General features: G+C 44.9%; 3 protein-coding genes across 5 annotated transcripts; 1 reads left to right on the plus strand and 2 right to left on the minus strand.

Annotated features, from left to right (window-relative positions):
• Nucleotides 1-1,900: 1,900 nt before the first annotated feature.
• On the minus strand, nt 1,901-18,273 carry SLC2A3 (solute carrier family 2 member 3). The gene is made up of 10 exons (XM_039220642.1): nt 18,096-18,273; nt 16,178-16,270; nt 15,476-15,648; nt 11,670-11,910; nt 11,249-11,411; nt 10,382-10,569; nt 5,869-5,973; nt 5,403-5,504; nt 4,771-4,974; nt 1,901-2,940 (listed from the first exon to the last, which is right to left on the minus strand). Exons 1-10 carry the CDS (start codon nt 18,108-18,110, stop codon nt 2,722-2,724), a joined length of 1,503 nt encoding a protein of 500 aa, XP_039076573.1. The 5' UTR covers nt 18,111-18,273; the 3' UTR covers nt 1,901-2,721.
• Nucleotides 18,274-59,691: 41,418 nt separating this feature from the next.
• Nucleotides 59,692-121,072, plus strand: FOXJ2 (forkhead box J2). Of its 2 annotated transcripts, none has more exons than XM_039220641.1 (11): nt 59,692-59,793; nt 109,576-109,922; nt 111,201-111,275; nt 112,475-112,543; nt 112,726-112,866; nt 113,317-113,512; nt 115,914-116,270; nt 116,623-116,724; nt 118,024-118,233; nt 118,855-118,953; nt 120,092-121,072. In XM_039220641.1, exons 2-11 carry the CDS (start codon nt 109,590-109,592, stop codon nt 120,178-120,180), a joined length of 1,671 nt encoding a protein of 556 aa, XP_039076572.1. In that variant the 5' UTR covers nt 59,692-59,793; nt 109,576-109,589; the 3' UTR covers nt 120,181-121,072. The 2 variants fall into 2 exon arrangements, with proteins under 2 accessions (XP_039076572.1, XP_039076571.1); XM_039220640.1 differs by lacking the exon at nt 59,692-59,793 and adding an exon at nt 102,217-103,344.
• A 5,129-nt stretch (nt 121,073-126,201) lies between these two features.
• C3AR1 (complement C3a receptor 1) lies at nt 126,202-134,171 on the minus strand. 2 transcript variants are annotated; one of them, XM_039220646.1, is made up of 2 exons: nt 133,986-134,171; nt 126,202-128,041 (listed from the first exon to the last, which is right to left on the minus strand). In XM_039220646.1, exon 2 carries the CDS (start codon nt 128,032-128,034, stop codon nt 126,607-126,609), a length of 1,428 nt encoding a protein of 475 aa, XP_039076577.1. In that variant the 5' UTR covers nt 128,035-128,041; nt 133,986-134,171; the 3' UTR covers nt 126,202-126,606. The 2 variants fall into 2 exon arrangements, with proteins under 2 accessions (XP_039076577.1, XP_039076576.1); XM_039220645.1 differs by having other exon boundaries at nt 126,202-128,044.
• Between the last annotated feature and the right edge of the window lie 9,453 nt (nt 134,172-143,624).

The following is a 143,624-nucleotide window of genomic DNA, read 5'->3' on the forward strand; positions in this document are numbered from 1 at the left end:
GTTTTCCTGTATAAATGGGATCTACAATATGGTAAATCAAACTGAAAAGGTAGCAGGGACCTGACATGGGTGGGTGGGGGGTGATCCACAGGGGTGCTTACGTTTTTTTCCTCTGTAATTGACTATAGAAGCTACTGAAGGATTTTAAGTAGGATGGTGATATAAATGGACGTTCTGATCAGTGTAGGATGAATTTCCAAGAGCAAAGACTAGAGGGGAAAAGGAAGGAAGCAAAAGGGAAAAGCAGAAGAATTCTCACTCAGGAAAGGAAGCAACAATGACGGTTTTGGGTTCCAGAAGGGCCAAACCAAACCAAACCAGAACACAAATGAAAAAAGACAAGCCCATGATGTCATGTACATTCAGAATTTTTATTTCAAAACAAAGAACCACAGTAACATTAATAATAGAAAATCCATATGGAAATATTCACAATCCGGTCACTGAGAGATGGGAACCGCCCCCCCCTCCCCCGCCGCCCACTACTGGTTTTGAGGAGCCAGAAGCAGAAGGGTCGTTAGAGGAAGTGACGTGTTCAAAGCCCCATTCCATACAAGCTCTGGGAGTTTTTCTTCCAGCGGCTCAAAGACCGCAGGGAACAGTGAGAACTGGGAAGTAAAATACTGTCATAGGCAAGGGTTTGGCTAAAGGGCCTGAACTGTTTAAGCACCAAGGAGGGAAAAGGGGGATCAAGCAACATATGAAAGAGGGAAGACAGAGTAAATGTCGTGGGGTCCAATCTCCATTTATTCAAACACTGGGAAAGTAGATGATTTGTGGAGGTGTCCGTGACCCGGGGCAAGCAGAGAACTCCTCCATCTCATCTAACCCTCTGGAATGTTCCAGAGTTAGAAGTCTTCAGTTTGTTTCTTTATCCCTTTAAAAGAGAGGCCCCTCTCTCCCCCATGACTCCCCTCCAGCGACCTCCAGAGGCCACACGTCCTGATCTCACACTTCTTTCCTACTCCCACTGTCTGGGCCCCACATCCACCAGCCAACTCCTTCAGGAAGTCTCCCTGAACTCTCCAATGAGGAAAAGTAGGTGGAGGAGAGAGACTGCACCCTGAAGTTTGGAAGAAAACCACAGATGTAAATTCCACCAGCAGAAGCAGTGTTCTTTATATATATATATATATATATATAAACACATAAATGAGTTTTAACACATTCTTTTAGAAAGGGGGCTGTAGAAAATGAAGGAACAGTTACCAATAAACTACCTTTACCCAGAGCAAAGTGTCAGTGCACATAACATTCATACTCTCTCAAGTGTGGGCCACACTGCACATTTACTCATACCGTCTCAAATGTACGGGCCCCAAAGGGCACTTGAAGTAACACTATGGAAATGCGGCATCGGATGAACACGCAAGCGATGACCTTAAAGCAACAACATACTTCAACTGGATAGTAATCGTTCAGGAAAAAAACCCACCTCCAGAGCTGAGGTTACAAATTCCATGTTAGCTACCAACATTCTCCTCTGAATTCTTTTAAAGCTATGGCTTAAAACAAAATACAAAACAACAACAAAAATCCCCTAAAGAATAAAATGGAGAAATACAGAACCTCTACCCGCTACCAGTATTTCGGGCTGCTCATCTGGAAGGCTCTCCCACCACGCAGGTGGTAGGAGCGAGCTAATGGAAAAACCAAAATACACACACACACACACACACACACACACACACACACACACACACACACACAGTGAGCCCGCTACCAGGGGAGGAAGTTGTTTGGTCCAGTGAAGGGAGAAAGGATTTCTAGAAACAGCCTTCCCTTCTCTGGACTCCAACCAAAATTAGAACCCATTAACCACCATTAACTACAATGCCCATCTTAATAATAACTCTAGATTTCAAGTAACACTACATAAAATCTTAAACAAAGAAAATAGTTCCAAAGGTAACCAGTAGCTTCTTAATACAGGCACATGACTTTTCTGAGAAAATAAACTTGAGAGTTTCCACCTGAAGGACAGAAATCGTTGAGAGGCACCGTGCAAGCTTCACGCACCCCATCGTACACCCTGCGACAACACACTACATTTTCTCCCTCATTCTTCCTGTATTGCACCTGGACCTCTCCAGTAGCCAGTCTTCCTACCCTATCAACCTCTCCTTAAGCGCCTCCCTCTAACCTCAATTTCCTTATGTTTTCATTATTTGGTAAAATTACTTTACACTTAAAAAAATAAATATTTATGCAATAAAACCAGAAGAGAAAATAAATAAAACTCAAGTTAATTTGCTCTGCAGAGCTGTATGGAAGCGAGGAAGGTGCTCTTATTTAATCCCTCTCTGCCTTCCACACTCCTGTACATCTGCTTCCTGGGAAGTCTGGGGCCAGGGAAACGGCCCCGCACTCTTACTCCCCCGTAGGCCCTTGCGAGGCCAGAGTACAACCCAAGGGAGGAAGAGCTGGCAATGTTGTCATGAGCCAGGTGGCCAGTTCCTCCTGAGGTGAAGGTAGGTTCACTCGGTCTCTTCTCTACAGAAGAGACGTGTCCAAGAACTGAAAGGTTTCACAAGCCACTGAAGATACAACTAAGTCCAGTCCTGGGCTCCTCTGAGTGCTCATGGAGTGTGTGGGAAGAGAAAGGAATCAAGTAGCAGCATTCGAATACAGTCCTGGGTTACAGCCTGATGAGGTCTCCCCCTCCTCTGGGAGAGGTCGCGTTTCCGTGTTGGGAGGGAGGCGGGGAGGAGGCACGGCAGCTTAGACATTGGTGTCGGTCTCCTTCCCGGGCTGGATGCTGTTCATCTCCACGATGGGGCCTTTCTCGCCTCTGTCGGCCTCCCTCACCTGCCCTTCGAAAGCCCGGGTGATTTCCTCAAAAGTTCTGCCGCGGGTCTCAGGGACTTTGAAGAAGGTGAAGACCAAGAAGATAACAAGGAAGCCGGTGAAGATGATAAAAACGTAGGGTCCTAAATAGAACTAGTGAAAAGATACAAAAAAAAAGGAGTATCAGTGTTAAAGCTGGTCGTTCGTTGCCCAGCTCGTTTCCGTGCCATCTGTTTCGGGTAGGCTCCAAGACCTAACCTCTCCACACTTACCAAGAATGTTAAGGCTTCCTCAGAGATTTGCGGTGCCATTGCTAACTTACCAGATTTCTCTGCAATTTGGGGCCATTCTTTTTCCTCTTCATTAAAGTTCCCTGCTTCTCAATAGCTACTGAGTATTTTAGGACTTTTGAAGAATATTTTTAAAATCTGGGTTTCTGGGGCGCCTGGATGGCTCAGGTGGTTTAACGTCTGACTCTTGATTTTGGCTCAGGTCATGATCCCAGGGTCCTGGGACTGAGCCCCGCATTAGGCTCTGCACTTAGCATAGAGCCTGCTCAAGATTCTCTCTCTCTCCCTGTGCCCCTCCCCTGCGTGTGCTCTCTCGCTCTCACTCTCTGTTAAGTAGAATTTTTTTTTTAATGTTTTTTTATTTATTTCTAGGAAAGAGATAGAGACAGCATGAGCAGGGGAGGGTCAGAGAGAGAGGGAGACACAGACTCTGAAACAGGCTCCAGGCTCTGAGCTGGCAGTCAGCACAGAGCCCGACGCGGGGCTCGAACCCACGAACCGTGAGATCATGACCCAAGCGAAAGTCGGACGCTTAACTGACTAAGCCACCCAGGCGCCCCTCTGTTAAGTAGAATTTAAATACAACAAAATCAAATCAAATCTGGGTTTCTGAAAGAATCACAGAAATAGGAAATACTTTCCAGAAGTGCATGGCAAGTTCCTTTATTTAAGGGACCAACGCCAGGTCATTTTAGAATAGGAGCTGGCTCATCCATTCATTAACATCCCTTTGTTTAATGAGCCTTTAAGGTCTTGAAGTCATGAAGTGTTGATTTGGAATCCTTGGAGGCTTAAAATTATCACTGTTTCTAGGCAGGACTATGCCTGTAATCACCTCAGACTATTGGTCTTTTAGAAGCTCCCAGTTTTAGGTGCGTGGGTGGCTCAGTGGGTTAAGTGTCCAATTCTTGATCTCCCTCAGGTCATGAACTCATGGTTTGTGGGCTTGAGCCCCTCATCGGGCTCCGCACTGACAGCACGAAGCCTGCTTGGGATTTTCTCTCTTAGGGGACGGGGGGGGGGGGGGGCCCCGTTTTACCCTCCCGCTTGAATCCTTTTTTGCCAGCATTCCTTCTTTTTGTATATGCCATTGAACATGAGAAAGAAAAATCTGTTTTAAAACACTTGCTATCTAATCCTTTGGGGTGTCAGGAACCAGATTTTATTTTATTTTATTTTTTTATTTTTTTAAGGAACCAGATTTTAAACCTGTTGGCTTAGGTGAGCTGATTTTGAGACTGGCTGGGTGAGTTTCATTTTATTTATTTCTCTTTTGAAAGAGAGAGCGAGCGAGAAGTGGGGTTCAGCCGAAGTGGGGCTTGAGCTCACCTGATGTGGGAATCAAAATCATGAACCATGAGATCATGACCAAGGAAAGTCAGATGCTTAGCGACTGGGCCACCCAGGCGTCCCCTAGGGGGGTTTCATTTTATTTTATTTATGTATTTATTTTTTTTAAAATTTTTAAATGTTTTATTTATTTCTAGGAGAGAGAGAGAGACAGCGTGAGCAGGGAGGGTCAGAGAGAGAGAGGGAGTCACAGACTGAAACAGGCTCCAGGCTCTGAGCTGGCAGTCAGCACAGAGCCCGATGCGGGGCTCGAACCCACGAACCGTGAGATCATGACCTAAGCGAAAGTCGGACACTTAACCGACTAAGCCACCCAGGCGCCCCATCATTTTAATGTACTTACTGCAGCTGAAGGGAAGAGCAGCCCAACCAGAAAGTTGGAGGTCCAGTTGGAACAACCAGCCACCGCCATGGCAACCGGGCGGGGCCCCTGGCTGAAGAGTTCGGCCACAATAAACCAGGGAATGGGGCCGGGGCCAATTTCGAAGAAGGCCACGAAGACCAAGATAGCAGCAATACAGACAAAACTCATCCAGTTATAGTTATCCTGCGCGAGGAAGAAGCAAAGGAAAGTCAGTACTAAAGACCACACACAACACGGGTATGATCTAGCCTCCCAGAGAGGAGAGGGGGGCAGCCGAGCATTTAAGGCTCGGCGTCCTGGGGTACAGTGGAGTTACTGGACTTTTGAATCCTAGCCTTGTGGTCATTTCACACTGAGACCATTATTCCCCGTAAAATGGGGAGTAATTACTTTGAGATTTCTTTAAGCATTAAATTACATAAGGTATTTTACAAGCTATGTGTTACACAGATAGAAGAATTCGAGCAGCTTAATGACCTATCTCTGACGATCCACTTTTCTTAAAACTGGGCAGGTCACCTGTGTCACAGAGAGTCACCTGGTAACCTCTCCTACATCCCCGCCTCCCCCCTTCCCTCCCCTTCCCTCCCCTTCCCTCCAAGAGTACTCACCTTTAGTAACAAGGAGATGGTCATGAGGATGGAACAAAAAGCCATCCCTCCGAGGCCAATCATATGTAGAGTCCTCCTCCCTGCCCTTTCCACCAGAAACAGCTGTAAGGAGAACAATGTAGCATGCAATGTCTGCTCTCCCTTTCACGAAGGCGCTGCGTGGGCGAACTGAATCTGCCTTACCAACAGCAGGGTTCTCATTATTCTCACACTCCCCATTTTAGTTCCGAGCTAGAAGCATCCTACAGAGTCCCGTTCACACCTCCCTCTTTCTCACTCACTTCCTCTTTGCTTGTAGAGAGTGAAGCCCACTTACACCCATCGCTCAATAGCTCTTCTTTCCCGAAGAACAAGCTGGAAAGGTTTAGATGACGGTAGGAGGTGGGAGGACATGAAGCCCACCTTTGAACACGTGTGGTAGGAGTTCCTCTCCCCTGCCCCCAAACTAGCAAACCACCCAACTTACAGAGACAACGGTGAAGATGGTGTTAACCACGCCCGCCCCGATGGTGGCATAGATCGGCTCCCGGACACCCGCATCTTTGAAGATTCCTGTTGAGTAATAGAACACCTAATGGGAAACAAAAGATGGGATTTTGAAACAGCAGTGGTGCATCAACAGTTAAACAGAGAACACTCAAAAAATAAACTCGACTGTCTCATGAGGTTAGAGTCCTTCCTGGGGTCTTCTGTCTAATCACGGTATCTTTTCTGCAAATGAATGATCTTCTGTATCTTATCTCTAGTCGCTTCTTATTTCTGGTCAATTCTAGCTACTCGTTTCCATTTGTTCTTGTACGCTCATTCCTTTGGCTCCATTTAAGTCTCTTCTGTTTTTAGTCAACTTAGACCTAAAGGTTTAAGTCATATTAATTTTTCCAATTAAGCTTTTTTTGCTTGTTTAAAAAAAATTTTTTTTTTAGTATGACCTATATCCAGTGTGGGCCTCGAACTCATGACCCTGAGATCAAGAGTCAAATGCTCTTTGGGGCGCCTGGGTGGCTTAGTCGGTTAAGCGTCCGACTTTCGCTCAGGTCATGATCTCGCGGTTCGTGGGTTCGAGCCCCGAGTCGGGCTCTGTGCTGACTGCCAGCTCAGAGCCTGGAGCCTGTTTCAGTCTGTGACTCCCTCTCTCTCTGACCCTCCCCTGCTCACGCTGTCTCTCTCTCTCTCCTAGAAATAAATAAAAAATAAAAAAAACATTAAAAAAAAAAGAGTCAAATGCTCTTCAAACGGAGCCAGCCAGCAGCAAGCCCCTTAATAACCTTCTTTGATAGGTAAGTACCCTAACCCTGAAAACAGTGAGTGGTACACTGATACTGTAATTTGATAGTGAAGAAATTGAGGAGTAACCACAAGCCTGCTCATGTAATTAGAAGCAGAACTGGGGCTAGAATTCCTAGCTCTGGGTCCATCCCCATTGTTTTAGGAAATAACACCACTCTCTTTGTAACTTTATCCTATTCAGTAAGGTATTATTTAATGTGTACGGGTTTTATTATTTGCTTGACGCTGTGCTCAAACATACGGCTGTTACAACAACCACAGTTAAAGAGATGTCAAAATATTGGACTCAGACCTCAATGTAATAAGGGAACAGTACGGGACAGTATCTAGATCATGTAGGCTCAGTCCCTCAAGTTTGGGTCAAGAGTTTTATGATTTAATCCAGAGTGTTTGCCTCTATAGCAAAATTCGTCAGACTTTTTGACGAATAGATGTGTCTACACTGGGATTTACCTCTCAAGAAACGACTCTTACAACCTCAGATAGAGACGGTGTTTATTTGTTTTTTTCTAAAATAAGACTAAGGAGGGGCGCCTGGGTGGCTTAGTTGGTTAAGCGTCCGACTTTCGCTTAGGTCATGATCTTGCGGTTCGTGGGTTTGAGCCCTGCGTCGGGCTCTGTGCTGACTGCAAGCTCAGAGCCTGGAGCCTGTTTCGGTCTGTGACTCCCTCTCTCTCTGACCCTCCCCTGCTCATGCTGTCTCTCTCTCTCTCTCCTAGAAATAAATAAAACATTTAAAGAATTAAAAAAATAAATAAATAAAATAAGACTAAGGTTGTGTTTTTAATAAAAATTTTTTGGACGTTTATTTATTTTGAGAGAGACAGTATATGTGGGGGAGGGGCAGAGAGAGAGGGAGGAGGAATCCCAATCAGGCTCTGTACTGTCATCGTGGATATGGGATTCGGTCCCACAAACCATGAGATCATGACCTGGGCTGAAATCACGAGCCATATGCTCAACCGACTAAGCCAGCCAGGGGCCATAAGGCTGTGCTTTTGGGAACAGATCTGCAGGCTCTTGGCTGGTATAGTTGGTAGAACATGGGACTCTTGATCTCAGGCTTAGAGTTCAAGTCCCACAATGGGTACAGTTTACTTTAAAAACAAAAAGAAAAAAAGAAACCGAGGAGACTGGCTGGCTCAGTCAGTAGAGAATGCAGATCTTGATCTTGGGGTTCTGAGTTCAAGCCCCAGGTTGGGCGTTGAGATTAGTTAAAAATAAAATCTTAAAAAAAGAAAGGGAAGGTGGGAAAGGATTTGTAGTATCATCCCAATCAAAAACTGCTGTTCTAAAAGAGAAAGGCAGCTAAGACTGTTTAAAAAAATTCCAATAATATTATTTGATATATTTATTAAAAATTTAAAAAAAAAGTTTATTATTATTGAGACTGAAACACAGCATGAGCAGAGGAAGGGCAGAGAAAGGAGACACAGAATCCGAAACAGGCTCCAGGCGCTGAGCTGTCAGCACAGAGCCCAATGTGGGGCTCAAACCCACAAACCGTGAGATCATGACCTGAGCCAAAGTCAGACACTCTACTGACTGAGCCACCCAGGTGCCCCTCGAGGAAAGTTCTTACAGTCAAATTACTTTGCTATTTGCTGCCATCAAGCGGGCTTCAAGATAACACGTACATCATCTCAACCTACAAGCAGTTTTCCTCTGCTAGGTCAATACCACCCAACCTTTTACCCTCTGCCTTTTCCAAGGGAAATTAGAAAACTTTGTTTACTCAACAGGAGGCTGAAAAAGTGACTTTCATACATCATTTCCGGAAGTGGGAGGAGTCTGTCCTGCAGAGTGCTCATCTATCATCTGTAATTTTCCAGGAGTGGGCTTTTTCTGATCCTGCTTTATAGGACCCAGACTGGAGCCCAAATTATGCTTTCTGGGGGTACAAGTGAGGCCCCTAGGGTTCACAATTTAAGGAGGTGCTCATGCTTGGGACTACTGATTTGCACCTAGATGCCTCACTCTAGTCCCAGCCCTGCTGCTCTGGAAAGTCTTGAGAGTGTATTGTATTACAGTGGTTTTCTTAAATTAAAAAACAAACAAATATATATATATAATATATATTTTATATAATATACAAATATAAAATAAAAATAAATATATTATAAATAATACATTATACTACATAATATATATATTTTATGTATATTTTTAAGTAACCTCTACACTCCGATGTATATAAATATTTTATATATATAGATTTTTTAATGTTTACTTTTTATTTTTGAAAGAGAGATAGTGCGAGCAGGGGGGCAGTAGAGAGAGGGGGAGACACAGAATCTGAAGCAGGCTCCAGGCTCTGTGCTGTCAGCACAGAGCCTGATGTGGAGCTTGAACCCACAGACTGTGGGATCATGACCTGAGCTAAAGTCAGATACTTAACCGACTGAGCTACCCAGGCGCCCCTCTTCCCAATTTCTGATAGCACATCCTCCAACCCTGCATGAGAAGGCACTGCTATTTCAAACACAAGCAACCTTCTTGTGCGTTAGGGAGACAAGGCCCCTTGATTCTGATTTTAGTAGATCATGCTACAAAATGTGGATCGGGGCATGATCTCATGGTTTGTGAGTTTGAGACCCACTTAGGGCCTTCTGCTGTCCGTGTGGAGCCTGCCTCGGATCCTCTGTATCCACCCCTCCCCCACCCCCACAGCTCTATCTCAAAAATAAATAAACATTAAAAAAAAAGAAAAAAGACTGATAAGAAACTCTCAGGCATGAATCTGAAATTTAAAGAGGCGGGCCAGCAGTGTGTCTCAATTACAAATATTTCATCTGCAAATGGATAGAAGGTATGGGAATACCCTCTCTCGCTACAACTAAGACGCAAACGCTGGGGCTTTATAATGATTTTCAGACTGTAAAGTCCTGGGGGAAAGCCACTGCATGTAAATTCCAGGGTCTACTTTAGTCCTCTGGCTTCCGTTATCTTTGAGGACATCAAGATAAGATCGATCAGAGTTAGGGGGCACCTGGGTGGCTAAGTTGGTACCATGTCTGACTCTTGGTTTCAGCTCGGGTCATGATCTCACGGTTTGTGGGTTCGAGCCCTGCATTGGGCTCTGGCTGACACTGCAGAGCCTGCTTGGGATTCGGTCTCCTTCTCTCTGGCCCACTTGCGCTCACGCTCTCTCTCTCAAAATAAATAAAAAATTTTAAAAAGACGGACCAGAGTTAAAGACAATTGGAAATAAAAAATGAGAGGTCAGAGAGAGGATTCATGAAAAGTAGATACATGTGTAACGTTCTCTATCCTGAAACAAGTTTGGAAGAGGACAAATGGTCGCCAGGAATTCCAAGACTAAAGGTGGTGAGTTTTTTGTGTTAGTATTGTGTTAGTATTTCTTTTCCACATGGAAAACATGTGCTGCAGATAAAATCGTCAAGGAATGAAACAGGGGCACCTGGCTGGCTCAGTCAGAGGAGTGTGTGGCTCTTGATCTCAGAGTTGTGAGTTCGAGCCCCGCCTTGGGGGAAGAGATGACTTAAATAAATGAACTCTAATAATAAGAAAATAAAAAACAAAAGTAACTCAAAGCTTGGAGAAGCAACGTTTTTGGAGTGGCCGCCATGCGGCGAGTAGCGCAGGGAGGCGATGCCTGCGTTTGGCCTGGCACTCAGTGCTCGGGTGGGTTAAGTGCAGCGAGGGCCCGCAGGCGCGGAGCAGATACTCACTGCGTTGATTCCAGATAGCTGCTGGGAGAGCTGGAGCATGATGGAGATGATGATGGGCTGCTGGTAGCTGGGCAATCTGAAGAGCTCCAGCACCGTTGGCTGCTTCTCTTGGGCCATCCTAGCACTCTCTTCTTTCATCTCCTGGATGTCCTGAGTCACATCCGGGGTGCCCCACAGCCGTTGGAGGACTGGTGAAACAAGCAAACCCAGATAAAGCTAAGGTGCCGACTCAGCTTCCTTTTCCCTGTAACACAGCTGGGAAGAGGCCACGCGAGATGGGCCTTGGACAGGGCTCAGCAATTAGCATCTGTGCCTTTATCTGCTTCTCATCTTTTAAAAGATCTTCTTTATTTTTGAAAGGGGGGGGAGGAGCAGAAAGGGGGAGAGAGGATCTGTAGCAGGCTCAGCACTGACAGGATGACAGTGAGCCCCATGTGGGGCTCGAACTCATGAACTGCGAGATCGTGACAGGAAGTCTTTTATGCTCATCCCCTACCCCCCTTTTAATTCTCACGTCACTCTTTAGGGGTTGAGTCGAGGGGCGCCTGGGTGGCTCAGCCAGTTGAGCGTCCGACTGAGGCTTAGGTCATGATCTCACAGCCAGTGAGTTCGAGCTCTGCATCGGGTTCTGTGTCTCCTTCTCTCTCCACCCCTCCCCTGATTGAGCTCTGTCTCGCTCTCAAAAAGAAATAACCATTAAAAAGAATTTTACGAAAAAGAAAAGTATCTACCTTGAGAACATCAGGAAACTCTTCACTTGGGTTCTGAGGGGCAGGGAAGGAGAGGACAGAACATAGACCCACTAGCCGTGGCCTGAAACAAACCGCAACCTCAAGTTCCTACAGTGAGGGGGTGAAGGATACTCACTACTCTTAGCGCTCTCCTCTTCCTTTCTGTTAATGACCAAGAATCGAGGGCTCTCCGGGCAAAAGGGAAGGGCGGCGCTTTGTAGGATAGCTGGGACGATGGTGAAGCCCAAAAGCAGAGGCCACAGCTCTTCTGTACCCAGGATGACTTTCAGGCCGAAGATCTGGAAGCCAAAGAGGATCCTATAAATCTGATCCTTTCTAAGCCACAGGCTGATTAAAAGAGAAATTCAGAAAATCCTCCATTCTTTGACTACAGGAAAAAGACAAACTCTGTTTCGTCCCCTTTCTCTAACCTCCCTGCTGCCTGTGAGCTATGGTAAATAGTTGTGAAACTTACACAGCTGATTACATGCTACAGATTCAGGAGTACTTTACGTTACCTCATTTAACAAGCCATGAAACTAATATTCGGTAAGTACCTGAGCCACCAGGATCCCGATGACGATGCCCAGCTGGTTGAGAGTGCCAAAGGCCCCCCGCAAGGCGGTAGGTGAGATCTCGCCAATGTAGATGGGCACAAAGCCTGTGCAGAGGCCACAGAAAAGGCCAATAATCAACCGGCCCAGGATCAGCATTTCAACTGATGTCGCTATTTTGCAGAACCCCATAAGGCAGCCACCCAGGATAGCCAGTAGGTTGACGATCAGCATTGAATTGCGCCTGAAAGGTTAAATGAAAACAAAACAAAACAAGAAAACGAAGAGAAATTAGCAAAATAGGCCCCGCCCCTCTCCTTCTTTCCTTATACCCTTCTCCAGGCTCATGTACCTTCTCTTTTTGGGGTAACTTTTCCTTTTTCTGTTACCAGAACATTTCTAATTTTTTTTTAAATGTTTTATTTATTTTTAGGAGAGAGAGAGAGACAGCGTGAGCAGGGGAGGGTCAGAGAGAGAGGGAGTCACAGGCTGAAACAGGCTCCAGGCTCTGAGCTGGCAGTCAGCACAGAGCCCGATGCGGGGCCCGAACCCACAAACCGTGAGATCATGACCTAAGCAAAAGTCGGATGCTTAACCAACTAAGCCACCCAGGCGCCCCTTATCAGAACATTTCTAGTTGGGATAACCAGGATTGATGGTTCTTACACCTCTGTGTGCAGAAAACTCATCTAGAGAACTTGTTTAAGATTCTCCTAAGCCCCAGCTGTAGCCAGAATGTAGTAAGCACAAAGGCCAGCAGTTCCCAAAGTTGTCCACCAACTGACAGCATCGGTTAAAGATTCGCAAGAAATTAAAATGGTCCCACCCGGGGTGCCTGGATGGCTCAATTGGTTAAGCGTCTGACTTAAGCTCAGGTCATGATCTCATGGTTCATGGGATCGAGCCCCACGTCGGGCTCTGTGCTGACAGTGAGCTCAGAGCCCGGAGCCTGTTTCAGATTCTGTGTCTCCCTCTCTCTCTGATCCTCCCCTGCTCATGCGTCCTCTCTCTCTCTCAGAAATAAATAAAAAAACAAAAAAATTTAAAATGGTCCCACCCACCCAATTTAGTGAATCATTGGGGCCAACTCTGGGGTGGAGCCCAACAATCTGGTCCCAAGAACAGTGCAGGTGATTTCATTCAAAGATAAGGTTTGAGAGCTGCAGCCCTGGGCAATTCTGCTACAGCTGGTCCAACACACTCTAGAGAACATTTTGGACCAGTACGGATCTCTTTATGCTTCCTACTACATCTTGTTTTGTTTTTTATTTTTTTTTAATGTTGTATTTATTTATGAGAAAGAGAGAGAGAGAGAGAGAGAGAGAGAGAGAGAGACAGCGTGAGCAGGGGAGGGTCTGAGAGAGAGAGGAAGACAGAATCCGAAGATAGGGGCTCTGAGCTAGCTGTCAGCACAGAGCCCGATGCAGAGCTCGAACCCACGAACCACGAGATCATGACCTGAGCTGAAGTCGGATGCTTAACTGACTGAGCCACCCAGGCGCCCCTGCATCTTGTTATAATGTACTTGCTTCGATGTCACTAACAAGTAACAAAGATAGATTCCAGACAAATGTTTTTCTATTTGTAAAAAGTAGACCGCCTTTCAGCTCTCCTTCTCTAAGGCTAACCTGTGAGGAGGCCATTAACAATTGAGAGCCAGTGTAAAATAATAAATTGCTGCATGTATGTGTTAGGCGTGGGAGGCAAAGCCACTGGAATAGCTAAAGGAAGACACAGTAAGAGATTAACACTGGAAAATTACCGCAGATGTTGGGAAGAACCAGATCTACGATTCTTCCCTTGGGAGGTCTGCTGATATTACCCAGGGGAGTTTTGAAACATCGATACTTTAGGGACATCTTAAAGATTCTCAGATCATCTTTTTTTTTTTTTTTTTTAATTTTTAATGTTTATTTATTTTTGAGACAGAGAGACAGACAGCTTTAAGTAGGCGAGGGGCAGAGAGACACAGAATCCAAAGCAGGCTCCAGGCTCTGAGCTGTCAGCAAAGAACCCGACACAGGGCTCAAACCCATGAATGCGAGATCATGACCTGAGCTGAAGTTGGGTGTCGGGCACCAGGGCACCCAACCCACTGAGCCACCCAGGAGCCCCCAGGAGATCTTAAAGGTACACCCCAAGCCATCCCTTATCCTCACTTTTACCTTTCTCTGCATTCCTTTCCCTGGGTCCCCACCACCCTCTAGGTGTTATTCCAAGAACAATTGGAAGAAAGTCATGTGAATTGGGAGGTCCACTTTAAAATTTCAATGACTTTAGGAGATAAAAGATGGCCTCAAAAATGCAAGCCAAACAATTATCAAATAAAATGGGTTGCTTTAATTTTTTAAAAAGTTGAATTTCCATTTGTGTTTCCAGGACATCTAATTAGCAAACTCAATGGCTCCTCCCCCAGAATACTGGAAGTATTCTGCTAAGACATTGTGTTAAGGGTGAGGGGGAATGTCAGTTCAGTTATTTGGCCATTGTCCACATTTGCCACAGACCAAGGATTACAGAATGTTTCCTCCCAACTGGCTTTGTAAAATAATGAAAACCTTTGCGTGAAACCCCAGAGTTCTTAAGACAAGCAAACAACTTCTGACCTGGTAAATAGAACAGATTTCTGGGAAATTGCACTTTATTAGAGAATCCTGAATTAGTTTATGCCGGACTGCCAGAGGCTAATCTCTTGAAGGGCAGCTTCAAGCAAGGGCAGTCCTGTTCTTTTTTTCTTTTTTTAATTTTTTAACGTTTTTATTTTTATTTTATTTTTATTTTTTTATTTTTTTTAAATATTTTTGTTTATTTCTAGGAGAGAGAGAGAGAGACAGTGTGAGCAGGGGAGGGTCAGAGAGAGAGGGAGACACAGACTCTGAAACAGGCTCCAGGCTCTGAGCTGTCAGTCAGCACAGAGCCCGACGCGGGGCTCGAACCCACGAACCGCGAGATCATGACCTAAGTGAAAGTCGGACGCTTAACCGACTAAGCCACCCAGGCGCCCCACGTTTTTATTTTTTATTGAGAGACAGAGTGAGAGAGAGGGCATGAGCATGGGAGGGGCAGAGAGAGGGGGAGAGAAAGAATATGAAGGAGGCTCCAGGCTCTTTGCTTTTCAGCACAGAGCCTGATGCAGGGCTCGAACTACAAACCTCACAAACGGTGAGATCATGATCTGAGCCACCCACGTGCCCCAGAGCAGTCCTATTCAGTGCACCCTGGACTAAGCTTGCCTTGGTCAGATTTGGGGATGCTTTCATTCAAATGCATCATCAATTCCCTATCCCCTTCCCTTTTTTTTTTTTTTAAAAGTGTTTATTTCTGAGAGAGAGAGAGAGAGAGAAAGACAGTGTGAGCAGGGGAGGGTCAGAGAGAGAGGGTCAGAATCTGAAACAGGCTCCAGGCTGTGAGCTGTTAGCACAGAGCCCAACGTGGGGCTCGAACCCAGGAACCATGAGATCATGACCTAAGCTGAAGTCGGACGCTCAACTGACTGAGCCATCCAGGCGCCCCAATCCCCCACTTTATAAAAGTTTTTGTTTACTTATGAGAGAGAGAGAGAGTGCGTGCTAGTGGGTGAGGGGCAGAGAGAGGACAGAGGATCCTCCCGAAGCTGGCTCTGTCCTGACAGCAGCAAGCCCAGATGTGGGGCTTGAACTCACGAACCATGAGATCTTGACCTGAGCCAAGGTCAGATGCTAAACTGAATGAGCCCCCCAGGTGCCCCATCGCCTCCCCATCCTAATTCTCAATACCTATTCTCAATGCAACTGGCGCAGCACCTTCTTTGCCCAGTTTCTAGTCAATACCTGCCAAAGCGGTTGACAAAGAGTCCAACGGAGAAGGAGCCAATCATCCCACCAATGGAGAAGATGGCCACCGCCAAAGACCAGAGGGACGTCAGTAACACCTCGTCGGGGAGGTTATTCAAGTTCCCCTTCGACCTCTCAACCAAAGTGTGATTGAGAAAGTCCTTTATGATCTGCAAATTAAAATGGGTGGTGGGCAGACAGACCGTTACAGTTGAATGAGAGAAGGGACAAATATGGCGGACCTTCTCCACCCTAAGAAAACAGCATTACGATTACTTTATAGGTAGAGAATCAAGAAAGTGAATAGATGGGGTTGGAAGAGACCCAGATCATATTGGAGTTCATGGTAGCTCTGCAAAGAACAACTTTGATCTGTCCTGAAAATCCCAGTAGGTAGTAGCACTGATATTCAGGGCCTACCCCAGGCGCTCCCCTAAGAACTCTCCACCTCCCCATTCTCCCACCATCATGGCAGGGCGAAAGGAGGATGGGTCCAGTCAAGGGTTTAGGGAGCAACAAAGCGTTCTGCTTTCAGTATTCATCTAGACTTCCCCACCAAAAATATTCTGCCTCTTCAGCCTTAGCCAAGCTAGACAACAAGTTTGACTGAAATTCTTCATTCTTGAAGTCCTCCTTAAAGGAATCATTTCCCTATTCCGAATTCTAACTTAACTCTTAACTCTAGTTTCTGGCACTCACCATCTCGGGAGCATTGATGACTCCGGTGTTGTAGCCAAACTGGAAAGAGCCTATTGTAGCAATGGAGATGGCAAAGATCAGAGGCGCCGTGACCTGGGGTGGGGTTGGGAGGTGGGGAGAGAAGGGGAAAACCAGTTCTTAAAACTCTTGACTGATGTATTAGGAGCACTCGACTACGAGCAGTATGCAAAGAACAAAAACTTATTGAAATTCAGGTAATGAACGGGAAACACAAAACAAGAGGTTACACTGAAGAACTTCTCCAGAGCTCTGCACGAAATGGTGCAAACTTGAGAGAAGTGGCAAGAAAATTTGGGAAGAAAGTTAAGGAAACTTTAACCTATTGGTTTGAAAGTATTAAAAAAAAATTGTCCCAGATAAAAGCAAGCATAGGGGCACCTGGGTGGCTCAGTCGGTTAAGTGTCTGACTTTGGCTCTGGTCATCATCTTGCGGTTTGTGGGTTCCAATCCCACGTCGGGCTCTGTGCTGACAGCTCAGAGCCTGGAGCCTGCTTGGGATTCTGTATCTCTCTCTCTCTCTCTCTCTCTGCCCCTTCCCAGCCCATGCTGTCTCTGTCTCTCTCAAAATAAATAAACATTAAAAAATAAATAAAAGCAAGCACAGAACTGCAGGGAAAGACAGTGTGGGGGTTCCTCGAAGTGGATTACTTTGAAAACAGATCCAGTGTTGTCTCTTCCATCCCCTGGATCCCACAGGCGCCCAGAGTGGTGGTGTCCTCATTGCTGGGCTATTCTTACCTTTCAGGGATAATGTGATCTACAGAATCTACCCACAGGTATCCTGGTCCCGTTTGAAATTCTTCCTGTTTACTTGCTAACGTACCGCTGCCCCCACCCAGCAGGGGGAGCGCACTAGTTCCCTCCCAGCCAAACCTAGGGAGACGAAGTGGGGAGGAGGGAGTCGTCTCCACCTTGCTGGAGCAATCCCAGTGTTCTCTGCATTTCCAGCTCGAGGAAGCCTGATGTTAAAGCCTGAGGACTTCTCTGCAGCACTGCCCCAGCCCTTCTTTCCTTCAACTCCCTCCCCGTCCGATTAGACAAAGTGGCTGGCTTGGAGTTTCTCTGAGCTGACCTTGTACCCTAGGCAACTAGGCCTAAGTACCCGGGGTGCCCCCGCCCGCCCCGCACACAGCTCTTTCTGCTTAATCCTTTCCCCATCAGTAAGCGCCTCTTCTTTTCTGCCTCACCTCATCATTTGTTATCCTGAGAGCCTTTTCCGCTCCCTCCCCATTTTTTCTTCCCTTCTCGTACTTCATGTATTTTCCAATGAGTTTACCTTGGTGACGATGCTTTTCTCCTTGCCGATACTGCATACGTACCAGACAATGACCGATTAGTGGGTCGTGCACCTCGCATCACAGCCACCATAAGGGCCGCGGGATTCTATCTCCTTAGTATCCAGGAACTCCTATAGCTTTTGGGCGGACGGCTGCACACTGACCCAGGCCCCCCAGAACCAAACCCAGGTCCTTTCAAGGTCTAATGCTTCCCGAGGAATCTCTGCGCTGGCTCAGAGACCCACACTGGTCATCAACACAGCCAGGCAGCCTGGAATACTCAACCATCTCATCCTCACATCCTCAGGGCACGTGATTATGTAAAACAAAATGAAAACACAGGAAAACTGACACACACACACACCGCTTCTCGAGGTGTCCTTCCCTACGATGGGAAGGTGAGTGGGATGGAGAGAAATCCTTTAGAGGCTGTGACATCCAAAGAGAAGTGGCCAAACTGTGGCACTGCAGGCTGGAGAAGAAGCGAAAAGGCCCGAAGATGGCTCGGTGACTTAGAATAAAACACAGCACAGCCATCACCATGAAGTGGGGCCTTTCCTAAGGCCCGGTAATTTGTACCCCGCAGGCGCAAAAATAACGGCTAATCGTATCATTCTTACCTTATATGTCCCCATGGCCCTAATTTAATTCGTTTCCAGTCTTCAATGAAGATCTAGGACTGGGATCCCAGAGCCACCTCTTCCAGGCAACAAAACCTCCAAAATGTCCTTCTGGGCAGCAAGTTTCTCTCCAGGTCCGCAGGACCCACGTCCCCCTCACTCTTCCAGTTGGAGCCCGCCGGCTTACTTATTTATAATCTCTGCAAAGGGTGGAGCCTCCGAGGGAGACAAGCCCCCCCCCGCCCCACCCCACACCCGCCTCTAGTGATCCCGTGACCTCTCGGAATTTTGTGACCTCAAACTCTACCCCCACCCTAGGCAACAACTCCCTCCCCCTCTTCGTTTCAAAACCACATCCTTCACGCTCCCCACTCCGTTTTTTAAGCTCGTCCTCCTTCCCTCTTCTAATAGCCGCTATGTAGCCTCTTAGTTTCACAGACAAAATGCTACCAGAAAAGGCTGGAGGGAGGGCAAATACACTTTACTTCTCGCTCTCGCATCTGCTGGGAATTAAATTAATGTATAAAGAGAATAAATGCTATTTATATAAGGCAAAGTCGACTGGGTGCTACTATCTGAGAGTTAAGGTTGCCTGAAGGAGTGTAAGCAGAAAGATTCATAATGCTATGAATTTATCAGCTGCTTTTTGATTACAAGCTAGGTCTACAATCTTGAAGGGGAAGGAAGGGCAGTCTGAGAGAAGAAAAGCAAACAAGGGAAGAATTGGGCCAGGTTTTGGCTCTCCTTGTCATCGGATTAGCACAATCTCTCCTGGGGGGAAGAAAACCAGAGTATCTGGGAGCCAGACCAACTCCCCTGGGGTGCAAGAAGGAGAGAATCTACTGCCTGTGGGATACGATCCAAACTTCTTGATTTGGCATTCACCATAGCACCCATTCTGAATCCTACCCATTCCACAATGCTTTGCCTCAGGTTTATAGCGTCTAGAGACGGAACAATCACCAAATTCAGTTAAACGCATAATTGCTGCGCACGCACTACACGTCAGATGCTCTCCAAGAAGTTGGGGACTCCTTGGTTATGGAGGACAAAAAAAGGTCCTAGCTTTTAAGGAATTTATAGCATTTCCCTTCTTCCACTCACCAAACAAAAGAGGGACAAGCCCAACTGGTTCTTACACAACTGGAGAGAATGATCAATAGCCTATTAATTACAGACTGTGAATTTCTTGAAAGAAAAGAGTGAGAGAAGTATCTGATTACTAAGCCATACGAGAAAATTGAGCGAGATGAGTAGGGAAAACAGATAAGAAAAACGTGCACAGAGGAAGATGAAGGATAATGAGAGCAGAGAGAGAAGAGGCTCCAGGTGAGAGTAAACAAAGAAAACAATTTAGGTCTGATTCAAGAGTTGGGTGAGAGATAGTATCGAGGCTTTGCTGGGGCGGGGGAGGTATCAATGGTCAAATTCCTAAGGCCCGGTAATTTGTAGCCTAGCAACTCCTTCACTTTGGGGGCCGAGGGTGTGTAGGGACAGAGCACAGTAAATAGGCATAATTTTTCTAGTTGGTTAACTGGTGGAAGTGCATCTCTCTTTGGGGTTTTGGCTGAGCGCCTAGAATTCAAACTGATGCTACTGGACCCGGAACAAACCAGGTTATGATGTCTCTCTCTTTTTCTAAAACGAGGAGATCTTCTAAATCGGACTGTTGGCTGAGTATGAGTGAAACGTGACATTCAAGAAACCCTTCCCTGAGGTCACACTTCCCTTCCCCCACCTCACTCCTGTCCTTCCTGGAAACTCTGAGCCTAAAGGCCCCTTTAGTTACCACAGCAACTGAATTTAGTAGCCAAAGGACAAAGAATATCCTGCACGGCATTGAGGTCCAATAGAAATAAAATCCAAGCACTTATGTAATATAAAATTTGCTTGGAGCCACATTAAAAATTTTTAAAGAAACAAGACAGATGAATAATTTAAATAATTATTTCATTTGACCCACTATAGCCAAAATATTATCATTTCTGTATGACATCAATCTAACAATTATTACTAAGGTAGTTTACTTTTTCCTCCCTAATAAGTCTTTGAAATTCAGTGTATATTTCACATTTATAATACATCTCCATTTTAGCCTCTACATGTTCTACAGTTAAAAGTAATACGGCATCGATCAACAAAGTTGTGTTTGATGGGAAAATTTTTTAAATTTCTCCAATTTTAAATCATGAGCCACATGTAAACAGTCAATACCTATGTGAGGCTCATGGCTGGACCTTCAACTTATGGTCAGAAGCCCGTGATAGGCTGTTTTCCTCTGGTCTTTTTTATGTTCTTTCTTTTCATTTAAATTTAAGTTAGTTAACATATAGTGTAGTAATGGTTTCAGGAGTAGAACCCAGTGCTCATCTCAACAAATGCCCTTCTTAATACCCATCACCCATTTAGTCCATCTTGCCACCCACCTCCCCTCTGGCAACCCTCAGTTTGTTCTCTGTATTTAAGAGTTTCTTATGGTTTACCTCCTTCTGCATTTTTATCTCATTACTTTTTTTTTTGTTTTGTTTTGAAAAATCACATTGTTGCTTTTTTTAAAAAAATTATTTTTTAATTTACATCCAGGTTAGGGAGCACATAGTGCAACAGTATTTTCAGGAGTAGATTCCTTAATGCCCCTTCCCTATTTAGGCCACCCCTCCCCCCACAACCCTTCTGTTTGTTCTCCATATTTAAGAGTCTCTTATGTTTTGTCTCCCTCCCTGTTTTTACATTATTTTTGCTTCCCTTCCCTAATGTTCATCTCTTTTGTATATTAAAGACCTCATATGGGTGAAGTCATATACTATTTGCTTTTCTCTGACTAATTTTGCTTAGCATAATACCCTCTAGTTCCATCCACACAGTTGCAAATGGCAAGATTTCATTCTTTTTGATTGCCGAGTAATACTCCACTTTAGATATAAACCACATCTTCTTTATCCATTCACCCATCGAAGGACATGTGGGCTCTTTCCATACTTTGGTATTGCTGATAGCGCTGCTATAACACTGGGGTGCATGTGCCCCTTTGAAACAGCACACCTGTATCCCTTGGATAAATCCCTAGTAGTGCAATTGCTGGGTCGTAGGGTAGTTCTATTTTTAATTTTTTGAGGAACCTTCACACTGTTTTCCAGAGTGGCTGCACCAGGTTGCATTTCCATTTATCTTATTTCTTATCTTTGCTTTTATTTATTATTTGTCTTGGCTCTAAATTACTTTATCTTTTCTTTCCTCTTCTCCCTAGGCTTAGTATAATTTTTTTTTTTTTTTTTTTTTTTTTTTTTTGGAGACAGAGAGAGACAGAGCACAAGTGGTGAGGGGCAGAGAGAGAGGGAGACACAGAATCTGAAACAGGCTCCAGACTCTGAGCTGTCAGCACAGAGCCCGACGTGGGGCTCGAACCTACAAACCGTGTGATCATGACTTGAGCCGAAGTCGGACGCTCAACCGACTGAGCCCCCCAGGCACCCCTGGTATAATTCTTCTTGAATGTTTTGCCAGGGCAAATGGCGCGAGCAAAAGTGAAAAGCAGGTGTGTAACCTCCCCCCCACCCCCCCGCCTTCGTTTATTCAGGGCGGGCTCCAGTGTGATTCCAGATCACAGGTTTTGCCTCAGTAATTCCAACGGTTAATGAAACAGCAAATGTAATTGTGAAGGCGCAGGATTACACGTCCCAAATTAATGTGTGCAAAACAGCTATGAAGAAAGCTAAGACTGCAGGTTAAGTTTTGGAATTAATTCTGTAGAATATTTTCTTCTTAGTGAAAAAAGAGGGTGGGTAAGAGGGAGAGAGAGGAGAAACCTAATTTGTCTGGGTCACTCAGGCTGAGAAAATTGCCTTAAAAAAAGTTAAGACTAGGGACAGAGCGCATTCTACTTCTGGCAGTACGTGTACTTTTTTTCTTAAAGGTTACACCTGGAATTAAACTGAATCTCAAGAGTGTAAAAGCGTGCTGACATATTGAGGCAAACTCTTTTTGAGGAAGAGGGACCTAACAAACTCCTGACCAGAAAGCAGTCAGCGCTGGGCTTATCCCCAGAGTAACAGACAACCAAGTTAGGCAATCCTCACCCTGGGCGATAGATAACAGTTGCTCAATACATCTGCATGTTGGTATGTTTTAGGGGGAGATGGGTTGGTTGATTGGTGTCTTCAAGACACTTTGAGAGTGGGTCCCACTAGATTCCCAACGCGAGTTAGTCAGGAGTTACAGCTCTGGTGACTGATTTGGGGATTACGCTAGGGAAGGCCAGCAGGGTAACTGCCCTAAAACATGTATCCTGCATCACTGGATTGCTGTGGGAAGTTCTTCCATCCTTCCTGAAAACAAAAGAGGAAGTGTGGTGGATACATCTGAAAATGGGACAGACTGGGGAGAAATGTTATAAAATTCCCACCTCATTGTTTAATGGAGGTCTGCTAAGAAGAAAGTAATAAATGAAATAATGGCCTGAAATCTCTTAATTCCAAACACAGGTACCTGCAGACGGTAAATCTCAATCCCAGCCTCTTGCTAGTCGGCCAGAGGCTGTTTGCTAGTGTGATAACTGAGCTGGAAAACAAACAAACCAAAAAAATCCTGAAATCACGATGAGACTTTAAATACATAGAGTTAAAGACAGAGAAAAAAACCTGCTTTTTTCACAGGACAGTATAAATGGCATTTCAAAGCTCACAAAAAAGCTAAAGACTAAAGACTGCCAGAGTTAATTCTACTCTGTGCTTTGCGTTTATAATTTTCCTCAGAAAGAACAACTTTTGCTGCAGCCTGTTATTTTCTAATCTTCTACCAGGTGAAGTGTTCTCAGAGTTGATTCTGAATCTGAAAACACCAAAGAAAATACAGGGTAAAGAGAAAAAATTTGAGAAATGTTGATTTTCTTGTCTAAACTGGGTTTCAACCATCCATCACTCCAGTTGATCTTGAAGCACCTAATCCCAGCTCTCAGACCCTTATCACTGCCCCTTCCTCGGATTTCCTTCGAATATCAACGCATCCCCCACCAGAGCTAGAGGAATTACACTAAATCGAAACCTTAATTGGATCATTCTCCTACTCAAATATCTTCAATGGTTATTGAATGAAGTCTAGATCAGTGCTGTCCAGTAGAAACATAACATGAGCCACATATGAAATTTAAAATTTTCCAGTAGTCACGTTTAAAAAGAGCAAGAAGAAATAAGTTAATTTCAATATAATATTTTATTTAACCTAATATATACATATACCAAATATTATCATTTCAACCTGTAATTAATAGAAAAGTGATTAATGAGATATTTGACTCTTTTTTTGTTACTAGATCTTTTTTTTTTGTTGTTACTAGATCTTTAAAATCCAATCTGTATTTTGCACTTACAGCACATCTTAATTGGGACACTAAATTTTCAACAACTGAGGTGAAATGATGAAGTTGTGTTTGAGAAAAACATTTTATAGTACTTCTAATTTTTTTACACTGCTTCAATTTTTTAAAAAATTGCTTCTGTCATCTTCCTTCCTTCCTTCCTTTGTTTCTTCCTTCCTTCTTTTCTTCCTTCCTTCCTTCCCTTCTTCCTTTCTTCCTTTCTTAATGTAATATCTATGCCCAACATAGGATTTGTAACCAAAACCCCAAGATCAAGAGTTGCATGCTTTACTGACTGAGCCAGCCAGGTGCCCCAACACTTCTTCAGTTTTTAAATACAAACTTAAATGAATTAAAATAGGATGAAATTAGGGGCGCCTGGGTGACTCGGTCAGTTAAGCGTCTGACTTCGGCTCAGGTAGTGATTTCATGGTTTGTGGGTTCGAGCCCCGCGACGGGCTCTGTTCTGACAGCTCAGAGCCTGGAGCCTGTTTCGGATTCTTTGTCTCCCTCTCCCTCTGACCCTTCCCTGTTCATGTTGTCTCCCTCTCTCAGAAATAAATAAAAAACATTAACAAATTTTTTTAAATGGGATGAAATTAATACTTAAACTCCTCAGTCACACTAGGCACATTTTAAGTAGATCTCTTCGCCCAAGCCAAACTAAACCAACTGTCAGTGTTTGAACAGGCCCAATGACCTGTTCATCTCTATCCTTTACTACATCCTTTATAATAAACGGGTAAATGTGAGTGAATGTTTCTTTGAGTTCTGTGAGCTGCTCTAGCAAATTAATCAGATCCAAGGAGGGGTGGTTGGAACCTTGAATCTACCTGGGCTTGCCATTGCTGTCTGACGTGGAGGGAGACAGAGGCAGTCTTGTGGGGCTGAGCCTTTCATCTGTGACATCTGCCGCTATCTCAGGGTAGACAGTATCAGAACTAAGTTGAATTGGGAAGGGCATTCAATTATCTTCAGCTGAGAACTGAGGCATTGCTTGGTGGTGTGAAAATACACACATCAAAGGCTGCCAGAGCAGTTCACCACAGACTGGATGGCTTGAACAAGAGAAATTTATTTTTATAATTCTGGAGGCTGGATGTCGAAGATCGAGGGATTGGCAGGTTGCTTTCTTCCTATGGGCTCTCTCCTTGATTTGTAGATGGCTTTTTTCTCTGTGTGTATACATCCCTGGTGGCTCTTAAATGTCTACATTTCCTGTTCTTATTTATAAGCACATCAGTGGGATTAGATTAGGGCTGACCCTAAAGGCCTCATTTTAACTTCATCACTTCTTTAAAAGGCTCATACATCATATTCTGAGGTACTGGGGGTTAGGACTCCTATATGAATTTTGGGGGAACACAGTTCAGCCCATAATATATGCTACTGGAGACTCATTCTTTTGTCCTCTTTCATCCTGAATATCCTTTCCAACCGGCTAACTCAAGGTCATGCATACAATAACCAGTATCTCTTTCCCCTTTGTGAGACAGTCACAGACAAATCAAGGAAGATAAGGCTTCCTCTGGGCCACAGTCTAGCTCAAACATTTGTGTATTGTAGTACTTACTAACATCCCGTCGCAATTATTCGTCTACATATTTGCTTACCTGTCTAATTTGGGAGCGCTCTGAGGGCTCAGATTATATTTTATCTATCTTTACAGCCACAGTGCATAACAAATAGGTGAACAAAAAAAAGTTTATTAAATTAGCTGCATAAAACGTGTCCAAATACATCGTTAGGGTTGTTGAGTATCTAAATAAGGCATAGCCTGATTAGTAAATTTTTAAAAAGATTTTTTAAAAAGATCTTATTTTTTTTTAATGTTTTATTTATTTCTAGGAGAGAATTTCTAAATTTCTTTTAGGGATATACATGATGTGGCTTGATTAACTTGATTAAGGTAATTCAGTTTCCTTTCTTTCCCAAGAATCATTCCTTTTATTAAAAATGTTTTATTTATTTCTGAGAGAGAGAGGGAGAGAGTGAATGTGAGCAGGGGAGAGTCAGAGAGGGAGGGAGACACAGAGTCTGAAACAGGCTCCAGGCTCTGAGCTGGCTGTCAGCACAGAGCCAGACGTGGGGCTCGAACCCACAAACCGTGAGATCGTTACCTGAGCCGAAGTCGGACGCTTAACTGACATGTGCCCCTCAAGAATCATTCCTTAATGTATTCAAAGTTCGCAAGTATACTAGCATTCCTGAAACTTTATTTTTTATTGGTAAAGCATAAGGCCAATTAAAGAAATGTACAATCAGTCTTGTGTCTGTTTCACTGACACTACCCATCTCTGAAGCTCTGTCTTACCTGTCAGCCAAACCCTCTGTTTGACATTAAAACAAAACAAAACAAAACAAAACAAAACAAAACAAAAGACACCTCTAGAAACAGTCTAGTCTATTAACACTTAATTTGCAAGCACATACTTTTGAGGACCTGTTAGCCATACTCTTTAATGCTATAGGCTATACTCCTATTCTAAATAAGTGTCTTGAAATGTGTGTTTTTGGTCAGTATCTTATCTGTTACAACATCTAATTTTATGTTTAGGTCTGTTGCCAGTTTCAAAGTGGATACTTTCTAAATGTATTTAGCATAGACAAATCTATTACCATCCCATATTATTGTGTATATTACTTAAAAAACGTTTTGCTATTATTGGTTTACAAATTTATTGCCCCAAATAGTGAGCTTCCTGAAAACTGTGACAACACCTTATTTGGCTCAATATTCTGAATATCTGATACATTGTAAGTGATAAATAAATGTTTGCTGAGAGAACTGAATAAATGAATGCTGATCAGAGTAATTTCTTTTTTTTTTCTTTTTTTTTTTAATGCTTTATTTATTTCTAGGAGAGAGAGAGACAGCGTGAGCAGGGGAGGGTCAGAGAGAGAGGGAGTCACAGACTGAAACAGGCTCCAGGCTCTGAGCTGGCAGTCAGCACAGAGCCCGACGCGGGGCTCGAACCCACGAACCGCGAGATCATGACCTAAGCGAAAGTCGGACGCTTAACCGACTAAGCCACCCAGGCGCCCCGATCAGAGTAATTTCTAGGGATCCAAATAGAACTGAACATTTTCTTTTTGTTGTTTTGTTTTAAGATTTTATTTTTGAGGCACCTGGTGGCTCAGTTGGTTAAGCGTCGGACTCTTGATTTCGGCTCAGATCATGATCTCACAGTCATGACACTGAGCCTTGCATCATGCCCTACACTCTGCTTAGGTTTCTCTACCCCTCCCCCATTTGTCTCTCTCTGCCCTTTCCTTGCTAGTGTATACGAGTGCTGTCTCTCTCTCTCAAATGAATAGATAAATGTAAAAAACAAAAAAACAAAAAAAACAGGTAACCTCTACACCCAATGTAGGGCTTGAATTCACAGCCCCAAGATCAAAAGTCACATGTTCCACTAACAGAGTCAGCCAGTTGTCCCTGAACATAGTTTTAATCATATTTATACCCTGGTGGTCCCTAAAAAGAATACGTTAACAAACAAAAGAATAGTGGTCTGTATTTGTCAAACAAAAATAGTCATTTGATGGTTAAAATTTGATATTATCTACCATTAAGATGACTAAATCCCTTGTAACCTATTCTAGAAGTACCTCATTACCTTTCTGCCAAAACCAGGCAAAGACATTATAAGAAAAGACAACTATAGACCAACATCTCTCATAAACACAGATACAAAAGTCCTTAAGAACATATTAGTAAATTTAATACAACAATGAATAAAAAGAATTTTTATCCATCATGACCAATTAGGATTTATTACAGATATGCAAGGGCTGTTAATATTTGAAAATCAATTAATGTAATCCATCATATCAACAGGTTAGAAAAGAACACTCACATGGTCATGTCAATAAATAACAGAAAAATCTTTTTTTTTTGAACAAGTTCTTTTTTTTTAATGTTTTATTTATTTCTAGGAGAGAGAGAGAGACAGCGTGAGCAGGGGAGGGTCAGAGAGAGAGGGAGTGACAGACTCTGAAACAGGCTCCAGGCTCTGAGCTGGCAGTCAGCACAGAGCCCGACGCGGGGCTCGAACCCACAAACCATGAGATCATGACCCAAGCGAAAGTCGGACGCTTAACCGACTAAGCCACCCAGGCACCCCATCTGACAAAATCCGACAGTTTTTCATGATTTAAAAACTCTCAGTAAATTAGGAATATAGAAGAACTTCATTAACTTGATAAAGAATGTCTACCAAAAACCCACAACTAACAACACACTGAAATGTTGAAAAACCCGAAGTTTTCCCACTGACATCAGGAACAAAGTAGAAATGTTCCCTCTCACTGCTCCTTTTCAACATTAGCTAGAAATACTAGCTAATGTAATAAGACAAGAAAATAAAATAAAAGGCATATAGATTAGAAAGGAAGCCCTAAAATTCTGTTTAAACATGACAGATTTGTCTAAAAAGAATAAAATACCAGGGTGCCTGGGTGGCTGAGTCAGTCAGGCATTCAACTTCGGCTCAGGTCATTATGTTGTAATTCATGAGTTTGAGCCCTGCATCGGGCTCTGTGCTGACAGCTCAGAGTCTGGAGCCTGCTTCAGATTCTGTATGTGTGTGTCTCTCTCTCTGTCCCTCCCCAACTTGTATTTGGTCTCTCTCTCAAAAATAAAACTAAAACCTTTTTTTTAAAAAAATAAAACTAAAACCTTAAAAAAAACTTAAAGAATAAAATCCTGAGATGCCTGGGTACTCAGTTGGTGAAGCATTTGACTCTTGACTTCGGCTCAGGTCATGATCTCACAGGTTCATGAGGTGGAGCCCCACATTAGCTCTGCACTGACAGCTCAGAGTCTGCTTGGGATTCTCTCTCCCGCTCTTTCTGCCCCTTTCCCACTCTTTCTCTTTAACTCTCTAAATAAATAAACAAACAAACAAACTTGAAACAAAACCAAAAACTTTAGAATCAGTTTTTTGATGTCTATAAAATAACTTGCTGGGACACGGCATGGGATTGCATTGGACCCATCATTCAAGTTGGGAAGACCTGATATCTTGACAATATTGAGTCAGCGGAGCTTCCCAGGCACCCCATGATTCTAAATTTTATACGAAGTGGCCTAAGACCCAGAAAACCCAAAACAACACTGAAGAGCAAAGTTGTACAACTAATATGACCTACTTGACTTCCAGACTTAACTAAAAAGCCTCAGTAATCAAGACTTTGTGGTATTGGTGAAAACAATAGACAAACAGATCAATGGAACAGAACAGAGAGCCCAGAAAGACCCACATGAATACAGCTGACTGAATTTTTACAAAGAAACAAAGGCGACACAGTGGAGCAGAGATAGTCTCCTTCTTGACTCATGGTGCTGGAACAATAGTACATCCACATGCCAAAACAAAACAAACAAACAAACAAAAAAACAACCCCAAAAAAACAAAAAGAAAGAAAAGAAAGAATCTAGTAACAGGCAGATCTTACACTTTTCACAATATTAACTCAAAATGGAACACAAATCTAAATGTAAAACACAAAGGTAATAAACTCATAGAAGATAACATAGGAGAAAAACCTAGTGACCTTGACTATGGCAATGACTTTTCAGACATAACACCAAAGGCACAATTCATGGAAACAGTATTTGTTAAGTTGGACTTGATTAAATTGAAGCTTCTGCTCTGCAACAGGCACTTTTTTAAAACACATTTTTTTATAGTTTATTTATTTTTTGAGACAGAGAGAGACAGAGCATGAGTGGGGAAGGGGTAGAGAGAGAGGGGGACACAGAATCTGAAGCAGGCTCCAGGCTCTCAGCTATGAGCACAGAGCCTGATGTGGGGCTCTATCCCACAAACCATGAGATCTGACCCCAGCCAAAGTCTGACACTTCACTAACTGAGCCACAAAGGCGCTCCTGCAAAAGCACTTTTTAAAAAAATGTTTATTTAAATAGTTTTGAGAGGGAGAGTGTGAGTAGGTGAAGGGCAGAGAGAGAGGGAGACAGAGAATCCCAAGCACACTCCATACTCTCAGTGCAGAGCCTGACGCGGGGCTCAAACTCATGAACCAACCATGAGATCATGACCTGAGCTGAAACCAAGAGCTGGGTGCTTAACTGACTGAGCCACCCAGAGGCCCCAGAAACATTCAAGAGACTAAGAAGACAAACCACAGGCTGGAAGAAAATATCTGCAAAAGACACATCTGATAAAGAACAAATATACAAAATATGCAAAGAACAGGTTAAAATTCAACAATAAAAAGACAACCTGATTAAAAAGATCTCAGCAAAAGAAAGGCATACAGGTGGCAAATAAGCACGTGAAAAGATGCTGCACATCACATGTGATAAGAGAAATGCAAAATAAAACAACGAGATACGAGTACCACCTATCAGACTGGCCAAAATCTGGAACACTGACAATACTAAATGCAGAAGAGGGTGTGGCACAACAAGGAATCTCATGCATTGCCGGTGGGATTGCAAGATGGTACAGCCACTCTGGAAGACTGGTGGCTTCTTACAAAACTAAACATACATCTACCACACCATCCAGCGATCCTGCTCCTTGGTATTTACTCGGAGGGGCTGAAAATCTATGTCCACACAAAAACATACATACAGATGTTTATAGAAGGTTTATTCATGATGGCCCAAACTTGGAAGTCACCAAGATATCCTTGACTAGGTGAATGTATAAACAAACTGTGGTACATCCAAACAATGGAATATTATTCAGTACCAAAAAGAAATGAGTGATCGAGCCATGAGAAGACATGGAGGTCCCTTTAATGCATATTATTAAGTGGAAGAAGGCAATCTGAAAAGACTACATACTGTATGGTTCCAACTATACAGTTCCAACTACGCAGAATGTGACATTCTGCAAAAGGCAAGACTATGGAGATGGTACAAATATCATTGGCCACCAGGGACTTGGGGTGGGGGAGGGAGGAAGGGCAACTAGGTGGAGCACACAGGATGTTTAGGGCAATGAAACTATTCCGTAGGCTGCTGAAATGATGGATATATGCCATTATACCTTTGTCCAAATCCATAGAATGTACAAAGCCAAGAATGAATCCTAGTGTAAAAGTATGGACTTTGGGCGATTGTGATGTGTCAATGTACATTCACTGTAACAAGTGCACCACTCTGTTGTGCATGTGTGGGGACAACAGTATATGGGAAATCTCTGTACCCTCCTCTTAATTTCACTGTGAGCCAAAACAGCTCCTAAAAAAAACAAACAAACCAAAAAATGATATCCAATTCCCTATATTAGCGATCTCCAATTTTAAAAACAGAGGTTGTGTCCATTTCATTTCTGTGTCTTCTCCTCCAACATCACTTCCATCACCCTCTCAACACTTGGTACAATACATTATTTAGAGTAGAGATTTGATAAGTATTTGAGGGGATTAAATAGTTTCATTTTGGAGACAATTCTCTATGGGAGTGAATGTACTGACAGGACATAGACTCTTCACTCTTACTGGAAAACCAGAATGCCATTAAAATGTTATAATCTGTTTCTTTTCTTTTCTCTCTCTTTTTTTAAACATTTATTTATTTTTGAGAGACAGAGAGGGACAGATCATGAGCAGGGGAGGGGCAGAGAGAGAGGGACACAAAGAATGGGAAGCAGGCTCCAGGCTTTGAGCTGTCAGCACAGAGCCCGATGCGGGACTCGAACCCACAAACTGTGAGATCATGACCTGAGCCGAAGTCGGAAGCTCAAGTAACTGAGCCACCCAGGTGCCCCAAACTGTTTCTTTTCAATTTCACTAGCACAACTTGCCCTGTAAGCCCTGCCTAATCAGTCAACGAGGTTCATTTCTTGTCACCTCTTTAATGAAATCAAACGATTCATTTTAATTGACCAACAAATCATTGAGCAAGAATGTCCCGTGAAAAGAACCCTGAACACCATACCCCTAAATTTCTTTGACTATATCCCCTTATTTGGTACTCACGTCATTAAAAACATCATTTCATGCTTTTAAGTCTGCTTACCAATACCAAGTAGTTTTTTTTTTTGACGAAGGATTTTTTTTTAATACTTAGCAGAGATTAAATTGATTTTATCATGCTGTAACATCATATATATTACACTTATTGTTAACAATCAATTGTCAGGGGGTACCTGTGTGGCTCAGCCGGGTGTCCAAGTCTTTTTTTTTTTTATGTTTGTTTATTTTTGAGAGAGAGAGAGAGAGAGAGTATGAGCAGGGGAGGGGCGGACAGAGAGGGAGACACAGAATCTGAAGCAGGCTCCAGGCTCTGAGCTGTCAGCACAGAGCCCGACGCAGGGCTCAAACTCACTAACCGTGAGATCATGACCTGAGCCGAAGTCGGACCCTTAACCAACTGAGCCACTCTCCAAGTCTTGATTTCAGCTCATGGTTTGTGAGATTGAGCCCTGCATCGGGCTCTGCACTGACAGTATGGAGCCTGCTTGGGATTTTCTGCCTCTGTCTCTGTCTGCCCCTTCCCCATTCATGCAAATTCTCCTTCTTTCTCAAAGTGAATACATAAACATAAAAAAATAATATTGTCAGAATATCCTTGAAACAATATCTAGACAGATAAGTAGGTCACCATAGTTGACAAAGGAGGATCTGAAGAAAAAGGAAGAACCTGGTTATTAAGAAAAGGAAGTGAGTGTCTATGTCACAATTCAAGCTAAAAAAATACCAATGTCTTAGACAATAGCCTCCCCTGAGTAGCCCCATACTCTCCCCTCCCATATGCCAGCCTAATTCTGAAAGATAAGCCACACACAAAAAAATATCTGGGTTTAGATTTACAGACACTCTCTAGTGTTTTCTTAACTGGTCTTTCAGGATCACAGAAGCAAGTGACTCTCCTCCTTGCAGAGCATCTTAGTGCTTCCCTGAAATGGTCACCTACCACTAAAGCAGAAGTTCCTTCTCTGACACCTCCCTTTATTTACAGATTACAGCTGCCTTGGGTGGGGCATAAATGTCCTCCTCACTCATTATACACCCTGGCAGAGTTTGGCATTGTTGTGCTGTCTACTGCCCCTTATTGTGAGCACTAGGAAGAATAGGTAGGAGAGGGAGGGTAATCACAGCTTAGTAGAAATGACTAAGCAGAGGACTGGAGGACCGAAGAGCAGAATCTGAGTCCCAGAGTTCTGGAACACGAACTAGAGTTTAGATATTTGAACAGGTCACTTAACTTCTCTATGTCTCAACCTCAGTATTTTAGTTGGAGGCCATAATACTCAGCTCGTGGAATTACTGAGAGAAATGAGATAATGTGGAAGGAAGGAAGGAAGGAAAGAAGAAAGAAAGAAAGAAAGAAAGAAAGAGGAAAAAAAGAAAAAAAAAGAAAGGAAAGTAAGAAAAAGAAAGAAAAGAAAGGAAGGAAAGAAAGAAAAGGAGAGAGGGATGGAGGAAGGAAAGAAGAAATAAAGAAAAGAAAAAACTTCTAAACTCTAAATATATACATTCATTCATTCATTCAGCCAGTCACTTGTGCAGTTTTCCTCAACTGCTTATTGCCTCCTATACGCTAGGTACAGTTCTAGGTGCAGGTAATATAAATGTCACTAAGACAAGTCCCTACCCTCAAAGTCCATACCCTGACCTTATTTTTTTAAAAAATTTTTAATGTTTTTTATTTATTTCTGAGAGAGAGAGACAGAATGAGCAGGGGAGGGTCAGAGAGAGAGAGAGGGAGACACAGAATCTGAAGCAGGCTCCAGGCTCTGAGCTGGCTGTCAGCACAGAGTCCGACATGGGGCTCGAACCCACAAACCGTGAAATCATGACCTGAGCTGAAGTCGGACGCTCAACCGACTGAGCCATCCAGGAGCCCCTGCTGACCTTAAATTTCAATATGGAAGGCATATGTGATGGTTCATTTTTAAAAATGATTTTATTTAGTAGCTTAGTTTAGTTTTGAGGCAGAGAGAGCATGCATGAGTTGGGGAGAAGCAGAGAGGGGGTAAGAGAATCCCAAGCAGGCTCCACACTGATGGTGCACCCCTTTAAGATTTTATTTTAACTAATCTCTACACCCAACATGGGGCTGGAACTTACAGCCCTGAGATCAAGAGTTGCATGCTTGAGGTGCTTGGGTGGCTCAGTTGGTTAAGCATCTAATTGTTGGTCTTGGCTCAGTTCATGATCTCACAGTTCATGAGATCAAGCCCATGTGGGGCTCTGCAATATCAGCACTTCAGACTCTCTCTCTCCCTCTATTTCCTCTCTCTCTGCCCTTTCTGCAAGTGCTCTCTCTCTCTCAAAATAAATAAACTTTAAAAAAAAAAAAAAGAGTTGCATGCTCTATTGATTGACTGAGCCACCCAGGTACCCCTGTGATGGTGAAATTTATATGTCAACTTGGCTGGGCAACAGTGCCTAGAAATTTGGTCAAATATTATTCTAGATGTTTCTCTGGGGGAATTTTCAAGTGAGATTTAAATTGGGGGGCTTTGAATGAAGCAGATTGCCTTCCATAATGCTGGTGGACCTCATGCAATCAGGTGAAGGCTTGAAGAGAACAAAGACTAACATCCTCTGCCCCACCTCCAAGCAAGAAAGAATATTCTGCAGGAGATGGCAGAGGGTATCCAGCTTGCCGGCCCACCCTGCTTGGACTTGCCAGCCTCCATATGTAAATTCCTTCAAACAAGAGCCTTTTTCTATATATATGCATCCGGTTGGTTCTGTTTCCCTGGAGAACCCTGACAAATGTTGGTACCAAGAAGCTGGTAGCTGCTGTAACTGATACCTAAAAATGTGGCAGTAGGTTTGGAACTGAGGAATGGGGAGACGCTGGAAGAATCTGGAGGTACATGCCAGAAAAAGCCTAGATTGCCTTGAAGATATTGTTGTTAGGAACACGGATGGAAAAGGGGATTCTGGTGGGGTCTCAGATGGAAATGAGGAACATGTTATTGGAAACTGGAAGAAAGCTGGTCCGTGTTATAAAGCGGTAAAGAACCTGGAGGAATTGTGTTCCGGTGTTTTTGTGGAAAGAAGAACTTGTTTGTAATGAAATAGGACATTTAGTTGGGGGGATTTCTAAGTACAGGGTAAAACGTATGACTTGGCTTCTCGTTGCTGCCAATAGATGAATTGAAAGGGGAACTGTCCAGCAAAAAGGAACCAGAAGGTGAAGATTTGGAAAATTCTTAGCCTGTCTGTTACAAAACAAGAATGCTTGCTCTGGAGAGGACACTAAGGGTATGGCTGAAAAATCACTTGATAAAGAGGTCATGAGCACAACCCATGGTTTTAGTCAGCCATTTTGGCAGAATCTAGGAATAGAGATGGTGTTATGTCAGCAGACACACCGCCGGCTGGGACTCAGGGCACAGAGAGAAGACAAAATGAAGGAAGATGAAGCCTGTTAGGATTCTACCAGACGGAACAATAGAACTGTCATCATGGGCCATCTTCCAATAAAAGGTAAGAATGATACTAAAGTTGATTCAGAGGTCAGCAGGGTTGCCAAGCCTACCAGAGGCCAGAGCACAGGGGTGCTCAAGGCAAGGCTGTCAACTCAGGGGGCCTCGAGGGCAGAGCACTGAGCCAAGGAGGGTTATCTTGAGATTTAACTCTAATGAAACAGATTTCTTGGGTAGGACACCAAAAGCACAGGCAACAAAAGCAAAAAAAAAAAAAAAAAAAAAGACAACTGTGTCTCTATCAACCTTAAAAACCTTTGCTCATCAAAGGATACAATGAACAAGGTGAAAAGGCAACCTACAAAATGGGAGAAAACTTTGCAAATCATATATCCAATAAGGGGTTAATATCCAAAATATATAAAGGGCTTAACAATGAAATAAATCAAATAACTTGATGAAAAATGGGCAAAGGATTTGAACAGACATTTTCCCAAACATGATATACGAATGACCAACAGGCACATGAAAAGACGCTCAACATCAACAATTGTCAGAGAAATGCAAACCAAGACAGCAGTGAGAAATCTCTTCATGCCCCTGACAATGGCTGTTTTCAAAAACACCAACAACAGAAAATAACAGGTGCTGGCGAGTGTGTGAAAACATTGATACTCTTGTGCACTGCTGGTAGAATTGTAAAGTAGTGTAACTGTCAGGGAGAACAGCATAGTAGCTCCTCAAAAAATTAAAAATAGAACTACCCTATGATCCAGCAATCTCCCTTCTGGGTATATATCCAAAAGAACTGAAAGCAAAGTCTTAAACTTTGCACATTCATGTAGCACACCCAGTACTATTCACTATAGCAAAAGGTGGAAGTAATTCAAGTGTCTACCAAGAGATGAATAGATAAATATCCAAGGGATATATATATCCAAGGGAATATTATTCAGCCTTAAAAAGGAAGGAAATGCTGTCACATCTTACGGCATGAATTGACGTTGAGGCCATAATGCTAAGTGAAATAAGTCAGTCATAAAAAATAAAGACTTATAAAAGGCATCTAAAGGAATCACACTCAGGTGCACCTGGGTGCCTCAATTGGTTGAGTGTCTGTCCGATCTTGATTTCGGCTTAGGTCATGATCCCAAGGTTGTGGGATGGAGTCCCGTGTTGGGCTCTGTGCTGACAGTGCTGAGCCTGCTTGGGATCCTCTCTCCCTCTCTCTCTGCCTCTCTCCCCAACTCTCTCTCTCAAAATAAATAAACATTAAAAAAAAAATAAAAACCTTAATAACCTCTTTACAGGCCCTGTCTCCAACTACAGTTACATTCTAAGGTACTAGAGGCTGAGCATGGAGCCCGATTGAGATTCCCTCTCTCTCTGTCTCTGCCCCTCTCCTCCAATTGCGTTCTCTATCTAAAATAATAAACGATAAAGTTGTCACACTCATGGAAACAGACAGTAGAATGGTTACCTGGAGGTGGAGGTAAGGAGTAAAGGGGAGTTCTTTAATGAGCCTAAAGTTTCAGTTTTGCAAGATGAAAAGTTCTGGATATCTGTTTCATAACAACGAACTTAACACTACTGTATTGTACACTTACAAATGGTTAAGATGGTAAATTTTAGTTAAAAAAATTTTTAATATTTATTTGTGAGAGAGAGAGAGCACACGTGCATGGGTGTGCATGAGCAGGAGAGGGACAGAGAGAGGGGGAAAGAGGAATCTGAAGCAGTATCTGTGCTGACATCAGAGAGCCATATGTGGCCTTGAACTCACAGACTGTGAACTGTAAGCTGAAGTCAGACACTTACCCAACTGAGTCACCCAGGTGCCCTAAGATGGTAAATTTTATGTAATGTGCTTTTAACCACAAAGGAAGGAAAGAAGGAAGGAAGGAAGGAAGGAAGGAAGGAAGGAAGGAAGGAAGGAAGGAAGGAAGGAAGGAAGAGAGAAAGAACAGAATTTACCTTACTAGGTTTTAGATTTGTTTGCTACTCATCAGCCCTTTTTCGTTTCCAGTTTCTCCCTTCTGGAAAGAGAATATCTGTCATATGCCTGTCCCACTACTGTATTTTGGAAGCACATAACTTGTTTGCTTTCACAGGTTCACAGCTGGAGAGAAATGTTCCCTTGGGATGAATCATACCTCCAGTCTCACCCATATCTGATCTAGATGATACTCAAGATGAGACTCTGGATGTAGACCAGATGCTAGAAAGGGATAAGAAAGACTTTTGAGGCTTTTGGGATGAAGCTGAATGTATTTTGCATGTGAGAAGGACATAAATTGAGGGGAGGGGCAGAGGGTGGGTGCTATGGATTGAATTGTACCTTCCTAAAATTTGTATGTTGAAGCCCTAACCTCTAGTACCTTGGAGTATAACTAAAGTTGGAGACAGGGCCTTTAAAGATGTTATTAAGGTTTTTTTTTTTTTAGTGTTTTTTCATTTTGAGAGAGAGAGAGTAGGGAAGGGGCAGAAAGGGAGAGAGAGGAGCGCAGAGGCTGATGCGAGGCTCGGTCTCAAAAACTGTGAGATCATGACCTGAGTGGAGATGGAGTCAGATGCTTAACCAGCTGAGCCATGCAGGTGCCCTGAGGTTATTAAGTTTAAACGAAGTCATAAAGTTTAAATGAGGTCATAAGAATGGAGCCCTAATCCCAAATGACTGGTGTCCTTATAGAAAGCGAAAGGGATACCAGGGACGTAGGTGCGTAGAGGAAAGGTCACGTGAGGGTGCCGCTAGGAGGTAGTTTACTGTCAGGAAAGAGATCTCAGGAAAGGTCTACCCTGTGGCACCTGCCCTTGGACTTGCAGCTCCCAGAACAGTGAGAAAGTAAATTTCAGTTATTTAATACCATCCAGTCTGTGGTATTTTGTTATGGCAGCCCTAGCCATCTAATGCGGCGGATGATAAGCAAACAAGTAAATATGTAATGTCAAGTAAAAATAAGGGAGCACCTTGAAGAATTATGTCGCAAGGTAAGGTAATAAAGAAGGGGGGGGCACATAAATAAGGGGGTTAAGACTGATCGTAGCAGAGGTGACATCTGGACAGAAATGTGAACGACGCGAGGGAGTAAGTCTAGGGAGTGTGTTTGAGAACAGCATTTCCAGCAAAAGGCGATTCATACACAAAGACGCAGAGAGGAGAGGAAGCAGGTTGGCTTGGGAGGAAAGAGGTAGGAGAAATGGTGCTGGAGGTTAAGTGGGATTCTGATCATATAGGCCACTGTAAGCCACGGCAAGGATTCTGAATTCTCTTAAAATTTTTATTTTATTTTTATTTTATTTAATTTATTAAAAAATGTTTTTAACGTTTTATTTATTTATTTATTTATTTATTTATTAATGTTTTTTATTTATTTCTAAGAGAGAGAGAGAGAGACAGCGTGAGCAGGGGAGGGTCAGAGAGAGAGGGAGATACAGACTCAGAAATAGGCTCCAGGCTCTGAGCTGGCAGTCAGCACAGAGCCAGACGCGGGGCTCGAACCCACGAACCGAGAGATCATGACCTAAGCGAAAGTCGGATGCTTAACCGACTAAGCCACCCAGGTGCCCCAACGTTTTATTTATTTTTGAGAGAGAGACAGCATGAGCAGGGGAGAGCCAAAGAGAGAGGGAGATACAGAATCTGAAACAGGCTCCAGGCTCTGAGCTGTCAGCACAGAACCTGATGCAGGGCTTGAACCTACGGGCCGTGAGATTATGACCTGAGCTGAAGTTGGATGCTTAACTGACTGAGCCACCCAGGTGCCCCTGGATTATGTTTTAGAGGCAACAGAAAGCCAGGAAGCTAAAGGGCCATTTCAGGTTTTAAGGCAAAGAAGTGACATTAGTTGATTTATGTTTTCAAAAAGATCTTTGCTGTGAGTGGAGAGGATGCTGGAGGAGAACAAGAGTGGAAACACAGAGACCAATGAGGAAGCTGCTGGTCCAGGTAAGAAAGGATGAGGACTTGAACTTGGTAGGGCCTGAATGAGAGCAGTAGTAGTGGAAGCAGTAAGTGGTTGGATTTGAAAGATATTTTCAATATGGAGCCAATGAGAGCCTAGATGGTATGTGTGAGAGAAGAAAAGGAGTCAAAAAGGATCCTGGGGGTTTTGGTCTGAGCATCTGCAGGACTGGGTTGCCATTTACGTCAATCAGGAAAGCAGAGAGAAGAGCAGGTTTCAGGGGTCAAATCAAGAGTTTGTTGTAGGGGCACCCGGGTGACTCAGTCGGTTACACGTTTGACTTTCAGTTTGGGCTCTGGTCATGATCTCATGGTTTCTTGCATTCGAGCCCTGCGTGGGGCTCTGTGGTGACAGTGCAGAGCCTGCTTGGGATTCTCGCTCTCTGCCCCTCCCCCACTAAAGCTGTCTCTGTCTCTCTCAAAATAAATAAACTTAAAAAAATAAAAAGTTAAAAAAATTTTTTTAAAATTTATTTCTGAGAGAGAGAGACAGCGTGAGCATGGAAGGGTCAGAGAGAGACAGAGACACAGAATCTGAAACAGGCTCCAGGTTCTGAGCTGTCAACACAGAGCCCGACGCGGGGCTTGAACCCACGAACGGTGAGATCATGACCTGAGCTGAAGTCGGACCAACTGAGGCACCCAGGCGCCCCAAAAAAAGAGTTTTGTTTTAGACATGTGACTATTTTAAGATATGCGCTAACAATAGGACACTTTCCCCCTCTTTCATCCTTAGATTCTGTGATTTTACAGATGCAAAGGATATGTTTCTGTCTTTAAGGTCTCATGGAAGGGGATGGAGAGAAACATATAAACCAGTGTTTTGGGTTTTTATTATTCTTATTATTAATAGACTTTATTTTTGGGAGAGTAATTAAAAGGTTTTTTTTAATGTTTATTTATTTTTGAGAGAGAGAGAGTGAGCACATGAGCAGGGGAAGGTCAGAGGGAGAGGGAGACACAGAACACGAAGAAGGCCACAGGCTCTGAGCTGTCAGCACAGAGACTAACACGGGGCTTGAACTCATGAACCGTCAGATCATGACCTGAGATGAAGTCGGACGCTTAACCGACTGAGCCACCCAGGCGCCCCAGGAGAGCAATTTTTAATTTACAGATAAACAGAGCAGAAGGTACACAGAGTTCCCATACACCACCTAAATGTTCCTATTCTGAACATCGTGCATTAGTGTAGTGTATCTGTACAGCCAATGAACCTACACATCAGCGTCACCCAAAGTGCACACTTCACTCTGGAGTTCACTCTTGCTCTTGTGCATTTTCTGGGCTTGGACAAATGTATAATGACATGTATCCATCATTACAGTATCACTGAATAGTTTCACTGCCCTAAAAAACATGTGTTCTGTCTATTTATCCCTCCTCCCCTCAACACCCCATCCCTTGGAAACCAATGTTTTAACTGTTTGCATAGTAGTGCCTTTTGCAGAATGTCACAGATAGGCAGTTCTTGGTGATATTGTAGTTCTGTTCCATCACACTGCTATAAAGCAAATATCATAATAAATCAAGTCAAATGATTTTTTTTGGTTTCCCCATGCACAAAAAGGTATATGTGCACTATACTACAGTCTATTAAATGTGCAATGACACTGTGTCTTAAAAAAAAACCAATGTACATACATTAATTTAAAATATTTTATTGCTTGGGGCACCTGGGAGGCTCAGTCAGTTGAGCATCCAACTTTGGCTCAGGTCATGATCTCACGGTTCATGTGTTCGGGAGCCGTGTCGGGCTCTGTGCTGACAGAGCACATAATAAAAGCATTAAAAATGCTGACCCTCATCTGAGCTCTCAGCGAGTGGTAATCTTTTTGTTGATGGAGGGTGTTGCCTTGATGCTGATGACTGATGACTGATCAGGGCGGTGGCGGCTAAGGAATGGAGTGGTTGTGGCAATTTCTTCTTTTTTTTCTTAAGGAAGTGGTAGGCCCAATGTGGGGCTTGAACTTAAGACCCCTGAGTCAAGAGTTGCATGCTCTACCATGCGCCAGCCAGGCACCCCGCGGCAGTTTCTGCAAACAAAGCAGTGAGGTTTGCCCACTGATCGACGCCTCAGTTCACAAGTGACTTCTCGGGAGTGTGTGACGCTGTGCGGTCACACTTCACCCACAGGACAACTTCTTTCAACATTGGAGCCTGTCCTCTCACACCCTGTGCTGCTCTAGCAGCTCAGATACACGGAAAATTCGAAGTCGGTTGTGGTCGTTTCAACGACCTCCACGGCGTCTCCACCAGCAGCAGCTTCCATCTCCAGAAAGCACTTTCCTTGCTCATCCGTGAAAGGCGACCCTCACCTGTCCCAGGTTCCCCACGAGGTTCCAGCAGGTTGGTCACACCTGCAGGCTCCGCTCTGACTGTGGTTCCTCGCTGTTCCTACTAGGACTGCGGGCCCGTCTCCACTGAGGCCTTGAACTTCTCAAGGTCATCCAAGAGCCGTCCAGACTCCTGTTCATGTTGATGCTTTGACCTCTTCCCACAAGTCCCGGGTGTTCCTCGGGGCCTCTGAAACAGTAAATCCCTTCCAGAAGGCTTTCGATTTACTTTGCCAAGATCCATCAGGGGAATCGCTGTCCAGCTAGAGCCTCACAAAAGGTAGTTCTCAAATAGTAACACTCGACGTAGACTTGTCTGATCCACGCACCGCGGCCTGGACGTCATATTCGCAGGCCTGACGACAGCCTGCGTCTCGTGGGACGTCTCCGTCACAGCTCCTGGGTGGCCGCGTGCGTTGTCGGTGAGCAGTCCTGGTTGGAAAGAAGTCTTCTCTTCTGAGTGGCGGGTCTCAGCGGTGGGTCAAATATCTGCAAGCGTGTTGTAAACAGAGGTGCTGTGGTCTAGGCTCTGCGGTTCCGTCCAGCGCAGGCGGAGCGGAGTCAGCGTAGTGCTTGAGGGCCTGGCACCTTCAGAGTGTGAGTGAGCCCCGGCTTCGCCTCGTCACCAGCTGCATTGCCCCCTGCGAGAGTCGGCCTGTCCTCGGAAACTTGGGAGCCAGGCACCGACTTCTCCTCTGTCACTACGAAAGCCCTAGAGGGGATCTTCTCTCAGCAGAAGGCTGGCTGTCTATACTGAAGGTCGTTGTATAGTGTGGCCACCGTCATGAATTACCTGGGCTGGATCTTCTGGGTGACCTGCCGCAGCTCCTACATCCGTGCTTGCTGCTTCGCCTTGCACTTTCCTGTTATAGAGATGACTTCTTCCCTGAAACCCCAGGACCCAACCTCTGCCAGTGAGACTTTTCTTCTGCAGCCTCCTCACCTCTCTCAGCTTCACAGGATTGTTATTTTATTTTTTAAATAAAGTTTATTTATTTATTTTGAGGGAAAGGGGAAGAGAGAGTGGGAGGGGGCAGAGAGAGGGAGAGAGGGAATCCCAAGCAGGCTGGCACAGCCTGAAGCGGGACTCAAACCCACGAACCGTGAGATCAAGACCTGAGGCAAAACCAAGAGTCCAAGGCTTAACCAACGGAGCCCCCCAGGCGCCCCTCAGCTTCACAGAATTGAAGAGACTTAGGGCCTTGCTCTGGATTAGACATTGGTTCAAGGAATGTTGTAGCTGGTTTGATTCTCTATCCAGACCACGCAAACGTTTTCCACATAAGTAATTAGCCTGTTCCACTTTCTTATCATTTCTGTGCTCATCAGTGTAGCACTTTCATTTCCTCCAAGAACTTTTCCTTTGCACTCATAACTTGGCTAACAACCGTCAGCCAAGTGCAAGAGACCCGGCTTTCAGACTCGCTTGGTTTTTGACATGCCTTCCTCACTAACCGTAATCGTTTCTAGCTTTTGATGTAACGTGAGGGACATAGGACTCTTCCTTCCCCTTGAGCACTGAGAGGCCACTGGAGGGTTGTTAAGTGGCCTAATGTCAATATTGCTGTGTCTCCTGGAGAAGGGAGGTCTGAGGAGAGGACAAGGGGAGTGGCCAGCTAGTCGAGCGGTCAGAACAGATACACGTTTATCAAGTTTGCTGGCTTGTAGAAACGTGGTTTGTGGCACCCGAAGACAATTACGATCATATCATCAAAGATCACTGATCACAGGTCACCATAACAAATATACCACCAATGAATAAGTTTGAACTGTGGTGAAAATTAGCAAAACATGACACAGAGACACCAAGTGAACAGAGTGCTGTTGGAAAACAGGTGCTGACAGACGTAACCAACCCAGGATTGCTACAATTTGTAGAAAATGCAGTATCTGTGAGAGCAATGAAGTGAAGCTCAATAAAATGAAGTATGTCTGCAGGTGGAAACCTACACTGTGTGGCCTCTTCAGATTGGCTTCTTTTGCTTAGTTATATGCATTTAAAATTCCTCCACGTCTTCTTGTGGCTTGATAGCTCATTTCTTTAAAATTTTTTTTAAATGTTTATTAAAATTTTTAAAAATCTTTATTTTTGAAAGAGACAGACAGACAGACAGTGCATGAGTTGGGGAGAAATAGAGAGAGAGGGAGACACGGAATCTGAAGCAGGCTCCAGGCTCTGAGACATCAGCACCAGAGCCCAACGTGGACTTGAACTCATGAACTGTGAGATCATGACCTGAGCCAAAGTCAGATGCTTAACTGACTGAGCCACCCAGGCATCCTAAATGTTTGTTTATTTTTCAGAGAGAAAGACAGAATGCAAGCAGGGGAGAGGCAGAGAGAGGGAGAGAGAGAGGGAGATACAGAATCTGAAGCAGGCTCCAGGCTCCAAGCTGTCAGCACAGAGCCTGATGCAGGACTCCAACCCATGGACCACGAGATCACAACTTGAGCTGAAGGCAGATGCTTAACCAACTGAGCCACCCAGGAACCCTCTTCTTTTTTAATGGTTTTCATTGTATTTATTTGAGGGAGGGAGGGAGAGAGAGAGAGAGAGAGAGAGAGAGAATCTTAAGCAGGCTCCATGCTCAGTGTGGAGCCCCATGTCCCCATGTGCGGTTTGATCCCACAACCCTGGGATCATGACCTGACTGGAAACCAAGAGTTAGATGCTCAACTGACTGAGCCACCCAGTCACCCCATGATAGCTCATTTCTTTTTCTTTCCTTTTATAGGTCATTTCTTTGTAGCCCTGTATCATACTCCACTGGCTGTACCCCAGCTCATTACCTGTTTATCTACTGAAGGACATCTTGGTTGCTTCCAAGTTTTGTCAATTATAAATAAAGCTGCTATAAAAATTCACACACAGGTTTGTGTGTAGATGTAGATTTTATTTCCAAATTTTAATTTAAATTTTAAGTAGTTAACATATAGGATAATATGGGTTTCAGGAGTAGAGTTCAGTCATTCATCACCTACAACACCCAGTGCTCATCCCAACAAGTGCCCTCCGTAATGCCCATCACCATTTAGCTCATCCCCCACCTACCTCCCCTCCAACAACCCTCAATGTGTTCACTATCATTAAGCGGATGTAGATTTTCAATTCATTTGGGTAAATACCAAGGAGTGTGTGATTGCTGGATCATAAGCAAGTATTTTAAATGTCAGCTTCTATACGACGGCTAATAGAGAAAATAGATTTCTGCTTGCAAGAAGCAAAGAGCTTTCTTAAGTTCTTTACATTTGCTCTGACAATGCTCTACAACCATAAATGTTTTTTGCTCTCTTTGTGGCTGTTAGTCTGACACTATCGCCAGGATGCCCCTGCCTGGCTCATTTACCGGAAGACGGCTACTGAACAGTGATAAGTGAAGTGTTGTTCACACTGACTCATATCCACCCTTTCAAAAAACCATAGGCAAGTGCCAGTCTGTGGAAGGCGGAGGAAGGAGCAATGCCACTACAGTTCAATACGATGTTTCATAATGAAAGGTTTGTGTTCTTTCAGCAGGACACTTACTTCCCCAACTTTGGTGACCCTCCTGCCCAGCACAGGCCAAGTCCTCAGAAACAAACAAACAAAAATCCATCAAGTTCTCTAGGAAGAAAAAGGCTGTTTGAAGCTCTGGGGTGGCGTTTATTAATATGGGGCTCTGAGATAGACTCAACCCCCTCCCCCAAAAGTCAATGCAAAAGTGGTATTTCAGTGTCGTTTTGGAGGGGGGAGGGGGACCATAAGCTCTTACCATGGTCTCAAAAAGGGAGCACAAGACCCAGAAAACAGCCAAGTGTTGGTTATGGTCCGAAGGGGGAGAGGAGGAATCTTGATGGCTCCTGGGTCATCCCCGGAATTACAGTGTGGAAACTGTAGGCATTGTCTGCTTTCAAGTTGGTTCCCCTCCCACTCTTAGAGATGGGCTGAGCTCCAGGTGGAATCACAAAGAACAAGCCCTTTTCAAGCCAGAGGCTCTAATTCCCCTCCTAGCAGGGGGGAGGTTAAGAGAAAGCAGCCATAGTGCCATTTATTATTAGGGTACTTTAGCGAGAAGTACCACCAGGCCTTCTAACAGGACATAGTGGGAAGAGACTAAAAATCTTCACTTTCACTAACAGCCACATATTGTAGTTTTTGCCTTTAGCAACTCAACATGGAAGAGATGTGGAGCAGTGGATGGCAAACCTCTCTTGAGCTAAACTGAGAACTGTGTGTTCTCCTTATCAAAACTGTCCATACTCCATGCACTTGACAAATTTTATCCAGTGTTTGTGATGTGCCAGCCAGTGTTGTAGCCACTGTTCTTACAATAATTTTATGTCTCCTATACACGCCTCATTTACAAGTGCCACGCAATCTTTCTATGCAGTGAAAAATCAGCTTCCCTAATTTACATGTCTTTTTTTTTTTTTTTTCCAAATAGCCAAGGCCACTGGCCTTCTAGTTTTCCACATCGAATTGAATCAGAAGTCACTGGAATATTTGAGTGAGGCGGGCCCAGAAACCCAAGAATCTCTTCTCTGGCTGTGCTACCCTGTGGGTTAGCCCCGCCTGCTTGCATTTGAGGAGGCTACGTAAGCTGGTGCAGACGTGCTTTGTAGAGCGTCTGCCAAATCTCCTAAGCGACTAGTTCCATCACTCAAGGCTGACCAAAGATTCCTGTCCTTTTTTTTTTTTTTTTAATTCTTCTGCTTCTCCCCGCCTCCCACGGAATTTATTTTTGTGATGATGCTACCAGGGATGCTGGCAATATCTCGATCTCCCTTACTGTGCTGTTTTTCATCCTTTCTGGTGCTGCCCTATTTGACAAGAATCTGTACAATATCATGGATGTGTAAAACCCCAAGTCCTTCCTGAATGGTCAGATGCGAATCTACTGAATATGTACCTATTTAAAAAAATGCGTGGAACAAACCCTGACTTTGATAGCCTGTCCCTACAATCCTGTAACTATGAATGTTCAAATGTGGGAGGATTACTCTGATGAAAATCACAATCTGAATTCTTTAAACATTAGGTCCCAGGTAGACTTCTGAAGTCCAGTTTAATTCCAGTTACATGTAAAATGGCTGTTTTAAGACAACTGGAAATAAACAAGTTTACACACGTTTTTACCAAGTTCAAGGAAAAAGGTAGCCCATTAAATCTCATGCCCTTGTCTACTGACCCTTCAAGGGTTTGGAGCCTTCTATTGATATTCTTTGGCTTTCTCCCTCTTAATACTATTAGAGGGAAGAAGTATTAATTAGTTAAGTAATTAATACTATACTAAGAGTGAAGGAGAAAGACAAATGGCCTGGAAAATCCATGATGAGATATAGGTCAGGGTTAATTCATCTGTTCATTCACAGGATCTACATGTTGCCAGGCCCATTGTGTTTTAGATACTAAGGATATTTTAGATACTAAAATATTTAGATACTAGATATCTAAAGATACTAAGGATACTAAGGATATTGTGGTCAAGGTGATAGGAAAACTCCGCTCTCTGCTTGAATGGAGCTTAAAGTCAAGTGTATCGGGGCTATGCACACATTTTTACTTTCTGTTTTAAAAAATTATGTTATTTCTTTTCTTTCTTTAGGCTTTTGATGTTTATTTTTTTATTTTTTATTTTTTATTTTTTTTAAAAAAAATATAATAAAAAAAAAATAAATAAAAAACAAAAAAAAAAAACCCAAAAGTGCCCTCCTCCATGCCCATCCCCCCACCCCCCCACATCCATCAGTCCTCAGTTTTTGTCAGCATTCAAGAGTCTCTCATGGTTTGCCTCTCTCCCTTTCCCCCACCATTTCCGCCCTTCTTCTCCCCCTTGTTCCTCCGTCAAGTTCCTCCTAATCCTCCTATACGTGCAAACATATGATATTTGTCCTTCTCTGCCTGACTTATTTCACTCAGCATAACACCCTCAAGGTCCATCCATGTTGCTACACATGGCCAGATTTCATTTTGTCTCATTGCCATGTAGTATTCCATGGTATAGATAAACCACATCTTCTTGATCCATTCATCTGTTGATGGACACTTAGGCTCTTTCCATGTTTTAGCTATTGTGGAGAGTGCTGCTATGAACATTGGGGTACATGTGCTCCTATGCCTCAGCATTTCTGTATTCCTTGGGTAAATTCCTAGCAGTGCTATTGCTGGGTCATAAGGGAGTTCTATTGTTAGTTTCCTGAGGAACCTCCACACTGTTTTCCAGAGGGGCTGCACCAGTTTGCATTCCCACCAACAGTGTAGGAGGGTGCCCGTTTCTCCACATCCTCGCCAGCATCTAGAGTTCTCTGATTTGCTCATTTTAGCCACTCTGACTGGCGTGAGGTGGTATCTCAGTGTGATTTTGATTTGTATTTCCCTGATGAGGAGGGATGCTGAGCATCATTTCATGTGTCTGTTGGCCATCTGGATGTCCTCTTTGGAGAAGTGTCTGTTCATGTCTTCTGCCCATTTCTTCACTGGGTTGTTTGTTTTTCGGGCGTGTAGTTTGGTGAGTTCCTTATAGATTCTGGATATTAACCCTTTATCTGATATGTCATTTGCAACTATCTTTTCCCATTCCGTTGGTTGCCTATTAATTTTCTGGGTTGTTTCCTTGGCTGTGCAGAAGCTTTTAATCTTTATGAGGTCCCAACAGTTTATTTTTGCTCTTGATTCCCTTGCTTTTGGGGATGTGTCAAGTAAGAAGTTGCTGCGGTGGAGGTCTTGATGTTTATTTTTTGAAAGACAGAGAGAGCGTGGGTGGGGAGGACCAGAGAGAGAGGGAGAGAGAGAATACCAAGCGGGCTCTGCACAGTCAGCACAAAGTCCTATGTGGGGCTGGAACCCATGAACCATGAGATCATGACCTGAGCCAAAGTTGGGACACTCAACAGACTGAGCCAGCCAGATGCCCCTAAAAACTTATTTTAAAACAATGGTCACTAAGACTGTGGATTCTGGGGCCAGACCTCTTGGATTTGAATCCTCGTTCTGTTACTTACATTCTGTAATCTTGGGAAAGTCAGTTAGCTTCACTGTGCTTCTATTTCCTCATATGTAAAATGAAGGCAGGAATAACCTACTTCTTAAGATCGGTTATGAGGGTTAGATTAAATCAGTTAAAATGTATAAAAAACACAGTGACCAGTATATATTGTCATATAAGTGTCCAAAAACAAAAGAAAAATGAAACAGACGTATCTACTTAATAGTTGAGTATATATATGCTCAGAGATAAAGAAATTATTGCAAGTCATACATGAAAGTCTAGATCCTCATTCCTTTTAAGAACCTAAACACTTTTGGGGCACCTTGGGTGGCTCAGTTGGTTAAGCATCCGACTTCAGCTCAGGTCATGATCTAGCAGTTTGTGAGCTGGAGCCCCACATGGGGCTCTGTGCTGACAGCTTGGAGCCTGGAGCTTGTTTCAGATTCTGTGTCTCCCCCTCTTTCTGCTCCTCCTCTACTCTCTCTCTCTCAAGAATAAATAAACATTAAAAAAAAATACAGGTAAAAAAAAATACAGGTATGCAGATTAAAAAAAAGAGAGTGAACCTGAACACCTTCCGAAGATTAATTACATGTGAGAAGGTCACACAAATATTCTTCTCTGTAGTAATTGAAGCTGTATTTTTTAAGTGCCAGGTTCTTATCATGTTACCCCGCTTACAATTCACAACAGTAGTATTATCATCCTGATTTCCAAGAGAAATTTAGACGTAATTGGCTTAAGGACCACAGTTTGGGGCAAAGCTTGTTGTCTGACTGTACTTCTATACTATATCGCTGTATATTACAAGAAAGGTATAGTCAATGGAGGTTTAGCAAAAAGTGCCTGGTATAGCCAGTGTTTCTGGCTATCCCCCCACCCCCCCACCCCCATTTCTCTCCTCCTAGAAATAGAGCCTGTTCTTGATCCTTTCTTAAGCCGCTGGTCATAAACAGGAAGCATGACCGGGGTGCAATAAATCTGGAGGCTGACGATAGGTGGTTATTCAAGAGTTGTGGGAAAAGGGAGCCATGGCCCCTTACAGGTGCAGTAATGGTCCTTAGTCTCAGGCTATAGCAAGAAGATCCTCCTAGGTGGAGAGGAGATGGGGAGAGCGGGGGAGGGGAGCAGGAATGGAGGCTGCGTGATGGCAAGAGGAAAGTTCCTGTTCCTCATCAGCATTGTCTCTGCAAACAAAAAAATACCAGCAGGCAAAAAGGTGGCATCTCCTTCAGAACTAATGGATTTGGAGAGCCTGTTGTTGTAGCAGTTATAAAACAAGACTAGTTTTTTTCATTTTTCAATGGTTGGAAAAATTAAAAAGAAGAATATTTTGTGACTTGTAAAAATCACATGAAATCCAGGGGCACCTGGCTGGTTTAGCCGGTGGGGCGTGCGTGCGACTCTTGATCTCAGGGTCGTGGGTTCGAGCTCCATGTTGGCCATAGAAATCACTTTAAAAAATTACATGAAATTCAAATTCCAGGGACCATGAAGTAAAATTTTGCTGGCACACAGCCACACTCAGTCATTTACATACTGTCAATGGCTGCTTTTGCGTTACAGTGTCAGAGTTGAATAGTTATGGCAGAGACTAGGGGGCCCCAGCAAGCCTAAAACATTTAGTATCTGACCCTTTAAGTAAAGGTTGCCAACTCCTGAGATAGACAATGGATGAAGCAAATCATAAAGGTTCATAAAGTCATGAGAATCCATAGTCCAGGGTTATACAGGTCCGGGTCCGGGGAAGGAATGCAAAGCCAGTGCAGCTGGATTACAGAGTAAGGGGAGAATGGAATACATACATCTGGGTGGGATACAGACATCTTGAGTAGTAAAAACCCCAGAGGATTTCTTGTTAGGGGATGCAAAAAAAGGGGCCTGCCAAGATGGAGATGCAAAAGGCAGAGACTAGGAAATAGGAATTGCTCCTCCACATTTCTCTCACTCCATGTAACAGGGCATGGGAGGAACGTTCCCAGCGTTGAAAGTCCCTTCCCACACAGGTTCCCGAGGTTCACTGAGAGCTAAGAAGTTCACCTGGTTCTTTTTATTTCTCTAGAAACATAGTATATATGATCACGCCTAACTCCCTAGTGGCTATTTTGAACATAGCGACCTCCAAATTATGAGGGAGAGGAAAACTAAGATCTGGATGAGAGGAGAGAAAGTGGCTAATGAAAGACGGGTTGGTGGCTAATCTACAAATCCTGTTTCCCTGTCATTCTCAGCTGCATGGTCAGTTCACGCGACCCAAAGAGGGAGCAGATACATTGCTACATGTGCAACCGCTGAGGACGGCACAGGCAAGGAGGCCGGAAGCTTGGCTGAAGCGTCATGGCTAAAAGCGTCATGGCTGAAGCGTCATGGCTGAAGCAAACAGGGACGCTCTGAGCGCTAGACTGTGGCCAGAGAGCTCCCCTGCTTCTAAACATTCCTCTTTCCAGAGAAGTACAAGTTGCAAAGGTTGGGGATGGAAACTGGAGCCAAAATGTTAGGAGCGCCATTGCCCATTTATCCAATGAAGTGATGGGTGAGAAAGGGGGCATGAATAGCAGAGGAATAAGGACCTTCGTGGAATTAGGTCTCTGAATAAATCACTGTAAGCAGAATACATTATTAAATACAGATCATTCATTTGTTGATCCTTACTCACTGGTTTCTATTGCTGCTAGATGCTGAGTCACATTTTTACATGTACTATGGGAGCATGTCATAAAAAAAGTAAAAGTTTAATAATTTTTTGCAGCCCTGCATAATTCTGTAATATAAATGACTATTCTAATTCAGTTCTTTGCGAATTCAGATTCTAAGTGGCACAATCGATGTGTTTAAGGCAGAACAGAGTTGAATTTTCTTTTTTCTTAAAGTTTATTTATGAACACAAGCAGGTGAGGGGCAAAGAAGAGGAGACAGAATCCCAAGCAGTCTTCGCACCATCAGCGCAGAGCCTGATGCGGGGCTTGAACTCACATCCTGGGAATCATGACCTGAGCCAAGATCAAGAGTCGGATGCTTAACCAACTGAGGCACCCAGTTGCCCCCAGAATTTTCTAGTGACTGATTTTCTACAATACGATAGATACTGCTGTGGCGACACATATATGCTGTCTGTGTCTACCCTAAGTCATAGAAAGTTTACATCAGGTGGCAGGAAGGGATACTACCAAGTGCATAACTAAAATATAGTATGTCAACAAATAGAATGTCATGATACATAAATCACCTTGTCTTTATTATTTAAAAAATTTTTTTTTCAGAGCCCAACATGGGGCTTAGTCCCACGACCGTGAGGTCATGACCTGAGCCGAAACCAAGAGTCTGACACTTGGGGCGCCTGGGTGGCCAGTCGGTTGGACGTCACACTTCGGCTCAGGTCATGATCTCACAGTTTGTGGGTTCGAGCCCCACGTCGGGCTCTGTGCTGACAGCTGACAGTCTGGAGCCTGTCTTCGGATTCTGTGTTTCCCTCTCTCTCTGACCCTCCCCTGCTCACACTGTCTCTCTTTCAAAAATAAATAAAAACATTTAAAAAAATCTGACACTTAATCGACTGAACCAATCACCTCGTTTTTAAATGTGGTGCTTGTTTCTCTCCATAGTACAAGAAGGGAAAGAGCCACCAACACAAAGAGAGCAACATACACCTCAAGAATAAGGCAGGAAAAGAGGAGTACTGGATCTAGATTTTTCTCCCTTTCCTGTTCTGCCTGTTTGCAGCATGCAAAACAACAACCATTTGCCTGTGAAGGGAAGGAAATTCTTCCTTTACCCTTCAAGGTCTTCCAGCTGGACCAAGAATTCAGTTTACATGAAACAGATTAACCGGAGGGGGAAAAAAGCCCCAAAGTAGTATTAGGTGCACACAGAGGCCCAATAATGAAAGTGAGACCTCAAGCAATGACCAAGGTAGGCAGTTTTTAAGCTGTTTGGACAAAGAGACAAAAAAATCTGAGGAATTGACAGAACAAACTGGGAGCTTCAATTAGTAAGGAATTTTAAACAGAATTGGGGCTGGGGTAGTAAATTAGTACAAAGTAACAAAGGTTGTTTATACAGCCTCTGGGCTCTGAATTTCCTATCTCTGGCGATAAGGATGTCTCCTTACCTCCTGGTACAGAGAGGCTGCCATACGCACGGGAGATTTATTTTCTGCTTTCAGGGGGACAGAGGAATGTCTGAGTGGCCTTTTGAATCGGATCTCTTAAGCAACCTTTTTCCCCCTTGAGTAACTTTTAAAATAATCAATATACCAAAGTGACACATTTGGGGGCAGCCTGCCCTTGGCCTCTAGGCCTGCTACGTGCTTTTTCTCCATTTCCTTATAAAAGTTTATTCTCTTCTTCGATGCCTCCATCCTTACTGTTCTTGCACTCCCAATCCTGCCACGCCCTCTCAGACGCTTCAGCGGGGCTGAGCCACCCAGGCGCCCCCACGACTCGGCATCTCGATCGGGTCAGGATGCTGAACTCATCTCAGCGGCGTCTCAGGCCCCTCCTCCCCGCACCCGCACCCTGGGCTGCCCAGTCTCCAGGTCCCTTCCCGCCCCAGCCCTGCACCCTGCTCAGGGTTTTGATGGTGGTTGTTCTGCTGGGCTCTTCTTGTCTCCTCCCCTTCCATTCTTTTTCCTGCATCCCTCCTTGGACCAGGGGCAACCCCCCAGGAAAGCCCTGTGCACGGCTGCACCGCAGGGTCCGGCCCCCCACCCGCGCTCCGGGTCCGGGCGGGGACAGGATGCGCGCCGCCCCGCACGTCCCTGCAGGGACGGGAAGGTGACGCTGCCCCCGAGGAGCCCGCCGCCGCCCTTCCGCTCCGCAGCTGCGCGACGACGCCCAGAGGGGCACGCAGTGCAGTTTCCAGGAATCCGAGGCATCTCGAGGGAGATGCGAATGGTTCTACAAGACTTTTGCCCGCAGGGCAGATGCGTCTGCTCTGCACAGCGTCTCCCCAGACGGGCTTTTTGGCATCACTCAGCGGCCCGTCTGCGAGCCTCCCACCCTCCGTGGCGCCCCACGTCTGCTCTGCTCTTCTCATTTCTTCTCCTGTTTTCCCACCTCTTCTCTTCTCCATGTACGTTGCACATTCCACACTTCACCTGACCTCGGATCTTTACATTTTCTTGATGCCCCTGCAGCGTTTTGATTCTATTTTTGAAAGTAAATTTTATGTACAAAATACATACAATTCACACATGTTAGGTGCACAGATCATGACTTCTGACAGATATACACACCCATGCAAACACTGACCCGTAGATTTGCATCTCAGAAAGTTCCCTTAGCATCCTCATTCTTGCTGTGGTTACTCTGTTATTTTTCAGACGCACCTTATTTGTATTTCCATGCATTATGGGTATTAAGTACCTTCTATGAAACTGAAGTTACAGAAAAAAAAAAAAATAAGAAACTAGAGCAACACAGCTTAAAAGGGAAAGGGACAGGGGCGCCTGGGTGGCTTAGTCGGTTGAGCCTCCGACTTCAACTCAGGTCATGATCTCACAGCTCCTGGGTTCGAGTCCTGCATCCCGCTCTGTGCTGACAGCTCAGGAGCCTGCTTCAAATTCTGTCTCCCTCTCTCTGCCACTCCCCACTCATACTCTGTCTCTCTCTCTCTTAATAAACACTAAAGAGAGAGAGAAAGGACATATCATACAACTCACACTTTCTGTTATTCCTCCACTCATATTTCTGATATCTCTCCTTTTTAGACTTTCAGACAACTCGGTCACCTGATTAATCCTCTGATTAAAAAGCAATGATTTCTTTTTCCCCCCAAAAAGTTTTTTTTTAACCTAAGCCAGGCTGAAGGTGAATGAAGCACAGAACCGTTGCTGAGGACAGCAGGACGCAAGTGGACTCCACTAGGGAGACGTCCCCGGGGACTGGGAAGGGGCTTGCCCCAACAGCATTGCGAACGTCATACGCACAGTTGCAAAAACAAGTCAAGTTGAGAATAAAGCTGCAAAAGCTCCCGGAAGCCTCCTTGGCAGGGGGACAGGATGTGAGTCCCGGGAACAGACTACTAAGAGCAAACGTCAGCATGGACCATTGAGTTTAATGAGACACATTAGAAGAGACGCGAAAGTAGGCTACTGATGAGAGGTGAGGAAAATGTGAAGACCACCCTGCCGCACACACACACATACACACACACAGCACGCACGCCGGGTGTGTTGTAAAGAGGGGTGGGGTGAAAGCCCAATCTAATAAAAGTAGGCTTACGGGCACCGAGATGAGAAATAAGAAAAGGAACAATAAAAACAAAGATTTGTTGCAATGTTGCTGCAAACCTGGCCCTCTTCCTGGCCAAGTGACAAGGGGTTTCCACTTCCCCTTACTGTCATTGATTACTCAAGTCTAGAAACCAAGATATCTGAGCAAGGAGATGACCTGTTCAAGTCATAAAGCCAAGCCTCTTTGACAGTGCTGGGCTGTTAGAAAATTTTCAAGGAAAAGAAGGTGTCTGTTAGTAGGGTCAAAACTGAGGAGAAGTTCTTTCTTTATGTCTCCTGTTTTCTTTGTTACATATAATAGAGCAGGTAAAAATGCACTAATGTTGAGTGTACCGCGGGGTGAATATTTACATCTATAGTCACCTCTATAACCACTATCCAGATCAAGATCAAATTCTAGACCACTTTTAGCTCCCCACGTTTCCTTGCCTTTCTTCCAGTCTATAGCTTCCCTTCCCAGAGGTAACCACTATACTTACATCTATCATCATCAATTCACTTTGTTGGTTTTTAATTTCTTAAAAAAATTTTAATATTGGGGCGCCTGGGTGGCTCAGTCAGTTAAGCATCCGACTTCAGCTCAGGTCGTGGTTTGTGGGTTCGAGCCCCGCGTCGGGCTCTGTGCTGACAGCTGGAGCCTGGAGACTGCTTTGGATTCTGTCTCCCTCTCTCTCTGCCCCTCCTCTGCTCACCCTGTCTCTCTCTATCTCTCTCTCTCTCTCTCAGAAATAAATGAAAAAAACATTTTTAATGTTTATTTATTTCTGAGAGAGAAAGAGACAGAGTGAGGGAGGGAGGGGCAGAGAGAGAGGGAGACACAGAATGTAAAACAGACTCCAGGCTCCAGCTGTCAGCACAGAGCCCAACACGGGGCTCAAACCCAGGGACCGTGAGATCGTGACCTGAGATGAAGTCAGAAGCTTAATCAACTGAGCCACCCAAGCACTCCAATTTTGTTGTTCTTAATCTGTGTATAAATGAATCATGCTATATATTATGTATTCTTTCATGCTAGGAGTTTTTTTTTTTCCCACTCAACATAGTGTCTATGAATATTACATAGCGTGTATCAGTAGTTCATTCCTTGTTATTGCTGACTAATACTCCATTTATGAATATGCCAAAATTTATTTATCCATTCTCCCGTTGATGAACGCGTTATTGTTTCTAGTTTTGAGCTATTATAAACATTCTTGGCACTTGCCATATGTATGAATTCTTTTCTCTTAGCTGTATAATTAGGAATGGGATTGCTGGGTTGCTACTTTTTGTCAATAAGTAATCAACTCTAAATAAAAACAAGTGAGCTACATCTGTGTCTGAATATGCATATGTTATTTTATTTTTTAAAACGCATTTTAAAAAGTATTTTATTTTTAAGCAATCTCTACACCCAAGATGGGGCTCAAACTCACAACCTGGAGATCAAGAGTCACAAGCTCCGCCAACTGGGCCAGCCAGATGCCCCTGTATGGTATTTTAATAAAAATTGTTTACACACATTGTTCCAATTGATCTTCATTTTTTTTTTAATGTTTTATTTATTTCTAGGAGAGAGAGAGAGAGACAGCGTGAGCAGGGGAGGGTCAGAGAGAGAGGGAGTCACAGACTGAAACAGGCTCCAGGCTCTGAGCTGGCAGTTAGCACAGAGCCCGACGCGGGGCTCGAACCCACGAACCGTGAGATCATGACCTAAGCGAAAGTCGGACGCTTAACCGACTAAGCCACCCAGGCGCCCCCCAATTGATCTTCAAAACATTTTTGTGAAGGAAGTAGAGTAGTCAATACTATGTCTACTTTACAGGTGTAAAAACTGAAATAGGGAAAATTTATTTATTTATTTAATATTTATTTATTATTTTGAGAGACAGACAGAATGTGAGCAGGGGAGGGGCAGAGAGAGAGGAAGACTCAGAATCCGAAGCAGGTTCCAGCTGTCAGCACAGAGCCCAACACGCAGCTCGAACCCAGAGCTGTGAGATCATGACCTGAGCCGAAGTTGGACACTCAACCGTCGGAGCCACCCAGGTGCCCCAAAATAGGGAGAATTTAAATACCCGAGTTAAAGTCATAAAATTAATTCATTGTGAATTAGGACTAGAAACCACATTTTCTTAGTCAAATTCATTTTTCTTTTTATATTCCTTTTATTTCACGAGCCTCATGTAAACAGAGAGATCACCCCAATGTCCACTATGGCCTGGACTGTCTCAGCTTTAGCACTGAAAGGCCGTGGGCAAACGGGGATGGTGTGTCACTCTACAGAACAAAGAAAGTTGTCAAAGGGAGATCAGGGCTTGCACATGGGCAGGAAAAAACAAAACCTGACTGAGTTAGCTCATTTGTGCTTTTCCATTTCCCAAGAAAAACAGTTTTAATCCAAGAATACTCCAATATCCACACAGTGAGGTCCTAGGTATGTCAACTGTATTCTTTGATTTCGGAAACCGTCTACACCAGTGCTACCCATCATCTGTGGGGAGCGTGTTAGAAATACAAAATTCCTACCCCTTTCGCTACCCTCCCTCCAGCCTCAGGATGACAGCACCCCAATCTCTAAGGGTGGGGCTCAAAACTTTGTCACCAAACAAGTCACTTGTATCTTTTAACAAGCTCTCCAGGTTAAGGCCAAGGGAAGCAGTGGGAAAGAGGAGCTTAGAAATTGAGATACACGGATCCAGGATCTAGCCAATTTCCTTTACAGATACATGGATAATGACTTGGTTTTAAAGATCACTGGGCAGGAGGACTCCATTTCCTCACTTTCCTTGTGTAAAACAAATCACATCATTGGTACAACCTTCTTTCTTAATAAATCTCTTATCCAACATCGTGGTCCTACACGAGGGTGCACAATAACATTAAATATGCTTTTCTGCCCTTTTCTAAGGCCATTCCAAGTGTGCTTCATTATCACTTAATGATCACTTAATGTCCAGAATAAATCCTTGTGAAAAGCTATGGGACCTCAAAAGGACAACCTTGTGGTTCCAAGGTGAATGTTCATGAATCTTTAAGGAAATGACTTTTCAAGGTATGACACAGCAGACACCATAGCTGTGAAAGAATTATGAAGCCTAGAAACAGAGAAAGAAAGAATAGCCAATCTGGATCACAGGAGGAGGAAAAACAGATGAGGTGTGGCATAAATAGGCATTTGCTGACTGAGCACGCGAACAGGGGTTCAGGCCCCCAACTGGTGTTCCTGTAGGATTCTGTGGGACTTGGCTGCAGTCCATCTACATGGTTTGTTTCCGTTCTGTTCCAGGACAGAAAGTCGCCCTCAATTCCCACCCAGCTTCTTGTTGTCCACCTATTCTGGGCTCTCTCTTCCCTCCCTTTCCCTTCATTCTTCCCCAGGGAGGGGTTGCCATGGAGATGAAACCATCGCAAGCCAGCTGGTAAGAAAAGCGGTGACAGAAGCAGAATGGGAGAGAGAAAAGTAGACTGAGGCAAAAGGAAAAGACACAGACACAGATGAGGCTTGATACAATCAAACGGGGAACCGCACATATGATCAGATGCCATAAACAACTTACTGATGGAAATGGGTGGAGACAACGCCCAGTTAGAGGAGCACACAGTGGAGGGCTTAAGGTGATAGACAGAAGCAAACCCAGGGATCTGAAACATACGTAGAGACACAGGAAGGGAGACACACAGTCAGGGGTTGAACCAGATCATACAGGATTCTCGTGAAAACAGCTTCGCTCAGAACCTAACCGAGAATACCACCAGTTCCAAGAAAATGTTTATTTATCCTTATATGCCTCTCTGAGTCATTCTCATTTCCAAGGAAGGGACCAGAGGGAGGTTACAAAGAGGACACCCTTACTTCTATGTTGTTTTTCACTTCCTTTTCTTGCCTGCGGTCTTCTGATGCTCACAGAAGGGACCTCCCAAAGATAACCGAAGACTGGGTCTTTCCCTCAGACATCACCCTTTTAGTCTCCTGACTATTCCTCCTCCCGTCTTCAATATTCAGATCTCAAAATGTTTGGGTCTCAAATTTCCACAATTCCTTCTTTTTCTTGCTCTCTTTTCTTTCCTTTCCATTTCTCCCAGGTTATAAGCCATCATCTGAATGCTCCTTCTGTCTAGTCCACTCTCTTTTCCAGTATCTCCCTTCATGTGAAGTCAGACTGGTTCCCACACCCTAGCCAGAAACTTGGCTTCTTCCAATTTCATTCTCCTTTTTTTGCGATTAGCTGCGTTCTTACTTGGACCTTCCCATCTTTGGATACGATAACCTCTCATAAAAACAGTAAGAAATAATGGTTTTCTAAGTACAGAAAAGTTTTAATGAGTTTTTAAAATGCAGATGTTGAGAAAAATTAAGATATACACATAAATATGTATCGAGTGGGTCTACAAAATACAGAGCACTCTACTGAGTAATGCAGAAGACTCAAAGTCCCGCCCTCAAGTTGATTACCATGTGGCCACGGAGGGGACGAGATGAAAAGGTTCTGAAGGAAGCCAAAGTATTAAGGGATTCTGTTTATGTGGGAAGAATCGAGAAAGTCTTCATGAAGTCAGAATTTGGACTAGATCTTGAAAGAGGAGTAAGAGATAGGTAGAGATGAGAAGGGCATCTCAGAAACAGAGAATGGCCTTGGCAAAGGTGTGGTGGTAGGAAGTTTGTGCGGAAGGTTGGGAAATAGTGCTTCGACCAGTTTAGCTGAAGAGCAGGATGCCTATAGGAGTTGAGAGAGAGAGAGAGAGAGAGAGAGAGAGAGAATGCTGGAAAAACAAGTTCAGGCTATGCTGCTGGAGTCTTTAAATACCAGACATGCTATTTTGTCTGTCAGCCCTTAGGTGTGGAATGAAGTAAAATCTTATTGCATTCCCCCCCCCCTTTTTTTTACAGTACTATCTGTACTCTAGAGATACCAAACATGTCACTTTTATCTTTCATGCTTTGTCCCAACTAAAACATGGTCTCCTTGTCCTGTGCGTTTGCTAATCGCCTCTTTCCATTGCTTCTCTCAACCCCACCCCTGAACTCCAAATTCCGCTGTTTCATTTCACTTTCCTGTCCATTGTTTCAATCAGAAGGCTCTCTGGAGAGAAACCAACCTGGTGCATGATGGAAAGCACTTTCTGTAAACAATCTTCTCTAGTTTCTATTTTTAGAGCAAAGACAAAGGTTGAAAATTAGAAAATCCAGGTAGGAGGTCAGTCGATGGTACTGACCTGCGGTTCTACCCACCATCTAGTCATAGTTAAGTCATTCAACCTGTGTCTTGAGCGGCTTGTTCTAATTTCTTTTGTGTGTGTGTCTTTATTTCAAGAGACAGAGAGCAAGCAGGGCAGGGGCAGAGAGAGAGGGAGACACAGAATCTGAAGCAGGCTCCAGGCTGTGAGCTGTCAGCACAGAACCTGATGCAGGGCTCGAACCCATGGACAGCGAGCTCATGACCTGAGCCGAAGTCGGACGCTCAACTGACTGAGGCCCCCGGACACCCTCCTGTCATTCTGAAAGGTAGGCCAAGCTGTTTTATACTCAGCAGTCTCAAGAGTTCCACAACTAGACAGCCTATACAAGTATTTAGCGACTTACTACCACGGAATAAAGGCAATAAGTTATAGAACTATTTTGACTCTTAGTTGGGTATTCACTTATCATTCATTCCTCTTTCAAATACACACTTGAAATTTCCATCTTTTTAGAAGCTTCCTTTCTTCATTTATGTACCTGGTACATATAGACACAGTCAATAAATATCTGAATGAATGAATGAGTGAATGAATTCCCAGCTCTAAACATAAAGGTATTGGGGAAGGCTTATTTTTGCTACTAGATTCTGAGTGGTAACACAGCTGTAATTTGAAAATTTAGAAGCATCCAAAAAGAACTTCCTGGCTGTTGTTCCTGGGTATGACTGAGGAAAGAATTTATTTCTTCCTTTGACTTAAAAAAATTTTTTTAAATGTTTATTTCAGAGAATTTCAGAGAAAGAGACAGAGAGACAGGGAGAGAGAGACAGAGAAAGCAGGGGAGGGGCAGAGAGAAAGGGAGACACAGAATCTGAAGCAGGCTCCAGCCTCCTGACATACGGTTCGAACTCAGGGACTACGAAATCATGACCTGAGCTGAAGTGGGACACTTAACTAACTGAGCCACCCAGGCGCCCCTTCCCTTTGACTTTTTAATTTCGACTCAGCCCTGCTCCTTTCAGGTACTAAGAGAAAGAAGAATTTACTCCTGTCTCTATTTCCTCTTTGATCTTGACACCTGCCTTCACTACCCAGAAAGCACACAGCCGGGGAAGCCTGGCATGTCCCCACCCTGGAGGACGTGCAGTCAGCTGCATTCTTCTGTCGCCCACACCTCAGCCTCTAAATACAATGAGTGACAGGCCAGTGACCTTCGCCCCCATCTGACTCACTGGTAACAAACTAGTGAACGTTGGTAGCAGAGCCACAACCCAAAATAGCGGCGGGCCTCACTGGGGCACCTGAGAGATAAGGGGAGCAAAGCCGCCCGTTCAAGTCGTACTGTATTTATCTAGTAGTAAGAGATGACAGAAGGAAAGCAGGATCATTCCTCTTCTCAAGAAACATGACCTTTCTATGGAAAAAATGAACAAAATATGGGGAAGAGAAAGTAAAGGCCGGAGAGGGCAAGGAGAAAAGTGAGAGTATGATTTTGCTTTAAATAAACGCACACAGAAATGCCCAGATTGGATCACTGACCACTTGTTAATATTCTAACAATACGGAGGCTGAGACAAAACACTGGAGGGGCACCTGGCTGACAGTGGAAAGAGAACGTGACTCTTGATCTGGGGGGTCGTGAGTTCGAGCCCCACGTTGGGAGTAGAGATTACTAAAAAAATTATAGAAAAGTAAACTTAAAAAACAAAAGAAATTGGAGCTGTGAAAATTTTTAAGTGAAGAAAAAGTAGTGCTTCATTATTTTCCCTTCAGTTCTAGAAAGACTGCTAACAGATGGCTGGCATGTAATAAAAGGAAGGAGTACTGACTAATTGGATGCAGAATTAATTCGTTAAGTTTACATCATGTCAGCTTTTTTACCTAAGGCTTTAGTAACCTTTTTTCCAAGAAGGTTATTTTAAAAAAATTCTGAGAAATACCACAGACCAGGGTTTCTAAATCTAGGTCCTGTTCTGGGCCAGATACATCTTTGTGATTGGGGCTAGTTCTGTGCACTGTAAGAGAATTGGCAGCATCGCTGGTCTCTGGCCACTAGACACCGGTAGCTTTCTCTCTGCCACAGTCACAGCAACCAAATATGTCTGCAGGAAATACCAAATGTCCTTGGGGAGCAAAACCAGTGCTGAGTGAGAACCATCCCCTTAGAAAATCTCTAATAGAGATCCTTGGATGAAAGCCCTCACCCATCTGGAACTTAATTATTTGGAATACTAACTTACTTTATTATTTTGTTAATGTTTATTTATTTTTTGAAAGAGAGACAGAGAGCAAGCAGGGGAGGGGCAGAGAGAGAGGGAGACACAGAATCTGAAGCAGGCTCCAGGCTCCGAGCTGTCAGCACAGAGCCCGATGCGGGGCTTGAACCCACGATATCAAGATCATCGTGACTGGGGCGGAAGTCAGAAGCTTAACCAACTGAGCCACCCAGGCGCCCCTGAATACTAACTTATTTTAAGGATAGTTATGAAAAACAAAGGAAAAAAGATTTTCTCCATAGAGTGCAAAGCGAAGGGCTCTGTTGGCCCCTCTCAGAAACCATACTCTCTGTTTTTATTTTTTTATTTATTTTTAAATGTGTATTTGTTTTTGAGAGACAGAGTGTGGGCGGGGGAGGGGCAGAGAGAGAGGGAGACACAGAATCTAAAGCAGGTTCCAGCTTCTGAGCTGTCAGCACAGAGCTCAGTGCAGGGCTCAAACTCACAAACCGTGAGATCATGACCCCCGCTGAAGTTGGACGCTTAGTGGACTGAGCCACCCAGGTGCCCCTCTCTTTTTGTAAATTACTAGAAAACATTGTAAACATACAGTGCAAAATGTTAACATCTGATACAGAGCATAAGTTTGATACCAGATGTTCAAAGCAGCAACATAGTAGAAGAAAAGTAGAAGAGATGCCACAGGAAGGGACCCTAACACACTAATGGCAGCAAGAGAAGAAAGAGACAAATTATAAAAGGTAAACAAACATTTAAATTTTTTTTAATGTTTGTTTATTTTTTGAGAGAGCATAAGTGGGGAAGGGGCAGAAAGGGAGGGGGACAGAGGATCCTAAGCGGGCTCTGTGTCAACAGCAGCGAGCCCAATGTGGGGCTAGAACTCACGAACCGCGAGATCGTGACCTGAGTCCAAGTCAGATGCACAACTGACAGAGCCACCCAGGCGCCCCATAAACATAGTTTTTTAAAGATTTTATTTTTAAGTAATCTCTCCAGCCAAGGTGGGGCTTGAACTCACAACCCCGAGATAAAGAGTTGCATGCCCTTCCAACTGAGCTAGCCAGGTGCCCCAAACATGGTTTTGAAAGACTAACAAATCAGAGAGCTATTGGTCTTACATTTGGGATCTGGTATCCAGGTCACTTTAAGTCCTTGGCGTCCTACTTCACAAGATATGAGCAGGACGATGCAGTACCTGGGAACAAGGTAATGTAGAACAGCTAGGAAGCTACAGGGTTATTTAGTGTGGACACAACGGCGATGGGGGAGAACACGATAGTTTTCTTCAAATATTTTACGTGCTTCCCCAAGTATGTATTTTTCAGTATCCCCAGAGGGAAGTAGGTATCACATTTATGTTACATCTGTTAAATCTCAAGATCATAGAAACAACTTTCTAGTAACTAGAGCTACTGGAAACATAATGAGCTGCTTTGTAACTGTAAGGCGCTAAGTTTCTCATTACTGACTTCTCTCTTGATTTCCAGAGTCATAAACCTATTGCCTGTCTAATATCCCTGAGTGGCTAAAAGGCGTCTCGAACTAAGCATAGCCAACACAGAAGTACTGATTCCTCTTCCAAATCTCCAAATCTTTTCTTTCCTTATTCTTCTCTATCTTAGTAGACATGATCACTATTCACCCTGCTGCAAAAGCCAAAATGCTAGGAGCTACTCAGGATTTCTCCCTTTCCCACATCTTCCACATTTAATACAATAGCAAGTATTGTCAGCTTTACCTCCAAAATATCCCAGATTTCTTCACTGTCCCATCTCCACTGCACTGCCCCCCCCCTCAAAATCTGTCCCTTGACCTATGGCAATAAGTCATTTTTTTTTAAAGATTTTATTTACTTTGAAAACAATTTTTATTAAATTATTTTTAATGTTTATTTCATTTTAATTTTTAAAAATGTTTTATTTATTTCTGAGAGAGAGAGAGAGACAGCATGAGCAGGAGAGGGACAGAAAGAGAGAGACACAGAATCCAAAGACAGGCACCAGGTTCTGAGCTGTCAGCACAGAGCCCGAAGCGGGGCTCTAACCCACGAACCATGAGATCATGACCTGAGTTGAAGCCAGACGCTTAACCGACTGAGCCACCCAGGTGCCCCTAATGTTTATTTATCTTTGAGAGACAGAGGCAGAGCATGAGTGGGGGAGGAGCAGAAAGACAGTGAGACACAGAATCTGAAGCAGGATCCAGGCTCTGAGCTGTTAGCACAGAGCCTGAAGCGGGGCTCACACCCCCAAACCAGGAGATGACGTGAGCTGAAGTCAGATGCTTAACCGACTAAGCCAATCAGGCGCCCCTAAAGATTTTATTTACTTTTTGAAAGTAACCTCTACACCCAACGTGGGGCTCAAACTTATGACCCAGAGAGCCAGAGTCGCGTGCTCCACCGACTGAGCCAGCCAGGCGCCCCTGCCTTTAATCAGTCTTACTGATTCATTCTTGTTCTATGGTTCGTTCTTCACAGAAGTATCAAAACTGTATCTGGCCCCTCTCTTTCTATCTTGCCTCATTTCTATCACTAGTCTCCTAATTCACTCAGCAACAGCCACATCAAGTCTTTCATCTGTCCCTCTATTACATTAATTTCATTTCTGTCTTCAAATGCCAGATCCCTTCTTGTCATTCAGGTCTTTTCAGAGGGGCCTCCTTGAGCAGCGGTCTGTGTTGCCCTTGTACCCGCCCATCACTTATCACACCTCCCTGTTTCCATTTTTCTCACAGCTCCTATCACCGTCCGAAATTATTTCTTTGGTTACTGTCTGTCTCCGTTTCAACAGGGACCTTGTATACCAACAGTATCTGACCCACATACTTTTTAAAAAGTTTATTTATTTGAGGGAGAGTGCGCGTGCACACACATATGTATGCAAGAGCGGGGGAGGGGCAGAGAGAATGGGGCAGAGAGAGGGAGAGAGAGAATCCCAAGCAGGCTGTCAGCATGCAGCATGATGACACAGGGCTTGATCCCACGAACCATGAGATCATGACCTGAGCAGAAAACATGGGTTGGATGCCCGCCCACTGAGCCACCCAGGTGCCCCCTGACTTATATCTGTAAAGCCTAGAAGGAACCTGATGCATATCAAATGCTCAATTAACATCTACTGAATAAACAGATAATCAAATACTAATATAGATGAACTGAATTAACTGTTCGTATATTTGGTAAGAAACTGAATCCGATAATTTGCAGACTGCTGAGCATGGTTAATAACCTGGTGAGAGCGGTGGCTGTGAATTTATAATGGTACCAATCCTCTGTCTAGTTGTGTTCACTTTTTTTTCAGCATCCTGGGTACAGCATCAGAGGTGGCTAAACCAATCTCAGGGCTTTTTCAGGCGGGTGAAACAAAAGGGCTATTTGGCAAGAGACATAGCCAATCAAGCATTTATCTTCAGAGGGTTAAACATAGGAAATGACATCTCTCTACAGAAATACAGCGCAAGATTTTAAGGTATGAAAAAAGTACTGCAAACAAATGTTTGCCAGCCTCTTCAAACTCCAGTCTCATTCCTGTTTTCCCCACTGACCCAGATGACCAGACCCCATGCTTTTTCCAAAAACGGATTTTGTTAATTTCCATTCCTTACCCTAACCTCACCCTTAATGCATCCATTCTAGAATCTTGTCTATTTGGGGGGTGCCTGGGTGGCTCAGTCAGTTGGGCATCTGACTTTGGCTTAGGTCATGATCTCATGGTTTGTGAGTTTGAGCCCTACATTGAGCTCTCTGCTATGAGCACAGAGCCTGCTTCAGATCCTCTGTCTCTCTATCCCTCTGCACCCCCGCCTCAAAAGTAAACATTTGAAATAAAATAAAAATAGGGGCACCTGGTGGTTGAGCATCCAACTTTGGCTCAGGTCATGGTTGGTGAGTTCAAGCCCTGTGTTGGGCTCTGTGCTGACAGCTCAGAGCCTGGAGCCTGCTTTGGATTCTGTGTCTCCCTCTCTCTCTGTTGCTCCCCTGCTTGTGCTCTCTCTCTCTCTCTCTAAAATAAATAAATAAACTTTAAAAAATAAAATAAGGGGCGCCTGGGTGGCTCAGTCAGTTAAGCGTCCGACTTTGGCTCAGGTCATGATCTCACGGTTCATGGGTTCAAGCCCTCGCGTCGGGCTCTGTGATGACAGCTCAGAGCCTGGAGCATGTTTCGGATTCTGTGTCTCCCTCTCTTTCTGCCCTCCCCTGCTCATGCTGTCTCTCTCTCTCTGATTGATTTCCCCACTTTGGTTAATGAAGTCACCGTTAATGGTTAATGAAGTTAATTTTAGTTCTTAAACTAAAAAGTCTGATGTTTCTGTCTCCTTCACTTTCCAACTGTCAAGTACTTTTAAGTCTGCTTTCAGAAAATGTCCCTAGGGGCATCCAGGTGGCTCAGTTTGGTAAGCACCTGATTTCAGCTCAGGTCACGATGTCGTGGTTCTTGAGTTCGAGCACCGCCTTAGGCTCTGTGCTGACAGCTCAGAGCCTGGAGCCTGCTTTGGATTCTGTGTCTCCCTCTCTCTTTACCCTTCCCCTGTTCATGCTCTGTCTCTCTGTCTCTCTCTCTCTTTCTCAGAAATAAGCAAACATTAAAAAAAAATTTTAATGTCCCTCAACACTGGACTAGTTATTGATAAGATCAAATTTTATTTTGAAAATGGTGCTGTTACAACTGGATATACATGAGCATAAAAATGAAGTTGAATCCCTTCCTCACATAAAAATTAACTCAAAATGGCTCACAAATCTAAACAAAAAACACTTTTGGCTGGGGTTAGACAAAGCTTTTTGTGTTATATCAAAAGTACAAGTAAGGAAAGAGAAATCTGATAAAGTGAACTGCATCAACATAAACCTTTTATGTTTCAAAGAATACCATCAAAAACAAAAAAAAACAAAGAATACTATCAAGAGAGTGAAAGAGCAACCTATACAATGTGAAAAAATATAATTCATATATCTGATAAAGAACATATATGGAATATACAAGAATTTACAACTTGGGGGCACCTGGCAGCCTCAGTCAGTAGACCATGAGAACTTGTGATATCTTGTGGTTGTGAGTTTGAGTCCCACATTGGGCATAGAGCTCACCAAATAAGCAAACGTCTTTAGTCTTTGAGGGAATGAAAACTGAACTCATATTGAGATTCCAATTTATATGCACTAGACATAATGACAACCATCGTTGTTCCAAGGATATGGAGAAATGAGAACCTTCACACACTGCTGGTGTATATGTAAAATGGTGCAGTGTTTTGGAAAATAATTAAACACAGAATTACGATATGACCTAGCAATTTCACTCCAATGTATATACCTAAGGGAATTGAAAACCTATGTCCACATAAAAACTTGCATAAGACCGTTCATATCAGGGGCACCTGACTGGCTCAGCTGGTTAAGCATCTGACTCTGGATCTCAGCTCGGCCATGATCTCACGGTTTGTGAGATCGATTTCGCATCACACCTGAATCTTGTCAGCACAGAGCCTGCTTGGGATTCTCTCCCTTCTCTCTCTGCCCCTCCCTGACTTGCACTTTCTCTCTCTCAAAATAAATAAATTAATTAATTAAAATAAAATTTTAAAAATTGGCAAAGAAGTATGCAACTCATATGACAAAGGCTTACTTTTCATGATATACAAAGAGCTCTTACATAGCAATAAAAGAAAGTGAACAATGAAAGACAATGATAGGCCAAGCACAGGAACAAGCATGTGTACGCGAAGGTTCAGCAATGGTCCAAACAAAAAGACATCCAAACTTAGTATCAAAACAAATGAAAATAAAAAAGTTTTTTTTTTTTTTTCCCCTACAGAGATTGGTAAAAACTGTGATGACTGACAATACCCAGGCCTGGCTAAAGTTTTATTTTTTATTTTTTTTAATTAACAATTTATAAATGTTTTATTTACTTCGGAGAGAGAGAAAGAGAGCATGAGCAGGGGAGGGACAGAGAGAGAGGGAGACACAGAATCCAAAGCAGCTCCAGGCTCTGAGCTGTCAGCACAGAGCCCAACCTGCGAACCATGAGATCACGAGCTGAGCTGAAGTCTGATGCTCCACCGACTGAGCCACCCAGGCACCTTGGCCTGGCTAAAGTTTTAGAAAACAGACACTTGTGGGGCACCTGGGTGGCTCAGTCGGTTAAGCGTCTGACTTCAGCTCAGGTCACGATCTCATGGTCCGTGGGCTTGAGCCCCATGTTGGGCTTTGCGCTGACAGCATGGAACCTGCTTGGGAGTCTCTGTCTCCCTCTCTCTCTGCCCCTCCCCCGCCCATGCTCTGTTTTTCTCTCTCTCAATGAAAAAAATATTAAGAAAAAGAAAATAGGGGCACCTGGGTGGCTTAGTCGGTTAAGCGTCCGACTTTCGCTTAGGTCATGATCTCGAAGTTCGTGGGTTCGAGCCCTGCGTCAGGCTCTGTGCTGACTGCCAGTTCAGAGCCTGGAGCCTGTTTCAGAGTCTGTGACTCCCTCTCTCTCTGACCCTCCCCTGCTCACGCTGTCTCTCTCTCTCTCTCCTAGAAATAAATAAAATATTAAAAAAAAAGAAAAAGAAAATAGACACTTGTAATACATGTAAAGTTTGTAAACCTTTATTTTATTATTTTTTAAATGTTTATTATTTAGAGAGAGAGAGAAAGAGAACATGTGCATGAACCAGGGAGGGGCAGAGAGAGAGGGAGACAGATGATCCAAAGCAGCCTCTGCACTGTTAGTGCAAATCCTGATGCAGGGCTTGAACTCATGAACCATGAGATCATGACCTGAGCCAAAGTCGGACGCTTTACTAACTAAGCCACAGAAGCACCTCTCTATACCGTTTTAGATGTCAGCGTGACAATATCCACTAAAATTTAAATATTTATGCTTTTTGACCCATGATTTCTACAGTGCAGGGATACTGCCCGTATATACAGATTAAATTACTGCCACAGATTAAATACTGGCACAGTTTATACAGATTAAAGCAGTGTTGAGTTGGAGGAAAAATTTGGAAACAATATGAATATCTAAGGGAACTTGTTCTTTTTAAAAAATGGGGCACCTGCGTGGCTCAGTCAGTTGAGGGTCTGACTTCAGCTCAGGTCATGATCCCACGGTTCGTGGGTTTGAGCCCTGCATCGCGCTCCGTGCTGAGAGCTCAGAGCCTGGAGCCTGCTTCAGATTCTGTCTCTCCCTCTCTCTCTGACCCTCCCCCACTCACGCCCTGTCTCTCTCTCTCAAAAATAAATATTAAAAATTAAAAAAAAAAGAACTAATTATATTGCTGGTTGTACCAAAAACTCTTCAACGACTGCTGCCTACAATATAAAATCCATACTGTGTTTTTTTTTTTAATTTATTTCTAGGAGAGAGAGAGACAGCGTGAGCAGGGAGAGTCAGAGAGAGAGGGAGACACAGACTCAGAAATAAACTCCAGGCTCTGAGCTGGCAGTCAGCACAGAGCCCGATGCGGGGCTCGAACCCACAAACCGCGAGATCATGACCTAAGTGAAAGTCGGACGCTCAACCGACTAAGCCACCCAGGCGCCCCTATAAAATCCATACTGATCAATGAAGCACTCAGAACCTTACACCGATGACTTCATTTCCATCGTCCTCACTCACTCCCATCTAATCTGGTCACACAGACTACTTTTATACTCTTGTATTATATTTTCCCTGCCTGAAACATGGTTATTTACCGTATGCGCCAGAGGCCATTCCTTCAAGTCCCAGCTCAAATGGGTCCCCACTTGTGCTCTTCCCAATGCTCAGAAGCAATCATCTCTCCGGAGTACTGACGCAGAACCTTTGTTTCGTTGTTTTTGACACTGACAGTTCCATATGGGACGACCCATAACCTTGTGACGTATTAAAATTGAACGCACACATTCATTTCTTTAGTTTGCCTTCGTTTTCTCCCAGCACGCGGGGGCCAGCATTATAAAGGAGCAGTCACGTGGGCCACAATGGCAATAGGCCACGTCACTTCTGAGAGATGGAGGCACAGGGGACTTCGGAGACCCCTAGGCCACATAGGCTTTGCAGATCGTGTTTGCACGCCCCAGATTACCACCACATCAGAGTCATGCTGAATAAACTCCCCCCTTGCCCCAGCAGTGCATGACTTCCGGTGTTGCGTCGGGGACTTGGGGGAGAGATACAAAACTCAGGCAGAAGGAAGGGGGTGGTGGCGCCCAGGAAGGCTTCCTCTTTGAGAAGATAAGTTGAGAAAGCCCTGCAGGCTTGAGAGTAGTTGCCCTGGCAATACAGGAGGGAGGGAGGGAGGAGAAAAGAGTGTTCTGGGCTGAGGGTACAGTGTAGAAAGAGTTTGCACGAAAGAGTATGGTAGGTTTGTGAACCTGCAGAAATTTCTGCATGGCTGAAGTGTAGAGGGCCAAGGGATGAGAAGAGGCCGGGCAGTAAGTAGGGGTCATATCACAAAAGGCTTAATAGGCTGGGTTAAGTGGTTTGGACTTTATTCTGACTGCCCCAGACAAAACTGGCAGGTTCAGCACATGAATAACATGAGCATGAATTTTAGAAAGATCACTAAGATCACTAAAACTAGTTAGGGGCCTCTATATTAACAGGCGGTAATGATTGGCAAGTGGGCTCAGAATATCAGGTAAAGATGGAGGCCTGGCTGCTCGGTCAAAGGCGCATGCAACTCGTAATCTTGAGGTTGTGGTTCGAGCCCCACATTGGATGTAGAGATTACTTAAGTAAATAAAACTTAAATGGGCACCTGTATGCCTCAGTCAGTTAAGTGTCTGACTTCAGCTCAGGTCGTGATCAGTTCAGTGAGTTTGAGCCCTGCCACCGGCTCTATGCTGACAGCTCGGAGCCTGGAGCCTGCTTTGGCTTCTGGGTCTCCCTCTCCCTCTGCCCCTCTCCCACTCATGCTCTGTTTGTCTGTCTCTCAAAAATGAATAAATATTTAAAAATTTTTTTTCTAAAGAAATAAAACCTAAAAAAAAAAAAGAGTATCAGGTACTGAAAGGACTTAATATGTACATCTGATGCAAACCTCTACTTTCAGTAAATTTCCTTGAGAGGCAGATGTTACGATTTGTTTGATTTTGTTCTTCTTTAACTACAGACATCAAAAATAAGCCATAGAGGGGCGCCTGGGTGGCTTAGTCGGTTGAGCGTCCGACTTTCGCTTAGGTCATGATCTCGCGGTTAGTGGGTTCGAGCCCCGCGTCGGGCTCTGTGCTGACTGCCAGTTCAGAGCCTGGAGCCTGTCTCGGAGTCTGTGACTCCCTCTCTCTCTGACCCTCCCCTGCTCACGCTGTCTCTCTCTCTCTCCTAGAAATAAATAAAACATTAAAAAAAAAAATAAGCCATAGAAATAGTTGTGACAAAGCAGGAAAAATAATACAGAACTTGACCTGGGGGTACTCATTCAATAAACATTTATTGATCAACTATTATGTATTGGGTCTTTGGCACTAATCTCTGTATACCCCTTAGAGATGTATTATGGATTAAAGCCACTGTAGGCTTCTAGAAATGGCCTATATGACCATGGAGAAAACCTTTCTGAGAGCTGGTGGCCCTCCTTGCAGAAGAAAGTCTTGCAGAAAATATTTCAGCTAATCTCAGTTTGTTTCTCCATAACAGAGGCAAGGTTACGTACTCATTAGAGATCAGGTGCCGACTAACTTGACATTTGCTCACCTTTAGCACTCATGACCTTGAATTCTATTGGTTTGGGAAGAACAACCTCACGTTTATCCGCTGCAAGGAGCCTGTGCAGACTGACCTTTCCCTGTCTCTCTCTCCCAGGCTGGGAAGAACTAGTCTTCTTCAGGCCTGTCAGTTTCACCAGGCGAATTATCTCCTGTCTGGGGCATGTTTATTTTCATCTCTAATTGCTCCCTATCACTTTCTTTCTCCTTTATCACCGCCACTTTGGAGACATAGATAACATTTTATAACCTAAGAACAAAACATACGTGGCATGTCCGGCACTCAGACAGGGAGAGGTGTCTGGGAGGGAGCACAGGCAAGAAAAGGGAAGGGAAGGTGTGCAGACACCCCCTGGCAGTAGGTATGAGAATCTCCACCGCAAAGTCCTGGAAACCATGCGTCTTGCTTAAGAATCAGAGGTAGGAGCACGTGGGTGGTTCACTCGGTTAAGTGTCCGATACTTGATTTGACCGAGGCCACGATCTCATGGTTCGTGAGTTCGAACCCCATGTCAGGCTCCATACTGAGAGCACTGAGCCTGCTTGGGATTCTCTCTCCCTCTCTCTTTGCCCTTCCCCACTTGTGCTTGCTCTCACTCTCTCTCAAAATAAACAAATAAACTTAACAAAATAAAAAAGGAAGGAAGGAAGGAAGAAAGGAAGGAAGGAAGGGTCAGAGCCAGGTTCCAGAAACTGCAAAAATTACAACATCTGTAAGGTCTCTTTCCAATTTCAAAACCTTATGATTCTCATTGTAAGATTTCACCAACACATCTATTCATAAGGTTGATAGGTAAAGAGAAAGAAATCATTCCTCACTGAAGTTAGGACTGAGGCCATGAGACTCAGAAAAATCTGGGAACAGCGGAAGGTAAATTTCTGGGCTTTCCTACAGTTCCTTCGGTACATTCCTGTAAAAGTCATCGAGAGCATTAACCACCTTTTGCCTCTAACTTTTTGGCTCTTCTACTAATATAATCATCAGTAAGACAAAATTACAGGCATACCTTTTTTTTCTCTTTTTGTTTACTGCACTTTGCTTTACTGTGCTTTGAAGATACTGCATTTTTTATAAACTGACAGTTTGTGGCAACCCTGCATTGAGCAAGTTTATGGGCTCCATTTTTCCAACAGCATTTGCTCCCTTCATATCTCTGTCATATTTAGTAATTCTCAAAATATTTTAAACTTTTTTCATTATTATCGTATTTCTTTTGGTGACCTGTGATCAGTGATCTTTGATATTACTATTGTAATTGTTTAGGGGTGTCCCAAATGGTTCCATACAAGATGGTAAACTTTTTTTTTTAATTAAAAAAATTTTTTTTAAATGTTTTATTTATTTCTGAGAGAGAGAGAGTCAGCGTGCGCAGAGGAGGGTCAGAGAGAGAAGGAGACACAGAATCTGAAGCAGGCTCCTGGCTCTGAGCTGGCTGTCAACACAGAGCCCAACGTGGGGCTCGAACCCACGAACTGTAAGATCATGACCTGAGCTGAAGTTGGACACTTAACCGACTGAGGCACCCACATGCCCCTTAAATTTTTTTTTTTTTTTTTACAAATAGTTTATTGTCAAATTAGTTTCCACACAACACTCAGTGCTCATGCCCCTTAAATTTTTTAATGTTTATTTATTTTTGAGAGAGAGAGAGACAGAGTGTGAGTGGGGGAGGGGCAGAGAGAGGGAGACACAGATCTGAAGCAGGCTCCAGGCTCTGAGCTGTCAGCACAGAGCCCGACGCGGGGCTCGAACTCACAGAGTGTGAGATCATGACCTAAGCTGAAGCCGGACACTCAACCAGCTGAGTCACCCAGGCGCCCTAAAGATGGTAAACTTAATGGATAAATGTGTGTGTCCTGACTTGCTCCACCGTCTGGCTCTTTCCCCAACTCTCCCTCTCCTTGGGCCTCCCCATTCCCTAAGACACAAATTCCCCAAGACACAACAATATTGAAATTAGGCCAATGAAACACCCTACAATAGTCTCTAAGTGTTCAAGTGAAAGGAAGAGCTGCACATCTCTCACTTCAGATCAAAAGCTAGCAAGGATTAAGCTCAGTGAGGAAGGCATGTTCAAAGCTGAGACGGGCCGCTTGTATCAAATAGTTATGAATGCAAAGAAGATGTTCTTGGAAATGAAAAGGAAATGGAAAGTACTATTCCAGTGAACACAGAAATGATAAGGAAACGAAACAGCCTTAATGCTGATAATGGAAAAAGTTTTAGAGGTCTGGATAGATATCAAGCCAGTCACCAGGTTCCTTCAAGCCACTGCCTAATCCACAGCAAGGCCCAAAGTCTCTTCAATCCTATGAAGCTGAGAGAGGTGAGGAGGCTGCAGAAGAAAAGTCTCACTGGCAGAGGTTGGGTCCTGGGGTTTCAGGGAAGAAGTCATCTCTATAACAGGAAAGTGCAAGGCGAAGCAGCAAGCACGGATGTAGGAGCTGCGGCAGGTCACCCAGAAGATCCAGCCCAGGTAATTCATGACGGTGGCCACACTATACAACGACCTTCAGTATAGACAGCCAGCCTTCTGCTGAGAGAAGATCCCCTCTAGGGCTTTCGTAGTGACAGAGGAGAAGTCGGTGCCTGGCTCCCAAGTTTCCGAGGACAGGCCGACTCTCGCAGGGGGCAATGCAGCTGGTGACGAGGCGAAGCCGGGGCTCACTCACACTCTGAAGGTGCCAGGCCCTCAAGCACTACGCTGACTCCGCTCCGCCTGCGCTGGACGGAACCGCAGAGCCTAGACCACAGCACCTCTGTTTACAACACGCTTGCAGATATTTGACCCACCGCTGAGACCCGCCACTCAGAAGAGAAGACTTCTTTCCAACCAGGACTGCTCACCGACAACGCACGCGGCCACCCAGGAGCTGTGACGGAGACGTCCCACGAGACGCAGGCTGTCGTCAGGCCTGCGAATATGACGTCCAGGCCGCGGTGCGTGGATCAGACAAGTCTACGTCGAGTGTTACTATTTGAGAACTACCTTTTGTGAGGCTCTAGCTGGACAGCGATTCCCCTGATGGATCTTGGCAAAGTAAATCGAAAGCCTTCTGGAAGGGATTTACTGTTTCAGAGGCCCCGAGGAACACCCGGGACTTGTGGGAAGAGGTCAAAGCATCAACATGAACAGGAGTCTGGACGGCTCTCGGATGACCTTGAGAAGTTCAAGGCCTCAGTGGAGACGGGCCCGCAGTCCTAGTAGGAACAGCGAGGAACCACAGTCAGAGCGGAGCCTGCAGGTGTGACCAACCTGCTGGAACCTCGTGGGGAACCTGGGACAGGTGAGGGTCGCCTTTCACGGATGAGCAAGGAAAGTGCTTTCTGGAGATGGAAGCTGCTGCTGGTGGAGACGCCGTGGAGGTCGTTGAAACGACCACAACCGACTTCGAATTTTCCGTGTATCTGAGCTGCTAGAGCAGCACAGGGTGTGAGAGGACAGGCTCCAATGTTGAAAGAAGTTGTCCTGTGGGTGAAGTGTGACCGCACAGCGTCACACACTCCCGAGAAGTCACTTGTGAACGGAGGCGTCGATCAGTGGGCAAACCTCACTGCTTTGTTTGCAGAAACTGCCGCGGGGTGCCTGGCTGGCGCATGGTAGAGCATGCAACTCTTTTTTTTTTTCTTCCTAGTGAATTTATTTATCTTGAGAGAAAGAAGAAAGAGAGAGAGAGAGGAGAGAGAGAGAGAGAGAGAGAGAGATCTAGCAGTGGAGGGGCAGAGAGAGACGTAGAAACAATCCCAGGCAGACTCCATACTGGCAGCACAGGGCATGATGTGGGGCTCGATCTCACAAACACTGAGATCATGATTTGAGCTGAAGACAAGAGTCAGACGCTTAACTGACTGAGCCACCACGAGCCCTGGGCATGCAACTCTTGATCTGGGGGTCTTCAGTTCAAGCCCTACACTGGGCCTACAACTTATTTTTTAAAAATTAAAAAAAAAAAAAGAAACTGCCAGAACCACCCCATTCTTAGCCACCACCCTGATCAGTCATTAGTCATCAACATCAAGGCAACACCCTCCACCAGCAAAAAGCTCAGATGATGGTTAGCACTTCTAAGCAATAAAGTATTTCAAAAATATTTTTCTTAAAATTTACTTGGGGAGGGGGGAGGAGCAGAGAGAGAGAGAGAGAGAGAGAGAGAGAGAGAATCTCAAGCAGGCTCCATGCTCAGTGAAGAGCCGAATGCCGAATGCAGGGCTCAATCCAGTGACCCTGGGATCATGATCTGAGGCCAAAATCACGATGTGGACACGTAAGCAACTGAGCCAGCCAGGCGCTTTTAAAAAAGCAACTGTTTTTTAAAAAATGTTTATTTATTTTTGAGAGAGTGAGCAAGAGTGCACAAGCAGGGGAAGGGCAGAGAGAGAAGGAGAGTGAGAATCCCAAGCAGGCTCTGCCTGTCAGCCCTGCGTGGGGCTTGAACTCATGAACTGTGAGATCATCACCTGAGCTCAAAGAGTTGGATGCTTGACAACAGAACCACCTAGAAACCCCCTAGTATTTTTTAATTAATATAGGTACATTGTTTTTTATTTTTTTAGACATGATGCTAGTGCACACTTATCGGACTACAGTATAGTGTACATATAACTCTCATATGCACTGGGAAGCCATAAAATTCATCTGACTGAGTTTATTGTGGTATGTTTTATTGTGCTGATGTGGAACAGAACCTGCAATGTCCCTGAGATACGCCTTTATTAGCCAGGCAGTGTGTTTAAGTGGTACAATGTGGTGCAGTGTGTTTTCTGAAGAAAAGTAATTCATTCTAAACATGAGGGATAACAGCAACAGGAAGCTGCCAGATATAGCAAAAACCAAACAAACAGAATGCCATTACATTTGAATTTCAAATGAATGATGAATACTTTTGATAGTATTCATGCACCCATGCAATGTTTGAGACATACCTACACCTAAAAACTATTTTATCTGGCAGCCCTAACCAGGACGCTAAAGTTCTGTTCCATCTCAAACACTGTCAAGAGGATTAAATCAGATAAAGTGGTAATTATCAATAAGTAGAAGCCCTTTGTGCCTTCTCCGTAGGCTGAGGAATATGATACTATTAATTTTCAATGATCTGTGTGGAGTACATGTGTAGAGTGTCCCAGTCACCCACCATCCTTCTGGTCCATTCTCTCCCGTCCATCTACCTCAGCTACAGAAGTGAGAAAGAGGAAAAAATACTTAGTATTGAATGAAACATAATGATCAAAGGAAATCCGCGGGTGGATATCGAAAAAGTCATAAATCGGTATGTGTTAAGCATACAATAGCATCCAGGATGACAAAGAATTCATTTTATACTCTGCAGCTTCAGATGTTCGAAAGAATTTATTGTGGAAAAGTGAAAAGGCCTGTTACAGACCCGTATGCCTTGGCTGATTTGTGCTTTCCGGTTTAGTTCTGCAGCATGGGTGCTAGTCATCGAGTTCCTGGGAGGATTACGCAACACATATTAAAGTTCTCTGGAAACCGTAAAGTTCGGAGCTGCTGGCACCGAGTTCCAAAGTCCTGGAAGTGAAGGTACCTTGAACCGGAGCTCAGTGGACAGTTCATCCTGCAGGCGGACTTGTCTCAGAGGTCCTTCTCTTTGTAGGGAACGTCCGAAATCAGAGTGTCTTTTGCTCAGAAAAATGACTTACTCACGTCCAGGGGTAACCCCTGGAGTCCCACTCTGGACATCAGATAATCCAAGATGGGTTACACCCTTTTAAGATGCGTATGTCAATTGCAGTTCTTATTTATTTTCAGATGACAGGGTTTTGTGATTTTTGTTGTTGGTTTTTGTTTGTTTCAAGATTCATTATCAACATCCCTCAACAGAATGTTACATTTGTTACAGTTGATGGACCTATACTGGCTCATCATTTTCCCTCCATGTCCACAGTTCATGTTAGGGTTTACTCTTGGCATTTGGACAAATGTATGATGACTTGTATCTCCCTGCAGCATCATATAGCATAGCTTCACCACCTTAAAAACCCCTAGGCACCACCTACACGTCCCTTCCTTCCCTTCTAACCCATTTTTGATGAAATATTTTTCCAGATCTCCAACTTTCATGCGTTTTCTTTCATAAAACTGCTTTCCTTAAGAATGTGTGCCTAGTGGGGCGCCTGGGTGGCTCGTGGTCGGTTAAGCCTCAGATTTTGGCTCAGGTCATGATCTCACGGTTCGTGAGTTCAAGCCCCGCGTTGGGCTCTGTGCTGACAGCTCAGAGCCTGGAGCCTGCTTCAGATTGTGTCTCCCTCTCTCTCTGCCCCTCCCCTGCTCACGCTCTGTCTCTCTCTTTTTAAAAAGTTACTAAACATTAAAAAAAAAAAAAAAAAGAATGTGCCTAGTTTGGTGCGCCTGGGTGGCTCAGTCTGTTCAGCATCTGACTTTGGCTCAGGTCATGAGCTCACGGTTCATGGGTTCGAGCCTCATGTTGGGCTCTGCACTGAAAGTGTGGAGCCTGGTTTCTAGTCTTTCTCTCCCTCTCTTTATGCCTCTCCCCTGCTCACACACGGGCTCTGTCTCTCTCAAAATAAGTAAATAAACTGGAAAAAAAAAGGTTTGTTCTTTTTTCTTTCCCACTTTTCACTACTTTCAGCTACTCTGCAAAAGGAAAGCTGATCTCTAACTTATCTTAAATTTTACAGTGGTGCAACAGGCAAAATCTGCGAGTGAATCGCTCCTCAGCGACAGCGCTGTGACAGTCAGTATGGCGTGGACAGGAACTCTGACAGCAGCCTTATTTCATCCAGGGTTACGCAAAGTGGGATCACCCATGGATGGACAACATCGGCATCTCCTGGGAGTGTGGCAGACAAGCAACTGTTTGCCTCCTCCAACAGACCTGCCGAGTCAGAAGGGCGGGACCACGAAATTCCCATTAACAAGTCTTCCAAGTGACTCTTCAGTGTGCTAACGTTTCAGAAGCAGCAACTGGTAAAGAAACCCGAAGCAGAGTCCCACAGCCCCTGTCTGCCTTGGAAAGATGGTGGACACAGGGCTATCAGTTAGCATTTTAATTTGAAATAAAACAACTTAAGACTTTTTCCGACAGAAAGTCAGCGTGAAAGGGCTTTCTGGCTTTGCCATTTAGTCTGTACTGCTACAAAGGTTTTTACACACAGACAAAATCTACAAGGCCCGTGTGTATGGCTACGTGGCTGAGGGGGCAGAGGAGGGTGAAGCCTGGTGGTGCCGTTTCCTAGGGTAAGTAGAGGCCAGGCGACGCTCCTTGGCCAAAAGGAGATGAGCCTTTTTTCTTTGCCCGAAGGCACCATCCCTAGAAAACCTGCCTATCCTGCTTTTCCCCCATAGGGAATTCATTTCTGAATTTGCACAAAGGTACTGGAAAGTCCAGCAATGGCCACGAAGGCACGGATTTCATGTACTAGACAGCAGAAAAATTAACCCCTGGAAGCTATGGAAACACTGAAACATTTTCTTAGATGTTAACTTAAAAATGTGTCAGAAGGGTATCCAGGTTTTCAAAATTATTCCAATTTGTGAGTAAAGAAGTAAAAAAAAATTTTCAGAGGAGGAGATCACTGCTTCTGTCTTTCAGCATTGCTCTGGGGGCCACTCCCCGCCCCCCGCCGTAACCACAGGTCTGCAAGTCTCTTCCTTTCTCTGTAGTTCCTTCTTTTGGACTTGACTTCACTTTTTTTAAGTGTTACATTAGTTTCAGGTGTACAACAAAGTGATGCCACAAGTCTGTATGCCAAGCTCCACCCCCCACAGGAAGGGAGGTGACCCTCTGTCACCACAGGACACTGTTTTTATACTGCTGATCCCCATGATGTATTCACTCCATCCCTGGAAGCCCGTCTCTCCTGCTCCTCTTCACCCATTTTGCTCTCCTCCCTTCTGGCACCCAAAAGTGTGTTTTCTGTCTCTAAGGGTTCACTTTCGCTTTGTTTGTGTGTTTGTTCATTTGTGTTTTAAATTCCACATATAAGTGAAATCATATGGTATTTGCTTCTCTGTCTGACTTATTTCACTTAGCGTAACACCCACGAGGTCAATCCGTGTTTTTGCAAATGCCAAGATCTCTTTCCTTTTTATGCCTAATATTTCATTGTATATATACACCTCATCTTCATTTGCAAATATCTTCTCCCATTCAGTAGGTGGACTTCTCATGATTTTCTTCTCTGTGCAAATCTTTTTATTTGGGTGTAGTCCTGATAGCTTATTTTTGTTTTTGTTCCCCTTGACGGAGGAGACGGACGTAGGAAAATGTGGCTGAGGCTGATTGATGTCAAAGAGATGACTATTGGGGCGCCTACGAGGCTGTTGGTTAAGAGTCTGACTTCGGCTCAGGTCGTGGTCTTACAGTTTGTGGGTTCAAGCCCCACATCGGGCTCTGTGCTGACAGCTCAGAGCCTGGAGCCTGCTTCGGATTCTGTGTTTCCCTCCCTCTCTCTGCCCCTTCCCAGATCGCACTCTGTCTCTTCTTTCTCTTTCAGAAATAAACATTTAAAAAAATAAAAAAAATAAAAAAAGAGAGAGAGAGAGATGACTGCCCATGCTCTCCTGTAGGAGTTTTCACTGCTTCGGTTCCCACATACAAGTCTTTCATTCATTGAGTTTATTTTTGTGTATGGTTGTAAGAAAGTGCCGCCTTTACTTCTTACACATCAGACCTTTGCCTTTCATCTTCCTGATCCTTTGCCTGAATGCTCTCAAGTTTATTCTCTTCTCTTGAGGGCTTTGCCCCTTTAATGCTAAGACCATGACAACACTTTCAGGCCTTACTAAATACACCAATACACCAATGCCCTCAGCTATGCCCAGGCTAGATTTTCATTTCCGGCCCTCACAAAAGCCCAGGTCCCAGGGAGGGCTGTACATCCTCAAGGAGCTGTACTGCCACCTAGTGGCCTCTGGACAATCTGCCGCTATTAACACTGGGCCAGAAGGCCGGATCGTGGGCGGAACAGACGGTGTTAACTCCCTCTTTTTTCCTAACAGCATTTTCTCTGGCTGGAAATACCTTTTCAAAACTATTTCTCGCAAAATTCTTTTCAGCTTTCAAAGTCCCCAGTAAATGCCATTTCTTCCACGATCCCCTTTCTGAACTTCCAAGTCAGAGTTCCTCCCTGTCAAAGAACTACGGACTGGGTTGGCATTTCATTCCTCACTCTTAACGGAACTCCACAGTGTCTGTTCCAAACTATTTCTCATCTTCTAGCTCCTCGGGACTCAGATCCTTTGAGGTACATGCCATCAGGATACCGTAATCATCTTCTGATCTCCTGGCTTACTTCCCCTCATTCCCTGGAAATTCTAAAACCTGATTCATTCTCTTGGTTACGCCAGCCCAACCGTCATCATTCCTAGGTGCTCTGTCATCCCTGGAAACAATGTGCTGGCCTCTCGGTTCCTCGTCCACTCATTTCCAGGCATCTTGTTCTCCAGCCCGCCTCCGTCACTTACTCCCACGGGGACGCTCCAGGCCTGGCCATTAATGATAGAGGTATTCCTTCCAAAACCGCTCTTTCTTGCATCTCACACCAACCATCACCTCCTCTGCAACAATTCAATACAAGTAGGATCTCTAAGCCAGCGACCCCATCAAGTTTTCATTGCTGATCACTCTTCTTCTGTTCTCACTCCTGACACCCCACAACTTAAATCCATTCATTCATTGCTCTACAGGCTCCTCTGCACAACTTACAACTCTGGCACCTCTTCCCTCCCCTTGTATTCCTTAGTAAGAGCCCAGCCCTTGGTTGATTCTAACTCTACTTACTCTGTTTGCCTTGCACTCACTAACTAAACAAAAGGCTAGGGGTAAAAATCCACAGTCATGCTGAGTGGATTCATTTAGATTAGGTGATGATCTCAAGTGGGCTCTCAGCACTGCTCTGCAAAGCTTTCTTTCTTTCTTTCTTTCTTTCTTTCTTTCTTTCAAAGTTTATTTATTTTGAAGGAGAGAGAGAGAATGAGTAGGGGAGGGGCGGAGAGACAGAGAGAATCCCAAACAGGCTCCGCATCGCTGGCGCAGAGCCAGATTCCGGGCTCAAACTCACAAACCATGAGATCACGACCTGAGCCAAAATCCAGACTGGATGCTTAACCCACCCAGGAGCCCCGCGAAGCTTTAATTTCTGAAACCAGTTCACTCCCTATTCTCCCAGAAGATAAGTTCACACCTTTTCCTTGTTCTTCAAATGACAATTTCATTTCTAGTTTCATTGAAAACCGGAGAAGAGATATTCCTCATCTTCCTACTTCACTACCAAGTCCACCAGCTTGACTGTCAGAATCCACACACTAAACAGCCCTCCAGTTGAAATGGATGTGTCTCCTGCCCCCATGTGGTAAGGCCAGCCCCCCCCCCAACTTAGAGAACTGGGTCCCCTTCCCTCTTCCCTTCCTCAAGAAGTCTGACCTGAAAGTATTTGCCTTATATCAACAAAATTTCCCTTTCTACTATATCCATAATATCTCTTAATAAGACATTCCCTTAGATAAAGACAAAAGTTCAGAAACACGGAGACTTCTGGCATGGAAAGAAGCTACAGGAGACTCTTACACTAAACGTATGATTCTATTTCTTAAGCACGGAGATGGGTATCAAGATGTTCATTTAAGAAATTCTTGCCTCTTTGGGGCGCCTGGGTGGTTCAGTCAGTTAAGCATCTGGCTCTTGACTTCAGCTCAGGTCATGATCTCAAGGTTGGGAGATCGACCCCCGCAGTGGGTTCCACGCTCAGCATGGAGACTGCTTGGGATTCTCTCTCTCTCACTCTCTCTGCCCCTCCCCTGCTCATGCTCTCTCTCTCTCCAAATAAATAGATAAACACTGAAAACAAAATTCTTGCTTGGGGCACCTGAGTGACTCAGTTGGTAGAGTGTCCAGCTTCACCTTAGGTCACGATCTCACAGTTCGTAAGTTTGAGCCCCATCATCAAGGGGGCTCCCTGCTGACAGCTCAGAGCCTGGAGGCCACTTCAGATTCTGTGTCGCCCTTTCTCTCTCTCTCTCATTCTGCCCCTCCCCCACTCATGCTCTGTCTCTCTCAAAATAAATAAACATTAAAAATTTTTTTAAAAGATTTAAAAAAACAAATAAAATCCCATTATGACACACCCATGCCATGTTTGTTTACAGAATGTCTCTGGCTGCTTTAACATATGACAGCAGAGTTGAATAGTTGTAACAGAGACAGGAGGGGTACAAAGCCTAAAATATATGCTATCTGGCTCTTTACAGAAAGCTTTATGGACCCCTGTTCCAGTCTGCTAAGCCTTTATACTCCAGCGCCTTTACACCTCATCCTCCCTCTATCTGAAGCACTTTCTTCAGGGGCGCCTGGGTGGCTCAGTCGGTTAAGTGGCCAACTTTGGCTCAGGTCATGATCTCGTGGTCCATGAGTTCGAGCCCCACGTTGGGCTCTGAGAGCCTGGAGCTTGCTTTGGATTCTGTGTCTCCCTCTCTCACCCTCCCCTGATCACACTGCCTCTCTCTCTCTCTCTCTCAGAAATAAATAAAACATTAAAAAAATTTTTTTTGAGGCAACTTTCTTCAGATCTTCTCATGGCTCACTCCTTATTGTGGTTTTGGTTTCCCCTCAAATTCACCTTGGACAGGCCTTCCCTGACCACATTACTTAGGGTACACAACCTTACCCTCCTATTCCAACATCTGCGCCTTCACCTTTTCTTTTTTCTTTGTAAAAATTTTTTAATGCATATCTATTACTGAGAGAGAGAGATACAGAGCATGAGCAGGGGAGGGGCAGAGAGAGAGGGAGACACAGAATGTGAAACAGCTCCAGGCTCTGAGCTGTCAGCACCCAGCCCCACTTGGGGCTCACACTCACAAACCGCAAAATCATGACCTGAGCTGAAGTCTGACACTTAACCAAACTGAGCCACCCAGGCGCCTTTGATTTATTCTTCCTCATAGAATGTATCACTTCCAGGGCCCCTGGGTGACTCAGTTGGTTAAGTGTCTGACGATTGGGCCCTACATCAGGCTCTGTGCTGAGGGCAAGGAGCCTGCTTGGGATTCTCCCTCTCCCTCTCTCTCTCTGTCCCTCCCCTGCTTGCATTCTCTCTCTCTCTTAAAATATTAAAAAAAAAGAGACTGTATTGCTTCCTTTGCCAGAATATAAGGGACATGAGGGTCGTCCTTGGCACTAAGAGTACCTATCCCAGGTACTATTTGAAATATATAATGCATAAGTGAATCATAGGGAATGATTACATTTTCCAGAAAAGCAATCCTACTTATTATTTATTATTCCATAAATTATTATTCAATACTTCAATAAAAGAACTATGTATCTGATTCCCACCATAATTTGTATAAGTGATGTTTGTGTACCTCCATACCTCCATGGTACTCCCTAACCTAGCAAGCTGATGAGTTACACAGGGCTAGAGGACAAACATGTTTGACAGTCTTTAGATTTAGGTTTTTTTTTTTTTAAGTTTATTTACTTATTTTGAGAGAGAGAGAGAGGACGCACACAATCGGGGGAGGAACAGAGAGAAAGGGAGTGACAGAGAATCCCAAGCAGGCTCTGCTCTGTCAGCACAGAGCCCAATGTGGGGCTCGAACTCATGAACCCATGAGATCATGACCTGAGCCGGAATCAAGAGTCGGTTACTCAATGGACTGAGCCACCCAGGCACCCCTAGGTTTAGTTTTTCCTAACTCTATGTTCCTTCCTGATCTCCTCTTGAACTTACACTAACATCCAATGGGGAATAATAACGTAGGTTATCTTTTTAACACTGTGATTGGTTTTCTCCTATTTGCTTCTGAATTCTGAACCTCTTGATCCGTCCACTAGAACAATGTAAAACAAAAGGAAAGAAAGACGGCTACGGTATAAAGATACCGATCATAGGTCAGCTCTAGCTGTCTAGTTGTGTGACCTTGAAAACTTATCTCTAGATCTTAAGCCTTGGATTCAGATAATAACCTCTGCCTCACAAATCAATGTATTTAAATAATAGTTAAGTTCCCCTTTACTTAAGATTTTCTTTTTTTTTTTAATTTTTAATGCTTTATTTATTTTTGAGAGAGAGAGAGAGACAGCGTGAGCAGGGGAGGGTCAGAAAGAGAGAGACACAGAATCCGAAACAGGCTCCAGGCTCTGAGCTATCAGCACAGAGCCTGACGTGGGGTTTGAACCCACGAACTGTGAGATCATGACCTGAGCTGAAGTCGGATGCTTAACGGACTGAGCCATCCAGGCGCCTCTACTTAAGATTTTTTTATATGCCCAGTTCCTGGCACAGGGTTCCTTAAACCCTTGTGATTTCCTAAGTGATAAGAACATTACAAGCGTCTATGCTTTTAGTATTTGTCTTTGACCCCGTCCCTGACACAGAGTTCTAAAACCCTCATAAATTCCTAAGTGATGAGAGCAGGAGGAACACGTTTTGTTCTACTGAGGTGACTCCTTAGACTGATAAGTGGATTCCTGGATGGGGGCTGGTCACCAGAAAGATCAAGGCATGGTTAAAAGCTTGGGATTTTCAGCCCTAACCCGTCATCCTCCAGAGCAGGGAGAGGGGCTAGAAAGGGAGTTAATAACTGATCACACCTGCATGAGGCTGCTCCATCCAATCTAAATAGTGGGGGGTTCAGAGAGCTTTTGGGTGGGTGAACACATGCACACTGGGAGGGCGACTCATCCCAACTCCAGGGGGACAGAAGCTCCTACCCTTGGGAACCTCCCAGACCGGCCCTATGTATCTTTTCATCTGACTGTTCTGCTGTATCTTTTATCATATTCTTTAATAAATTGGTAAACCTAGGGGCGCCTGGGTGGTTGGGTGACCGACTTTGGCTCAGGTCATGATCTCGCAGGTTCGAGCCCCACGTTGGACTGTCTGTCAGCACAGAGCTTATTTGGGATTTTGTCTCCCTCTTTCTCTGCCCCTCTCCTTGCTCTCTCTCTCTTTCTCTCAAAATAAAGAAAAATAAACTAAAAAAATAGTCTTAACAATTGTCATGTAAATGCATCATCTTTTAAAATGTGTTGAGTTTGAGAATTTTCCAAAATGTTCATCTTGGGGTGCCTGGGTGGCTCAGTTTGTTAAGTGTCCGACTTCGGCTCAGATCATGATCTCGTGGTCCATGAGTTCGAGCCCTGCATCGGGCTCTGTGCTGACAGCTTAGAGCCTGGAGCCTGCTTCACATTCTGTGTGTCCCTCTCTCTCTGCCCCTCCCCCACTCATGTAGTCTCTCAAAAATAAATAAATGTTAAAAAAAATAAGTCTACTATGAAATGTTCATCATTTGGAAAGTATGCTAAGGAGGAGGGATTGCTTCCCAGCCTTGCTTCCCTGAGCACAACCATTAAAAAGGTCAGGAGAAAATGTGGCAGGTTGAAATGGCACCAGCCATTCAGGGTACCAAAGAATTCCCAGAAGCAACCTTATTTAAAGTCCTCCTAGGTGTGATCACACGTGGTAAACCACTCACTTCAGGCAGTATGTAATATTAGTCACCAACTGATGTCTTCCCTATTCCCATCTCATTCCAAAGGATCAAACATTACTTTAATGCCTTTATGGGGATTTGTATCACGATGCTTTGCAACTAACAGGATTCAGTTACAGTTTAGAATCTGCTCTATAATAGTTCTTATTATTGTGGATTCATATATTACTCGATATTACTCTTCACACCTACGCAGCTACAGCTCTTTTCAAGGACATTCCTCCATGACTGGTTCTGTGTAATTTTCCCAAGGCCCATTTGCCATTACAGTGCTAAAATGGATACTTTGTCTTTCTTAATATTCTTGGTAACATCAAAGTACAAACCACCACCAACGGCAAATACTAATTAATTGTGAACAGAGAGAATGTGGGAATGGACCAAGTCACCATTTAGGCATGTCATACATGATCAAGACAACACAAGTTTAGGAAGACGATCGGTATTAACATCACCATGACAAAATGGTCTGAGACGAATCTGATACAGGTTCTTAATACTCACATCTCCTTTGTTGCTCTCCATCTCTCTGCTATCCTAAGAATCGACTCTGCCTCCAATTCCTCTTCAAGGTACTGCTTCCTGTAATTGTAATTAGCTAGTTACTTATTCGCTATATCTACTTAAAACTCCTTGAGAGCTAAAGCATGACTTGGCCCATTGGCCAATGGGCATAGCAATAAATAGCTGCGGAAGAAACTGAAACCTCACATAATTCTAATGATGTCTTAGATGAACTCCATTCTGGGGTCTTCAACAAAGCTCTTTCCTCTCCTTTAGCAGCCAGCAGGAAGAATTTTATCAAGTGAAGGGTTCCAGGGAGAGAAAAGGGACAGAGCTGGGTATGGCAAAAATGGAACCTCTACATTTGGAGTCCTTGCTCTGACACCATCTACCAGTTTCTCCATCAGCAAAATAAGCAGGGGTTAGGTAATCTTGCTGTTACAAAATTCCATGATTTAACATGGCTTATTTTTGCCATTTAATGTAAAATGTTTGAAATGAGCCACCTGTGGCCTAAACTGCTCCAGTGAGCTGTAGTGGAGTCATGTCTGAGTCTGTTCCTTCCTCTCCTTTGCTGGATGAACCATTGTGGGGATTGGCTGGGATGTTGGGTGTTGAAGCACCAGTGTTTCCTGAGTTTAGGAGGCAGAGCATCAGGACAGATGGTTCCTTTGACTCTTCCATGGCCTCATTACTTCTTTCCATTTTGCTATTCAGACTTCTTACCCCAGCCTCATCTCTCTCCCTTCCCTCTGTCTGCTGCTTGTCTCTTTTGGGGGGTGGGCATGGTGGGGAGGAAGTGGGAACCAACCCAGAAACATAAACAGCCCGTGACTCTTTTAACTCAAGTAAACACACTTTTCTTAAAAAAGTGAGGTGCTACTCGGTTACTTGTGAAATTAATTCAGGTGAACTCTTCTTGAAAACAAACGGAAGTTCAAAATTTAGTCTACGCATTCCATTGGGACAAAATTATTAAGAGTGTATTGCAAAGGGCACCAGGCCTTACCCCCCTTCTCTCACACCTAAGGAATAAAATGCTAAATGAATGGATGACCTGTCATTTTCTAAGAAAATTCCAGATTTCATCTTGCAAAAACCTACAAAGCTAATCTCATCTGCATAGCAGTTAAACTCCTGGTAGACATCTTTCAAGGTCAACAGAGTTCCCTCTGCCTGAGTCATCCTTCGTGGCTGTGACTTGCTCACTGCTTTCAGGTCTCTGGCCAAAAGGCACTTCCTGGGAAAAGACTTCCCAGTCCCTCCCCATCTCCTTCCTCCGACATGACATACCACCCCGTCTCAGCGTCTCAGCGACCAGGTTACTACTCCAGTCCCCTCCCCATTTCTTACTGTGCATTTTCTTCATAAGATTTATCGTCTCTATGTGTCTTTTTGTTCGTCCCTTCGTCAGAATATAAGCTCCAGGAGCCCAGGGCCATTGTCAACCTGGTTCACTGTGGGATCCCTAGCACTTAAGAGCAGGGACTGGGACATAATAGGTGCTCAGGAAATCATCTTCCTTCCACTGCTCTGAGACGACTTGCTAGTTCCTGCAGCGCCGCAGGGACCCCTCCCCTTTCAGCCCACCCCAACTCTGGGTCGCCACCCACCTTCACCCGGTCCCGGCTCGCGGGCCTGTCCTCCCACCTGCCGGCCACTGGGGCAGCGCAGCGCGCCCACCGCTCGGACCCGCAGCTGCGGTTGGGCCCCGCAGCTCGGCTCAACCGCCCATCGCCAGGCCCCCCGCGCTTCTCCGCTGGTCCCAGGCCGCCGCGGCCGGGAGTGGCAGTGACGGCGCCACCGCCTTCCGCCCGAGCAGCCGTTAGGACCCCCGCGCTGCTACCAAATGCTTAGGGGTTCTTTCTGGACATTTCCGTTGATGCGGTCTATCCGGCTCCCGCCGGAAGGAAGACGCAGGCTCCCCCCCGCGGGCTGCGCGGGGTCCGGCCCGAGCCCCTGCCTCGAGCGCTGCGGCCCCCCAGCTCACCTCCGCACCAACTGACCGGCCGGGCCCCCCGCACCGCCCCTCCCGCGGCGTCTCTGGAGGGGGGCAGCTGGAGACCCTTTACGGGGAAACGGTGCTGGGCCCCATCACCCTTAATGTCGCCGTTAAGAGGGTGTTAACATTTCTGCCTTAAGAGATACCCGTCTCCCTCGCCGCCCCCTCGCCCCGGAGATGGTGCCCCCAGATATCCCCGCGGGGCGGGCCTGAGTGCGAGCCCGGGCAGTGGGGGGCTGCGGGGTGCGGGGGACAATTCCTGGGACTCTTCTGGCCCCGTTAGCTGTCTTCTGGTGGCAATTCCACCTGTCTGTCCATCCGCCTCCAGAAGGGACTCTTCAGAGTTTGGGGATTAGGAGCGGTAACCTTTCTTGGTGCCCTCCAGGGCAGGGGAGGGGCCAAGGGACGGAAGACAAACGTGTTTTTAGAGACTGTTCTTCTTAGTAAGGAGGCCGGGCGACAGTGACAAGGTTGTTTTGGGGGGTTCGGTGTTGTTGGTTTTAAAGATCTACACTCCGCTTCTCAGAAGAGACTGTCCCTGTGAACACCAACACGTGGGAAAGTGTGCAGCCGGTGGGTCCTCAGGGAACTAACTGCAAATTAAAACTGCTTGAGAGTCCACGGCCCACCCGCCAGAATGGTTACAATGAAGGCGGAGGAAAAGGAAAGCCCGAGGGAATGTCAGTCGTGGAAGAGGGTACGAGGAATCGCGAACTCAGAGACTGTTAACCGGGGTGTGCACTGATAAATGGGTGCGATCACTCGGGGAAACTCTTTAGCAGTATTTGTTAACACAGAACATAGGCCTTCTCTATGGCCCAACAGTTCCATTCCAAGGTATTTCAACAGAAATGCATATATACACGTTCACCAAAAAAACAGGTACCAAAATGTTCATATCAGCAGTATTCGTAATGGCTTCAAAACTGAAAATAATCCAGATGTCTTTGAGAGAAGAAGGGATAAATACACGGTGATATATTCACTCAATGAGTATGATAGAGCCGTGAGAGCAAATGTACTATAGTGACATACGGCCCTGTGGATGAGTCTCACAAAGTAAAAGAAATCAGGGTGCAAAGAATGTATGCAACGATTCTATTTATATAAAGGTCAAAAACAGCAAAACTAATCTATGGTATCATAAATCCAGATCGTGGCTACCCTTTAGGGATTTTGACTGGAAGGGCTTCTGGAGTCTGTTCTGTCACTTGGTTTGTGTGCTGTTAACTTTATAAAAACAACCATCCAGTAAAAATTGTTTTCTTATGTGCTTTCCTTTTAAAAGTTTTCAATTAAGAACGAAAAAAGCCTGGGGCACCTGGGTGGCTTAGTTTGCACATTCTGACTTGGCTCCTGTCCTGATCTCAAGGTTTGTAAATTCGAGACCCACATCGGGCTCTCTGCTGTCAGCACAGAGCCCGCTTTGGATCCTCTGTACCCTTCTCTCTGCCCTCCCCCCACTAGCGTGCATGATCCTTCTGTTTCTCAAAAATAAAACACTAAAAAAAAAAAAAATGGCTGCTGCTGTTAATAAAGAACAAAAAAGCCTGACAAATTCATTTGTCCCACTTCTCTGTACAATTCAACAAGCATCCCTTTTATAATCACTAAAGGCACTAGTAGGCACTGTGGAATCCTGGAAAGAGGTCTCTGCCTTCCAGGAGGTCGTACTCTAGGCGGTGGAACAAAGATAAAAGTCCTTGCTTAGGCATAGTTTTTTTCTTTTAATTTTTTAATGTTTTATTTATTTGTGAGAGACAGAGACAGCATGAGTAGAGGAAGGTCAGAGAGAGAAGGAGACACAGAATCCGAAGCAGTTTCCAGGCTCTGAGCTAGCTGTTAGCACAACAGAGCCCTACACAGGGCTTGAACCCATGAACTGTGAGATCATGACCCAAGCCAAAGTCGGACGCCCAACCGGCTGAGCCAACCAGGCACCCCACTTAGGCATAGTCTTTGATACTATGCTAATTGTTAGGGGAATCCAAAATAATTACTCTGGAAGAAAGTTGGGGAAAAGAATATGCATCTAGGCAGAGTGTCTGAGAGAGGGACTTAGGATCCTCATGATTTCTTGTGGACAGGGCGAGGGTGATCAACCGTCTCAGTTATCCCAGGACTAAGGGGTTTCCCAGGATACTCCTGGGCAACCTGGGACAGGTGGTCACCCCAACAGGGGCTAAGCCTGACTCATTAAACTTGAAGTTTCTAACACAGTTTCTAACACATGGAAGATGCTCAGTAAGCTCAATGAATGTTAGCTGAAATAAAATGAGGGAAAAGAGTAACAAAGGCACCTATTCATGTGATACCAGTTCTTCTTTGAGGGTTAGGGAATTATGGATCAAGTAGGGATTAGGATCAGGTTGAGGAAGGCCTTGAATGCCAAGCTGGATAGTTTGGATTACATTTAAAAAATTTTTTAAATGGTTATATATTTCTTTCTTTCTTTCTTTCTTTCTTTTTTTAATGGTTTATTTATTTCCAGGAGAGAGAGAGAGACAGTGTGAGCAGGGGAGGGTCAGAGAGAGGGGGAAACAAAAACTGAAACAGGCTCCAGGCACTGAGCTGGCAGTCAGCACAGAGCCCGACGCGGGGCACGAACCCACGAACCGCGAGATCATGACCTAAGCGAAAGTCGGACGCTTAACCGACTAAGCCACCCAGGCGCCCCTTAAATGGTTATATATTTCTGAGAGAGAGAGAGAGAGAGAGACAGAGAGACAGAGCATGAGCGGGGGAGGGGCAGAGAGAGGGGGAGACACAGAATCTGAAGCGGGCTCCAGGATCTGAGCTGTCAGCACAGAACCTGATGCTGGGCTCAAACTCATGAACCTCAAGATCATGACCTGAGCTGAAGTCAGACGCTTAACTGACTGAGCCACCCAGGCGTCCCTAGATTACATTTTATTGATGATTGGTAGCTTTCGAACAAAAAGAATACCATGGGAAAAAAAAGTTTGTGCTTTTCTTTATTAAATCTAGGTCACGGAAGGGGATGAGTTGGCATTAATAGAGCCTACAAGCTGAAGTCCAGGTAGAGAGTTAGTAATGGAGTCCAGAAAAAAGTTGAATAATGGACTTTTAGAACTGTAAGAGAACTAAGGATTCCATTAGTCTAATGCCTTTTTATTTTTTTATTTTTTTTTATTTTTTTTTTTTACAAATAGTTTATTGTCAAATTAGTTTCCACATAATACTCAGTGCTCATCCCCACAAGTGTCCTTCTCCATGCCCATCCCTCCTCCCCCCACATCCATCAGTCCTCAGTTTTTGTCAGCATTCAAGAGTCTCTCATGGTTTGCCTCTCTCCTTTCCCCCCACCATTTCCGCCCTTCTTCTCCCCCTTGTTCCTCAGTTAAGTTCCTCCTATACGTGCAAACATATGATATTTGTCCTTCTCTGCCTGACTTATTTCACTCAGCATAACACCCTCAAGGTCCATCCATGTTGCTACACATGGCCAGATTTCATTGTTTCTCACTGCCATGTAGTATTCCATGGTATAGATAAACCACATCTTCTTGATCCATTCATCTGTTGATGGACACTTAGGCTCTTTCCATGTTTTAGCTATTGTGGAGAGTGCTGCTATGAACATTGGGTGTCTAGTGCCTTTTTAATTAACAATATTTTCCTAGAATATGTTCCTTTTAGAAACTGTTTCTTCCACATCTTCTCTAAGTCTTTTATTTAACTTAAAAAAAAAAGGTTTATTTATTTTGAGGGGGGAGGGGCAGAGAGAGGGAGAGAAAGAGAGAGAATCCCAAGCAGACTCTGTGCTGTCAGCACAGAGCCCAGCTTGGGACTGGATCTCATGAACCGTGAGATCATGACCTGAGCCAAAAGCAAGAGTTGGATGCTTAACTGACTGAGCCACCCAGACACCCTAAGGCTATTTGGCAAGTCTTCAACAGACTGGACAAGAAGCTTAGTTTCTCCCCTGCAATGGCAGTGACCTTATTGGTGGTTTCATAGACCAGCCACACTGAAACAAAATGTTTCTTGGGAAAGGAAGAAACAGGGTAATTTTTTTTTTTGGAAAAAAATTTTTTTAACATTTTTTAAATTAAAAACGTTAATTCTCTTATGAAATGATGGTTATGGTAGAAAATAATTGGTAATGTCTTTATGTCACTATACAAAAAGGTCTCTGCCATTATAAACCCATTATATCCCTATTGGTTTACAAAATTAAAAAAGTGTGAATCAGACTTTGCTTCATTCTTTTCCTGTTTCTGGCTCAGAATCCTTTCATTCTATTTGTTAACAAGCACATTTTTTTTTCCTTCACAGTTTTTTATTTAAGTAATCTCTACACCCAATGTGAGGCTCAAACTCATGACACCAAGATCTAGAGTTGCATGCTCCCCTGAGCCAGCCACAGACCCCTTACCAAAGACATTTTTTAAATGGAGAGGGGTCCCTGGGTGGCTCTGTTGGTTGAGTGTCTGAGTCTAGGAATTGGCTCAGGTCATGATCCCAGGGTCAGAGGAACAAGCAGAGTGGAGCCCTGCATGGAGCCCCCACCAGGGAGGAGCCCCACGTGGAGCCTGCTTAAGATTCTCTCCTTTCCCTCTGACCCCTATCTCATGCGCTCTCTCTCTTTTTACATTTATTTTTGAGCGAGAGAGACCAGGAGAGGGGCAGAGAGAGAGGGACACAGAGAATTCAAAGCAGGCTCCCCAAGCCCGATGTGGGGCTCAAACTCACAGAACTGTGAGTTCATGACCTGAGCTGAAGTCAGACCCTCAACTGACCGAGCCATCCAGGTGCCCCTGGTGCTCTCTCTTTCTAAAATTAAAAAAAAAAAAAAAAAAAAAAATGTAGGTACATGTATCCTTGTGATAGATATGGCTGACCCCCATTCTCTCTCTTTATATACTTCCCTGTATTTACAGAGGCTGGGAAACCAAAACCTCCATTTCCTAGATTTTCTTGCAGCTAGGGTTCTAGTTGTTAAGTTTCGATCTATCAATGATTTGCACACACAAGAGGCTTGAGAAGTGGAAGCGAGGCAGGGGCCATCTCCTGGCTGCTTTGGTTGGTGCTGCTGGCTGGCATGGCTCTTCTGCAGTAGCACTCCAGCATCCATTCCCACGCTCCATGGCAGTGTCAGCAATAGCAGCTTCCTGATTCCTGGATCATAACCAAGGCACTATGTTCTTGAACCCAATAGTTTCAGCAACAGTCTTCATTCCTCCCCTTTCTGAAGGTTCCCTGGTGAGTGAATCTGGTAGTCTTGTTTTTGTTTTGGCTTTTAAGTTTATTTGAGGGGGGTTGGAGGGACAGAGAGAGAGACAGAGAGAGAGAGAGAGAGAGAATCCTGGTGTGGTGCTCCAACTCACGACCAAAACGTGAGCTCACCACCTGAGTCGAAATCAAGAGTCAGACACTTAACCCACTGAGCCACTCAGGTGCACTCAGTAGTCTTGTTTTTGAAGCCATTTCTGGGATACAGCAGAGGCCCTGCTCCTTTTAAGTCCTTCCAACAACGTGGTAAGTACCCATGTTGCTGTATGAAGGTCTCTTCTGTTTAAAATAAAGTGGTTTCTGTTTTTATTGTAGCCAACCCTGACAGATCAAACATCTAAGCAATAGTAAGTACTTTGTCCCTTCCTCTACCAGCCTCTCCTATACTTCTGCCTTCCTTTTCCTCTTCTTTCCATAAATTCCAAGTGCAGCATAAGCTGGTGGTTTTTTGTTTTTCCAAGCTTTGTAGCCATTCCTTGGACCTCCATGGAAAGCAACAAGATTATCGTGTTTCTCAAGGCAGGCAGCTGGGGAGGCTGGGAGCAGTTATGCTCCAGGAGGTTAAAGATTTTCCTAGGTCCTCAGATTCTATCTGACTCGGTCTTCTATTCTCACCAATCAAGATGTCATTGGTTTATCTTCACGTGCTAGCGGGCTTGGATCTTTGATCAGGAACAATGCCAGTTTTCACTTTTGTTTTGTTGTTTTTTCCCTTCCTTAGACTCCATGCTAGGCTCCATTTTCCCTCAGAGACAATTTCTGCTTTGATTTATTGGACATCATCAAAAGCAAAGTGTTCTAACTGTATGAATTATTAACCTCAAAGTAATGTGTATGTTTCCACATAATTCAGATAACATTAGGGAAAAATGCACTTTTATATCATAAATATAATTTTTTTTCATAAATATAATTCTTGGAAATTTTCTTAATGTCTCCTCCCCTGCTACCTCCTTTTGTATAGGCAATATATACCCTATTATGCTAGAATTATTTGCAGCTTAGAAATAATTTTCCCATGGTACTCTTATTAATGCAAATATAGTTGATTCCTGTTCCTTCCCTTATTTCTAAATTATTGCCATAGTTATACTCAAAAGCCAGTATGATATACTCTCTCATAAACTATCTGGCCTAGAAGATTCTAGAAAATCATAAGAAGATGGAATCATTCTGGATAAATAGAAGGTACTTGAATCTTGACCGATAGCCTCTGCAAAGTCCTGCAGTAGGAATAGTTTAACACTTTTGGGAAGTTTTTGCACTGTTTCCTCAATTTCAGAGCACAGTTTGTAGCTCATGTTAAGGCATTGATGAACTCTTGCTATTATAATCTTGCTGCAAAGCAAGCGACTCCGTAACTTCTAGTGTAGATGTTGATTTCTCAACACTCTCAAACAGTAAATTCTTCCTACCCTCAAATCTCAGATTTTCCATTTATTGGATGTAGAGGACATCACTTTACTAATTCCATGTACCTTTTTCACTGTTTCTAGGAATGTAGGTTAAGGAGAAATCTACTTGCAAATTTTAAATCCTCAGAGGTTTGGGGCGCCTGGGTGCCTCAGTCAGTTAAACGCCCAGCTTCAGCTCAGGTCATGATCTCCCAGTCAGTGGGTTCGAGCCCCACGCCCAGCTCTGTGCTGATAGATCAGAGCTTGGAGCCTGCTTCGGATTCTGTGTCTCCCTCTGGGTCTCTCTCAAAAATAGACATTAAAAAAAAAAAAGTCCTCAGGGATTTAAGGGGAAAATGGTAGCGTTTTCACAGGTAGGAAGCTTCCCAGGTAGGTCTGCGAAGCAGATCTACCTTTCATTGTATGGCTGCATTAACCCAGGTGGTAAGTGTGAAACATTTTTTCAGACTCATAAAATTGACACCCTTTTAATAACCCCACATAGTCTAAAGGTCTGGCATCTTCGGAATTTGTGTATCATACTTTATAGAAGTCTTATTTTTGTTTGGTTCAGATCACCTACCACGTATCTGACACTACCAGAAATCAGACGGATGAACACCCAAGTCTTCCGTCTATGATTAAGTCTCTTTCTTCAGACAAATCGGTTCCGTTCTCCTCACCTGCGCCCACTCTCTTCACCTATTTTGTGAAGGCTTCCTTTAGGACCCACCTGCTCGGATACTGTGATCCAGGGACGGTCCTCAGCTTTCTCTACCAGAGTTTCAGTTTCCCTGGCCTTCCCTAGAGGCAGGATTAAACCCCATGCTTTTAGGTACTGTAAGTAAATGGGAAGCGTGGGACCAAAGGCGCAGAAGAATTTAATGATCATGTGTATTCCAGAAAGCCGGGGTGCGCGCCGGCTTCTCCGAGTAAACAGGAAATTATCGATCCTATGCAGGAAATGACCTCGTCTGAGGGCAACGGAGGTGCCGCGGATTTCCCTCTTTCCTCCAGTTCCCTCCCAAACTCATTTCCGGGTTTCAATCAACTTGGTCCTTCGGTGCCATAACAAGAGTCCAGCCCGCCCTGCGGCCCCACCCCAGACACGGTCCCTGCGAAGGGCCAATGGGCCCCTCGCGTTCGTGGACGTTTGTGCGCCTCGGCTTTGCCTCACTGCAAGCCTCCGCCAATCAGTAGTTGCGGTAGGCTGTACCAAAATAATCCCCACTTCCTCCCCAGAGAGCCGCCCCTCGGTCGCGTCATCCTGATGGATTACTTACTTAGCCAATCAGCGAGCACCCTTGGGCCCAGCCTACCTTAAACCCAATCAATTAAAACGAAGACGGGGGATTGGGGCGGAGAATGGAAAACTTGCCCCCTCTTTTGGAAATGGTTTGGAGAGGTGCGTTCGGATTTCGTGGACTCCCAGTTCGCGACCCACGACCACTGCACGCTGTGTCCTCAAACGCCTCGGATCTGTCGGCTCCGACCGCACCCCGAGATGAGCCCCACCCCGCCCATATTCCTCCCGGTCCCCCTTCCAATTTCAGCCGGGCACGCCCCCATCCTGAATCCTCCCGAAAGGAGCCAAACCCAATGGCGGGTGCTTTACACGTTCCTGCCGTGCGGCCAGCGGCGGGGAAGGAGAGACCCTGCGGCCGCGGGCGCCAGGCTTTCCATTCGGTGCGTCTTCCCTCCCTTCCCCACGTTCCCTGGCCGGAGCCGACACGGGAGTGGGAGGAGCCGAGTGCCCGCTCGGCGGGGGGAGAGGCCCGCGTTTCTTAAGGTGGAACCGAGCTGCCGGGAGGCTGGGCCTCCGAACAACTGGGATGTGACGTCCTCCGGCCTTCCACCCTGGCTTCCCACAGGTTTTCATCCCCGTCCGTAGTCCTAGCCTTAGTTTTAGAGAGAATAAACCGGTTAGTAGAGGGCATAAAGTTAGCGTCGAAAATTTTAAATAATAAAGTTATGGGAAGGAAATGCGTAGCATGGAGAGAATTTTTCCTTTATGTGATTTACTTAAAAAAAAATTTTTTTTAATGTTTATTTGTGAGAGGCAGAGACCGAGCATGAGTGGGGGAGAAGCAGAGAGGAGGGAGACACAGAATCCAAAGCAGGCTCCAGGCTCCGAGCTGTCAGCACAGAGCCCGATGCAAGGCTCGAACCCGCAAACCTTGAGATCAACCTTGAGATCATGCCCTGAGCCTAAGTCCAACAGTTAATCGACTGAGCCACCCAAGTGCCCCTCCTTTATATGATTTAATCTCCTCTGCTGTGTTCTAGTCTATGCTCCTTAGATTAGCCTTCAAAATAGCAGTTAGAATTTTTCTGATGTGCCAAGGTGAGCTCCGATTGTGTCTGATAAATATCGCCAAATGAATCGTTTGTATGTTCCTGTATTCCCTACCCACTAGATCTAGGAAGCTTCCCACTAGGAAGGAAGCAAGAATCCTGTGTTTAGTGGCTGTGGGCTACTGCCTCCACCTTTTACCAGCGGGTCCCCTGGAAAAGTGGAAGACTGGAGGCGGATATCCCACACCCTTGTAGTCTTGGCTCCGGTTCAGTCTCCTCGTTTGTAAAATAGGGATGATAATAAAAGACACAGTGTAAACAGAAACGCTGTAATCTGAAAAGTGTCAGCAAACATTAGATAATACAGTGTTATAAATACAAAGCATATAATAATAGTAAATATTTACATGATCTTAAAGTAAACTCTACCCTCAATATGGGGCTTGAACTCAGTATTCCAAGATCAAGAGTCCTATGATCTAGGGACTGAGCCAGCCAGGCTCCTCTTAAAAAAAGTTTTGCAACAGAGCACCTGGGTGGCTCAATCCCTTAAGCATGAAGCATCAGACTCTTGTTTTCTGCTCAGGTCATGATCTCCCAGTTTCTTGAGTTGGAGGCCAGCATGGAGCTCTGCTCTGACAGCATAGAGACTGCTTGGGATTCTCTCTCTCTCTCTCTCTCTCTCTCTCTCTCTCTCCCTCTCTCTCCCTCTCCCTCTCCCTCTCTCCCTCCTTCCCCACTCGCACTGTTTCTGTCTCTCTCAAAATAAATAAACTGAAAAAAATATTTCGGAAAATTTCAAACACATACAAATGTAGAAAGAATAGTGATTATTTATTTACTTACGATTTTATTTTTAAGTATCTCTAGACCCAACGTGGATTTGGAAATCACAACTCTGATTTCAAGAGTCCGCATGCTGCCGCTCCAGCGACTGAGCCAGCCAGAAGCCCTGAGAATAGTATATATATATATTTTTAAACCATACGGGGTGGCCTGGCTGACTGAGTTGGTGGAGCACGTGACTCTTGATCTACGGTTGTGGGCTTAAGCCCCCTATGTTTGGAGTGGAAATTATTTAAAAAGAAAAGTTTTTAAAATAATAACTAACTTAAAAAACATGTTGTAATAAGCAACACATGGTCAATCTTTTATCATCTGTACCTCTCTCCCTTGATTATTTGGAAGGAAATTTCAGGCATTTCATGATTAAATGCTGCAGTATGCACTTTTGAAAGATAAAGATCCTGGGGCACCTGGGTGGCATAGCCGACTTCGGCTCAGGTCATGATCTCACAGTTTGTGGGTTTGAGCCCCGCATCGGGCTCTGTGCTGAACACTTGCTCAGAGCCTGGAGCCTGTTTCAGATTCTGTATCTATCTCTCTCTGCCCCTTCCCCACTCATGCTGTTTCACTCTCTCTCAAAAATAAATCAAAAATGTAAAAATAAAATTTAATAAAAAAAGAAAGATAAAGATCCTTAAATAAAAACACAGTATCAGTAACATATCTAATATAACAACAACTCTTTGATAGCACCAGAGTCAAGATTGAAATGTTACTGGTTACTTCATATTTTTTCCATTTGCTTTGTTCAAATCAGGACAACCCCCCCCACCACGTCCATATGTTGTATTTGACTGGTATGTCTATTTATCCATATACATTGCATTTAGTTGGCATGATTTTTAAGTCTCATTCAATCTTCAGGTTCTTCTTCCCTCATGCACCTAACTAAATGCATTGCATATATTAACTCACATAGTTTTTTCACAACACTGCGAAATAGGTATGAATATTATCCCCATTTTGCTGATGAGGAAAATGAACAGTTAAGTGATTTAAGCGCTCACAGTTATTGAGCACCAAAGCTGGGATTTGGATACATAAATCTTACTATCCACTGTGTTTCATGTAATACCTAGGTAGTTAATAAATGCTTCCAAAACAGTAGTGTGATAGATCAGCTACCAATATGATGAAGCGTTTTGCTCAAGGTAGACTAACGTTCATGAATTATGTTATATGTTCTATTTTAGGAAAGGATGGATCCTTACATTTTGGTTTCTTGCATGTGTTAGTGGCTATGTGTGTATATGTATATATATGTATATATATGTGTATATATACATATAATTTTTTTAGTGAGCTCTGCACCCAATGTGGGGCTCCAACTCACCACCTCAAGATCAAGTGTCCCATGCTCTACTGACTGAGCCAGCCAAGTGACTATATTTTTATTCACCCCATCACCATCCTTAATGCGAAGTATACAAAGAATGAATGCAAATGCTTTACCCTGTCTAGGGTAAAAACCAAAACAACATAGACTAATTTATCAGTTTTTTTCTTTTAATTTAAAAATTACATAAGCAAAAACCATACAAACACTAATTCTTTACATTCGTTTCATTCTAGGAAATGATGTAAATTAAATAACCTTCAAGCTCACATCTTTGGCATATACCTACCTGTGTGTGCACATGAATGTGTGCATACTCAAATATACACGTACACATAAGTATATATTTTAAAGAGCAATTATATAACTGTATTATACAAACTTTTAAGACATGATTTTCTCACTGAAAGATATCGAGATATATGGAAAAAAATGGATTCTTTAAAATAACACATGCCTATTGCAAAATATCTAAATGGTAAAGGAGATATAGAAAAAGAAAATCAACCCCTCACTCATTCTGCCTTCCAGAGTTAAATATAATTACTCTTTTAAGAGGTAAATGGTATTCTATTATACAGATGTACCATTGTTTATTTAACAGTTACCCTGTTATGGTTATTTATGCAAATTTCCTACAGTTGTAAATAATGCTGCAGCAAATATCGTGCATACATAAAATAATTTTTTGAGCTTTTTTTCTAAATTTCCAGGAAAAGAGAGTCTAATCCTTCCTTGGCTTTCCCATTTTTTAGTACTTCGACTGCTCTACCCCGACCCCCCATTCCACATACATAGAAAATGTTGGGGGCGCCTGGGTGGCTTAGTCGGTTAAGCGTCCAACTTTCGCTTAGGTCATGATCTCGCGGTTCGTGGGTTCGAGCCCCGCGTGGGGCTCTGTGCTGACTGCCAGCTCAGAGCCTGGAGCCTGTTTCAGAGTCTGTGTCTCCCTCTCTCTCTTACCCTCCCTTGTTCATGCTGCCTATTTCTCTCTCTCCTAGAAATAAATAAAAATTAAAAAAAAAGAAAATGTTGAAAATGGTTGATAAATAAAACATAACATCCAACACGTAGCAAGAGCATTTGATGCCAAATTATCTGTGTGTGGGAGAATGAGTTAATATTTCAGAGAGGGGGACAATACAGCTTTATATCTATATAGTGGAAGCATTGGGAGAAAGGCTCAATTGGGCTTTACTTCCTTTAAGGATTTTTTGCTTTGTAAAATATATGTATTTTGTAAGAAAAAGATATTATGTGTGTGTCTGTACACACACACACCCTGGCAGCACAGAGTCTGCTTGGGATTCTCTTTCCCTCCCTCTCTACCCCTCCTGTGTTCCTACTCTTGCTGTCTCCCTCTCTCTCAGAGTAAAAAATTACTTGGAAAAAAAAGAGGTCTTTGGCATTACTTGGATTGTTAGTTTAAGTAAGTCTTGACTTTGCTACTTACTAATCATGTGAACTTAGACATAGTATCTCTAAGTCATAGTTTTCTCATCTACAAAATAGGTATTGTAATGGTGGTACCTCTGGGATTGCTAGAAGAATTAAATGTGACAACACATGCAGAGTGCTCAGCTCAGTGCCTCGCACATTGTAGATATAATGTAATTTTATATAGGTATAGTTTAACTAAAGTATCATCCATTTAGCCAGAAGATAAAAGATGTTACTATCTAAATGTGAAATGATGTCCTCAAGCTACAATCTTGACTATGCAGTCCTATTTTGAGCAATTCAAATATTTCATGGAAAACATTCTTTGCTTTCATATTGTTGTATACGCTAGAAAGTAGAACGGTTTGAGACAAGTATCCTAGGCCAGAGGATGAAACATCCAAGAATTCCCAGAGGAATAAGGCGACTGGAAGAGGAAAGAAAAGCGGAGGTAGGCTTCCTGGTGGCATTTTCAGCCCTCCGGCTGGGGGTTATCCTGGGAGGGGCAGAGAATAACATTCTATACTGTAGGCCTCTCAGGATAAGATAGAAGATCGTCAAGCGAGCTGAACGACAGTCCTCTTTTGCCTCCTTTGCATACTGCACAGTGTAAAACGCATTTTCACCTAAGTTATCTCCCGGGATCCTTGCAACAGCCTTGGTGGGGAGGCAGGGCTGGTATCAAGGTCCCCTCCCCGCTGACGAAGATTCCATAAGCAAAGGGGCCTTGCACAAGTTTATACTCGAGTTTGGTCTCGAGTTTTCTCCGCTGCGTGCTCCCTTATCCCTTTACCCCTTAGTCCATCCGCAAGCATTTCCTGGGCTCCAGGATGCTGTCCGGCGACCGCGCTACCCCCGGCCCGACGCCGCAGCCCGCAGGCCCTGCCTGCGGGGGCCGAGAAGCCCACCAGCGTCGTTGCTGAGAACGCATCCCGGGGGCTGGCGTGTCCCGGACGCTACGGAGTGCGCGTAAGACCGCGGCGGCCTGGATCCGGCGCGGAAGAGGGACCGTCCCGCGGGAGAGCAGGGGCCGCCGTCCCGCGCTGCCGGCGAGCCGCCCCCGCCCCGGGGCCCGGCGGCCGGAGGCGAGCGAGCGGCGGCGCGTCCCCGGGGCGGCGGGCCGCTCCCCCGCCCCGGCGCGGCGCCCCCCGGCGGCGCTGCGCTGCCCGCGGCTCGGCGCCGCCCGCTCCTCCTTAACCCGCGCCGAGAGGCGGCGGCGGCGGCGGCCGGGCGGGCGGGGGAGGGGGAGGGGCGCGGAGCGCGGCGCGGAGGCCGGGGAGGAGCCGGGGCCTGCAGCGGAGCCGAGCCGAGCCCGAGCCCGAGCCGAGCCCTGACACCGTCCGTCCGCCTCCTGGCTCCCCCGGAGCCCGGACTGGCCGGAGCCCGAGGGCTGGCAGCGCCGGGGGCCTCACGCGCCGGAGGGAGCGGACCGGACGGGACGGGACTAGAGGAGGCGCTGCGGCCGCAGCAGCCGGGGACCGGAGTCGGGGAGCCGCGGCCTCCCGGACCCTGCTGCCCAGGCCGGCCCCGGGAGAGCGGGGAGTAGGGAAGCCCCACCCTCGGGGGCGCCCCCGGAGCGGAGGCGGGGGCGGGGACGGGGAGCAGCCTCCCTGCCCGCCGGAGGGACGACCCTCACCACTCGGGCGAGGCAAGGAAGAGACCCCTGGAGGGGAGCGTCTGCCCTTCCCAGAGGCGAGGGGAACCCCCACCCCGGCCCGGGGACAGACCTGCAGAAGTAGAAAGGGGTGATCTCGCTGGAGGAAGCCGAGCGAGCGAGCCCGCCCTCCGAACGCACACTCTCCGCAGTTCAGCACTTCGGAGGCGGAGAGACAAGGGGGCGATGCCTGTGGAGTAGGCGCCCCCCAGCCTGTCCAGTACTCACGGGGAGAGGGGTCCTTACACTCAGAAGCAGGGGACCCTCCAGGGAAAGAAGAGGACTCGGCTCTCGGCCTCTCAGGAGAGGGAGGAACTCCCCCTCAACTTCCTCGTACCCAGACAGTGGAACGGGGCAAAGCCCCTCGGCTCCGGGCTCCGGCACACAGAAGGAGCCCTCCGCTCCCGCAAGATCCACTTTGGGGGGGAGGGGGACTCCCCCAAAGGGGAGGAGACAACTCCTGGTTGGGAGAGGCTCCTCCCCTCCTCCCCAGGGGAACCGGCGGGGTGTGGGGGGTGTGCCAACTGCCCCAGGTAGGACCTCCATCTCCTCCCCCGCCTCCCCCTCCGCCTCCCTCCGCCCCTCACCCTCAGGGGACCCGGTTCCCCTCCCCAGCGTGGGATGCTCAGCGAAGTACCGGAAGAGCCACTGAGGATGAGACTCTTCATCCGCCTTTGAAGAGGGGAGCCCCTCCACCCCCAAACTCCAGTACCAGGTGGTTCCCTCCCTTTGCCGGGGGGGCCTTGGAGACAGGTTAGTGCTTTCTTTCACCTTCTCTGTCCTCTTTAGGTACCAGTGGGGGTGGGGGCTGAGATGGTGGCCCGTGGGCTTCATTCCTGGGGAAGGTAGGGTGATAACTCAGAGAGTCCTCCGGGAAATGTGTTCTGAGCAAGCTCTTGGATTCAAACTCGCATCTCGCTGCAGAGGCTCTGAGAAATGGGCTTCTGTGTGTTTGAGGACTAGACGGCCGGCGGGAGGCATTTGAGGTCCCTAGGGACCTGTGTGTTTTCGTGCAGGCGGCACAGGAGTATCAGCAGACGCCTGCATTTTCAGGACTCCATCCATGGTCGTAATGATGATGGACACATCCCGACCAGACTCCCATAGGCTCCTCCGTTTGGGGGCTTTTTTTTAAACCCAAGGGTGGGCCTTCACCAAAGTCACGGTGGCATTCCATCTGCAGCCTGGGCTTGACGAGGGCTTCCGTTGTTCCATTGCTATTACACTTTCTTACCTTGTAACCCTGTGGCAGCCGAATGGCCACCAGAGCTGTTTTCTCCAACTCGCTGGGATTACTGTCTTCCTGGACGAGAAAATCAGTCGGTCCCAGTCACCCTCTTCCTCAGACACCAGGAGTCTCCCTGTTGTGACATTCCCATTCCTCGATGGAATAAAATCCTCTATCAATAAAACCCAAAGGGAAAATGGAAAGCCCACATGTCCCAAGGCGAGAAGAAAGGGCATAGGGGAAGCCTAAGTCCTGGATTGAAGTTCTTCCCTGATGCCTGGCCCCGCACCACTGCCCCTGTGCCCCGCACAGCCCCTGCCCTACACTGACGGATCCTCAGGAAAAGGCAGATCCCGGCTGGGAAGAGAGGGGGGGTCGCTGTTCCTTCCACTCTTCCATCTAAATCTGTTGAACGCCAGGGAAATGTGACCTCTGACGAGTTTTCTTTCAGAAAAGCACCCAGTGGCTTCATCTTTTCCCTTCCTGTTTCTTGTTCCATGAGGTGTCTATGGAATCTTACATTTACGTTTCCTTTCAGGAGATAAGAGCAGGGGTCATGAAAGCCCAGCATCTTCAGAAAGGGCAGGAGACAGTGCCAGGAAGTCCCACTAGCTGGACCCGAGCTGTGTGTTTAGCAGGGTGTCTCACAACCTGGGGTCACCAGTTGGGCGACTGCTTTCCTGTCAGGCCACAGCGCGTCCCCCATCTTCTGTGTGCCCCTCACAGCCAAACCAAGTGGGATTTTTGTGCTTCCTTTTTCCTTCCCTGTCTGAGCCATGGAGGGCTGCCTGAGTCCCTACATACATCTACTTAGTTCTGGAAGCTACCTGTTCATAGTAGCGTATGAGACAGGGTTATAATCCAGGTTTATACTGCTGTGCTCTGGAACGGTGGACACAGGCTTCTTAATCCAGGCTCTGAATGTGGCTCCGTCTGTGTTTCGAGTGGTTACATATGTACTTTTCAGCCTAAACCTCCAAGCCACCAGAATCATATGTGTCTGGTAGGCCTCTAGAAGCAGGTGCCCCGGTGCAAGGACCTGGAGAAGGTGCTGGTAAGGATGCGCTGCTTGGAGGAGAGGCTTGTACTGCCCTGGCCAGTGGGAACCCTCATGAATGGCTGCACAAAAGTCTTCTCCTGCATCAGGGCAGTCAGGGTCCGGCTGGGGCCACTTCTAGAACCAGCAAGTGACTTTAATTCCTGATACCCCTGGTCTCAAAAGCATGAGGATCCTTACCTCCCAATTCTAGAACTAACTCCCTCCCCCGCTTCTTGAAAAGAGCCGAGACTCTGGGGTAATAGCAGCCCGTTTCTTTACAAAGTGCTTTCCCAGATGCCGGAATGCAACTTGTTGAATGGCTCTGGGCGAAGGGATCGCAGCACTTACACCGCACCGTGTAACAGCCTGGCTGGGACTGGGTTTCCCTGCCTCTCCCTGCCTCCGTGGAGTTGTCAGAAGCAGATGTGGGCTTGGATTGAGCTATGGTTTAGAAAGTGCCGGTTTCCAGATCACATCTTTTACAGCGAGATGTGGTCCTTGCTGAGAAAGAACCGATGATAGTCCCTTATCCCTTCATCTTTGGGGTTTACTTGGCCCTGGCATTGGTCAGTCTCAGGGTGACACGATCCCCAGAGTAAAAGCTTGAGGTTCGGACGTCCTGAAAGCTACTGCACGCTCAGCTCAGGGTTTGTAAACCGCTGCAGGCTTGCTGCTTCCAGTCTTGCCTCTGGTCTCTTGTCTAGTTTCTGATTTCTAATATTCTCTTTTTTCCCCCTATTCCAAAAAAAATAATAGCTATACTTACATAACACCTGCTAAATACTTCAAAAATATCAACTTGAGGTTATCCTCACAACAACCCTATGTAGCTGCAGTTATCATCCCCGTGTTATATAGTCGAAGAAACTACAGCACAGAGAGGTTAAGGAGCTTGCCTGAGCTGGCACAGCCGGTACGTGGTAGAGCCTGGATTGAAACCCAGGCAGCCTGGCTGGTAATTGGTAAGGTGGTAAACTTCACCACCACTCTGTTAGTTTTGGCATTCTGTACACGGCAGGAAGTTATCGCTTCTTAGTACCTGACCTTGGCACCATACAGAGAACAATTACTGGCCTTTCGGATAAAGCAGGAAGAAGACCTTGCCTCTTATTTCAGATCTTCCACGCCTCATCCAGGATCTGTCCTAGGCTCCAACAGAATGTCTTTCTGTTTTCCTCTGCCTTTTCCCCTAGGACTGCAGTCTTCCTCAGAGGTCCTGTGGATCTGATGGGGCCTGCCCTTCGGCTGCCTTTCCCAGTCTCTCTGGGTATTTCCTTTGAGTCTTCCAGTGCGCGGAGAAGAATGTAGTCTGACTCAGGTCCTGCCGCAGCCCGGTGGCACAGGTCCCACCTGGAAAGAGAGGGGTCTGGGGAACTAGGTTGGTCGGACTGGGACATGGAAGTACCTCTTGTTTGCCTTTCTAATAATAGCCCTGAACATTCGCCTGTGCCATTATTTTGGGGAGCATGGAATGTGTGGCAGCCACGAGCTCATTAAGCTTCATTCACTTCCCTCTGGGGACGAAGCTTTGGCAGTCTTTGTGGCTTCATCCCTCTCATCAAAGGGGGAGACCAGGCATCAGGACTGCGGGGAGTGAGGGGTGGTTAGGGACATTTAGTGTTAGTGAGTCAGCGTCAGGGTTGGGAATAGAACCGAGGAACCTTAATCTCTGAGCTTCTATGCACCGGGCTGCCCTTCAAGAATGGGGAAGTGGCCTGGGGTCAAGGAAATCGGATGGGTAGAGGGAGAATGGTGCCAAAAGCGCCTTGTAGCCGGTAAGGTTAAGATATATTTTGAGTGCCGGGTGATATCTGCAGGGCTGACCGGGAGGGTGCTAGGGAGAAGTTAAATTTAACGTCTCCTAACCTGGGTGCTGGGGTTCGGATAGGGAGGGGCACAGAGCCACTAGCAAAAGGCTGAGTGCTTCCCCTTCTGGAATTCATGGTGACTGGTGTGTGCCAAATGGGTTTTGTAAACCACTCGAGATTTTCTCTGTAGAGTGTCCCTGTCCAGTGTTGGGCAACTTTCGAATGGAGCATCCCCAAAGTCTTCCGTGTTCTTAAGATGAGATTTCTTAGGGATCTTGAGCAGGAGATAATGGGGAATTCTTCACAGAGACACCCCCCCACCCCCGCCCTTCTGGGAAGGACCCAGGAGAACTCTGGTCACTGAGAACACACTTATTGTCATGTTACTGTCCAGCTGGGAAAATCCAGCTGTAGGACCGATTATTGCCCAAAGTGCCCTTCTTTACCCCCAATGTTGTGGTGTTTTGATCACGTGCTAGGAGATCTGGAAGCTTCCTGGAATGATTAGATGTCCCTATCAGTTCCCAAGTCTCCATGATTTTTTTTTTAATGTTTATTTATTTTGAGAGAGAGAGAGAGAGAGAGAGAGAGAGAGAGAGAGAGATTCCCAAGCAGGCTTCACACTGTCCGTGCCAAGCTTGATGTGGGGCTCGATCTCATGAATCATGAGATCATGACCTGAGCTGAAATCAAGGGTCAGATGCTTAACCAACCCAGCCTCCCAGACGCCCCCAGGTCTCCATCAGTTGAAGGCAGGATGATGGTGGTGGGCTGAAAAGGAGGGTGGTGGGGAGAAAAGCTAAGGATAAATGGGAAGCCCCTTCATGATGCTATTTATAAACAGCTGTTTCCCCCCCTCCCATCTACAGTTCTTGGGTTTCAATTGGGTCTCTTGCTGCTCAGTCCCCTGAGGCACTAAGGTGTTTCCCTCAGCCTTGTGGAGTGGGTGTGTCGCTGGTGAGGAGCACAGCACCTGGGACAAGTGTATACATGCAAAAATCCTGTGGGTGGGGACCTGGGGGGCAGGGGAGAGGGACATGAGTGAGGACACTGACCTCTGGGAGAAAGGATAAACCCCTAGGGGAAGAGTCACGCATGGAAGAGTGAGCTGACAGCCTGAAAGATATGTTGGAGTCAGGAGAAGAGGGGGAGGCCATCATCTCTGGGGGTGAGCTTTTAACTGCAAAGTGTCCGGATTTGTGGGTAGGGGAATCCCTCACACTTGTGCGTAGCATCTCGGTGCAGAGTTAGAGATTACATACGGACTGTGTTTCTGTCCAGGATCTGGAATGCTGAGGCCCGCCAGCCCCGGCTCCTCGCGACAGATGCCCTGGTGGCGCTGTCAGCAGGGGCACCAGAAAGAAATACTGGCCGGAATCTCCCGGGCCCGCGCAGGCACCAACCTGGCACGCAGCAAGGGCACCAGGGGGTTGCTGGCACAGGCTCAGGGGGAGTGCTTCCTGCCAGCCTTTCCAGAGCCTGTGATACAGGCAGCACCAGCGTTCCTCACCTTCCCCCACCCCGACGTCATTCTGGCTACACCTCTGCCGGCAGGAGCGCCCAGGCGTGTGGGTGGCGGCAGGGTGTGCAAACACCAGGCGTGGGCGGTGTGGCCGCACCAGGAGTTTGCATGGAGGTGCATCGCAAGTGTGTGCCTGGCTGGGAAGGAGGGGGGAGGGGGGCGGGAAAGGGGGAGCCGGCTCTTGGCCCCTGAGCAGCTAAAAATAGCCGGCTATCTGATTGTCACCGGTGTGCACACAGCTGGGTGTCTCCCCAGGCTCCCTGCAGGCTGAGAGGTGGGAGGTCCTCGCCCATGACTTCTTCCTGGTGTTGGTTTGGTGTCTGTGGGCAGGAGCTTGCCAGGGGTGGCTTTAAAGGTGTGAGGGCAGCTGTGCTCACGATCTGTTACCTCTACGTGTGACTTTGTGCTCTGCTGGTAACGTCCGTGGTGTATCTAATTGTGATCTCACGCACGCGGGCCCTGCTTATGCGCGTGCCTTGCTTCTGTCCTTTGCTGGGTGACAGCTGTAATTTATGCTTGGGATATATCTGGTGTGCCTCAGGTGAACCTATACGGGATTAAAAGGATGAGTGCTCAAATATATCTAATACCAAACATCATTTTAAAAATTTTGTTTTAAATTTATTTCTGAGAGAGGGAGAGAGAGAGACAGCGCGAGCAGGGGAGGGTCAGAGAGAGAGGGAGACACAGAATCTGAAACAGGCTCCAGGCTCTGAGCTAGTCAGCACAGAGCCCGACGTGAGGGCTCAAACCCACGAACCGTGAGATCTTGACCTGAGCCGAAGTCGGACGCTTAACCGACTGAGCCACCCAGGCGGCCCTCTAATACGAAACAGCTTTCACAGTGTCGATACCTGCTTGGTTTGTATCTATTTGTGTTTACTCAGACTGTGTTTCTTTACGCGGTCACTTGTGCTCCATATCTGGGGATGTTGTATGTAATAAAGCAAGCGTCACAGGATCACCGAGTAGCCTTTGGCTGAGTTTACCTGGTATAGTCAGCTTTTTTTTTTTTTTAATTACATAGTTTACAATATTATGTTGCAGGGTTTTAAGTAAGGAGAATTGAGGGAATAGCTCTGTTTCGTGGGTGGTTTGATTCCTCTGAGTCCCGAGGGAAGGGAGGGAGTCCTCTGGGCCATGACCTACGTTAAGATGTAGGGGAAGTCCCCATCCATTGTCCAGTGGGCGACTGGTGATAGATGGCCCGGGGGCTTTGGGAATGCCTGGTTGAGGGCCTGTCCGGTTACCGGCTCCTGTGGGAATTATAGTGGAGGAAACTCTACTTCCCTGAGAGCACTACGATTTGAATATTATTTGCCACTAGTAGCCAGAGGTAACACTCCTCTGTTGTGTTTTCCTCCTCCCTTTGTTCTCTTCTGCGCAGAACCCAGAAGTACCATGGCTTCTGACCTTGAGAGCAGCCTCACCTCCATAGACTGGCTGCCGCAGCTGACCCTCCGAGCTACCATCGAGAAGCTTGGGAGCGCCTCGCAGGCCGGGCCTCCAGGCGGCGGCCGCAAGTGCCCGCCGGGCTCGCCCACAGACCCGAATGCCACCCTGAGCAAAGATGAGGCGGCCGTCCACCAGGACGGCAAACCGCGGTACAGCTACGCCACCCTCATCACCTATGCCATCAACTCCTCTCCCGCCAAGAAGATGACCCTCAGCGAGATTTACCGCTGGATCTGTGACAACTTCCCCTATTACAAGAATGCCGGCATTGGCTGGAAGGTGGGGTGGCTCCCGTAGCCTGTGCTGCTTTTTCGCCCTTCACAAGCCTTTTCCTCCACTGTGGTGTCTTCCCGTCACCTGGTCTAGTCCGCTCTGACCTGTTTCAGAGACGCGTGGACTTAAAATCTCGTATCTCCCATGCCCTACTCTTCTTCAGAGTTGGACGGCTTCCGTAAGGTGTAGCGGGGCAACCTGGTGGCACCGAGCCACCAAGTATGGCGATGAGGATGGCAAGGGGCTGTTGCTCATTTTACCCTCTTACCTTTCGGCTCCTCAAAAAGGAGATTCATTCATTTTGCAAGTCCTCGCTGCCCCTCCACTGTGTTCAAGTCACTGTGCGAGGCACGGCGTTACTTCCTCCTACCTAGAGGTGGGGGGCTCATCAGATTTTTCCCAGGCGTCATTGCACACTGTCCTATCCTCTGGAAAATTGTATGCCAATAATAATAGTAATAAGAGCACTAATAATCAGGTCCTTCACCAACGGCGCATCCACCAAGCAAGTCATCAGAGATAAGTTGTTTGGCTGGAGATAGAGGAGGAAGGAAACTCCTCTCCCAAGCAAAGAAGGAAGCCGGATGTTCTCGGTCTTCTGGAGGAGTAACTCCTTTGCCAGTGTTGAGTAGGAATGGGGCTCTCATGCAGTTCTTGCACTCTGTAGATCATCAGTTAACATACAAACCCGATGATGAGCTGGAGACTTAAAAGCATTCCGTTCTTCCTTCACAGTTGTGCCCCGGCCACCTACCCCGAGCCCCAGCCTCACCCAACACACATGTGCAACGTTACTTCTTTCCTCCACGTGTGAGCATTCCATGCGCTGTTGACAAAACAAAGGTGAACTGGCGCCTTTGTTTGCTCCTAATTTCTATCTTGTTTTTATCCACATAAACAGTCTCAAAGTGTTCTTCTTTACCACAGAGAGGATGAATTAAGCAACTGGACAGATGTGATTTTGGGGTGTTTATATACCTATTGTCAGTTGGGTGGAAAGAGCGACAAAGTATAGAATCAGGTGATACACTTCTTTTATGTACTGGAAACATCTGGTAGTCAAGCATATAGCCATTACCTCCCATCAATTTGATTTCTGCATTTTCATGTCTCATTGCTCTTGCTCTCTGGTCGGTAAGTTCCCGCATCAGTAACGAGGTGCTAAGTTTGCCGGATACTTGAACTTTCTTGTGTGTTAGGTCCCTCGGTGTCCCTCTGTGACCTATTGGAAAATTTTCTACTTTACACAAGGCTCAAAGCTAACCTGCTTCTCTGCTCCCCCAGAATTCAATTCGGCACAACCTTTCTCTCAACAAGTGTTTCCGGAAGGTGCCCAGACCTCGGGATGACCCTGGGAAGGTGAGACGCTCCTGTAAGCCTTGAAAGAAAGGGAGAGAGGAGAAGTTGACGGCCCAGAGTCCTGTGGCTGTTTTAATTACCAACAGAGAAAATCATGTTAATTAGAGAAGCAGCTTTATTTTTTCTCAGAGGAAGAGCGTGGCTATCATGCATGCGAGCCCCCGCCGGCATGGGTAACTAAGAAAGACTGTGAAATCTTTTTTTTTAAATAGAATTATTTATGGTAAAATTGACTTTAATGCTGTCTTTTTAATGTTTGGCACTCTTTTTAGATGTAAAATGTAGCCTTAATAACCTTTGTAGGAACTTTCCTGTACAAAAACCCCATGACTTTTATCTTCACAGGGGAAAAGAGATAGATCAGTTTCTTCATTTGATAGATGCAGACACGAGTTCAGGAGAGCCTTGCCTCAGATCACACAGAAGGGAAGGGTTGGGTCTGGACAGTTCCAGCTCTTTGAACTAGATACCGTTGTTTTACCCTCCCGAGCAATGGAGGCCTATGTTTGAACCACTGGGCATACCTCTGACATACTCAGTGAGCTTTTAGGACAAATTTACTCCTCAAAAAATAGCCAGGACCCTCAGGATTCTGTGTGGTTCTCCAGTTCTTTTTCTTTTCCTTTTCTTTTCTTTTTTTTTTTAAGTCTATTTGATTATTTTGAGACGGGGGGTGGGGGGCAGAGAGAGAGAGAGAGAGGGAGAGAGGGACTCCCAAGCAGGCCCCACACTATTAGCGCAGAGCCCAATGCAGGACTTGAACTCGTACCCTGACCTGAGGCAAAACCAAGAGTCAGACGCTTAACCGACTGAGCCACTCAGGTGCCCCTCTCCAGTTATTTTTCTTTCCTTTTTAAAACAAAATTTTTTAATGTTTATTTATTTTTGAGAGAGAGAGAGAGGAGCACGAGCAGGGTAGGGTCAGAGAGAGAGGGAGACGCAGAATCCGAAGCAGGCTCCAGGCTCTGAGCTGTCAGCACAGAGCCCAAAGCAGGGCTTGAACTTGTGAACTTTGAGGCCATGACCTGAGCCGAAGTCAGATGCTTAACCGACTGAGCCACCCAGGCGTCCCTGTCCAGTTATTTTTCTCAGTATAACTCATTTTTTGGTGAAAAGTCTCCCAAATACCTACTTTCCCGAAGGTGGGAATTTCTGTACATAATGATTTTGTTTTCTGTGCGGATGGGTTCTCCTTCCAGGGCTCTTACTGGACAATCGACACTTGCCCTGACATCTCCCGAAAGAGAAGGCACCCTCCAGATGATGATGTAAGTCCCATCCCTTGGGGAGAGGCCGTGTCTGAGCCAGCCGCTCCTTCCACACCCTTCCCTGGATTTGCAGTCCTTGCCTATGTCTGGGGCAAAGGAGGAGTGCCGGCAGAGGGCAGACCTGGGGTCTTGAGATGATGGCGAGTGTCTGCTTACGCACTGTGTCCTCTCACCACCCTCAGCTGTCCCAGGACTCACCGGAACAGGAGGCAAGCAAGAGCCCACGGGGAGGCGTCCCAGGGAGCGGAGAAGCCTCACTGCCTTCCGAGGGCACTCCGCAGATGTCACTTCAGAGCCCCGCGTCGATCACCAGCTACAGCCAGGTAAGAAGGGGAGGCGTGAGGGTGCCGGGGGATGGGGGATGGGAGGCGGTGGGCGGGTTCATAAATCAGCCAGTTCCAAACTGTGTCCTGGGGATCCGTGATGCAGGGGATCCGTGATGCTGGAGGCAGACGAATTGGGAAGGAAGGGGAAAGCAAAGGAGGGAAGCTGAGAGGTAGACATAACAGAACTTTGAGAACGGTCAGGGGGGATATTGTGGGAGGAAGAGAAGAAGGGGAGCCGAAAGGCTATGAGAAGGGAAGGCGGCTGGAACGTAAGAAAAAGGCTAGAGCTATAGCGGGGTAGGAATAAAGGAGACAGAGGGGAAAATGATGTTCATTCACTGAAAAGTTGGGAGAGGGTGCAGACGAGCCAGAGAGCATGGTGACGTCAAAGGGCTGTTTTGGCCCTTACTTAGGACATGGATCAAGTCTTTCCCGTTCTTTCTGCAGGGCACTGGGTCTGTGGATGGTGGAGCTGTGGCGGCAGGGGCCCCAGGCCGAGAAAGCACAGAGGGTCCTCCTCCCCTGTATAACACCAACCATGACTTCAAATTCTCCTACTCAGAGATCAACTTTCAGGATCTAAGCTGGTCCTTTCGCAACCTCTACAAATCCATGCTGGAGAAATCCTCCTCCTCTCAGCATGGTGAGTCCACGCTTGGGATGAGGGTGTGAATGTCCCTATTCTTCTGAATGGGCGGGGCCGTTCTCTTCTCTCCCAGCTATCTTTTCTTTTTTTTTTTTTAATGTTTATTTATCTTTGAGAAAGAGACAGAACACAAGTGGGACAGGGGCAGAGAGAGAGGGAGATGCAGAATCCAAAGTAGCTCCAGGCTCTGAGCCGTCAGCACAGAGTCTGATGCAGGGCTCGGACACCTGGAGATCATGACCTGAGCCAAAATGGGACACTTATTTGACTGAGCCACCCAGGCACCCCTTTTTAATTTTTTAAAAAGTGTTTATTTTTGAGAGAGGGAGAGCCTGCAAGTTGGGAAGGGGCAGAGAGAGAGAGAGGGAGACGGAGGATCTGAAGTGGGCTCTGTGCCGACAGCAGAGAGCCCCATGTGGGGCTTGAACTCACCTGAGCCGAAGTCTGATGCTTGACCAACTGAACCACCCAGGTGCCCCTTTCTCAACTTTTTAAATGTTTATTTATTCTGAGAGAGAGAGAGTGCGCGAGAGTGCACGAGAAGTGGAGGGGCAGAGAGAGGAGGAGAAAGAGAATCTCAAGCAGGCTCTGTTCCGCCAACACAGAGCCCTGTGTGGGGCTTGATTTCACGACCTGGGAGATCATGACCTGAGCCGAAATTAAGAGTTGGACGCCTAGCCCCCTGAGCCACCCAGGCGCCCTGGCCTTCTATCTTATTTTTAACACAAGGGGAGGGTGATCACTGGTCAGGGGAAGCATCTCATAAACTAAAATTATTTGGAGTCCAGCTCTTCTGGCTTAGTTCTGAAAGACAGCTATTTCAAGAGGCAGGCTGAGTTATTAGCTTCAGAAAGTGAGTTGGAGGGATTCCCCCTTCCAGAACTAAGGGCAGTGACTTTATGGCTGAATGCAGGTCATTTAGAGGATGGCCACTAGGGGACAGCAGTGGTTTCCTTACCCTCAGAAACCCTATTTCAATGTGAGACAGTTTTTTAGCATATTTATATTTACATCGATTTTTATTAGCAAAAATTCCAGACGGATGCAAACATAGAGAAAATCATATAATAAACCCTCACGTTTCCAACTTTAACACAGCCCAGTTTTAATAGCTACCAATATTTTCTTTAGTTATTTATTGATTAAAACTTTTTTTTAAGTTTCTTTCTTCAATTGAGAGAGAGAGCGCGCACAAGCAGGGGAGGGGCAGAGAGAAGGAGAGACAGAATCTGAAGCAGGTGCTCTATGCCATCAGCTCAGAACTGTTGAGTTCACAACGCAAGCTGAGATCAAGAGTTGGATGCTTAACCAACTGAGCCACCAAGGCGCCCTATTTATTTATTTTTGAGAAAGAGAGAGAGAGCGAGAGAGAGAGAGAACACGCGCGTGTGTGAGCTGGGGCTAGGCAGAGAGAGAATCCCAAACAGGCTCCATGCTGTCATCGCGGAGCCTGATGCAAGGCTCAAAACCACAAACCGTGAGATCATGACCTGAGCTGAAACCAAGGGTCAGACACTTAGCCGGGTGAGCCGCCCAGGCACCCCGCCACCTATCACTATTTTGTTCAGCTTGTTTCATTTCCCACCCAGCTGTTCTTTTTCTTTGATTTTTTAATGTTTATTTATTTCTGAGACATAGAGTGTGAGCACGGGAGGGGCAGAGAGAGAGGGAGACACAGAATCCGAAGCAGGCTCCAGACTCTGAGCTGGGTGTCAGCACAGAGCCCAACACAGGGCTCGAACCCACAAACCATGAGATAATGACCTGAGCCGAAGTCGGATGCTTAACCGACTGAGCCACCCAGGCACCCTATCATTTTTATTTTATTTGTAATTTGTAATTTATGGCTTTGTTTTATTTGTAATTTACTTTTTTTTAAGTGCTTATTTATTTATTTTGAGAGAGAGAGAGTGGGGCAGGGACAGAGAGAGAGGGAGAGAGAGAGAGAATCCCAAGCAGGCTCTGCACTGTCAGCGAAGAGCCCGATGCAGGGCCTGCACCCCCGAACCATGAGATCATGACCTGAGCCAAGATCAAGACTCAGGCCCTTAAACCGACTGAGCCACCCAGGCATCCTGTAATTCACTTTTTAAACTCCACCTGATACCTGACTTCTTTGAAGCCACGATTCCAGGCCTCCCCGATCCCTGAAGGACAGCACACAGAGGCACATGCTGGCCTTTTTGCTGAAATTTTGGCAGTTGCCTCACTGTCAAGGCCCTCTCTCTGTGTGTGAAACCTGCGGGGTCGGGAGTGGGAGAGAGGGGACAGAGGGGGCCCAGGGGGTCCTTGCTATCCCAGAACACCCTTACTGTTTGACGTCTGGGGTTTCTGTCTGAGGCCTCCCATCTTGGCCTGCGTTGCCCAGTTCACTCTCCTGCTTCCTCCCGGCCCGCAGGCTTTTCGTCTCTCCTGGGGGACGTGCCGCCCTCTAACAACTACTACATGTACCAGCAGCCGCCGCCCCAGCAGTCCCAGGCGCAGCCGCAGCAGCAGGCCCCGGCCCAGGGACCCTCGGCTGTTGGGGCTGCACCTCCGCTGCATACTCCAAGCCCGGAGGGTTGTACCCCCCCGGGGGGGAAGCAAGCTGGGGCTGAAGGCTACGGGCCCCCCTCTGTGATGGCCATGCACCCACCCCCCCTGCAGCACGGAGGCTACCGCCCGCAGCAACACCACCCCCACGCCCACCCTGCCCAGCAGCAGCCGCCGCCCCCACAGGCCCCAGGCCAGGCTCCTGTGAACAGTCCAGGCTTCGGTGAGTAAGGAGGTGCCGGGGGGCCCCAGAGGAGGGCGGACTGACCCCCTGGTTCGGCCTCTCGCCTAGAGATGCGGCTGGTTGAGAAGTGACGGTTGGCTCATCTGGGCGAACACAAGTTGCTACGTAGTGCTCTCTCTTCTGGAATTCTTGGATGTAGTCCCCTGCCTGTGCGCGAGGCTGTCCACCCCGAAAGCCTGGATGGCTTCACTAGTGTTAAATCTCCGGCGGGGGGAGGGGTTTGAAGACGGCCCTGGTAATGCAATTGATAACCTCGAGTGTAGTTCACTGTCCGCTGGCAGCCGGCTCACCCAGCACTCATCTCATTGTGCACTTGCCCTCCTCTTTGCAGCCTTTCCTCCTGACTGGTGCTCCAATATCGACTCCTTAAAGGAAAGCTTTAAGATGGTAAATCGGCTCAACTGGTCCAGCATTGAGCAGTCACAGCTCTCAGGTTCGTGATGAAAAGGGCGATGACCGGAGGGAAGGGGATACAGTGTAGGTGGAAAACCCAGTAGAAACCAGAACCAGAAGGGTTGGTTAAGCGAAGTTCAAGGATGGGAGATTCCAGTGTTTCCTCTCCATATTTCGCAAGGTGGACAATGCCAATGTTCTTTCCTTCTTTTTTTTTTTTAATATTTTATTTATTTCTGAGACAGAGAGAGAGACGGCATGAGCAGAGAGGGTCAGAGAGAGAGGGAGACACAGAATCTGAAACAGGCTCCAGGCCCTGAGCTGTCAGCACAAAGCCCAACGCAGGACTTGAACCCACGAACTGTGAGATCATGACCTGAGCCGAAGTCGGATGCTTAACTGACTGTGCCACCCAGGCGCCCCTTTTCTTTTTTTTTTAATTTTTTAAATGTTTATTCATTTTTAAGAGAGAGAGAGTGCAAGTGGGGGAGGGGCTGAGAGAGAAGGAGACACAGAATCCAAAGCAGGCTCCAGGCTCTGAGCTGTCAGCACACAGCCCGACCCGGGGCTCCAGCCCACAAGCAGTGAGATCATGACCTGAGCCGAAGTCAGAGGCTTAACCGACGGAACCCCCAGGCGCCCCTGCCAATATTTTTTCAAAGTAACTTTATAAATGTAATTTTTTTTTTTTTTAATGTTTTATTTATTTCTAGGAGAGAGAGAGAGAGAGACAGCATGAGCAGGGGAGGGTCAGAGAGAGAGGGAGTCACAGACGGAAACAGGCTCCAGGCTCTGAGCTGGCAGTCAGCACAGAGCCCGACGCGGGGCTCGAACCCACGAACCGTGAGATCATGACCTAAGCGAAAGTCGGACGCTTAACCGACTAAGCCACCCAGGCGCCCCTTTTTTTTCTTTTTTTAAATGTAATTTAAAGTAACTTTAATTAATTTTGCCTCAACTCACTCAAACTATGACAGTGTTTTTATTGTAGCCACTTCTGTCCCCGGAGAGGGAAGGCTGTCAGGAACTCAGAAACCTCAACCACCATTTTGTAGTTTTGTTGCCATTTTCTGACAGTGTGACCGCGGCCAATTCACTCACTCACTCTGGAATTTTCTTTTCTTTACCTGTGCGATGGAAATTCTGATAAGAATTTAGTCAGGAACAAATAGAAGAAGAGTTTGAAAATGTAGAGCTCCAAGAGATGGCAGTTACTGCTGACAATGAATATAGTCAGTGGTGTTGATTTAGGATGGGGCCGCAGTAGTGACGGAGGTGGGTGCAGTAGGGGCTTCGGGGCCTCTGCAAAGGGTAGCATTTCTTGCTTCTCCGTTTCTAGAACTGATGGAGAGTCTGCGACAGGCGGAGCAGAAGAACTGGAGCCTTGACCAGCATCACATCGCCAACCTGTGTGACTCTCTCAACCATTTCCTTACTCAAACTGGTCACGTGCCCCCCCCGGGGGCCTCCCACCGGCCACCAGCCTCTGCCCGTATTGCTGACTCCTGTGCCCTCGCCAGTGGCAAACAAGAGCCAGCCATGAACCAAGGTAGTGATCAAAGCAAGCTGCCCGGGGTAGAGATTGTAATGAAAAGAGGCAGGGGAGGAAGAGGGCCGAGGAGAATTGAGAAAAATCGTCTGACGGGCAGTGATCCAAGCCGGGCAGTGGGACTAGTTTGTCTGCTATGTTGACTAAACATCTATTATATCAGCAAAGTCCTGTATGGAAAAACCGTATGATTCCTTTTTACACCTTCATGTGAGAGAGTAGAATTATTTAGGAAAAGGGAAGAGAAAGGGCCCCTTCCAAATTTGTGTCTCAGCAACCTCTCCCTGAATCATATCACGTGGAGTTGAGGTTTGCTAGTTACGTGATCTTCAGACCAGTGAAATGAGAGGGATTCAATGATCACGTTTCTATATTTGTCATCCTTCTGATAGCTATGACATTTGACAATTCTAGGGACAACTAGGGTCCCTTTTCACACTAAGGGGTGAGAGCCGATAGCTCCTGCAGAAAGCCTTTATGCCTGCTGGAGCTATGGAGCAGAGCAGGGAAGGGAGGAGACATTCAGAGGAAGAATTACTTCCTGTCCCCTCGCTGTTGGGCCTTCATTGAGTATAGTGAGGTAGTCAAGTGACTCAAGTAACTCTTGTTTTGTTTTGGCAGTGAACTCTTATGTGCACCCACAAGCCCCCCACCTCTACCCTGGCCCATCACCAATGTACCCAATCCCCACCCAGGACTCAGCAGGATACAATCGCCCAGGTAAGAGCCAAGAAGCTTGTTTCTCCAATAACCCGGCACTCTCTACCCTGACGAGTTGTTTTGCTGTCCTCTGGCCCTGAGCCTCCATCTTCTTCCCTTTTTGCTGCCCCTGCTGGGAGTGGGTGAGCCTTCATGATTTCCAGGGCGGGAGGGCCCAGCCCCTTGTTAGGGAGGGATATGCCCTGGGAGCCTAAGGATGACTGGTTTTCTTTATTTATTTCTTAAAGTCTTTTTAAAAAATGTTTACTTAATTTTGAGAGAGAGAGAGAGACACAGTGCGAGTGGGGAGAGAAGGAGACAAAGAATCGGAAGCAGGCTCCAGGCTCTGAGCTGTCAGCCCAGAGCCCGATGTGGGGTTCAAACTCGTGAACTGCGAGATCATGACCCGAGCCGAAGTTGGGCGCTTAACTGACGGAGCCACCCAGGTGCCCCAAGACTGATTTACTTTAAACGTAACTTGTGCCTGCAATAATTAAAGGAAGTAAGAGCATCCATATAAACAAAAGATGGAGAACATTTATGTCTAGCTTTGGAATCTAGATGGGAGATTGGTTCAGAGAGTTAACGTGACGTGTTATACAGACGTACCTGCTTTGTGCCCACATCCGCTTTGCTGTCACCTGGCTTCTTATCAGGGCCCTGGGACTGAACAGTCTCTGTTGAAGGAGGGAGTTGGGGGAAGACCGTAACTTGCCATAAATACTATAAAATTAACAGGCTGTTCACCTTTAAATCGGTATTATTTTCCTCCCTAACTACAAGTGTTGTCAGTTTTTTGGATGACCTCTGACTCTTCCTCTGTGCGTTCCTCAGCCATGTAATACACATGCACATTTCTGTACTGTGAGTCATGTAACAGGAAGTTCTGTGTATTTTTTTTTCAGTATGACATGGGCTTCATAAGTATAATTCTCAGTGACTGCCAACCGTCACATGGCCATGCCACCTTGTTTACTCTGGTTTACTTCCTGAGACCCTGCTGCAGTGGTGGCTAGCACCGAAAAGAACTCTGGGCTGATAAGGAGGATCATTTCGCCAGCCCTTCCCAGAATTGTTTGGGGCCAAGTGCTGCCCGTCTACACTGACAGAATCGCTTCCCATCCCCTCTCCTTTTAACTTCTTTCTCTCTTCCTCACAGCACACCATCTGGTCCCTCGGCCGCCGGTGCCGCCTCCGGGGGCCAGTGAGGAAATCCCTGATGAGTTCGACTGGGACTTGATCACCTAGGGCACTGCGGAGTGTGGCCACGCGCCTGAGGCTGGGTGGTGCAGCCTGGCGGCGGGACAGACCAGCCCCAGCCCATCCCTTCCTCCTTGCTGTATATAGTTATATATCCTCTTTTTCTCTTGCTCTGTGACAGAAGCCACCACAAGATGCTGCCGAAGATAACCCCCCCTTTCCTGCCTCCTTCTTCCTCTTTCTTCTTGGTTTTTCCCCCCAATTCTTTTATTATTATTCTATTATGGTATTATTATTATTATTGTTATTATTATTATTGGTCATATGCTGCCCCCGGTCTCCTGTCCCAGCCGCACAGACCATGTCCACCCCTCGCTAATTTAAAATCATCTGGCTGGAAGGGGAGGCCCCGATGGCTCCCGAGAAGGGTTTCGAACGTTGCTGTACTTTTCTCTTTGAGAAACTCGATGCCAATCCCACCTTTCGGCCCTAAATTGTTTCCTGTTCCTGTCAGTTCAGTCCAGTACTAAAGAAGCCACCTTAGTAAGTTAAGGGGATCTAAAACACGGCTTGGCGGCCATGAATTTGCGGGTTTTACTCAATGGTGCTACTTTTGTCCTCTGAGCTCTTCCTCATCCGTTTATATCTCCAGTCCTTCCTTCTGCCAATCCTTGCGTCCCCGTCAAGGGTAAGAGTGATGGCAGTGGTGCTGGAGGGTGACGGCAAAGTCCCAGTGGAACAAGAGGTCTGGGTTGGGTCGAGTCAAGTACTGTAGAGGGACAATAGAATACAAACCAGTCAGAAAGCGAGTATATGCTACTAGAATCTTCCATTGGCTCATTCCTAGCCCCCTCTCTCTATTGGGGATAGAGTTGGTCTTAGCCAGAACTCTGCTTTCTACCCTTCAGTGTAGGTCGGGCTTTTAGGAGATGGCTTCAATTCAACCCTTCGGAGTTCTCGAACATGATTTCCTCTGGAAATCCACTGTGGCTCTTATTTGCATTTATGAATCATCCTTCAACCCCTTTTGCCCATTCGGCAAATATTATTTTGTCCTCCTTCAGTTGTTTGCCCAGTTCCTTCCCTTTTATCTTCTTCCCCCTTTCCTGGAACTCTCAAGAAAGAAAAGTAAGCCGATCTCACACTCTTAGTCTCATCCTGTGCAAGGACAAGTCGGGACTCTCTTTCCCACTGATCATGGCAGAACTGAACCTTTAGTGTCAGTGGTGGGAGGGTGGGGGGAGGAAACAGGAGCGGGTGTGCACGTGGGGAGGGAAAGTTCAGTTCTTTAACTCTGTGGGCAAATGCTTCTCTCGAAATCCACATCACTGGGGCGGAAGCTTTTGCAGTTAGGCTTTTAAGGGCTGAAGGGAATAGGCTGGGGAGAGTAAGTAATCTAGAGGGGAGAGTTTATGAGGATCAAAGGAGACTCCCGGAAGGTACAGGGACAACTTCTCTCCATCGAGGAGTGGCCATGAGTTACTGCTGCAAAGTACTTTGGGTGTATTTAATGTTAATTGTGTTCATACGAGAGGGAATAACACTTTTACTTCTGTTTTTGTTTCACTGAATGTTCGCTTTCTGAATGCTACCAGACAAACATGTAAGGACTGGACAAGGCCACTCTCTCTGCAATTTCTGCTTTTTGTTCACATTCTTTTATTTACCGATGATTTCCAGGAGATCTATTTTTCCGCTCTCTGCCTTTCCCCCCATCCACCCCTTCCTTTCTTTGTAAGGGGGTTATATATGAGAGCTCATTGAAGAAGGCTGAAGCAAAGGGGCCAGAGAGGGCGGTTAACTAAAGAGCACTTTATTTCTGTGAAGTCCTTTGTAAGAAACAGAGGTGCGAGTGGCTGGAATCCCCCGTTGTGTCGGAGGGCCATCAGTAGGGTTGAAGTATGACATAATGTTTCCCGTTGGGGAAAGGAGAACTTCTCTTAGAGCGGGGCAGAATGCCTTTGCCCCGTGTTGCTGTTCTGAGCATCCCTTCCTTATTCCTCCCTGTCAAGGTGCCTCCTCCATACACCGTTCCGTCTCTTCTCCCCAAAGTCGCCCCTTCACAAGTGATGAGTGATGATCACTTCTCTTTTCTAAACCCCTTTTCTACTCCAATCCACACGGTATCTGCGAGGGTAGACTACATTGTACATGCAAATGTTCCTTGTTTATAATTCATCGATGTCTTCTGAAAACTGGTCTCCTTAACACTCTGGTGGGCAGCCGGAGTAACTGAAGTTCGGGACTAGGGCTGAAGATCGGCTCTCAGGCCTCCTGGGATTTTAGCTCCCTTCCATTAAACTCAGCCTTGCTAAGTGGCACGGGACAAAGCCAACCCGCTTTGGACCTCAGTTTCCCCTCCCGTCCATGCAATGGAAAGAATACTTCTTTTTCCTGATGGCCCAGCATTGTGGGGCTCGAAGTACAGCTGTTGTATTGGGTGACGTGTGCAAAACCGCAGGAGCTCACTCTGCCCCCAAGAGGAAATAAGGGAGAAATTTGGAGGAGAGGGACAGAGGCACAATTATTTGGGATAGACCCACCCATCCTTGCTTTCCTCTCTTCAGCCCCCATGTTTCTGGTTTGGTGAGTCCTTCATACCACCGATAATGCTTTGCATTGGTGCAGGCTGGCAAGGGGGTGTTTGGTCTCACAAGTTGTTGTTGTTGTTTTTTGCATGCTTTCTTAATAAAAAAAAAAAAAAGGAAGAAGAATGTTTTCGCCTTTATCTCACTGGGGCTGGTCTCAAGTGTCTTTGGGCCAGGATAGGAAGGGAGAGAAAAGCCAGAACGTGTGTTTTCAGCTGGCCTTGCACCTCTTCTGCCCTCCCCTCACCGGGTTTGATTGGTTGGTTTTGAGATTTTGTGGTAAGCTTGGTGGGGAAAGAAGAATCAAAAAACAGGCTTCTAATGGTGCTTTTAAAAAATGCTATAAAATACAGTGAAATCTTGTTGGGAGAGGCAGTACCCCTTTGTAGCTTGGTGTGTAGACTAGGCCACCTTGCCTGTGTTCTAGGAGACTTCAGAGATTAGAGATACTACAGTTTGGAGAGGAGCTGGGTCTCCATCTGGGACTTCCTGGTGGTACTTAGAGGTACTTACCAGAGTTTTTCATAAGATACGAGGGAATTCCAATGGTAGGATTTTATTTTTCCTCTTTTCAGAATATGTTTGCAAGGATAGGAACTCTCTAAAGGAACCCAGAAATAGCAACTACTGAATCTTTATAACAATGCCATTCGCCCTAATATATACTAAATGCAGGAGTTTGGGAATTCTACCCAGGGTCTTGTGACATATGTTAGGACTTCCAGAAGTCTAGCTGATTGCCATTGTAGCAAGCTGATAGCCACCCACTATGAGATTTATTTGTTGCTTATTTAGAGATTAGAGATTATAATATATTCTTTTTTTTTTTTTTTTTTTGAGAGAGTGAGGGCATGCATGTACACACCAGAGGGGCAGAGGGAGAGGGAGAAAAAGAATCTTTTTTTTTTTTTTTTTAATGTTTTATTTATTTCTAGGAGAGAGAGAGAGACAGCGTGAGCAGGGGAGGGTCAGAGAGAGGGGGAGATACAGAATCTGAAACAGGCTCCAGGCTCTGAGCTGGCAGTCAGCACAGAGCCCGACGCGGGGCTTGAACCCACAAACTGCGAGATCATGACCTAAGCGAAAGTCGGACGCTTAACCGACTAAGCCACCCAGGCGCCCCGAAAAAGAATCTTTAAAAAAAATTTTTTTTTTGGGGGCGCCCGGGTGGCTTAGTCGGTTAAGTGTCCGACTTTCACTCAGGTCATGATCTCACGGTTCATGGGTTCGAGCCCTGTGTTGGGCTCTGTGCTGACTGCCAGCTCAGAGCCTGGAGCCTGTTTTGGAGTCTGTCACTCCCTCTCTTTCTGACCCTCCCCTGCTCATGCTGTCTCTCTCTCTCCTAGAAATAAATAAAACATTTAAAAAAAAATTTTTTTTAATGTTTATTTTTGAGACAGAGAGAGAGACAGTCTGCAAATGGGCAAGGGGCAGAGATAGAGAGGGAGACACAGAACCTGAAGCCGACTCCAGGCTCTGAGCTGTCAGCACAGAGCCCGACGCTGAGCTTTAAACTCACGAACTGTAAGAGCATGACCTGAGCTGAAGTCAGATGCTTAACTGACTGAGCCACCCAGGCAAGAGAGAGAATCTTAAGCAGGATCCACACCCGTCCCAGAGCCCAAAGCAGGACTTCGATCTCAGTCAGGGTCCGTGAGAGGGAAATGAAGAGTCAGATGATTAACCAACTGAGCCACCCAGGCGCCTCGAGATTATGATATATTCTGAGTGTCAGAAAATTAAGAGGATCCATGAATCAGAGCCTTTCAAGGAACCACAAGAAAGAAAACATTTATTCATATCAAATATGTAAGCAGATTACATTGGAAGGGACCATTGCAAATCTTACATCACGTTAGATATTGTTACCTCATGACTGGAAGAATTCCCAGTGATTTACAATTTTTCTGCCTAGTACTTTAGAACTTATTTGTAGTCCAGATCCTCACCTCAACCATTGAACAAATAATAGTACCTTGCAAATCTAAAACAGCTCATTTTCCTTTTTTTTTAGATTAAATAATTATATTCCACTTAGATGAGGTTACATTGTAGTACAAAGAAAGATGGAATTTTAGAAGTTTAACACATATAAGTTTATATACACAGAAAAATGAGAAGGTAGAGTTATATATATGTATATATGTATGTATGTATGTATACACCTATGTATATATGTATTTTTTTAAGAATGAGGGATGGAAGGAAAGCTATATATATGACTGGAGTGGATCCACAGAGGAGAAGAAAATGAGTGGTCATGAACAAATTAACATGATGGTTAATGAATATTAGGATGATGAATAAACAAAAATGAGGAATGTGGTTAAAATTCTTCATCTTCCAAAATAAGAAGTCGCTTTATCATGTATATAAAAACTAGCTGCATAAGCACACGACTTACCATGGTAAACATCAGAAGAAATGTCTAAAATTGTTGCAAGTGTTATTTCTGGGAGATGGGTGTAGGAGGCGGGATTGGTCAGGCAGAGTGGGGCAGGAAACTTCTTACATTTCAGTATAAGCCTGAAATGCTCTTTAAACTACGTGCATGTATTACTTTGGGAAAGATAAAGAATAATTTTTTAAAGCCCAAAGATACATCTGGTGAATGATGCACACCTGTGGCCATGCTTTCCAAAGCGTGATGGTCTTCCCGGGGATGGGGGGGTTGGGGGTGGTGGTGGGGGTGGTACTCAGTCATCAGGCAATGAATTCAAGGATTGCTGCTCTGTCCTTCACCCTCTTTCTCTTTTCACTTGAAATGAGTTTCTTGGGGGGTATTAGTTTCAAGCAAGAGGAGGGGAGCAATTTGAATCTTATGAAATTACACGTTATTAGATGCACAATCTAATATGGAAGATTTAGAGGCCAGGCTAGGGTGGGGTTAAGGGAATAGAGCTTAAGAAAAGGAATGGCTCTCTCAATAGGCAGAGTAAACAAATAGAAAACTCCACAAACCACAGCCCACACGCCATTTCATAAGTAAGTTTTCAGATGCCATAGCAGCCCGTCTTTAACATAGTAGATGCCTGTTTAATTGTAATAATGGAAACTTGGAATTCCCATGTCCCATATCCAGGAGTATTGCACATAGCAAGCCTCTGACATTGTACTCTGCTTCCAGACTCCATCTCATAACTGCTTGTTTTCATAGACTTTTTTCTTTCTGCACCTTCTTTTCATTTAAAAACATCACCACCACCACTACCATAACAGAGCCATAAATAAGTGATCATCTTTCACTCAGGTAAGACTAGATGAAATGGTTTGAAATTGAATCAGGGGGTGGGAATGGGGGTGGAGGTGGGGATTCAGGCAATACTTAAGAAAAAATTTCAGGGCACCTGACTGAGCATCTGACTTCGGCTCAGGTCATGATCTCACGGTTCGTGAGTCTGAGCCCCACATTGGGCTCTGTGCTGACAGCTCAGAGCCTAGAGCCTGCTTCAGGTTCTGTGTCTCCCTCTCTCTCTGCCCCTCCCCCACTCATGCTCTGTCAAAAATGAATAAATGTTAAAAAATTTTTTAAAAATTCATGATGGAAAAATCATCTTGAAATAGACTAGGTTCTCGTTGATTTCGTTTAGCTTCGGTTGGGATAGAAATAGAGTAATTTTTACAACAATTCTCAAATCTGGCATTCATTAGAAATAGGAGAGCTTGTTAAAAACACTTTTCTGAACCCCAGCCCCGGACATTCTGGTTCAGCAAGTTTCCAGGTGATCCGGATGCCACTAGCCTGGGACCGTACTTTGAGAACCTCTGGATTGATTCATTGATGGTTTCTGAAATCCCCTGCTCATGATATCCCTTATTGTTTTAGAAACATGTCGCACTGGGTGAATACCTCAGAACCTCTCCTTGGGTCAACTGTTCCATATTTTTACACAGATGTGCTGATACTGTTTCTTTCAGAGAAGACCTTGCTTTGGGGACAGCTGCTAGAATGTATGAGGTCTTCACTGAAAGCTGCCTCCAGAATACCTTTCATGGACTGCTTTGCTTTCTTCCTAAAATCTTTCCCCAGGAGGGCATAGAGGAAGGGATTAAAGCAACTATTGGCAGATGCTAGAGCGATGGACACGGGATCCCAAAACACCAGAGCTTCTCCAAAGGGAGTTTCTGCGTCAAAAAACAATAATAGGACCCCAACGATGTGGTATGGAGCCCAGCAGACACAGAAGATAGCCACCACAGCCATGGCCACTTTCAAGGTTTTGATCCGGGTCTTGGTGAAGCGGCTCCGTCGCATTCGAAAGATAATGAGGCTGTAGCAGGCCACCATGACAAGAAAGGGCAAAAGGAAACCCACCACTAGTCTAGTGATGGTTATTGCCAGCAGGGGGCTTAGTAGTAGACTGTCATATGGAAATGGGCCAAAATCATCATCCTGGAAATCTTGGAACAGCTCATCCATGTACGAGGAATTGTTGGAAGTACCAGAGTAAAGCTCTAAACCTAGTGGGTTAGATCTGTGCTTTTCAATGGGAAGCCCACTGGGGACTGTAGGTGAAACCTCACTAGCAGCCTTCAATAAATTATAATGTGGATGTTGATCAGATAATTTAGCTGAATGTATAGGGAGTGACTCTCCAGAAGGTCTTTGAAATGTTTGAGAAGGGAGGACAGTGGTGGCTGCCCAAGGCAGATCATTGGTTAGGTCAGAGAAAGACTCCAACCTGTCATCCGTTTCTCCAGGCCGCTGAACAATGGAGTCGTCAAGAGATCCATTTTCCAGTAGATCAATGGTGAGGTCTGAATAATCTAAGGAGCTGTAGAGGCCAAAGTTGTAGTCACATATTTCATGGTTGCCCACAGCGAACGTTTCCCGGTACATAAACACAGGTATGCACATTACAAAAGCCATGACCCATATACATCCGCAGATAGTGAAGGCTGTTCCCGTATTTCGGTGATTCTGGCACCAGATTGGCTTGAGTACCAAAAGGCAACGATCCAGGCTAATGGCAGTCAGCAGGAAGACGCTGGCAAACATGTTGAGGACAATGACGGAGGGGATGAGCTTGCACAGGAGCCAGCCATAGGGCCAGTGTCCTTGGAGAACCAAGTGAGCCAGGGAGAAGGGCAAGGAGAGGCAACAGAGGAAGTCTGCCAGTGTGAGATGCAGAAACCAAACTGTGTTCACCGTCCTCTGCATTTTTAGGCCAGCCACCCACAGCACCAGCCCATTGCCTGGCAGCCCCAGTAAGAAAGTGAGGCTGAGAACGACCATGGAGAAGATTATCTGGGGTTCATACCAGGGCTGGGAGGGGAGGTCAGTTGAGTTGGTCTCAGCAGAGAAAGACTCCATTGCTAAACTTCTATGAAAATACAAACAAAAATATCAAAACTATGTTTTTAAGGCATATTCTTAGAATTATGATGTTCCCGCATTACGATGTAGAACTACAAAAGCCCTCACACTGTTTTAGTTTGTATTCTTTCTTAAATTTTTTTCTCTAAGAGAGAGAGCATGCATACAAGGGTGAGAGGAGCAGGGGAGAGAGGGAGAATCTTAAGCAGGCTCCGTGCTCTGAGTGGAGCCTAACATGGGGCTTGATCCTATGACCCTGGGATCACAACCTGAGCCGAAATCAAGAGTTGGATGCTCGACCTACTGAGCCACCCAGACGCCCCTTGTTTGTATTCCTTGACATCACCCTGGACCACACAAAAACATTCTGTGACAATTAAAATCTACCATATCCATTTAAATGTGTATCAAAATCATAGTTTCATTCGGAAGTCCCTATCCATGTACATTTCTCCTCTTTCTTGCGCTTCCAATTTCTCATTCTGCACTGGTTCCCTTCCTCACCTGGTATCCCCTATTAAAAACAAATAAGCTAAGTGACAAACAATAACTTCTATTTTTTTGAGGGTTAATAATCATTTTAGGAACTGAACTAATTTTTTAATGTTTATTTACTTTTGAGAGAGAAAGAGAGAGTGAGCAGGGGAGGGGCAGAGAGAGAGGGAGACACAGAATCTGAAACAGGCTCCAGGCTCTAAGCTTTCAGTACAGAGCTCGACATGGGGCTCAAACTCACAAACCGTGAGATCACGACCTGAGCTGAAGTCGGACCCTCAGCTGACTGAGCCACCCAGGCGCCCCAACAAACAATAACTTCTAGACCAGAGGTTTCCAACTTTATATGCATGAAAGGGCTCTGTGAAGTTCCATCACCACCTGAAATGGTACTTAAGATTTTAACTTCACATATTCTCATTTCTTTGAGGGCAGATGTACGTCCCTCCACCAGATGTTGGAAGGACCCACCACCACAAAAAAAGGTGCACTGGATTCAGTTCTGTCTTTAGATACCTCATCTTTCCCTTTTTGCTTTCAAATTTCTTAAGAGCTGTTTACCCTGTCTGCATTGATTTCCTCATCACCCATCATTTCTTTCTTGTTTGTTTTTTTAAAATATATAATCCTAAATATATTCACATATATACATATATGCATATTTTTGTTAATCAAAATTTAATGAGATTAGACCATTGCGTGCATGTTAAAAATGCTCTTAATGGTGGTAAAATACTCATAATACAAATTTTACCATTGTAACCATTTTTTTAAAGATTTACATTTTTTTAAAGTTTATTTATTTTCAGAGAGAGAGTGAGCATGCTGTCAGCACGGAGCCCAACTCAGGGCTCAACCCCATGAACCGTGAGATAATGGCCCAAGCTGAAAACAAGAGTTAGGCACTCAACTGACTGAGCCACCTAGGTGCCCCCTGTTGCAACCATTTTTAAGTATAAAGCTCACATATATAATATACATAAATGAATATATATGTAATGAATATATAATATTTCACATTATTAGAGTGAATCCACAATAGTGGAGTGTGATTGCATAATAATGTGAATATTATAGGGGCACCTGGGTGGCTCAGTCAGTTAAATGTCTGACTTCGGCTCAGGTCATGATCTCACGGTTCGTGGGTTTGAGCCCCGCATCGGGCTCTGTGCTGACAGCTCAGAGCCTGGAGCCTGTTTCAGATTCTGTGTCTCCCTCTCTGACCCTTCCTTGCTCACCCTGTCTCTCTCTCTCAGAAATAAATAAAACATTAAAAAATTTTTAAATAATGTGAATATTATGTATATAATATAATATGTAATGAATATATTATGTATGTAATGAATATATAATATAATATTCACATTATTGTAAAATCATTCTCCAGAACTTTTTCATGTAGTAAAACTGAAACTCTATACCCATTAGACAACAACTAGCTACTTCCCTCTCACCCCAGCCTCCAGCAAAACACCATTCTACTTTCTGTTACTATGTATTTGACTACTCCAGATGTCTTCTCTAAATGGAATCATACAGCATTTGTCTTTTGGTGTCTGGTTTATTTCACTCAGCATAACATTTTCAATGTTGTAGCATATATCAGAATATGTCAGAATATGTCAGAATTTCTCTCCTAAGGCTAAATAATATTCCATTTTATGTAAACACCACATTTTATTTATCCATTCATCTCTTGATGTGAATTGCTCTCACCTTTTAGCTGTTGTAAATAATGCTGCTATGAACTGGCATGCCTATTGTTTTTTAAACTGCTTTTTTTTTTCAGCGAGTCTTGTATCATACAGTAGGATTGTACCTTAAGGAATGTTCAGTGTTTAGCCAGTGTTTTTACAACCATCCCCAAAATATCTTCTAGAGCTGATTTGTCCACAGTTGTATCCAATCAAGGATCACACTTTGCATTAGGAAGAGAGATTTGAATTGAGAGAGAGACAGAGAGAGAGATCACTTTGTGTGTGTGCATGCACGTGAGCAGGAGAGAGGCAGAGAGAGTGGGAGAAAGTGAGAGAGAATCCCAAGGAGGCTCTGAACTGTATAGTGCAGAGCTGGATGCGGGGCTTGACCCTGCGGGGCTTGATCCCACAAACCCAGAGATCATGACCTGAGCCAAAATCAAGAGTTGGAGGCTTACAGGACTGAGCCACCCAGGTCAGATGTTTCTTATGTCTCTTTTTAGCATAGTTTCTCTTTTTCAAGGAGACTAGCTTATTTCAGGGTCTGTTGTTCCTACCACTCATCTTTTACCCTTTGTAATTAAAAAAAAAAAATTATTTATTTATTTATTTTTCTTACAAATAGTTTGTTGTCAAGTTGGTTAACATTTATTTGTTTTTGAGAGACAGAGCCCAAGTGGGAGAGGGCCAGAGAGAGAAAGAGACACAGAATCCAAAGCAGGCTACGGGCTCCAAGCTGTCAGCACAGAACCTGTCGCAGGGCTCGAACCCATGAACCTCGAGATCATGACCTGAGCCGAAGTCAGATGCTTAACCGACTGAGCCACCCAGGCTTCCCTACCCTTTGTAATTTTTGAGCTTTTTGCAATTTGTCTTCTGTCCTATCACTATGCTAAAATTACCCATAAATAACAAATCCAGTGGTGCCTGGGTGGCTCAGTTGGTAGAGGGTCCAACTCTTGATTTCAACTCAGGTCATGATCCCAGCATTGTGGGACAGAGCTCAGCATCCAGCTTTCAGCTGAGTGTGGAACCTGCTTAAAGTTCCCTCTCTCTCTCACTCTGCCCCCTCCCCCCACATAAATAAATGAATGAATGAGTGAATAGATAAATAACAAATCCCAACATCTTATTCTGTCTTCATCCACCAGTCTATTCTCTTGACCTCTGTGACATTGCTCTCCCTTAATTCTGAAGACTCCTATAAATGTACCCTACCGTATAGCTTTCCTGAGCAATTCACTATGCTGGTTCGTGTTGTTTACCTCTGTCTGGAATTATGTCCTTCACTTTAACCTCCTCCATCTTGCATCCTTAATCTCTATCTGTTGAAATCCTAGCCATTCTTCAAAAACAAGCTCAAATATTATTTTTCCTTGAAACTTCCTCTTAAAGTCTCAAACAGAAATTAATTCTTCGGTCTCTTAAATTTGTGTGTGTATGTGTGTGTGTTGAATTCTCTTTCATATTATCTGTGCGATGATACATTTTGCCTTGTATTATAATTATTACCGTGGCTGTCTTATCTATCATGCTAGCCTTAAATTTCATGACGGTAAAGATGAACCCCATTCCTACGTGCTTGTTCCTCAGAATTTAGCACAATGCCTTATATGATGACATAAAGATCAAAGCTTACTATAGTGGATGGATGTTCGTTTTGGGGGATTACTTTCTTTTTCCTTTTTCTTTAAAGGAATTTTAAATTCTTTAAATTTAAATTTAAAATTTAAAATTCTTATTCCTATCCATTAATTCATTAAAGATGCTGTCTCTTTCTACTTCCCTTTTATTTTCCAGTTCCCAGTTCTCACTGGCTATAATAGCATTTTATGTTTCTTTTCATAGCGTCCCAAAATATTTTTGTGGCTTCGAAGTCATTCTGCTGAGTTAACCAAACATTGTCGTAGGGTCTTATGTGATTAGCAGAAGTTAAAGTAACTGAGTCAACAAAAAAATAAAAAAGAAGAAGTGACTCTCATTCCCCTCTCTGTAGCCTTATCCACTCAAATATTCAAGTCCCATCAGGATCCTTTCCTTCCCTGTTGTACACGGTTGCTAGGCTGGCCCACTGTCCTATTCCAACACACGTATTAATGTGGAGATCCATATTACTGAGAGAAGGGTAGAATCAGAGAAAGCAAAGGCTAAAGGGAAACTCAGTAATCATCTTTCCTTGTCTTTAGTTTTATTTTACAGTTTTTGATACCGATACTCAGCAAATTAGGTGACTTCGCATATTCACCCCTTGGAGGGTTCTGAGATCTTAGGACCAGTGTCCTAACACCAATACTCCTTTTACTACAAAGAATCACAGAACTAAAAAGCCTTTGATGTTGCTAATAAAGGGAAAGGTATGGAGAACTGCACCAGTCAAAGTAATAAAGACTGGAATGAGGGGCACCTGGGTGGCTCAGTCAGTAAGCGTCGGACTTCGGCTCAGGTCATGATCTCATGGTTTGTGGGCTCTGTGCTGACAGCTCAGAGCTTGGAGCCTGTTTTGGATTCTGTATCTCCCTCGGTCCCTGGCCCTCCCCTGCTTGTGTTCTATCTTTCTCTCTTTCAAAAATAAATAAACATTAAAAATAAAAAGACTGAAAAGAGCAAAATGTTAATAGAGTCAACGGTGTGAGCTATATTTTAAATATCATATAACATCTGTCTTGAAATGAAAGTATATATGAATCAGTCTTAAAAAGTCTTTCTTTTTTAAAAAAATTTTTTAAAAATTTATTTCTGAGAGAGAGAGACAGACAGACAGACAGCAGGGGAGGGTCAGAGAGAGAGGGAGACACAGAATCTGAAGCAGTTTCCAGGCTCTGAGCCAGCCGTCAGCACAAAGCGCGATGCAGGGTTTGAACCCACGAACCGTGAGATCATGACCTGAGCCGGAGTCGGACGCTTAACTGACTGAGCCACCCAGTGCCCCTTAAAAAGTCTTTCAAGGGACACCTGCATACCACTTGGGCTCGGGTCACGATCTCGTGGGTTTGAGTTCCACATTGGGCTCTGTGGTGACAACATGGAGTCTGGAGCCTGTTTTGGATGCTGTGTCTCCCTCTCTCTCTCTGTCCTTCCTCTGCTCGTGCTCTGTCTCTGTCTCTCAGAAATGAATAAATGTTAAAAAAAAAAAAAGTATTTCAGAACAAGAGAACTCTACGTTTCTCCAAGTGCTTTGGTTGAAAGATATCTCTACATTTAAGATTGGTAAAGCTCCTTTCTTTCTTCCTTTTCTTTAATTTTCAATGCTGAATTGGCTAAAAGTGTTTAAAAAAATAAAAGAAATCCTGAAACTGAGATTCAATTATGATAAGAAGAGAAAGTAGATTCCAGAATCAAAACTAGTGATAGGATGACAGAGTCGGTAACAATATGGAATAAGCAAAAGAATAAAAGAAAAAAAGAGGAAAGTGGAATGAAAAAAATATATGTATACGTAAAGAAAAAAATAGGCCACTGATTTGAGAAACAAAACTCTAGTGGAAAGCTGGAATCATAGTGCAGAAAGAGAAACATAGCCAATTTAAGAGAGAAAAAAATGGCATGAAAATTCACTATTAGTTCTAGAATGAAACTATTAACAAGAAAGATAAATAGAATGTGGGATATTTAGAAAAAGAGAGGTGGATGGGAGGATAAAACAAAAGCAATGCAAGTTGGGGAAGGAACTGGGGGAAGAGAGGTTAATGACGCTCAAACCATTGTCGGTAACATGGAAACAAGTACCAGTGACCAGGTGGATGTAGGTTTTCTTACCAAAAACTAAGACAGTAGCTGAAGGCTTCCACACCAGCCCGGAGGTCCCCACACGTCCAATCTGGTCTTCTCTCTCACCCACGGTCAAGTTATGAAGTTTAGGAAATGTGCTGAACCATTTCTCTTTTCACTCTTTTCGTTTCTGATGATGATAGATGGAATTTCGCACTTTTGACTCCTCTGTGACTTCACAGGATGAGTTTCAAAGTGAGTCATTTCTGAATGTCTCAGATAAGGAGAGAGTAACAGAGAGGAAGTGGGAGGGGATACTTCTCTTGATGTTTTCTGCAGGACAAAGAATATGGCTAAAGAGGGAGTACTTCTTTTTTTGTTTGCTTGTTTTCATTCATAGTTTATTGTCAAGTTGGTTTACATATGACACCCAGTGCTCATCCCAACAAGTGCCCTCCCCCATGCCCATCACCCCCCTTGCCCTCTCCCCCACCCCCATCAGCCCTCAGTTTGTTCTCAGCATTCAAGAGTCTTTCATGCTTTGCCTCTCTCCCTCTTCCCCACTATTTTCCCTCTTCTTCTCCCCCATGGTCCTCGGTTAAGTTTCTCCTGATCCACCTGTAAGTGAAAACATATGGTATCTGTCTTTCTCTGCCTGACTTATTTCACTCAGCATAACACCCTCAAATTCCATCCACGTTGCTACAAATAGCACCATCCTACACAGTTGGTGGGAATGTAAACTGGTGCAGCCCCTCTGGAAAACAGTGTGGCGGTTCCTCAAAAAATTAACAATAGAACTCCCCTATGACCCAGCAATAGCACTGCTAGGAATTTACCCAAGCGATACAGGAGTGCTGATGCCTAGGGGCACATGTACCCCAATGTTCATAGCAGCACAGAGTAGCCAAAACATGGAAGGAGCCTAAGTGTCCATCAACAGACAGATGGATCGAGAAGATGTGGTTCATCTCTACAATGGAATACTACATGGCAACGAGAAGGAATGAAATCTGGCCATTTGCAGCAACATGGAAGAGGTAGTACTTCTGTAATTAGCTTCTCACTTAGTAGGTTTGGGCTTGTGATTTAGAAACACACAACAATGGCCCTACCGTATGTGAGGGTGGAGGTGAGGAGTGGTTGAGATGAATGACCTGCAACAGCCCCATGTAGTGAATGTCAAATAGCATCCCTTAAATGCTTAATATGTGTAAAGAAACATGCCATACCACAATCAGATTAGGCTATGTTCTAATCTTGAGAGATTCATAATCTGGTAGGAATACCCACTCATATGCTAAAAAACTGTAATACAACCCAGACTATAATGGCAGAGGTACTGGTAGAAGTAAAATAGAAGAACCTAGCAGGAAAAGGCGTATTTAGTCTGGGGCAATCTGGGGAAAGGATTAAGGGAGAAGTAAGATCTGGGCAGGTCCTTAAAGACTTCTGTAGATACAAGAAGCTGACATGCTGTGTAGAGTGGGTAAGGGGAACAAAATGAGAGACGGGGGTGGGGTGGGAGAGTGCTTCAGGTATTGGGAGTGGGCAGAATAGTTAGTCAATTAGATAGTCTCATCAGGAAAGAGCGCAGAAGATTGAAGAGGGACCTTAAGCAGTGATTCCTGCTTAAAGTATACATCGTAAATAGTTCTCGCTCACATTATTCTTTTACGCATATGCACGTGAAATAAAATTCATTTGGGTCAAATGTTTTTGAATATTCTTGCCTGTGGTAAAGGCTTCGGTCCATATTAATCAACTTCTTGTCCAAACAGTATCTGCTTCTCCTCCTCTTTGCAGAGAAATCACCATGGAATTTTATTTATTTATTTACATATGTTATGTATGTATGTATGTACGTATGTGTGTATGTATGTGTGTATTTATATTTGAGCGAGAGCACGCATGCGTGGGGCAGAGGGCAAAAGCAGAAGGAGAGAGAAAGAGCCTCAAGCAGTCTCCACACTCAGCACAGACCCCAACTCAGGCTTGGTCCCATAACCCTGAGATCATGACCTGAGCCAAACTTTAGAGTCAGACACTTAACCAACTGAGCCATCCAGGTACCCCGCCATGGAATATTTTTAAGACAGAAGGACCCAAGAAAAATGTGAAGAGTTGGGATTGATTGGTTGATGTCCATTATTATTATCTAATGACAAGAGTAGTACATACTTGTACAAAAAAATGAATGGAAATAATACAGAAGTATAAAGGGTAAAAGAATGAAAGTGTTTATTACTAATTCCACTGCCTGGAAGTAAGTATTTTTAATAGGTAGTATTCATTCTTTGTCATTTTGTTCTAAGTATAGCACATATATTTCTTTTTATTTTTGTAAGTTTGTTTTTATTTATTCTTAGAGAGATAGAGAGCAAGAGACAGAGAGGCAGAGACAGAGGTAGGCAGAATCCCAAGCAGGCTCCCCTCTCTCAGCATAGAACCATGATTCATGAACCATAAACCATGAGATCTTGACCTAAGCCAAAGTCAAGAGCTGGACACTGAGCCACCGAGGGGCCCCATAGCACATATCTTTTTAAAAAGGTGGTTTCATGGGCCGCTTGGGTGGCTCAGTTGGTTGGGAGTCCTACTTAGGCTCAGGTCATGATCTCACAGTTTGTGGGTCCCAGCCCCGCATCAGGCTCTGAGCTGAACGCTTGCTCAGAACTTGGAGCTGCTTCGGATTCTGTGTCTCCTTCTCTCTCTGCCCCTCCCCCGCTCACGCTCTGTCTCACTCTGTCTCTCAAAAATAAATGTAAAAAAATAAAATTATAAAGGAGGTTCAGGGACACCTGGCTGGCTCAGTAGGTGGAGCATGCAACTTTTGATCTTGGGGTTGTGGGTTCAAGCCCCATGTTGGGTAGAGATTACTTAAAGATAAAATCTTTAAAAAATAAAAATAAAAAGGCAGCTTCAGACAAAAATGGAAACATAATTTACATGTGATTTTATGATCTGCTCTTTTGCTTAATGATATAGCGAAAGAGATTTCCATGTTAGTGCACATAATTCTATTAATTATATTCTGGTTTTTTAATGTAGTATTTGGAAACATTGAATAAGGAAGGTATTCAGAAAGCACAAATATTAAGCATACAAAAGATAGACAGTATTATCATAAGTGTATGTATATATACATTGTATATATGTATACAGACACACTATATACTTAAACTAATGCATTCCGATGGTAAAAACATCAACAACAACAAACCCCCCCCCAAAAAAAAACCTTCTAATTATAGAAAGATTAAAATAAAAACCAAAACTTCCAGAACACCCAGTTATCCTATTTTCATTCCCTGGAGGTAATCTCTTTCATTTATATAAATGCTATTTCATTGCACATGTTGTCTTATTCTGCTTTTTCTATTTATCTTTTCATATCAGGACATAGGAGTCCACATTTTTAATTTGCTCTGTATTATCCCACTTAATCAATTATTCCCCTGTTGATGGATATTCTGCTTTTTAAAAATTTTTTTAAATGTTTTATTTGAGAGTGAGAGAAAGAGAGAGAGAGGGGGAGAGAGAGAGAGGCAACATGAGCAAGGGAGGGTTAGAGAGAGAGGGAGACACACAATCTGAAGCAGGCTCCAGGCTCTGAGCTGTCAGCACAGAGCCCAACGCGGGGCTCGAACCCACGAACCGCAAGATCATGACCTGAGCTGAAGTCAGACACCTAACTAACTGGGCCACCCAGGTGCCCCTGGATATTCTGTTTTTATGAAATTTTAAAGCAGTATAAACAATGCTCCAATGAATATTCTTTTGTTTTACATATCTATGAATATTTTGGAGAATAGGTTCCCAGAGTTATAATTGTTAAAGCTAAGAGTATGTACATTTACATTTTTGGAAGATATATAATTTCCCACTAAAAAGATGCCATCAATTTACACTCCCACCAACAGTGGTGAGTGTTTCTTTTCCATTTCCAAAAGGGAGGTCTTTATCATGAAGTTTGTATCATAAACACGTACTCTGCTCCTACTACAGACCCTGTGCTTCCGCACTAGAAGAAACAGAAGCCATGAGAGAGTTACATAATTATTATCCAGTAAGGGCTGCTAGGAGATTCCCAATATGCCCTGGAAACATGGAAGAGAAAAAGACTAATTCCTACCAAAGCAAATAGAAGGATGATACACTGAAAATGTAGCACCTGAGCTGAGCTTTAAAGATGAGTAGAAATGTTGTAAGTGCTAGTAGTGCAGAAAAAAGTAACAATTTATCTGTCTTACAGCTCTACTAGACCACGACTTTGTTTCTATCTCTATTGCCTGCTACATGCTTGGTGTAAACATTTCTGGGGCACCAAAGAATGAAAGAATGAATGAATGAATGAATGAATGAATGGTTGAAAAGGATGTTGACTTTTTATCTTTTTAATGTTTATTTATTGTCTTTGAAAGAGAGAGAGAGGGAGAGTTCACATATATATGTGCAAGCAGGGGAGGGGGAGAGAGAGAATCCCAAGCAGGCTCCACACTGTCAGTGCAGAACCCTATATGGGGCTCAAATCCATGAACTGAGATATCATGACCTTAGCAGAAATCAAGAGTCAGATGATTAACCGACTGAGCCGTGTAGGAGCCCCCTGACTCCTGCCTCTCTAAAGATTATAAAGCAATGAAAACCAACTAGATTCCTTATATTTTCAGATCAGGAAGGAAATGATTGAAAACACCTTGTACATAGTACTCCTTTTTCGGTATGACTTCTGGTCCCTTCTTATAATGAACTAGTTGTTTTGTGGTATAAAGTGGATAATTTGGGGAGATTTATGTGGTTATTTTCTGTTTTGTTTCTTTTAAATATCTAGTTATAAATATCTAAGCAGAGATTCGATGCTTTAGAAAGAATGAAGTTTAGAATATATATTTCAAAGTCAGTCATATTAACACCTTTTATGAGCCACTGATAATTCTACATCTTCAGTGATGGCAATTTGTATTCACCTGGCCAAATTAAAAATTTTAAGATCATAGAAACTCTAGCCTGTTTGTCTGGGAGAATTAGAAATAAATATACAACAAATTTTCTGTCTTTAAGGTCTTCAGTGAAAACTGAGTTTGAATCCCAGCTGTCACTTAATTATGTGACTGTACAAAAATTATTGAAATTCTGTGATTTCATTTCCTCACCCACAAAACGGGGATTGTGTCAGACTTTATCTATCGATACTTAAACCGATGCCCATCCTTCCTTATTATCTCTCTACTGGAAGCCTGGGCACCAGACTCCCTAGACCTTCTCTCCGGTGGAGTTCTGGATAGAACTCTGGATAGGCTTGGCCACAGGGTCCTGTGCTAATGGACAGTGATAGGTAAAGGAAATCAGATTTGATTCTGGAACTTAGTTTGTTCACATCAATTGTAAATCTATTTTATTATTTATTTACTTATTTATATATTTGCATATTTATTTATTAGGTAACCTTTAAGCCTGATGTGGGGCTTGAACTCATGACCCAGAGGTCTAGAACTGCGTGCCCCATCCACTGGGGCAGCCAGGCGCCTGATATTGTGAACTATTTTAAAAGTAAAAGAACAGGGGCGCCTGGGTGGCTCAGTTGGTTGTCTGGCTTCAGCTCATGTCATGATCTCATGGTTTGTGGGTTCGAGCCCTGTGTCAGGCTTTGTGCTGACAGCTAGCTCAGAGCCTGGAGCCCATTTCAGATTCTGTGTCTCCCTCTCTCTCTGACCCTCCCCTGCTCACGCTGTCTCTCTCTCAGAAATAAATAAAAAACATTAAAAATTTTTAAAAAATAAAAGTAAAAGAACAAAACATATACAATAGAATAAATATTAAAACTTTATATAACACACACGCACACACAGAGAAAGAGAGAGAGAGAGAAAGAGATTGAAAGGGAAATCATTTAGCTTGTGGCTCCCGTAGCAGCAGACAAATCTGGTGACTCTGGCAATGGAGGCGGAAGGCTGGCCGTCCGTGGGCTCCAGGGGGATTATTGGTTTTAGCAGCAGCCGCAGGCCTGTGAGTTCCTATGTTCCTGCTAAGCAGCAGCAAGAGCCCTCGGCCTCAAAGGCAAGTACACGCTTGCCCATTCTTGTAACAGCCGTCTCCGTGTTTCTCTTCCAATGTGAGGGAATTCTGTCTCCTGCCATTATATCATCTTCTCCCTTTTGATTCCTCTAGTCCTTCCAACACTTTGTTACCAAGTCCTTATATTAATTACCCTGTTTGAAGTACCTTCAATGGTCTGTACTTTCCTCGCTGGGCAATGACTGATTTGGGGAATATTCCCTGTACTCTGCAGGATTGTTAGGGATCAATTAACACATGTACATAAGCTCTCAACAGATGTTAGCGATTATTGTGCCAAAAAAATCATGTGGCTTCCAATCGCCTATTATATCACAACCATTCTGGCATCTTGGACATGTAATAAATAATTTACAGAATGTTCTTGTCCAATTGCTAAGTCATGTCCTTTTTGTCAAACCAAACCCTAATCTTTGGCCCTCAAGGATGTAGATTAGAGGTACTCTCTTCTTCCTCTAGTATAACTGCTGAATTATGCACATGGTTGTAGTAAAACCAAGTAGGAATACAAATCGAAGAACAAAGTTGCCCAGAAATGAAAACAATTCAGTTGAAAAGTAAATAAAACAAAACAAAAAAACCCTGTTTATCCCATTAAAGTAACAAATATTTGATGCACTTATGCCTGGATCTTGAGAGAAATCAGCTAAATTTGATATAAGTCATTCAAATCTGAGTGACTTAAAGAAAATTAAATATTCTATTGATTTACCGGTTATTAATTTTCTTTTTTTTTTAACTTTTATTTATTTAAGTAATCTCTACACCCAACTTGAGCCTCTAACTCATGACCCCAAGATCAAGATTCTCATGCTTTTCTTACTGAGCCAGCCAGGCACCCTTATTGGTGATTAATTTTCTATTATAGTATGTCCAGAAGATAGACAAGGAAAGGGGACTGAAAGGGAAGTAAGCTGAGTGCAGGCACATTTTTCATGAACACTCTTTGTGACTCTAATTCTGTGAAACTGAAAGAGGACACGGGAGCAAGATTTCAGTCTGTGCTTCTCTAATCTGATGAGAGACCATAGGAAATCTTTCTGGTGGAGGCAAGACTCAGGACTCTTGGGGGGCAAAGAGATCTCTTAAGTGTAAGTCTACACAATTTTGTGAGTAAATTTTGGTGACTTCTGTAGGTTGGTTATCCTAGTTGTACATTACTTAGAGAATGTATTCTCCATTTCCTGTCTTCTTTCTCTTTTCTTCCCCATTTTGTTTTCACTAGGATGCAAGCAACAGTGTTACTGAGTTGGGAAATCAGCCAGGGTTCCCCTCTGTATAGGGGAAGAAACCCAATTCTCCATCTTTTGTGGGTCTCCTTTCTTTTCATACAGCTGACATTTCAGTTCGGACACTTCTGGTCACCACATGTGTGGGTTTTCTGACACTGTCTAACTGGGTAGTGTCGCATCCTGCAGATTAAGAACTAAGTCTTGCAAGACTGCTCTTCACTTCAGGTGCCAATCACGAGTAGTAGGTCCCCAGGTTACCCGCAACTTCTGTCCCTGTTGGGTGCAAATGAGATGTTTCCATGACCTCCACCCCCTTGGATTACATTATTTACTAGGGAGGCTCACTGATCTCAGAAACACTTTTATCAGTTTATTAAAGGGTACAATAAAGGGTACATATGTATAGCTGATGAGGAGATACAGAAGTCAAGGTCCTCTGAAAAGCAGATGTACAGGAGGGCAGGGGCTTCCACTTCAGAGGAGTTGGGGTGTGTCAGCCTCCCAGTGTGGATCTGCTCACCAACTTGGAAGCTCTTCAAGCCTCATACTTTGGGGATGTTCATGGAGTCTTCCTCACACAGGCAAGATCAATGATTAATGCCTTCTCCCTCTCTTCTAGCTTCTTGAGAGAATGGGGGTGGGGCTGAACATTTCAAGCTTTGAAACATGGCTTGGTCTTTCCAGAGCCCTCATCCAGGAGCCATCTGGGAGCCCACCCAGAGCTGCCTCATGAGAACCAAAGACTCCCATCACCCAGGAGATGACAAGGATTTCAGGACCCCTGTGTCAGGAATCAGGTTCAAAGACCAAATATATAGAACAGATGCTTTTTTTTAATAGTTTAATTTATTTTTGAGAGATAGAGAGAGAGAGAGACAGAGCATGAGCAGGGGAGAGGCAGAGAAAGAGGAAGGATCTGAAACAGGCTCCAGGCTTTGCATTGTCAGCACAGAGACAGACATGGGGCTTGACCCCATCAACCACAAGATCATGACCTGAGCTGAAGTCTGAGGCTTAACTGACTGAGCCACCCAGGTGCTCCTAGAACAAATGCTCCTAATGCTCTTATCGCTTAGGAATTTACAAGGGTTTTAGGAGATTTGTGTAAGGAACTGGGGGCAGAGATCAGGATATATATTTCTTATTATAAATCACAATACCACACATAGCCATTTCAGATAGAATGTTCCTTATATATTCACCACATTTGCCAGCCATTGAGGGAAAAATGATGTTAGAATGGTAACTGCCTTTAGTTATTATGTTCTCTGCTGTGGAGCCTCTGAAATACCAAAAATAAATGTGTCAATGCTCAGCTTTACCTAAACAAACATAATTCTTATTTAAAATGTAAATTAGGGGGCGCCCGGGTGGCTTAGTCGGTTGAGCGTCCGACTTTCGCTCAGGTCATGATCTCGCGGTTCGTGGGTTCGAGCCCCGCGTCGGGCTCTGTGCTGACTGCCGGCTCAGAGCCTGGAGCCTGTTTCGGAGTCTGTCACTCCCTCTCTCTCTGACCCTCCCCTGCTCATGCTGTCTCTCTCTCTCCTAGAAATAAATAAATAAAACAGTTAAAAAATAAAATAAAATAAAATGTAAATTAGAATCAATAATAGTAAGAACTTACACACTGAGAACTTATCTACCAGACACTGTACTAAGCACCAGAACTCCCTAATGATGAGAAAGGTACTAATGTTAGTATCTCATTGTCAAAAAGGACACCGAGTTGCAAAGAGGTTAATGAGTTACCTGCGTTTACACCATTGTGTAAATGGCAGACTTAGAATCAGACAGCTGTTCCCCAGAGCCCCTCCTCTTGGCCACCATGTTTCCTCATGAATGCTCTATTCTTTTGCTGTTAGTGGTAGTTTATGCTATATAAAGTCACCAAGAACACCGAATTAGCAGGTACAGAACCACTGCCGCTTAGGGAAATACAGATTTACATTCCACCATCTGGTCGCAGTATTTTGGTCAGCAGATCCCTATACAGTTGATACTTGAACAGAATGGGGGTTAGGGGTGCCGACCCCTCCCATAGTCAAAAATCCATATATAACTTTTGACTCCCCCTAACATACTACTATGTTGTATGTATTATATGCTGTATTCTCACAATAAAGTAAGCTAGAGAAAATAAAATGTTACTAAGAAAATCATATGAAAGAGAAAATAAATTTATAGTACTGTACTGTATTTATAAAAAAAAAAAACACGTATAAGTGGACCTGCCCACTTTAAACCCGTGTTGTTCAAGGGTCAACTGTATAAACTTGTTTTATATGTGTTTCTGTTGAAAGACACCTTATTCAGTGTACATTAAATTTTTTTAATGTGTATTTTGTCATTTTGAGAGAGGAAGAGAGAGCCAGGGATG

Source organism: Hyaena hyaena, unplaced genomic scaffold (genome assembly GCF_003009895.1).
Source record: "Hyaena hyaena isolate Hyena2069 unplaced genomic scaffold, ASM300989v1 scaffold_909, whole genome shotgun sequence".
In the NCBI taxonomy this organism is placed as follows: domain Eukaryota; kingdom Metazoa; phylum Chordata; class Mammalia; order Carnivora; family Hyaenidae; genus Hyaena; species Hyaena hyaena.

Coding starts and splice junctions, on each gene's coding strand:
- SLC2A3 (XM_039220642.1), bottom strand. Junction 15,649..16,177: donor TCATCAATGCTCCCGAGATG/GTGAGTGCCAGA, acceptor TTTAATTTGCAG/ATCATAAAGGACTTTCTCAA. Junction 11,911..15,475: donor TTTGTCAACCGCTTTGGCAG/GTATTGACTAGA, acceptor TTAACCTTTCAG/GCGCAATTCAATGCTGATCG.
- FOXJ2 (XM_039220641.1), top strand. CDS start 109,590: ATGGCTTCTGACCTTGAGAGCAGCCTCACCTCCATAGACTGGCTGCCG. Junction 112,867..113,316: donor CGATCACCAGCTACAGCCAG/GTAAGAAGGGGA, acceptor TTCTTTCTGCAG/GGCACTGGGTCTGTGGATGG. Junction 118,234..118,854: donor AGAGCCAGCCATGAACCAAG/GTAGTGATCAAA, acceptor TTGTTTTGGCAG/TGAACTCTTATGTGCACCCA.
- C3AR1 (XM_039220646.1), bottom strand. CDS start 128,034: ATGGAGTCTTTCTCTGCTGAGACCAACTCAACTGACCTCCCCTCCCAG.